The 144,179-nt window shown below is 37.3% G+C and overlaps 3 protein-coding genes, 1 non-coding gene and 1 pseudogene across 4 annotated transcripts; 3 read left to right on the top strand and 2 right to left on the bottom strand.

Annotated features, from left to right (window-relative positions):
- The first annotated feature begins 11,227 nt into the window (after positions 1 to 11,227).
- On the top strand, positions 11,228 to 14,329 carry LOC149840355 (putative serine/threonine-protein kinase PBL8; annotated as a pseudogene).
- A 3,957-nt stretch (positions 14,330 to 18,286) lies between these two features.
- LOC149840356 (uncharacterized) lies at positions 18,287 to 64,315 on the top strand. Its single transcript, XM_090003113.1, has 5 exons — positions 18,287 to 19,658; positions 30,471 to 31,042; positions 31,193 to 31,412; positions 62,343 to 63,688; positions 64,048 to 64,315. Exons 1-4 carry the CDS (start codon positions 18,450 to 18,452, stop codon positions 63,657 to 63,659), a joined length of 3,318 nt encoding a protein of 1,105 aa, XP_089859239.1. The 5' UTR covers positions 18,287 to 18,449; the 3' UTR covers positions 63,660 to 63,688; positions 64,048 to 64,315.
- LOC149840357 (uncharacterized) lies at positions 49,974 to 51,205 on the bottom strand. Its single transcript, XM_090004408.1, has 3 exons — positions 50,730 to 51,205; positions 50,301 to 50,626; positions 49,974 to 50,224 (listed from the first exon to the last, which is right to left on the bottom strand). Exons 1-3 carry the CDS (start codon positions 51,077 to 51,079, stop codon positions 50,112 to 50,114), a joined length of 789 nt encoding a protein of 262 aa, XP_089860534.1. The 5' UTR covers positions 51,080 to 51,205; the 3' UTR covers positions 49,974 to 50,111.
- A 2,017-nt stretch (positions 64,316 to 66,332) lies between the features above and the next one.
- LOC149840358 (uncharacterized) lies at positions 66,333 to 89,959 on the bottom strand. Its single transcript, XM_090003114.1, has 5 exons — positions 89,822 to 89,959; positions 88,327 to 88,534; positions 87,936 to 88,017; positions 87,116 to 87,189; positions 66,333 to 66,716 (listed from the first exon to the last, which is right to left on the bottom strand). Exons 2-5 carry the CDS (start codon positions 88,528 to 88,530, stop codon positions 66,504 to 66,506), a joined length of 573 nt encoding a protein of 190 aa, XP_089859240.1. The 5' UTR covers positions 88,531 to 88,534; positions 89,822 to 89,959; the 3' UTR covers positions 66,333 to 66,503.
- A 40,412-nt stretch (positions 89,960 to 130,371) lies between these two features.
- LOC149840359 (small nucleolar RNA R71) lies at positions 130,372 to 130,474 on the top strand. Its single transcript, XR_016431723.1, has one exon. It is a non-coding gene; the product is annotated as a small nucleolar RNA R71 (small nucleolar RNA).
- The last annotated feature ends 13,705 nt before the right edge of the window (positions 130,475 to 144,179 follow it).

The raw sequence follows: 144,179 nt of genomic DNA on the forward strand, positions 1-144,179 counted from the left end.
AGATTCTTCACTGAATTCTTCAATTTCTTCATAGCCTTAGCTGAAATGCAGTTGATTCCACTTGCTCATCATCAAAACCTTGTACTTGAAGTACCATGTATGGCTTCATTGTCATAACAATCTCCCCCTTTTTTATGATGACAAACTTAATCAAAGATGAAGCATTTAGATACATAGATGGAGATTTTACTCCCCCTATCAATATGCTGCAAAACATTAAAAGTTAGCACATTTAAAGCACATATATCACATATTGATTGGTTTGCATTTCCATTCATCATTTCTTCATGCATTTAGAAATACATTCATTTAAAGCTTTCTTTTTCTCTTAATTTTGCATTTCTCATGCAAGATCTCCTGTAATGTAATTGCTATCATCTTTTTCTCAAGATCTCCTGCAATTTCAATGTAATGCTATCTTTATTTATCTTTAAAATATTACAACCCATAAAGTAAGTTTTTCAAAGATCAAAGATCAGAAAAGAGAGTTTAGCAAATCCTTAATGGCAGTTACATCCTTCTGAATTGAAGCAAGTTGTTGAGTCACATCTTCACGAAAGGTGTGTTGATGCAGCTCCAAAGCTTCCAGTCTCTGCATAACTTCATCATGGTCTTGATTTGTCGAAAATTTCTTTCTTTTTGCATGAGATGAAGGTGTCACAGAAGGTGAAGGTTCAGAAATAGATGGTTCATTAGGATCAGATGGTTCAGTTTGATCAACATTTAAGGGAGGCAGATATTTAATTTTCATTCTTTTAAAAATTGTTTGATCAAAGAACTCTTTTTGCTCAATGTATTTTTCATTTGTTAAAGGAACTTTGAAATGTCTAAAAATACGGGTTAAAAGACAACCATAAGAAAGAAAAGGTTTTTGTTTCCACAAGTTTGTAAAATATACATTGGCCCAGTTGACAGAAATATTTTCAAATAAAACATAAAGAGCCGTAGATAGATCTGTGGAATAATAATCAAAAGAACCAGTTTTGGGTAGAACATTGTGGGCAAGGATTCGTCTAGCAATGCGTGCACGAGTTTGAAGATTAGTATTTTTGAAAGGAGGGCAATGAGGTGCTTCTGGAAGAAGAATTTGTTCAAAAACTCTTTCATCATTCAATTCAATAGTGTTGAAAAGAGTGTATGAAGGTGGAATTTCAAGAATTTCTCCAAGTAATTTTGAATCAAACTCGATTTCAACATCACGAACAAGAGAAGACAAAACTCCAGTTTCATGATTCATTTGTAAATTCGTGTAAAACAAGTGAATAAGAAAAGGATAGTGAAGGGTATCTGCACAAGCATCAAAGAGATGCGAAATACCAGGAAATAATTCTCTTATTTTGTAACGAGAAAACAAGTGAAATAGAACATTTCGGCCTGGTAAAATAGGTAGTGCAGAAATTGATCCAAAAGTGTCATAGAGAAGAGGATTGCGAAGTAATCTTAGTGAAAAACCATGTCTTGAAGTAGGTGTAGGAGGAGGAGAACCTAAACCTTTTGCAGATGCAGACTTCGTGCGAGGCATGGTTACCAAAATGTCGGATTCCAAATGACGTCCGGCAAGGGGAAAAAGCTTTCCGGCGATAAAAAACAAAGGACGATGCGGTGGCTGACGGCGAGGAGAGGTCGGCCAAAAGGGGATTCCGGCAATGCACTGTCACGGCAAGAGAGTTCCGGCATGTTTTTGAAGATGCGCCAGTCACTACAAGAGGATTTCGGCGTTTGAAGATCACGTCCAGAAGATTCCGGCGTCTCCCTGTTATGGTAAGAAAATCCCGGCGATGATGGAGTCGAACGACACTCCTAGGGTTTTTCGGAAGAGAGAGAGAGGCAAAAGAGAAAGAGGGGTTTTCGGTTTAAGGGGTTTTTTTTTTTTTTTAAATGAAAAGGTACGAAGTGAAACGATGCCTCTTTAAAAAAAACAGGTTTTAAAAAACAAATCCAAGGGGTGTCGGGTCCCTTCACTTAAATTTTTTTAAAAAAATTTAGTCGACTAAAACTTTATCGGTCGACTAAAAAAGTGTGACTTATTCTAAAAATATCATCAGTCGACTAGAACTATATCGGTCGACTAATATGATGTGATACATTCCAAAATATAAAAACACCAGTCGACTAGAATTTTATCGGTCGACTAAAATAGTGCGATTTTGAGATTTTGTTCAAAAATCGGCATTTTTATAAATCCAAAAACGAGCAAATACCTAGTTCTCTCCTAATTCTCATAAAGTCTTCATTTTTAAGAGGTTTAGTGAAGATATCGGCATGTTGTTCTTTAGTGGAAATAAAATTTAACAAAATATCTCCTTTTAACACATGATCTCTTAAAAAATGATGTCTAACTTCAATATGCTTAGTTCTTGAGTGCTGAATAGGATTTTTCGAAAGATTTATAGCACTAGTGTTATCACAATAAATAGTTGTTGTGGAGTAGTTTAAACCAAAATCTTTTAAGGTCTGTTTCATCCAAAGTACTTGTGAACATGCTAAACTAGCCGCTATATATTCAGCTTCAGTTGTTGAGAGTGATACTGAATTTTGCTTTTTACTAAACCAAGAGACTAAGGAATTTCCCAAGAAATGACAAGTTCCACTAGTACTCTTGCGATCAGATTTACTTCCTGCAAAATCTGCATCACTATATGAAACTAAATCAAAGGAAGATGATTTTGGGTAAAACAAACCGAAATCTGAAGTATCTTTCAAATAACGAAGAATTTGTTTTACTGCAGTTAAATGAGATTCCTTTGGATTAGCTTGAAATCTTGCACACATACAAACACTAAACATAATATCAGGTCGACTAGCAGTTAAGTATAATAGAGATCCGATCATACCTCTGTAGAGCTTAGTATCTACACTTTTACCATTTTCATCTTTATCAAGAGAAGTAGTTGTACTCATAGGATTCCTTCTTGATTTCGATGAGTCCATCCCAAATCTCTTGAGAAGTTCTTTTGTATACTTAGCCTGATTGATGAAGATTCCTTCTTCAGTTTGCTTTATTTGAAGTCTAAGGAAGTAGTTTAATTCGCCCATCAAGCTCATTTCAAACTCTTCCTGCATAGCCTTAGCAAATTCTTTACAAAGAGAATCATTAGTAGAACCAAATATTATGTCATCAACATAAATTTGCACAATAAGAATATCTGAATTAAAATGTTTAATAAATAAAGTGGAGTCTACCCGACCAATGGAAAAACTTGATTGTTCTAGAAAATTTCGTAGTCTTTCATACCACGCTCTTGGTGCTTGTTTGAGTCCATACAAAGCTCTTTTCAATTTGTAGACTTTTTCTGGATATTTCTCATTTTCAAAGCCTGGAGGTTGCTCTACATAAACTTCTTCATTGATGTGTCCATTTAAGAATGCACTCTTAACATCAATTTGATATAACTTTAAGTTCATGTAACTAGCAAAATCAAGCATCATACGAATTGACTCTAATCGAGCCACTGGTGCATAGGTTTCATCAAAATCTATGCCTTCTTCTTGATTATAGCCTTGTGCCACTAGCCTTGCTTTGTTACGAATGACTTCACCATTTTCATCCAGCTTATTTCGGAAGACCCATCTTGTTCCAATTACTGGATGATCCTTTGGTCTATCAACTAGATCCCAAACATCATTCCTAGTAAATTGGTTAAGTTCTTCAGACATGCTAAAAGCCAAAATTCATCATCACATGCCTCATTGATATTCTTTGGTTCTAATTTAGATATGAAAGCAACATTTGCAATATATTTTTCTAACTGCCTTCTAGTTAGGACACCACTCTTTATTTCACCAATAACTTGTTTATGTGGATGATTAGGAACTTCTTTCCAAACCGGTTGAAGAGGAATATTTTCTTGAGAAGTACTCTCTATCAAGGGTTCTTCTTGAAGTATTGCTTCTTCTTCTTCGCTTAGAGGTATAACCTGCTCACAATTCTCATCAAATGCAACATGTAGAGATTCTTCAATACAAGATGTTCTTTTATTAAAAATATGATATGCTTTACTTCTAGAAGAATATCCAAGAAATATTGATTCATCTGATTTTGAATCAAACTTATCAAGATTATCTTTGGTATTTAACAAGAAACATTTACTACCAAAAATTTTGAAATATGAGATCTTTGGTATACGATCATAATACAATTCAAAACATGTTTTATGTAAAATTGGTCGAATAAGAACACGATTTAAGACATAACATGTTGTATTAATTGCTTCAGCCCAAAAATATTTTGGTAAATTTTTATCTTGAAGCATGGTTCTAGCACATTCTTGCAAAGTTCTATTTTTTCTTTCAACAACTCCATTTTGTGGAGCCGCTCTAGGAAAAGCAAAGTTGTGAGATATACCATGTAAATCACAAAACTTTAGAAAAGATTCATTTTCAAATTCACCACCATGATCACTACGAATTTTAATAATAGATGTAGATTTTTCATTTGTAATTCTTCTACAAAGTTTAGAAAATTCTGAAAAAGCATCATTTTTGCTTTTTAGAAAAATCACCCATGTAAACCGAGAATAATCATCTACTATAACAAAAGCATACTTGCTACCATTCAAACTTTGAATTCTAGATGGTCCAAATAGATCTAAATGTAAAAGTTCAAGAGGACGTTTTGTTGAAACTATATCTTTAGCTTTAAAAGAACTCTTAATTTGTTTACCCCTTTGACAAGCATCACATAAGTGATCCTTTTTATATGGTATTCTAGGTAGGCCTCTTACAAGATCATTCTTGGATAATTTTGAAATAATTTTAAAATTAACATGTCCAAGTCTCTTGTGCCATAACCATTGAATTTCATTTGAAACAATAAAACATTTTTCATTAAAAGAGGGTAATTCATCTAGATATAGTTCATACACATTGTTTCTTCTTTTACCTTTAAAAATGATCTTTTTAGATTGAAAATCAGAAATTAAGCATAAATCATTTTCAAAAGAAACATGAAAACCTTTATCACATAATTGACTAATAGATATTAAATTATGCATTAAACCATCCACTAAAAGAACATTTTCTATCAAGGGAAATTTTGGATTACCAATATTACCAATACCTATCACTTTTCCCTTGTTATTGTCACCAAAGGTGACGGTTCCTCCATCCTTATTTTGGAGGGTGGAAAATAACTCCGGCCTTCCAGTCATATGTTTGGAACAGCCGCTGTCCAATATCCATTTGCTCCTTATGTTGTGTACCTACAACAAAATCAGACAACAAAGCATTTGACCCCTTTCTATTTTCGGGTCCATGAGAGTTAGTCTTAGGAACCCATATCCATTTAGATTTTAGTTTCCTTTGATAATAAGTATTCTTTCTATAAAAAGATTTAGAATAAACATGTCTAGAATAATCATATCTAGATGCATTTCTATTAGAACTAGAAAGTTTAGTTCTATGAACAAAAGGTTGAGAATAATGTCTTTGATTTTTCACCACAAGGTTTGGTCTATTTTGAGTATCAAAGAAGCTATATCCCAATTCGATTTTATTAACCGAGCATCTTTGAGAACCAAGAAGTTTTTCTAGATTCTCTTGACCATTTGTGAATTTGGTCACTATAGAAAGAAGATCATTTGACTTTTCTTTAAGACTAAATATTTCATTTTGTAAGAGATTGGTTCTAACTCCAATTTCTTTTATCTCAAGTGCTTGGCAAGAATTTCCCTTCTTGAGATCTTCTATTTCTTGAAGTAATACTTTATTTTGAGAGTCAAGAGTTAAATTTTCAGTTTTTAACTCTTTATTTTTAGAACTAAGACTCTTAAATTTAGCATATAAAACATTAAATGCTTCAAATAACTCATCATAGTCAAATTGACTTACCGAATCTTCTTGTGCTACAAAACACATGTTGGCGACTTCTTCATTTGATTCTTCATCGGAAGAGGAGTCACTATCATCCCAACAGGCTTGAAATGCCTTTTTCTTCTTGAATTGGTCCTTGGGTTTGATTTTGAGAAGAGGATAATCTTTCTTGATATGTCCTGCCTTTTTGCAGTTAAAGCACTTTACTTCATTGGGAATGGAAGAATCTACTTTCTTTGCCTTTCTTTGAAATCTTCCCTTTTTGATGAATCTTCTTAATTGCCTTGTGATGAGGGCAATATCTTCATCTTCATCTTCTTCTGAATTTTCTGAGTCAGAAGTAGCCTTAAAAGCAAGAGACTTCTTTTTAGGCTCTTCTTCTTGTCTGTCTTGAAGTTGGACCTCATATGCCATTAGGTTACCAACTAAGTCTTCAAGAGTGAGAGTATTGAGATCATTTGCTTCTTCAATAGCAGTGGTTTTTCTTTCCTATTCAGGAGTTAAACACCTTAGAATCTTTCTGACTAAATCCACTTGTGAATATTCTTTTCCAAGGGATTTCAAAGTGTTAGTTATATCGGTCATTCTAGTTACCATGTCCGATATAGATTCATTTTGCTTCATTTTGAACAATTCAAATTTATGAACTAAAGAAGCAATTTTAGATTCCTTTACCTTTGACGTACCTTCGTGTGTCACGAGAAGAGTATGCCAGATTTCATTAGCTGTAGAGCATTGAGAGATGCGATTGAATTCTACCTTGTCAACGCCACAATATAATGCATTCATGGCTTTGGCATTCAGTGAAGCAGTCTTCTTTTCTTCATCGGTCCATCGGCTGAAATCAGTTGATAGAGTTTGGTACTTTTCTGAAACAACTCTCCAGATATCGAGATCCATGGATTGCAGGAATATTGTCATTCTTACTTTCCAGTATCCATAGTTTGTTCCGTCGAAGAGAGGAGGACGAATAGAGGAACTTCCTTCTTTGTGCTGAGATGTTGTAGTTGCCATGCTAGATGATGGTCAAATCAAAGTAATAGAAAACTTGTGCTTTGATACCAAATGAAAGTGCACTAGGATCGAGGCAACGAGCACTAGAGGGGGGGTGAATAGTGCTTTTAAAAATTTCTGCGGAATATTGAATGATTTTGCAAATCTCAAAGCAAACACACAAAGAACACAAGATTTTATCCTGGTTCGGTCAAACCCGACCTACATCCAGTCCCCAAGCAAAAACCAACTTGAGATTTCCACTATCAACCTTGTAAACTACAAGATCACACAGAGCATAAACCGGTCCCACTTTCAGTAACAACCCAACTGAAAGCAAACAACTCATTTACACCAAGGAGTCCTTCTTTTTACACAAAAGAAATAACAACTTACAATATAACCTATGAGCCTTCCTTTTGAATGCAAATGAAATGCAATTGGCTATTGAGGTTGTTGAAATACTCTACTCACGAATTCACTATCTCTCAAAGTGATTTGAGTGAAAAACTGAAGTGAAAATATCACGTGAGTGAGAAAACAAATACTTGAATGAATAGGAGTGAAAAGCAAGAAGTAATTCAAGGTAATTCTATTGAATTTTATTTTTTTGAGTGTAGAATGCACTCATATTTATAGTTAAAATATTCCATACGTTGAAAGTATGAAAGGGTGTCAAAACTGTCCATTTTGAACGATCAAAATGTTTGAAAAATGAAAAGACACGCCTTTTTGAAGTTTCAGGAAAACGGCAAAATTAGTCGACTGAAACATCAGTTAGTCGACTAATAGTTAGTTATTAGTAGACTGACAGTTATCGTCGGTCGACTGATCTGTTAATCGAGCCGTTTGAAAATCTGAACTTTTGAAACTTAGTCGACTTGAGAAAAGTTAGTCGACTGATAATATCATCAGTAGACTGAAAAACCTTTTAGTCGACTGTTGCTAAAACTTCTGAAAAACAAACATTCTGTTTAGTCGACTGATAAAAAGCATTAGTCGACTGCTGCTAAATTTTTCAGAAAACACATGTTCTGTTCAGTCGACTGAAAAATCATTAGTCGACTGCTGCTAATTTTCCAGAAAACATGCATTCTGTCCAGTCGACTGATAAAACCTTCGGTCGACTAATTTGACAAAAATGACTTTTTAGAAAATATGGCGCGAAAGGATTAGTCGACTGATAAGTCTATTGGTCGACTAATAAACATGAAAATTTAAGAAAAGAGTTTTCTAAAAAGATTTTCAAAAGAGTTTCTTTTAGAAAAGTTTTTCTAAAGACTTTTAAGGTGAAATGCAACCTAAATATGCACTCTAAGTAAGGCTCTTACAAGAATCTAAGACTTTTAATGAATTAAACATGTGCACACTAGTCTTCAAAGATTCTTCACTGAATTCTTCAATTTCTTCATAGCCTTAGCTGAAATGCAGTTGATTCCACTTGCTCATCATCAAAACCTTGTACTTGAAGTACCATGTATGGCTTCATTGTCGTAACAATATGTAGCAACTAGCATAATGCTATTATTATAAGCATTTAACTAGTATGAGAAGCTCCTTATTACTCTGCAAAGAACTGCGTAAGCAGTTTAACCAACTAGAGTAACACCTTGACAGGCGTGCATAACTCAACGAGTAGCATACTGAACTATCGAGCAAGTAAGCGAATTAGTAGTGTAAGCGAATCCGTAGTGCAAGTGAAGCAGTAGTGCAAGCGAATCTCACGACCCAACGACCAGTGTGAACAAACTTTATGTTTCGATAATTACTAGCCTGCGGGTACGCGCAGACAAAACGTAGAACCAACTGAGACTAGTTTGGGCGTCTGTTATTCTATGTATTTTCAATAACCCGAATAGTTAGTTGAGTTCGCTCCAAAGAGACGACTTTAGCCGAGAGAGGATTCCCCAAAGGAGGTTGTGCCACGGATGCATCCAACTTCTGCATAAGTGTTGAGCTAACTAATGTAGCCCCTTTCCCCTAACTCCAATGATTGGGGAGGCCGGATCAAATGCCTGTGGGGTGGTTGTTAATAACCTATCCATTGGAGTTTGTACCGCTCTGTCCTCTCTCTTGACAGACACATAGAAGCGAATAGGTACGTTGGGGATTGCTTAACTAACGACCAATTCTATGTTGTGGTCTTTAAACCACTCGAGCATCTTGCTTGTGAAGGTGAATGTGAGGCCATTTATGTGATTATAACATTTTACATTTTGCATTGTTCGAGGTCGCACGACCGTCTCATCCGATCATCGCAGTACTAGGCGTGTCATGCACGACTACAAGTACTCTAGGATGAAGGGGGGTATAGCTCCTCAATAGAAGCTTCAACAAGAGTGTTTCGCAAAGATGTAAAGTTTATCAACTTTACTTTATCTTTTGAAACAATAATACATTATGCCAACATTATGCATGTGATTATCTCGAATCACATCCGCTATCGAGGTATCTACATGTCTCGCATGACTCGATACCGGCCTCGATAGACAGGATACAGGTTTCTCAATAGAACACCCGCTAAGAAGTTCTATCGAACCCTCAATTTGGGATCACCCGAGATATGCCAAAAAGGCGAGCAGAACCAGCCAGTCACATCCTTCCAAATGCTTCGATTTGGAGCAGTCTTTGATGCTTTTGCGCAACTCCCTAAAATCTCAAGTTGACTCTACAGGACTGCGCACACGAAGAGCCAGGATCCTTATGAGGTATCCCTCTCCTTAGACGAGGATGTGTCGCTCGCTCTCGACTGCAGTCTTGTCGCAAGAGGGAGAGTGGTAAATGCCCCTTGCATCCTCCATGAGGATGCCTTTAAGGCATACGCAAAGAGCAAAAATCTGTATGTTATCTGCAATAGCAAGGCAATACCAACGCATATGCAAAAGCAAGAGCCTCAGCGCAAAGCGCGAAGACAAAGTAAAGGCGGTAAGCAGAAGTGCAACGCAAACCCTCGGCACAACACACAACAGCAAGTAAAAACTGTAAGCAGGAGTGCAACGCAGAACCTTTGCGCGATGCGCAACGGCAAAGTAAAGGAACTGTAAACATGAGTGCAACGCAAAACCTGTGCGCGATGCACAACGGCAAAGTAAAGGACAAGGATCGCGAAACCACGTCCTTGGGTTAAATGTGTACTCGTATAAATATATATATATATATATATATATATATTTCTCTATATATATATTTATTTAATGGTCCCTTTTTAGTTAATTGAACTTAATTCAATTGTCCGTTTGTGCAATCTTCCGCTACCTTTGAGAGTTGCAAGCTTGCTGTCGTTCGCGGATGTACGCGATTGGAGGCTCGGGTCGCGGAGCGTGAGCGGGATCCGTCGTACGAGCTGCAAAAGTAACAATCTTAGCAAGCTAATACCAAAAATAGAAGGTCAGGGGCACTGTCGCCATCCTGACGTAAGGGAAGCAGAGGCAGAGGCATCGTGCACATGCGCACCTGCTATAAGCGCAAGAAGCAGGGGCAGGGGCTGCGAGCCCCTGCTGACTTGCTGTCAGCGGACTCCGAGGAGGCAGGGGGTTGCACCCTTACCCTCATAAAGCGAGGGCAGACAGGGTTGCGCCCCGGCCTGACAAAGTAGAAGAGAGGCAGGGTCAAAGCCCCTGCCTGCCAACTACGAACGGAGGCCCGCCTGATGCCAGGGAAAAGCGAGGCTTGGGGGCTTGCCCCGGTCTGCCGAAAAACAACGAAGGGAGGGGCGATGCCCCTGCCTAATGAGAAAAGAGGCACATGGAGGGCTCGGTCCCCTCCGCTGCCGCAACAAGGAGCTGGGAGGGGCTCGACCCCCTCCCCTGTCAAAACAAAGAGCAGGGAGGGGGCTCAGCCCCTCCTCTGCCATAACAAGAATCAGGGAGGGGCTCGACCCCCTCCCCTGTCAACATAAAGAACAGGGAGGGGGCTCAGCCCCTCCCCTGTCATAACACGAAGCAGGGAGGGGGCTCAGCCCCTCCCCTGCCATGATAGGGAGCAAGGAGCAGGGAGGAGGGGCTCGACCCCTCCCATGCCGTAACAGAAGCAAGGAGGGGTCGTGCCCTTTCCCTGCCGAACAGAGGGAACAAAGAGGAGGGGGGCGAGCCCCTCCTCTGTCGTAACAGGAAGCAAGGAGGAGGGCTCAACCCCTCCCTTACCTTGACAGAGGGAACAGAGAGGAGGGGGCGAGCCCCTCCTCTGTCGTAACAGGAAGCAGGGAGGAGGGCTCAACCCCTCCCTTACCTTGACAGAGGGAGGGGCTCAACCCCCTCCCCTGCCGTAACAAAGAGCAGGGAGGGGTGTCGTTCCCCTCCTCTGCTAAAAGGGGGCACAAGGAGGGTGTTTGACCCCTCCCGTGGCCACACAGAGAGGTGAGGGAGAGAGAGAAGAGACTGAGAGAGCAAAGACAGGAAAGGGGCGTACCTGGGGGGCGCCGACGATGGCGGCGCGGTGTTCGGGGAAGACCGGACGCGACGACGACTCAGGCTTGCTCCTAGAAGTTGTCGTCGTCGGTGGCGTCGGAGGGAATAAAGGCAATCCATGGCGGCATCGGAAGGGGTCTCCGACGAGCAGAGGGAGAATGAGATATGAGTCAGAGGAGGTTGAGAGGGAAAGAGAGAGGAAGAAGGGGGTGGGGGTTCTCTTTGAAACCCCTGCCTCCCTATCTTCAAAACACGGGAGGCGGTGCCTCCATTTGGGTCCGGGTCGGGTCCGGATCCGACCCGAATCCAAACTTAAATTTTTTTTTCGTTTATTACACTTCCCATATAATATCTTCTTCTTGTTTGGTTGACATAAGTCTTCTCTATTAATAGTTAGTTGTTTGTTGGTCTTTGTGGTAAAAATCAACTCTGCTAATGTGGCTCGTCCCTTCATGAGGTAAATGTTTGATATTTATAATTTCATTGTGTTATTTGTACAATTTTATTACCAAACTTTTTAATTCTTGAGAAGCTATATTAAGCTTGCTTCTTTGTTTTCAAATTTTCTTTGTTTTTTAATTTTTGTAAATGCTATCAATAACTCTATGTTATGATGCAATATATTTCATATGAATGATATTAACCTTTCTGATCCATGGTACATATAAACCAAATAAGTCCTTAAATGCCTTCTATCATGACATTGGAAAAATATTGTGGAAAATATGGGTTTGAACTTTGTGCCATACTTCTCAATAGCGTGAGTGCAAGGTCTACATTGTATGCGATGGTGGTTTCAAATATACAGCTTTGAGGCTGATGTCAGTGCAAATATTTTTTAAAAGATGTTGGTGCTCATTTTCATATGTATTTATAGTTTTTTTGGCAACTTTATGTTGTAGAACAACACTTATGCACCTTTAATATTTTTGCAGGTTCAATTCTTATCATGTATCCGGCATCGAAATCTTGTGAATCTGCTGGGTTACTGCCAGGAAAGTGACCAGCAAATGCTTGTTTATGAGCATGTTCCAAATGGCAGTGTCTCCAATCATATATACGGTAGTCTCAGTTTCTGGTACTCCACTGCACATTTACAATTTCTGAACCTAAGTTAAATCTTATAGAGGTTTTCTATCATCATTGTGTAAAGCAGGTCAATATTCAACCACAAAGCTAGAGTTCAAGAATAGGCTTCTAATAGCCATTGGAGCAGTCAAAGGTGAACATTTATGGCATCAGTAAGCATTGAAAGCTTTGCTGCATTGACTTTCATAGCTAAACTTACAGAGATCTTGGTATCCATTTATCATTCAGTGGTTTTGTTCCAATAATTTCTATTTAACGACTAATTGATTTGCCTCTAGTTTTGTCTGGGAAAAACTGCCAATGATGCTACCTGAAGGTGCATAATTCTGCTTTTTTCTAATTTTGTAGGTTTGGCTCATTTGCATTCTCTGACTCCTCCTCTGTTACATAAGGACTTCAAAACTGTGAATTTCCTTGTTGATGAAAAGTTCATAGCTAAGGTTGCTGATGCAGATCTCAGACATTTGCTCGAGAGGATCAGTGATGCAGTTCATCTTCTCAAATGATGGGTGCTAATGTTTTCCTGGATCCAGAGTATTGTCCTTCTTTTAAATTGTAGAGATGGATCTTTTTTTCTCCTCATAAGAAGAAATTGGATTTTTTCGCATTGGGAAGCTAAACATTTAATCCTTGTCATCTTCAACACGTTATTGCTTCTGTTGACAGCATGCCTGATTACATATTGCCCGTCACAAATTTGACAATGGTTCATGTGTCTGCATCATTTTCTCTTATATGCCTGTTACATGTGTTTGTGTAGGGTCAGAGATTTGGGTAGGTTCTCAGAAAAGAGTGATGTATATAGTTTTGGAGTGTTTCTACTGGAATTGGTGAGTGGTCACTCAGCAGAATCTGATCAAGGCCTGATTGAATGGGTACGTGCCTGCAAGACTAATATTTCCCATAGGATGGCTTGAGAAATTCTTTATCATGACTATTTTGATCTACTAATTAATCTTTGTTGCTACAAACCAAAATTCACTTGTTCAAATGCAAAATTAACCTCTCGCAGTGATTCTATATTCTATGCTAAATGCGTGGCCTAGGGTTCCCATTTCACTGTAATGTTTTCTCGAACACCTCTTCTGTGGTAAGAGGTCTCTCTCCATGAATTTGTCAGATTTTGGTGGAACTTACATTTGAACATAGAAGAAGAGAAAACAAAAAAATTAAATGAAGTTGCAAACATTCACATTATCACTCTTCATTCATCAGCTTTAATTGTTACTTTTATTTATGTTAATCATGAAAAAGAATGCCAGAAATGCTCTCATGACTAAATCAAAAGCCATTTATTTATTATTTTATTGGCAATCAAAAGCCAACCAAAAACAAGGAATCATCTGTATGCATGCCACTTGGGCTTTTAAAACCTATGAAGCTAGGACACTTCCAACAAACCAATAAGTTGCATTGTTTGATTCCATATTGTGTTTCTTGAATATGCCAAGTTCGTTCGCAGCAAAGCTTCCAGATACTTGAAACGTCCTCTCCTGGATACTCAAACTAGGGATTTACAATGTGCTGAGTAGCTTGAGCTTGGGCTTATTTATTTATTAAACAAGCTGCACCTGAGCTTAGATGGGAGCTCGATTAATTAAATGAACTACATACCTACACACACATGCGGTATATATATGCATGCCCACACACACACGTGTTATATATTTGCATGCCCAGTGTGGGCTTTGTCAAGTTGAGCTTGAACAATCCATACTCGGTCTCATTTTGCAGCCCTAATTTAATCAGTTTCCATAATTTCTGATGTGAAGGCCCAAAGTCATCCAGATTTGAGTGACACTGCTGCTATCATCGATCAGAAACTAGGCAGCAGCTTTACCACTTAGGGAATGAAGGAGTTCATGAGTCTGATGGTTCAGTGTGTTCATTCATATGGACAGTGACGACCGATGATGAACATGGTTGTTTTGGAATTGGATCAGATTCAGGAAAAGGAAATTAGCAGGACAATCATTGTAGGTGAAGGCACTCCCACCGTCACCCTTGCAAGCCAGTTATTTACAGCATAAGGGTCATTTTATAGTCATTCTTTGTCACATTTTCAAGTGTACAAATCGTTGGTCTGTATATAATCTCTTCCAAATGGCAGATATCAGTTGCTTGGCAAGTGTATAAAAAGCGCAACTGTTTACTTTTTCTATTTGTCATCTTTTTGTTCTTTTGAATGAAAATCCTTATGTATGATAATACTATTGTTTGTGGAAATGTTACTGGAGTCTTGGTTGCGCAGCATGAGATGGAATAACTATACGACACTCTACAAAGGGCAGTTGTCTATTTTTGTTAATTTTTTCTCTTTTCTGTACTTCTATCTGAAAATCATTATGTAGGTTCTTGGTTGGGGCATGAGACAGAATGAGTATATAGCCATCAACTAAAAGATTTTACTGTTTTCCTTGGCATTGAAGGATTGATGGCTTCGCTTTGCCAGAGAACAAATGTTAGCTAATCGCTTGAGCAAATTCAATCACCAAAATCTGTTGACTCTGTTTCAGTAAACTAACTCTTAAACTCATGACACTGGGTTTTATATTGCCCAAGTTCAGAGACGACTCAGAAAAGTTTTATATACTGATCAGATATATCAAACAGAACACCTGAAAGGTTCATACTTATCGGACATCAGTTCTTTTGAAAGATGGTGGTTCACCTTTACCATCCGGCTTTTTCCAACCCTATAGCCTATGTTGAACTAGACAGTGGTCATTGCACAAACACACACATATATGGGGAAAGAAAATCTATTGTGGTTTGTGATTACGAACTACGATATACCAAACAGTACAGTGTGTGTGTTAAACAAGATTCAGAGGTGTGTTTGTGTGTGTTAAACAAGATTCAGAGACGATTCAGAGGTCATTGCAATAGATTTTCTTTCATAGAATCCGCTTGAACCTAGAGGCCTGCCATCTCCTTTTCCCTTGAAAGATCCAATTGGTCTCCGGTTCTTCATCGTATAAGCTCATGTGTTCATTTAACTACTTCCTAGCCGAACAAAATAGAACTTCATGCCCTTTTTTTTTTTGCATATTTCCTTTTTTCCTAATGTTGCTCTATATGTACCAACGGAGCTTCACGTGGTTGGTAGGAACTGTCAGTGGATGTCTCCTTGTGGTGTGATGTTGCAGGTTCAAAACCCAATGGTAAGTTGAATAATATCAGGTGTGGGGGTCTGCTTAACCCCAGCTTGCCTTTCAAAAAAATGTTGCTTGATATGTTACGTGATTAGTAGAACAAGTCAATGCGATTGATAGAGAGTAAGGTAGTACCAACATTTTAACAAAAAAAAAAGAACACTTTAGAAAAAGCAAGTCTTGGTATATATATATATATATATATATATATATATATATATATATATATAGAGAGAGAGAGAGAGAGAGAGAGAGAGAGAGAGAGAGAGAGAGAGAGTCCTTTGTGCCACAAAGGTTGAACTGCATGCCTTAGCAATTCAGAGATCTAGGTTTTCATTTTTCATGATAGCAATTCCAGCTCGAGCTAAATTAGGAATGCAAATGGGTCGAATCCATGATGGTGGTTTTGCGATTTTGGCTACTCCGTATGCGATTCTGATTGGAATTCTCATGTATTTAGCTGTTCTGGATCCAAACTGTTTGTATCCCTATCCTAAATGAGTCGAGCTTGAACATCACATCATGTTTTTACTCAACCCTTACCAGCGTAGACCTGATTGACACTAACCCGACTCAGTATGGGCTAGATCATGAACTTGCCCTGAATATTAATTTTAAGAAACAAGTAGAAAACTGGAAACACACTAGCTCCAACGTGACACAGTTGAATTGTATATGGTAACACTGGACTAATTCATCAGTTATTCAAAAAAGCAGTTCAACTTTCCAGTTATTACATTAAACTGCCTGCTTTTATCGTTTATATTCAAAGAATGCTTGACCTTAAAATTACTGAGTAGTTCTTGTTTACTAAAATAAAATGGTTAAATACCCTCTTACCAAAGTATATTTAATAAAAGAGAATAAGTTGAGTTATCTCATTGAAAAATACCAAACACATCATTTTCAGTAATTTGCAAAGTCGCATAATTTATCTGCTATTCCAAAAACTGTCAATATATTTTGGTTAACTCAATCAACCACTCATTTTATTTCGAATGCAATTCAATTTGAGGTATAACAATTACATTTTTGGTATTTTTTCTTATAAAAACAAGCACATCTTTTGTCATCTTATGCTCTTTTGTTGACTAAATCAACGATAAGGACATTTAGCCACTTCATTTGAGTAGACAAACGTGAATTGAGTGATTTTAGGACCAGACCAAGTGTGTTTTTGAAATTTCGAAAAAATGCAATTTTTTTTTGAAAAACGCACTTTGCATTTAGGAGAATTTGCATATAGGAGAAGCTCGTTTTCTCTTTTTTTTTTTCCATTTTTCTTACTGTTTTTTGCTTTTCCTTCACTTTTTAGGTGGCTTTCAGTTCGCTTCCTACATCGCTTATGAGACAATACCTAACTGTTTCTAAGTCATTTCGTGCTTTCAGTTTCCTAAAATTTTAAAAGCACCTCGCTTCTCTGCTTTCGCTTCTCGCTCCCGCTTCCCCAACTAGCAACTCTGAAACTCAAAACTCCAGCTTGAAAACACATCACACAGCCTTTTGTGCCCCAATCATGATAAAGCAATGGCAGCCCCCCTGAATCAATGGGGTTTCTTCATTGGCCTTCAGGCGGGTACTTAAAATCCAGCGGTTGAGCATCCTACTGGAAACCTCAGGCAGCCTTTTTGTAAACAGCCGATTACTTAGGCAGCTTCTCTGTAAATTTCTCTAATGCATCGAATTTGGATCAGAGGTCCAGTTAGATCCATTTGAACCCTCATACTAGGGATATAAGCCGTTTGGTTTTGGATAGGATGTGCAGAACCTACTAATAGTATGTTGCCTAAACGGATTCAAACACGGATGGTGAAAAACTCATGCCAAATCAGTTTTTTTTCACATGTAATCAGATTCAAATATCCATTAGATTTGATAATAAAAAATCAAAACCATATCCACATCCAATCACAATCTGACTTCGAATTCAATCGAATATCGGATAAAATCTGATCCGTTCTTGTAATAGCACACACAAAACATTGCGCGGTCAGTCTTTTTCCGGGCAACCCAAATCAGGTGTTTAAGACACGATGTGGGCCCGGCCAGAAGATGCTGCTCAATGTGCACGATGTGGGCCCCGCCAGAGGATGCCCTCAATACTCCCAAACGTTCGATTCGTATCGGGTCGGGATGACTCGGTTAACCTTCCCGAGTTTATCGCCTCCTGCAAATTGAAGTCTTGAGGACTTGACCCACCTTGTAGAATCGGCCAGACCTTTCCCGGGCTCACCTAGTCGGGTTAAACTCAATTGTTTATGGACTATACCAAACAAGATTCGGGTGCCAACATGTTAGTTGGCTAAGCCCTTGATTCCTTATCTTCGTTTGAGCTTGTACAGGAGACCGACTAGGCCATGTTATTTGAGCTCATACTTCATAATACTAAGACCTTGACCTTAATTCACTTCTACTATATTCAGGTATGTTCGAACCCTTTGAATCTCAGGCTGGAGTATCCGTACTTCTACGCTCATGTTTTACAAGTAAACGAGCCCTTGACTATGTATTACTAGTCAGGTCTTCAGCACACTTGTTCGATTCAAGAATAAGGTCTTTGACCATGATATTCCTGAAGTCTTAATCCAGACTAGTTGACTACAACCTCAACTATTCAAACTCAAAGTCAGTCCGAGTCTTTATTTTTCCAATCGGTTCTCTCAAAGTCTCGGCCTTCAACTCAACTCGAGACAGCTAGGGTTCTGAAACGCGGTCACCGTTTCAAGTTTGGTTGGTATTTTCGTAATTATCCGGAAAGAGAGACCCTTCATGGGCAATCTCCCATTCTCTCGCCCGCAAAATTTCACTGTCGTTCCCAAATTGTCCCTCTCTCTCTCTCTCTCTTTCTTGCAGAAAGACGCCAGGAACCAGAAGAGGAAGAAGAAGAAGAAGAAGGAGGAAGAGGAAGAGCAGCCGTCATCGTCTCTCTCCACCGAAACCCTAAACCCTAATTCTCTCTGCGAATGCGATCGTCGTTCCGTTCCGGCCATCAGCGATGATCCTCCAGACGGAATCCCTCGCTCGGCCGCCGCGGCAGCTCGCCATGGCCGCCCCGAAATTCCAAACCCTAGAGCTCTTCTCCAACGGCGGAGATCCTTCCGGAAAGCCCTCTCCCTCCTCCTCCTCTTCCTCTCGCTCCTCCTCCAGGTTCTCCCCTTCCTCCGCCTTCCTCTACAACGCCAGGGTGGCCATCGCCCTCGCCCCTTCCGCCCTCTTCCTCCTCTCCCTCGGGGGCGTCCCCGTCGTTGCGACGCTGGCATTCGGCCTCGTCGTGGCCTACTTCCTCGACTCCTTCAGCCTCAAGCAGGCCGCCTTCTTCCTCGTCTGGTTCTCGCTCATCGCCTCCCAGATCGCCGTCCTCTTCTCCGGAGGGCTCGCCGCCTTCCCCTCGTGGCCGCTCTTCCTTCTCTCCTTCTTCCTCTGCTCCCTCGCCATCTTCCTGGTGGGCGTGTGGGTCTCTCTCCAGTTCCGGTGGATGATCCTCGAGCAAGCGTCCGTCATCGCGGCGCTCGAGCGGCTCCTCTTCGCCTGCACGCCGATCGTGGCCTCGGCGGTCTGGACGTGGGCGGCCGTTGCCTCCGTAGGGTTGAACCACGCGGCCTACTACCTCATGTGCTTCTCTTGCCTCTTCTACTGGCTCTTCTCCCTCCCCCGTCGCTCCTCGTTCAGATCCCGGTCAGAGAGCCACTTCCACGGAGGAGAGATCCCCGACGATGCGCTCATCCTGGGCCCCATGGAGAGCTGCATCCACACGCTTGTCTTGCTCTTTGTGCCGGTACTCTTCAGGCTCGGATCGCATCACTCCGTGGCCTTCTCATCGGCCGCCTCCGTTTGCGATCTCCTTTTGTTGTTCTTCGTCCCCTTCTTGTTCCAATTGTACGCCTCCACAAACGGGGCATTGTGGTGGATCACCAAGAACGCACACGAGATGCATCGGATCAGAATTGCTAATGGCGCCATCGCGCTCGTTGTGGTTGTCATCTGTTTGGAGGTCCGGGTGGTCTTCCACTCGTTCGGCCGGTACTTGCACGTGCCGCCACCGATGAATTACCTTCTCGTGACGGTTGCCATGCTTGGCAGTGCTGCTGGCGCGGGTGCATTTTCCGTTGGGATGATTGGAGATGCATTCAGTTCAGCAGCTTTCTCAGTTCTCACTGTCCTTGTTGGTATGGCTGGTGCCATAGTAGTCGGATTCCCTTTTCTGGTATAGACGATAGTTATTTGGTACTATCTTTTCTTTGAGTTGTGTATTTTGTTCAAATGTCCCGTTCAATTCTTTCTGTTTATTTCCACCCTTTTTTCTTGATGGATTACATCTCTTTGGTACTGAAGTTTCCTCATGGTCTTTCAGTCATTAGCATTTTCTTGGTGTATTCTAAAAAGGCATGAATTTCCTTAGATTTGTGATAGAAGAAATGTTGATTTAGTTGAACCTTCAATTGTGCGGAGCTTCTGTTGAACCTACAATGAAGAAAGTTTCATATGAATAACTGGCTTATACATTCTTTGAGGAAAAATGAAGCCATTATCTATTGAGAAGTGAGCACTAAGAAACATGAAAGCGATGGCACTGTGAGAACCTAATTGTTGCAATAGCATATCGCATATATTCTTTTGAATGTATTGAATTCAACTTTTGATTTTATAATAGTTTCTGAAAATGTATGAAATTGTGCACATCTAGATTGAGTAGACCTCTGTGATGAAGACCTTTTAGATGATAAGTGTGGCTGTTCGCATTTGTAGGCTTGTAGTTGACTGTATTATTTTTGCGATGCTCTTATTTTTCTCTATCCTTGGTATCTAAGATTCTAAGTTGTGTTTTTTGTTTTTCGCTGACTTTACATCTTCAGCTAAACAATGAATGACACAGAAAGTGTTGCTGGGAATTGTTAATACAGCAAGCACATGTAAATTCTTCTAGTTCAGTTGTTACATTTTACCTATGTCACCTGGGTATGGGTGCGGGTTCAGGTATGGGTACGGAGGATATGACACTGCAATTAAAAAATATGTGGGTACAGGGACACGGCTATATATATATTAAATCACATAAATACAAAATAAATTCAAAATAAACTGAATCTAATCTAAATATATATGCTATATCTAAAATATATATTATATATTGAAAATATAAAGTTATAAACTGAAAATATAATTATAAATTATAAATTAAATACAAACTTGTATGTAATGAGGGTAAAATGGCGTGTCCGGGTGTCAACGCATGTCAATAAAAGTAAGGAGGGAAAAATGGAGTGTCCAGGTACCATAGCATTTTACCAGATGCATTATTTATGCTAAGCATGCAATCTTAAATGAACAGTTATAAACAGAAAAGGTGGTTTTATTCCTAGATTAGATCGTCTAATCTCAATCAATTGATCCATGGGATTTGGTAGGTTTACAAAAATTAAACCATGTTTATTTCCTGCCGATGTTCACGTGCAGTCTCGCATCATCTTCCACTCCAGCCATGGTTTTATATGTCTCATCCATATTATTCTATGTTTGGAGCAGAATGGCCTAACCTTTCAACTGATAATTATTTTCTATGAGGTTACTTGTGCTACTTATGAACACTTTGCAGCCTTGTGCTACTCTTCTTTGGCTTGAGAGAGAAAATGTTCCTGCCAAGGTTAGGCTACTAGTCTGTTTGTTATTTTGTCCACCCTACATACAATCTCTCCCTCTCTCTCTCTCTCTATTTTGGGGCTATGTTGCAGATATTGTGTTCAACAATATCTCAGAAGCCTGTGTGGATGTTCTGAGAAAGTACGGCTTTTCCCAGTAAAGTCTTGTTACTTTACGGGAAAGGGGAAAAGAAAGAAAAAAAGCAAATTTAATTTTTCTATGTGGCAATCAGAATGATACTTGAATCCAAGCAAAATCAGTCCTTTATTTTGCTCTTGTTGCTCCAAGTCAAAGGAAATCAAAACAGAGGGAAGTAGCATGGATTGTATTTCCTGAGTTTTAGACATGGAACTTCAGCCTAGGCCAGCAGAAGTGGAATTCATAGATGATTATCATCAGATGATGATATGGACAAAGTCTCAATAAGATAACCTCAAGATATTTTTGTTTGATAAATTCAAATCTAGTGATCTAATGATCCTGATAATAGATCAGAAATTGATTGTTTTTATTTATACATGGATTGAAATTTCCCTTGATATTATAAAAGCTCCATTATTCCAAGGTGTTAGGTTTTCTGTTTGTCCACAAAATCAAATGAATGTGTTTAAATCTAAAAACCAAGTCCTCAGTCAAAAAAAATAAATCTAACAACCAAGTCTTCAGTAAAAAAAAAAAAAACCTAACAACCAAGTCTATAAGATGAATTTAGGACTGCTATTCATTCTTCCTCTGTAGGCAGTATAGCAGATATAGCTATCTACGTCACACAAACATTTCACTTACCTTGTGTGTCCCATGTTGGCATGGCATGGCATGACACCGAATGCACTACATCACTTCATGGACATAGTGAAACTTGTGTAGGATTGCAATCAACATCTGTGTCCTTAACTTTATCTGTTTCGTTTTTTGATCTTGATTGTTATTTTCTATTTAGTTGTGCTTTTTCTTTTAAAATTTGCAATTGGATGCATCATATTTTTTATTTTTAACTTGTTTATTTTTTTACTTTTAATCATAATGATTCAGATTGTTGTTCGAGAATTTTCATTTTAGATGATATTCATGCTTTATTGCTTTAGGCTTAAGAGTTTGAAATGTATAATCATATGTTCATTACACACATATGAGTCTCTCTCTCTCTCTATATATATATATACACACACACACACACACACACACACACCTACAGCTGTATATTTGTGTCCTAGTTTTACAATACTCGCATGTCATACCAAGCGTGTCCCTTTTGTGTCCTGCACCAGTATCCAGTATCTGTAAGGAAATAGAACCCCAAACGGAACTTCAAAAAGAAACTCACAAAAGATCTTTCTCAATGAACACAAAGGTTCATTCAACACACTCACAAGAACCGAAATATTCAAAAGAGTGCACACACCAAGAGAGAAAAATATATCTCATTAAAATGGGATAAACCCACACAAAAAAATTATATAAACAAGAAGTAAAAGCCCATATTTATAGGGCTGAAAAGGAGCTTAGAGAGGGGGAGTTGTTGGGCTCAGCTCTAAGCTCTAATTAGAGCTGTTGGGAGTCCAACAACTCCAATTAATGTTGCATGCTTTATTGACTTTTCAGTCAATAAAGGCATAAGCCTATTTGAGTGTCCTAAAACAAACAATGCTTTTATGCTTTATTGACTTTTCAATCAATAAAGGCATAAGCCTATTTCAATGTCCTAAAAAAAATAAAAGTTATTCTAACTAGCCTAATTCTAACTAAACTAAGAAGCTAAACTAAAGGATAAGATTACATATGATAGAGTTAATCTCACATATGAGATTAACTATGAGATTACAATTTTAACACTCTCCCTCAAACTTATGGTTGGATAACCGAAAGTTTGTCTAAGATAAAATAGAACCGGAGAGCAGCAAGGGGTTTGGTAAAGAAGTCGGTCAGCTGATATTTTGAGGAGACATATGGGAGATCAATGGTGCCGTGTAGAAATTTCTCTCGTACATAGTGACAATCCATCTCGATATGCTTCATTCGTTCGTGGAATGTCCGGTTGTTGGCAATGTAAATAGAGCTTTTGTTGTCGCAGCATAGTTGTGATGGTCCCGTAGTCATAACACCCATGTCTTGAAGCAGTCTTCTTAACCATACTACTTTCATAGCGGTTGTAGTCATGGCTCTGTACTCAGCTTCAGTTGATGAAATAGAGACTTTTTGTTGCTTCTTGCACCGCCAAGAAATCAAAGATTCTCCTAAAAACATACAAAGACCAGTAGTTGAGTGTCGATCATTGGGATCACCCCCCAATCTGCATCAGTATAAGTAGTTAGTTGTAATGAAGAAGAAGCAGACAAAAAAAATCCTCTATAAACGGAGGTTTTAAGATATCTGATAATTTGTAATACTGCTCCCATATGAACAGTAGTGCGAGCATGCTGGAATTCACTTGCTGTGTGGACAACATGTGCGATGTCCGATCATGTGATGGAAAGGTAAGACAATGCCCCAACAAGCTGTCTGTAAGGTGTTGGGTTCTCAAGTGATTCTCCATTATCAATCTTCATTTTGACATTTACGACTTCAAGAGTGTTAACATGCTTTTCATCTGTGATTCTGAACCTGTCAATAATATCAATAGCAAATTTTGATTGAGTTAGTAAATTACCTCTAGGAGAATAGGCCACTTCGATTCTAAGGAAATTTTTTAAGAAACCCAAGTCACTCATTTCAAATTTGTTTTTGAGAAATTTTTTGATGTTATCAACTCCCTGTTTATCACTTCATGTGATGATCATGTCGTCCAAATAAAGTAGAATAATAACAATACCTGCATTAGATTTCTTAATAAACAAAACTGTGTCAGTAAGACAAAATTGAAAACCAAAAGCAAACATAACTTGACTAAATTTGTCATACCAAGCCTTTAGGGCTTGTTTAAGTCTATATAAGGCCTTATGTAAATGAAAAGTTTTTTCTTGAGGAATCTTAATACCAGGTGAGGTTTCATATAAACTTCTTTAGCTAGACTACCATTAAGGAACACATTATTGACATCCATCTGAAAGATATATCATTTCTTTATAGAGGCAAGAGCAATCAAAGTTCTTACAGTAGTCATTCTAGCGACTGGTGCAAAAGTTTCCTCATAGTCTATTTCATATTCCTGAGAATAGCCTTTAGCAACTAGCCGAGCCTTAAAATGTTCAAGAGTGCCATCACTCTTGGTTTTGACTTTGTATACCCAACAACATCCTATAGGTTTCTTTCCTGATGGAATATCTTGAATAGTCCACGTATTCGTCTTTTCTAAAACACTTAACTCTACTGACATGGTTTCAACCCATTCAGGATGTTCTTTTGCAGTATCATAATTATAAGGTTCTATGTAGGAATGTAACAGGGCAATATATGCTTGGTACTTTGGCAAAAAAGACTCATAGGATACAATTTTTTCAAGTACTTTTGACACCTTAGATGATCTTCTTGCTTCTATATGATCTTGTGTTTTAGTATATTTTTCTAGAGCACAAGGTTGCTCTAGGTTACCCCGTCTGAAGTATTGAATACATTCTGGATGAGATGATTCAGTACTTATCACATTTTGATCTTCTTGATCAACATCTTCGTTATCAATCTCTGGAACTAAGTCCAGTAAAAAGGAATATTCATCGATTTCTGTAGAGTTTTTAATTTCAAAGAAACTTTTATTTTCTAAGAATGATACATTTCGTGACACATATAGCTTTCTAGTTTTAAGATCAAGGCATCTATAACCTTTTTGATTGCTTGCATAACCAAGAAACACACATGGAATAGCACGAGGTCAGAGTTTGTCATTTTTGTTGAAGAAAACAAAACATTTACAACCAAATACCCTTAACCTTGAATAATCTGGGATTTGTTTAAAAAGTTTTTCAACATGTGCAATATTGCTTAGAACAGAGGATGGCATTCTATTAATGAGATATATCGCGGTTAAAGTGGCTTCGGCCCAAAAAAATTTTGGAACTAGATGAGTGACGAGTAAGGTTCTTGTTGTTTCTATAATATGCCTATGTTTTCTTTCTATTAGGCCATTTTGCTGTAGGGTATATGGGCATGATCTTTGATGTGAAATACCATATAAATTTAAGTAATCGTTAAATTCTTTTGACAAAAACTCCTCCTAATCAGTGCGAAAAATGGAGATATCATTCTTAAATTGATTCTTAACCAGTTTATGAAATATTTGAAAATGAAAAAATACTTTAGATTTATGTTTTATAAAATAAATCCAAGTATGTCTTGTAAAATCCTCTACAAAAATGACATAATATGAAAAAAACTCTTCGGATATAACAGGTGCAGGACCCCATACATTCGAATGCACTAACTCAAAAGGTCGAGAGGAGACAAAATTTCTTTCTTGAAAGGGTAATTGCTTCATTTTTCCCATAATACATTTTTCACATTTAAATGTTTCAGAATTATAAAAGTTTTCCATATTTGGAAAAAAATGAATCTTGGATATGTTAGGATGACCAAGTCTCCTGTGCCATAGATTCAAGTTCATTTTCTGAACATTACAACAAAGCGTATTCTTGGAAATTTCTAAAAAGTCCATGTAGTATAAGCCTCCTTCTCTATGCCCTTTCCCAATCAGCTTCCTTGACTGGTGATCCTGCACTCGACAACCACGCGAGGAGAAGGAAACGTTATATCCATGGTCAGATAGTTGAGAAACAGACAAAAGATTGAGATTTAATTTTGGAATATATCTAATTTGTGGAATATGAAATCCTTTTAAGTTTTAAGAAATTTTTTCAAAATTCCCTATTGCTTCGATTTCTAGTGATGTTTCATCGGTACAAAAAACATTAGATTCATTTGAGTTATGACATTCAGATAGTATTTCAACATTCAGAGTCATATGAAAAGAAGCACATGAGTCAAGAAGCCATAGAGTTTTACCTGGATCAGAGGTGCTCACAGAAGAGACATCAGCTCCCGTAGATAAAGATGCTCCCTTGAGTAGTCGTCCGAGTGCTTCCACCAATTGTGCAAGAGACATACTCCCAATGGAAGTTTCGCTTGATTCTTGTGGTGGTCTGACGGAAGCAACCTTTTTCTCATAAGGTCTCTTTAATTTTGGACAGTGAGTTTTCACATATTCAGGTTCACGACAATAGTGGCAAATAATTTTCTTTTTCTCAAAATCATCATTTCCTCTTCCATAGTTGGGAGGCTTGTAAGCCCTGACAAAGTTTCCAGGTTTTGAGACGGCTAGAACTGAGTCGTCATCGCTTTTGGAAATTCTATTTTTTAGTCTATTTTCTTCCATACTCAACTCCTCTATTGTATCTTCTATTGACTGCACTTTTCCACGATAGAGAAGAATAGACTTAGTGGATTCAAATTCCGATCGTAATCCACTAATAAAATGAAAAAATGTTCTGCATAGATTTGGTTTTGGCGGAATTCAATATCTTGTGAACAATGCCACTTTGGTTCAAGAAAAGCTAACCTTTCCCACAATTCAGACAAGCCATTATAGTATTCTCTAATGCTCTTGTCTCCTTGAACCATATTCCGAACTTTAATTTGTAAATTGCACACATGTGCAATATCCTTAAGAGAATACATTCTCTTAAGGTAATCCCATGCATCATTAACATGCTCGAATTTTGCAAGACTCGAGCATTTCTTTATGTCAACACTTGTAATAGGCCAAGACATAATTTTGGCATGACCCATTCACTATTCTTTCCATTTTTTTTTCATAAGTGGAAATGGCTTTGATCCTTTCTACCTCCGTGAGAGGTATTTCATTATCTCCTTCATCCTTGGTGAGGTTTAATCTAGGTTCCATATCGGTTCCGTCTACTAATCCCCATAATACCTTTTCCCATATAAGGTGCTTCATAATTGAAGCCCATGTGGCGTAGTTTGAATCATTAAGCTTAATAGGTTTAATGATGACGTTATCATTGTCGTCCATTTTACAAGGCTTAATAAGGAGAAGAAAGAAACTCAATTAGAGTAGAGAAGAAAGATGTACTCTACCACACGAATGGTAGATACGAACACACCTCCAAGCTTTTTTATCACTCTTTTATATATACGTGAAGAAGAATGCCTCTTCTCCTTTAAAACTTGAGTGGCACGCTTCCCAATGCACCGAGATAAGTAGCTTGATCACAACCATTGCTCTGATACCATCTAAGGAAATAGAACCCCAAACGGAACTTCAAAAAGAAACTCACAAAAGATCTTTCTCAATGAACACAAAGGTTCATTCAACACACTCACAAGAACCGAAATATTCAAAAGAGTGCACACACCAAGAGAGAAAAATATATCTCATTAAAATGGGATAAACCCACACAAAAAAATTATATAAACAAGAAGTAAAAGCCCATATTTATAGGGCTGAAAAGGAGCTTAGAGAGGGGGGAGTCGTTGGGCTCCCAACGGCTCTAATTAGAGCTGTTGGGAGTCCAACAACTCCAATTAATGCTGTATGCTTTATTGACTTTTCAGTCAATAAAGGCATAAGCCTATTTGAGTGTCCTAAAACAAACAATAAAGGCATAAGCCTATTTCAATATCCTAAAACAAAAAATAAAATGTATTCTAACTAGCCTAATTCTAACTAAAATAAGAAGCTAAACTAAATGATAAGATTACATATGATAGAGTTAATCTCACATATGAGATTAACTATGAGATTACAATTTTAACAGTATCCATGTCTATGTGACATAGATAGCTACTTGCATATTCAATTGGATGTAGGAAGGGTCGGAAGCAAAGGGGGGCCATGTCCCCCCCCCCCCCCCCCCCCTCCCCAACAAGAATTCGAAAAAAAGAAGAAGATTAAAAGAGGCCCCTCCTAAAAGAAAAAATGCCAATACTCAGTCTCAAATTCTTGGCTCTTTATTGGGCATGTTATAAGATTGCCAAGGATAAGGCTTGGATCCAAATCTGACCTTGAAGGAAAATTACTTGGATCCAAGTAACCATTTAATATTGTTGCAGATTTGGATCAACCTGGGCATGTCCCATGCCAGCCTAATTAAATCCCTTTACAAAGATCTGTATCATGGTGCCATTTGTGAATATCTTAAGTCAAGCAGGGAGCTACTTTCATTCAGTCCATGGATTTTATGGAGGGTGATTTGCAGAAAGCCCCCTAGCTTATTAGCTATTTAAAAAAATACACCAACTTGTTGGTTACTAAATTAAGGTATCTAGTTTTTTCATTTACGTTTCAAAGACAACATTGGTGTTAAAATCATTCAAGTACCCAGTGCTTGCTTTGGATGAAATTGGCCAATAGGTAAAAATTTTCCCTCACTTTTCCACTCGGATGAAATTGTGAAAAGAGTTGCCAGTCTTCGCAGACAACTGTTGTTTTCCCCTTGGACAACAATGTGTTAAAAATATGTTAATACCTCTTGCACTTGTTTCCAACCATATGGTCTATGGTCCTTCTCCTCCATAACCACTGATCTAAGTTAAAAGTTGTGACACAGACACTTCTAAAAGGTCGCTCGCAACCTTGTCGCTCCTGCGTTCGTGCAGGTGCAACACTTTGACGCGGCTTCTGCAGTGTCAGGTACGGTCAACTGCATCAGGGCTCATTTCTATCTAAAACTGGACTCAGTTAACCCTAACCAGGTCTAGTTTTATCTATAGTATATACATAGATACATATCAGAGTTACTGGAGGCCCCTTTGGGAGTGGGGAAGCGCACTTCCCCGATGCGTGTTTCGAAAGCGTGAAACATCGCGCTTCCGAAACGTGCTAGGAAGCGTACAAAAAAAAATGGGAAGCACGCTTCTCCCATTTTTTTCATTTTTTTTCTCTTTTTTCGCTTCTCCCTTGCTTCCTAGGTTGCTTCCGGTTCGCTTCTGAGACGATTCTTGGTTCGCTTCTAAATCGTCCCACGCTTCCTGCTTCTTAAAATTTTGAAATTACCTCGCTTCCTGCTCCCGCTTCCTCAATTGGCAACTCTGATACATATACACACACGGTATATATATCATAGTCATTGGTCACCTATATCGTTCAAGGTATTATCTCGGCGAGGGTATTTCTTGGAGATTTTTAAAAGTTAAAAAATCTTGGGAGTTTAAAAAATTGAAAAAAATATAAATAATAACCAAAAACATAAGAAAATAATAATTTTTGCATTATTTTTCTTTCAAAAATATGAGTAAACAAGTTTAAAAGGTTTTAAAAATACAAAAGAAACAAAAAAACAGGAAATTTAAACTTTAAAAAAAGTGTTTTTCCCAAAAAATATCGCGATATTTTGTGTTCTGGTGATATTTTGAAAATATCGTGAGATATTCTCTTTAATATTGGCTTACTTAAAATATCGGTATTTCTCGAGAAATGTTCAAAAGATCGCCAATATTGGTGACATTGATATATATATATATATATATGTGTGTGTGTGTGTGTGTGTGTGTGCGCACCCCCACACCCAAGTTTTTTGAAACTTCCATGTCGTACCCGCATCTGCACCCACACTTATGTGACAGGTTAAAAGATAATATGTGGACTGCATTTCATAAAGGGACTATTCAAGTTCATGTAGGTTTGAATTATGCTTTTTGTTTTTTTGTTTTCTTACATGATCTGGTGGCACTCTTGGTTCTCATTTGGAACTGAAAAAAAGAAAAATTAATAGTAAATTTTTTTTATATGGAAGATTATCATATTAAAAACCTGGAAGGTACAGGTGGAAAACTGTTTATGAGATGGAGAAATTTTTCCTACGTAAGACTGGAGAAATTGTACCAATTGGGAAAAAATTTCACATGAAAATTTTGGCATGTCTGAGATCAGCTGTGAAGGCTCCATCTTTCCCTTGGACATCAAACTTTCCCAGCTATGTTTCCACTTATAAACATGCCTGTTGTCAGCAAATTAATGAATCATCTCCTGTTGCCAATATGATAATCAGATATCTAGGTGAAGATACCCTTGCTAGTATTTGATTTTAAGTTATTTATGCTGTCATTCTCAGCATCTTGAATGTGTAATATAGACTCTGTTTGGGAGCTTTGAATTGGAGGTGTGTTGTGGTTTCCACCAGTGCTCTCATGCTCTCTAACTGTTTGGGAGCAATATGTTACCAAAACACTGCATTGGGAATAGAATTGGCAGTCCCAACACCATTATTCACAAAAGGTTTTTTTTTATAACTCCATCCTCAACACCACATTTTGGCAAAAACATATTTTGACAACACATGGAAATGGTGTTTCCATCTCAATGCAAGGCTCCCAAACAGAGGCTTAATGCTCTTTTGAGTATGGGCTATGTCACATCTTGGAAGCCACTTTTATATTGATTGGTGACCATGGGGTTGTACACTGACATTGTTTAACTTTTTCCCTTGTGCAGCTTTTACCAATTCCGGCAATATCCGGCTTTTTCCTTGCTCAGTTTTTCACAAAGAAGAGCTTACCATCATATTTTACTTTTGTCCTCCTGGCTAGTTTCACTGTTGCATGGTTTGTTAAGCACAACTTTTGGGGGCTTAGTATCTGGTTGGCTGGTATGGCTCTTCAATCCTTCTGTAAGCTGGTAGTTGCTGGCATCATCCTAGCCATGGCTGTTCCAGGATTTTCTCTTCTACCATTAAAATTCCGTTTTGTGACAGAAGTTGGTCTTGTCAGCCATGCAATTCTATTATGCTACATAGAGAACCAAATATATAATTATTCTAGCATGTACTATTTTGGCTTTGATGATGAAGTGATGTATCCCAGCTACATGGTTATTACAACATCAGTCTGCGGCCTGGCTTTAGTGAGGAGATTGTCTCTGGACCACAGGATTGGACCAAAGGCAGTTTGGGTTCTCACATGTATATATTCATCAAAACTGGTAATGCTTTTCATTACCTCAACATCTGTTGTATGGGTTTCATTGGTCCTTCTCTTGGCCATCTCTCCTCCACTTCTTCTTTACAGGTATATAGCTTGATCAGATTTTAACCTCCATTTTGTTTCTGCATTAATCTGGTTCATTGTTTTTTCTTTGGAGGACGTGGCAAACTAAGTCTATCCACTTAGTTACCCTTTCATTTAATTTTCTGTTTGTTTGGCTTTCCTGTCTTGCAGAGACAAGTCAAAATCAGCTTCTAGAATGGCAGTATGGCAAGGCTTCACGCATGCTGGTATTATTGCTGTGTCTGCCTGGTTCTGCAGGGAGACAATTTTTGAAGCTCTGCAGTGGTGGATGGGAAGACCACCATCTGATGGTCTACTGTTGGGAACTTGTATTCTCATAACGGGCTTGGCTTGCATATCAATTGTTGCCCTTCATTTCTCTCATTCACAGGTACAATTATGTACAAGAATCATGATTTTGCATTTTCTGTCATTAATGATTCAAATCCCATTTCTTTTTAATCGCCTCAAGTTATTTTGCCATGTTTCAGGCTTTTGTACCTCATTAGATAAAGCCTTTAAGTTATTGAAGTATTAACGAGTGCAAAATATCAAGACACATTCTTGATATAGCCTGATGACTTTCATTTTTAGGCAGACTTGATCCGGTGATCATGAATTCAATATTCTAGGGGATCCAGCAATCTTGTCTCAATCAACGTAGCATAGTGAGGATGGGGATTTTTTTGTGGCTGTATAGGAAAAGTGCTTTGGAATCTGCATGCAAGTGTGTAGATCATACAGAATCGGACGTGAACAGCTTGGAACCCCTAATTTAAGAAATGGTCACCATGGCTGGTGTTGTTTTACGAGTAAAAGATATCCAGATACCTTAGAAGACTCTCGGGAGCCCACCAAACACCATATCCAGTAGAGAAAACAAGGATGAATCGTATGCCATCATGATTTCAATGTTCTGGGGGGATTGCTCATCTCAAAATATGCTTTTATAAGCTGGATAAAATATCAAATAGCTTGTCTATCAAGGCGTTTTCATACATTGGGTTGTGTGGCTGGAAGCTTCAGAATAAAGCACATAAATAATCATCTGTTTAATCAAGCCATAGTAGGCCAACCCCATGAAGCATGCATCATGATGATAATTATGATTATGATGATGTTCCAGGTGTAATATGGTTGGAGAAGGAGCTCCTTTTAAGTCTTGGGGTAACTTTACTTAGCAATAGTATTTTGTGTCTCTGACCTGTCCACAGGGTAGCTGGTTGGCTGACTTTATTGGTGCATATATATATATATGTGTGTGTGTTTGTGCATAAGGTATCAATGAGTTGAAACTCATGTGCAAGTTGTTGCGACCCAATCTAACCCTACAAATGTGTTCATCGTAGTCAATTTGTTAGAGCTCAGTCCTTGGATTGTGGTTTTTCAACATAATTTTTGTTCAAGTCATGAAAATTCGGTGCATTTCTGGCCATTGATTTTTGACTCACCAGAAAATCCTGCACACACTAGATTCTGATGGTTCAAAAGTTGTTCCCCACCAAACAGACAATGTAGATCATATCTGTAAGGTTAAATTCGCTTAAAAAAACATGAGTTGATATCATATGCACATCCGCACCAGAGACTTACCCTTTATATATACTCCTACGAGTTCCACCTAATAGAAGATTTAATTTCTTGAGCTTTTTTGTTGATCCGACCCTATAGATATGATCTCCATGTTTTTTTAGTAGAAAACAAGTTTTGAATCCCGTGATTGTGACATACATGTTGGTTTTTTGAGACCTTCAAAAATTGATGGCTCATAATGTATTAAAAATTATGACTTGAAAAACCTTATTTTTGTATCCAAAAAAACATAATCCAAAGCATGAGTCTTATCAAATAAATCATGCTGAATGCATCTAGGAAGTTTGATTGAGAAGATGCAACTTACATCTATGGTTTCTACTAGGTGGGTATAGGTGCAGAGCACCATAGAATTAATTATATATAGTAATAATACGGTGCTCTACTCCCTTATCTAAACCGTTAGATTGTTTCTAATTTATGTCACGAAGAAAAGTATACGCCTTGATGTGCCACTTATGGGCAGGAGAACACTTAGAGAATATGTCATCTTATGGGTCAATACATTAAAACACAAGAATGAGCCACAAGGGCTGAGAACACTCATAAAAATAATGGATATTATTGGGGAATAATCCCTTTGAGAATGTTATAAATGAGAGAGGGGTAGACCCCTTTTTATATACACAAGAGGCTCTTAGAGAGCCGATGGGACCTACCCAATGACTAGAATTTTAGTCGTTGGGTAGAGTCCCAATGACTCTATCAATATTCCCAAAAAGCCCATGAGGCTAGGAATAATTATAATAAAAACAATAAAAAAATAGAAAAATAAAAATAGAAAAATAAAAATAGAAAAATACTTATTTCTGTTATATATATAAAAAGACTAAAATACCCCTAAACTTTGAATATACAAAAAATGTACAAAACTATATATATAAACATATATATGTTTACATTTAACACTCTCCCTTAAACTTACAGGAAATGAAACCTTGGGAAAGGCAATGCTTTTGTGAAGAAGTCTGCGAGCTGATATTCTGAATTTACATACGATAATGAAATAGTTTTCAGAATTTTTTCACAAACATAATGACAGTCCATATCAATATGTTTAGTGCGCTCATGAAAAGTGTGATTTCTAGCAATGTAGCTTTTTACATTTTCATGATATAAGGGAATCTCCTAAAAAATACAGAAACGAGTAGTTGAGCGTCAATCATTTGTGTCTCCTCCCCAATCAGTGTCAGAATAAGCTATTAAACTAAGAGGGGAAGACGAAGAGAAAAATAATCTTTTAAAAGTAGAATTTTTCAAATATCTAATAATATGCATCACAACACTCATCTGTAAGAGGTAGGAGAGTGCTGAAATTGACTGGCCTTGTGAATTGCATGTGCTATGTCTGGTCTGGTAATAGTCTATTATGTCAATGCTTCAATCATTTGTCTATATAGAGTAGGATCTTTCAGAGGTTCTCCATCATCAATTTTCATCTTTGTATTTATCACTTCAAGAGTATCTACTCTTTTGTCATCAATAATTTCATACTTGTCAATAATTTGTGTTGTAAACTTGGATTGAGACAACAAATACCCTCTAGGAGAATATGCAACCTCAATCCCTAAGGGCACATTTGAAAGCGAGAAAAATGTAGGAAAAGTGATGCAAAATGGAAAATTTGTACTGATTTTTTGACTTTTTCAAATGAGAGAGACTTTTGCTGAGAGAGTTTTTCTAAAAAATGCACTTTTTGATAGGAAACATTCCTCGATGAGAGGGGGTAGATGAATGTTTCCTACCAAGAGAATTTATTTTTACACTCCCTACCACCCATCTCACCACCACACACCATCACCACCATCATCCATCTCACCACCACCCTCCTCCTCTCTCTCATTTTTTCACATTTTTCCACTCTATTTTTTCTCATGCTACACAAACAAGCGAAAAACTTTCTTTTGAAAAACTTCTCATAGGCAAAACTTTCTTTTCTTATGAGAGTTTTTCTCTCTTCCAAACATGGCCTAAGAAAAATATGAGAAAACCAAGGTCACTCATTTCAAATTTTTGCTTAAAAATAAATTTAACTTGATCTACTCTCTGTTTATCTATCATCAACATAAAGTAACAATACCTGTAACAAAATTCTTAACAAACAAAGCAGTGTTAGAAGTATATCCAAATTTAGGCATAACAAAACTAAAACCATCATACCAAGCATTTGGAGTTTGTTTAAGACCATACAAAGTTTTTCTAAGGCATAACACTTTTCCCTTAAGAACATTATAACGGGGGGAGGTGGATCCATATATACTTTTTCTTTTAAGTCACTATTTAAAAATACATTTTTAACATCCATTTGATAAATTGGCCACTTCTTAACAGAAGCTATGACTATGAGAATTCTAACGGTAGTCATTCTTTTTACAGGGGCAAATATTTCAACATAGTCAATACCGTATTCTTAGGCATATCATTGTGAAAACGTCTTCAAAGAGACAAAGTGTACAAAAATACTAAATGCTTAATACTTAATGCGTGCACAAAGGCACAAGATGAACACTTGAAATAAGTTTGCTCAAAGGCACAACACATAGAAGAGATCACAAATGCACAAAGGCATATTAATGAAATATAATATTTATTGAATAGTGAAGAGCTTTTCCTAAAAGCTTAAGGATTTATAAAGGGGAAGAGCCCTATTTATAACAAGAGATGACCCTTGGAGGGGCTCCCTCATGTGAACATTGGAGCTCCTCCAACGATCATATTATTGACCGTTGGAGGGGCCCAACGTTCCTATGAGGTGGGCCCCTCCATGGCTACAAGACAAAAAAAGAAAAAAGAAAAAGAATAAAAATAAAAGGAAAAAGAAAGAAAAGAAAAGTGCGTGAAAAGGGGAAAAGACATATTTACCCCTAGTGGGTATTACAATAGAAAGAGTATATATATATATATATATATATATATATATATATATATATATATATATATATATATATAATTTAACACCTCCCCTCAAACTTAGGGCGAAATGACTGAAAGTTGAATCTGTTAAAATATATGTAATTCATATATATATATATATATATTTATATATATATATATATATAATACCCGATAGGGGTATTTCTGTCATTTCACAAGTACCCGATAGGGGTACTTGTTTTTCTTATTTCATTTTTCTCTTTATTTTTTGTAAAACCTATTTTTTATTTTTTGTTTTTTGCTCACACAAAAGGGGCCCCACCATGTAGTCGATGGGGCCCCCAACGGTCACATTTGTGACCGTTGGGGGCTCCCAACGACTACATGGGGAGCCCCCTAGGTGGCTCTCCTTTTAAGGCCTCTTGGCCCTCTCCCTCTCCTTCTCTTGTGTATAAATAGGGGTGAACCCCTCTTGTATTTTTCACTCTTGAGAGCTCTCTCTCTTTCAATAAGAGGCATTTATATTTTTATGTTGTGTTGTCTCTTGTGGGTTTGGGTATTAGCCCTTCTTTGTTTGTTCATTAGTAGATGTTGTAAGTGCTTAGTGTACTCTTTGCTTTTCCGCATATTTCATTACATGGTATCAGAGCCTTGTGTTTGCTCTTCTTTTTAATATAGCTAGTGGTGTAGCTATATTTGTTTTTTGTTTTGTTTCTCTCTTCTTGGTATTCTCTTGTGAGTGGTTATTATGGAAGGAGAACAAAAGATTGATCTCTCCTTCAAGCTCAATGGTTCCAACTACATGATGTGGGCCGCCGCCATGGAAAACAACCTCAAAGGGAAAAAGCTTTGGGGATACGTTATGGGTACCATTCCGGAACCACAACTCCAACTAAGATGGAAGGCGATCAAGAAAAAGCTCTTGAAGGAGATGCCCGCATGAAGGCCATTGAAGATCACCAATCTAAAATAGAAGATTGGGAGAGTAAGCATGCCAAGATTCTTGCTTGGTTCATGAATAATGTGGAGCTCAAGATTTGCGCCAACATTGCCAAATTTAGGATGGCAAATGAAGCATGGTTCTTCATGAAAGGTATGTTTACACAAAAAGACCTTGCTCGTCAATTCTTTCTTCAAGAAAAAATCCGGACTATCAAGCAAGGAGAAATGAGTGTTAGGGACTACTTTAGCACTCTTGGCCCTCTATGGGATGAGCTATCCTTACTAGAACCAAAATGGGTTTCTAGTATAGATGTGGAATTAAGGAGAGAACAAATGGAAAAAGAATACTTTTTCCAATTTTTACATGGGCTTAGGCCCGAATATGAACAAGTTAGATCCTCCCTCCTACATAGATCAAAGCCTCTTCCCTTGGAAGATGCCATAGCCGAAATATGCCAAGAAGAAACCCGTCTTGGCATGATTAAAGGAGGAAATGATGTCTTGGCCGTATCAAAACCCGGCAACCATATGAAAACCTCCACATTTTGGAAGGCAAAATAACTATAATGGCAACTATAGAAAAGCCATTTGCCATCATTGTCAAGAACCGGGTCATATAAGACCTAATTGCCCTAAGTTGAATGAAGCACCAAAAAATAAAGTTGCTTCCGTTGAAGAAGCTACTCAAAAGAAAGAGGAAGCAATCAAAGGAACGGACTCTTTTTCTCTTGCTCAACTATCGGAGGCACTACAAACTCTACTCAAGATTCCATCAACTTCGGGTGCCGCCGTAGCTTCCTCCTCTCCTCCAGGTATGTCGTCTTGGATCCTTTACTCTGGAGCTTCCTTTCATATGACCCCCCTTGAAAATGAGCTTTCCGATTTATGTAATAACTTTAAAAACTCGTATGTTTCAACTGCCGATGGTACATCTTTACAAGTTAAAAGTTTTGGAACCTTAAATTTTTCAAAAGACTTCTTTGTGCCAAACGTGAGAGTTGTACCTCAACTTAATTTAAATCTCCTCTCTGTTGCTCAAATATGCGATCATGGATGTAAAATCTCCTTCTCAACTAAGGATTGCTCTATACAGGATCTCCGGTCTGGGAAGCTGATTGGGCAAGGCCATAGAAGGGGAGATCTCTATTACATGAGCAACTTGAAACTCCCCATTAACTCCTTTTGTAACCATGTCCAAGATAAAAATATTGATATTTGGCATCAAAGACTTGGACATCCAAGTTTCTCAAAAATGTACTCATTTCCATTTGGAAAGAAATTTTGTAATGAGAAACATTTTGTTTGCAAGAATTGTATTTTTGGCAAAATGAAATCTACTCCTTTTCCAAACCGAACTTTTGTATCCAAAAGACCTTTTGAGTTAGTCCATTCGGATGTTTGGGGTCCTTCCCCCGTCATGTCTAAAGGAGGGTACTCCTATTATGTCACTTTCATCGATGACTACACTAGGTATGTATGGATCTACTTTCTCAATTTAAAATCCGAAGTCTTTGAGTTTTTCAAAAAAATTCATATGATAGTTAAAAATCAATTTTCAAGTAATATCTCTACTCTTAGATCCGATTCGGGTGGAGAATATTTATCAAATGAATTTCAAAACTATTTAGAAGTAAATGGGATTTGTCATCAAAGATCGTGTCCTAGGACTCCCCAACAAAACGGCTTGGCCGAAAGAAAGCATAGACATATCATGGAAACCACTAGGACACTCCTTATTTCCAAAGAAATTCCAAAGAATTTTTGGGCCGAAGCGGCCTTAACCTCAACTTATTTAATAAATAGAATGATATCTTCATCCTTACAAAATACATCTCCATACGAAAAACTATTTGAAAGAACACCAGACTTCAATAGATTAAGAGTTTTTGGATGTAAATGTTTTGTCCTTACTCATAAACGGGACAAATTATCTCCTAAAGCTATTGAATGCGTTTTCTTGGGTTATGGAGAAAATCAAAAGGGTTTTAGATGTTTTGACTTAAAAAATAACAAACTCTATGTATCCAAAGATGTAACATTTTTGGAAAATGAAAATGGTTTTGAGAAAACTAAAGATATTGACGAAAGTGAATATACTTTTTTATTTGATCTTCTATCTCAAGAAGATGAGACTCCTCAAGAAGAGGAAATCTCTAATGAGTCTTTGAATGACCTAGAGGAAATTCCTCTTGATAATGCTATAGATGAGAATAATAGACCAATCCAAACATATGTTAGGCGTGGTCAACAAACTCAGATAAGTGCCTTAGAAAAATACTCTCAAGGATCCGACATTGAAGAAACATCTTTAAGGAGATCCAGTCGGATCGCCAATCCTCCAAATAGGTTTGTTTCCTATGAGTCCCTAACTCCTAGATATAGAGCATGTCTAATTGCGTTGCATTCATTTCATGAACCTTCACACTATAATGAGGCCAAAAATATTCCCCAATGGGTTGAAGCCATGAACTTAGAGCTTAGTGCCCTTGAAAAAGCAAAAACTTGGGAAATAACTTTGTTACCCACTGGAAAGAAATCAATAGGATGTAGATGGGTCTTCAAAATTAAAACCAAGAGTGATGGTTCATTAGAACGTTATAAAGCACGATTAGTAGCTAAAGGATATGCTCAGGAATATGGTATAGATTATGAAGAAACCTTCGCACCTGTTGCTAGAATGACTAGTGTTAGGACTCTTATTGCTATTGCGTCTGTGAAGAAATGGCCTATCTATCAACTTGATGTTAAGAATGCATTTCTAAATGGCGAATTAAATGAAGAAGTTTACATGGATCCCCCACCAGGAGTATGTATTGGTAAAAATAAAATTCTTAAACTTAAAAAGGCATTGTATGGTTTAAAACAAGCTCCAAAGGCTTGGCATGATAGATTTAGTAATGTAATGACAAGTTTAAATTTTCGTTCATGTTATACTGACACTGCTTTGTTTGTGAAAAGTGCAGGGTCTTCTGTAGTTATTTTACTACTTTATGTTGATGATATGATCATCACAGAAAGTGATGAGCAAGGCATTAATGATATTAAAAAGGTTTTGAAAGAAAATTTTGATATGTCTGACCTTGGTTTCTTAAGATATTTTATAGGAATTGAAGTGGCGTACTCTCCTCGAGGGTATATTCTCTCTCAGATGAAACTTGCTGCTGACATCTGTTCCAAATCGGGTATCTCCGATGACAAGAAGATAGAAACCCCTGAAGTCATCAATGCAAAATTAAGGTTGGAAGATGGAACACCTCTCGAGGATCCTACTCCCTACCAGCAACTTGTTGGGTCTCTAACCTACCTATCCATCACACGGCCAGACATTGCTCATGCCGTCCACTCTGTCAGTCAGTTTCAACATGCACCTACAACCGTGCACATGAGTGCAGTCTTAAGGATTGTCAGATATATCAAAAATACCATAACTAAGGGAGTTTTTCTTTCTTCTGCCTCGTCACTTGATTTAATTGCTTATACTGATGCAGATTGGGTAGGAAATCCCAATGACCGTGTCTCAACTACCGGTTTTTGTGTTTTCTTAGGTGACTCTATGATTTCGTGGAGATGCAAGAAGCAACACAAAGTATCATTGTCCTCGACGGAAGCAGAATATCGTGCTATGGCCACTACAACCATGGAACTTGTGTGGCTAAGAAGCCTCCTCAGTGATATGGGCATTGTCATCTCTACTCCTTCGAAGATGTGTTGTGACAACAAAAGCGCAATCTATATTGCAAGCAATCACACCTTCCATGAGCGTACTAAACATATTGAGATGGACTGCCATTACGTTCGGGATGAATACCTAAGAGGAACTATAGTACTACCTTACGTCACATCAAAGTACCAGTTGGCGGACTTCTTCACTAAGGCTCTTGCGGCTCCTCGGTTTTTGTTTCTCCTTAACAAGCTTTCGGTTATATCCCCGTAAAGCTTGAGGGAGGGTGTTAAAATATATGTAATTCATATATATATATATATTTATATATATATATATAATACCCGATAGGGGTATTTCTGTCATTTCACAAGTACCCGATAGGGGTACTTGTTTTTCTTATTTCATTTTTCTCTTTATTTTTTGTAAAACCTATTTTTTATTTTTTGTTTTTTGCTCACACAAAAGGGGCCCCACCATGTAGTCGATGGGGCCCCCAACGGTCACATTTGTGACCGTTGGGGGCTCCCAACGACTATATGGGGAGCCCCCTAGGTGGCTCTCCTTTTAAGGCCTCTTGGCCCTCTCCCTCTCCTTCTCTTGTGTATAAATAGGGGTGAACCCCTCTTGTATTTTTCACTCATGAGAGCTCTCTCTCTTTCAATAAGAGGCATTTATATTTTTATGTTGTGTTGTCTCTTGTGGGTTTGGGTATTAGCCCTTCTTTGTTTGTTCATTAGTAGATGTTGTAAGTGCTTAGTGCACTCTTTGCTTTTCCGCATATTTCATTACAGAATCTAGGAGAACAGAGCGCCTTAGTGAAGAAGTTCGCCAATTGATATTTCGATGTTACATAAGGAAGGTGTATAACTCTCTTCAAATATTATTCTCTAACATAGTGGCACTCTATCTCGATATGCTTGGTGCGCTCATGAAATGTGTGATTTTTGGCAATATAGATTGTGCTCTTGTTATCACAACACAACTTCGTGGGCCCTTGAACATGAATCCCTATGTCTTCTAGTACCTGACGAATACAGACAATCTCCATGGTAGTGTTAGAATTCCATCTGCACCTGTATTGGGAAGAGAGAGAGAGAGAGACGAAGAGAAGAATGCGAGAAAGGGGGCCTGCGGCAGTCACGATTTCTAAATAGAAATCGTGACCTAAAACTTTGTATTTATTTTACATTACAAGGGAGTGGATCCAGGTCTGGTGTATTCAGATCCAATTAAAAGAAAAGGTTACAATGTTACAATTACATTGTATTGTACATAATCCAAATCGGGTCAGATCCTCCTGTACATAATTTGGATCGGGTAAAAGGTTTCTTTGTACCTTTTTCACCCCCCCTCAAGTTGATCATGGTTTTGGACCATGAACAATTTGCTTTTAAGCATCCAAAAACGATCCTTTGTTAACCCTTTTGTAAATATGTCAGCAACTTGTCTTTCAGTACTGACGAACTCAGGCTCAATCTCCTTTTCTTCAACCTTCTGTCTCACAAAGTGTTGGTCGATCTCAATGTGTTTAGCACGACTGTGATGTACTGGATTGAATGACATGCTGATAGCACTTTGATTGTTACACAACAAGGTAGTGTGGGATATCTTTTCTCCTACTTTTGTTAGTAGATGCCTGACCCATGTGACTTCGGCAGCAGCAGAAGCCATAGATCTGTACTCAGCCTCAGTGCTTGATCTAGCGATAGCTTTTTGTTTTCTGCTACTCTTAGAAACTAAATTTCTTCCAACGAAGACACAATATCCTGATGTAGACCTTCGTTCGTCAGGATTTCCTGCCCAATCTGCATCACAATACACAGTAAGTTCGTGCTCATCTTTGCCATATGACTGTGGTGAATATGTCAATCCATCCCCAATAGTCCCTCTCAGATATCTAAGGATCCTCTTGACCGCTTCCATATGTCCAGTACGTGGCGCATGCATGAATTGAGACACTTGATTGACTGAATAAACAATATCAGGTCTAGTAAAAGTGAGGTACTGCAATATTCCTATTATGCTTCGATAGCTAGTGGAGTCATCACATAGATCTCCATCATGAGTACTAAGTTTTTGATGAAGCACACTCGGAGTTCCTAGAGGTTTGCAGTCTTTCATGCCTGCCTTGCTGAGAACATCTATGGTGTACTTGTGCTGAGTGAGTGTCAAGCGATGAGCCTGGTTATCGACTTCTGCACCAAGAAAATAACGCAAAACTCCAAGGTCTTTCATTTTGAACCTCTGACCTAGTAAGTCTTTAACTTCTTGAATGTGGCCCGCAGAGTTTCCCGTGATGATAATATCATTGACGTAGATTAATAATAGAGTGGTCACAGACTGGCTTCTAAAAATAAATAATGAGTGGTCTAGCATGGAACGTGAAAATCCATGTTTCTGAATCTCCAGCGATAAGCTATCAAACTAGGAGCGAGATGCTTGCTTCAGACCGTAGATAGCCCTTTTTAACCTGCACACATGGGATTTACAATTTTGTTCTTGATATCCAGGGGGTTGTTCCATGTATACTTCCTCCTTCAAATCCCCATGCAAGAATGCATTTTTCACATTAAGTTGACTCAACTTCCATCCATGTTCAACAGCCAGAGAAATGATAATTCGAATTGTTCCCATTCTTACAACTGGACTAAAGGTCTCATCATAGTCTTGCCCTGCTTCTTGAGTGAATCCTTTTGCCACAAGCCTTGCCTTATATCGTTCAATGGTTCCATCTGGCTTGTACTTTATTTTATAGACCCATTTACATCCGACAACATTTCTGGTGGTCTGGGAACAACTTTTCAGGTTCCACATTCATACAAGGCTTGCATTTCATCATTCATGGCTTCTACCCATTTGGTAGAAGTAGCTGCCTGATAGTACATAATGGGCTCATCTTCCTTATTGATGGCAGTTAAAAACAATTGAAGATCCAGGGAGAAGTTGTTATAGCTAACCCACCTGTCAATAGGATGTCGTATGCGATTTGATTTTCTGACCTCAAGAATAGGATTGACGACTGAGACATGGTCTGAGTGACTTGATGCTGTCGGTCTCTGCCTAGAATAGACGATGCCTTTGTATATGCCCGATACTTCCACTCCATTCTGTGATTCTGACGTCCCAGTGTTCTCAAACATCTCTTTTACTTGTTGTACGCAGTCTGAGGAACAATCTTCATTGGAACCAACAAAAAGTTCTGAGCTCAGCTAAGGATAATAAACTTCAGTTGGCATATTCGTTGTGTCGGCTCCGTGATCAAAATTTTGTTCATCAAAAATAATATTTCTTGAGGTTCTGATGCGTTTGTTGGTGGGATCATAACATCTATATCCTTTGTAGTCATCTGCATATCCCACAAATCTGCACTTTTGAGCCTTGTCCTCGAACTTGTTTCTCAAGGACTGATCAATATGCACGTAGCAAACACACCCAAAAACACGCAGATCCTGATAGCTGGGATGAACTCCAAAAAGACGGTGATAAGGGGACTTATTTTCCAGAATAACCACAGGCAATCTATTTATCACATGCACGGCAGAATAAAAAGCCTTTGTCCATAGGTAGATTGATAGATTACTGTCATGAAGCATACTCATGAGACTTTCAACAATATGCCTATGTTTTCGTTCAGCAATCCATTCTGTTAAGGGGTGTGAGGGCAGGATACCCTTCTTCCTATTCCGTTATTTCGAAGAAAAGAAATAAAATCACGGGATGAGAACTCCCCACCTCCATCACATTGGAAAAATTGAATGGACTCGGAAAATTGATTTTTGACTAAAAGAAAATTTTGAAACAGAGAGAAGACTTCCGACTTATTTTTCATGAAATATATCCAAGTGTATCGAGAATAGTTATAAAAAAAATTAGATAATATCTGCTCCCGGATCCAGAGACAATTGGAGCGGGTCCCCATACATCAGAACAAATTATCTCAAAAGGTTTTGAAGCTCTCTTATTAATGGAATGGAAAGGCAATACATGACTCTTGCATGAAAGACAACTGGAACACTTATGACTGCTCTCAACCCAATTGAGACTTTCTTTTGGAATGAGATTATTTGAAACAAGTTTTTCAATGAAATGACTCCCACAATGTCCTAATCGACTATGCCACAAGAATGGCTTATTACATTCAGAAATTCTAAAAACATTAGCAGAAGAGGATGAACATGACTCTAGTGAAGATTTCGAATTCAAATGAACCGGGTAGACAATATGACATATAGCTTCTTCAAAGACATACATATTGCCTTGTCTCTTTCCTTCAGCGAATGTTTCCATCGTGTGTAGGTCCTTGACCTTCACAGAGAAGGGAGTGAATTCAACTGAGGCATTATTATCATCAATAAGTTTAGAAACAGAGACAATATTTTTCTTGATGTCAGGAGCATGCAAAACATCAGAAAGAATAAGAGTTGAATGTGACATGGGAATGACAGTTTTTCTAACATGAGAAACAGGATGGTGGGATCCATCTCCAGTGACAATCTTACTTTTTCCAAAATAAGGAATAGGGTTAGAAATTTTACCTGCATCGCCTGTCACATGAGTCGCTGCCCCTGAGTCAACAAACCAAGTGCCTTCATCACTCTGCTTCAATTTCAACTCTGACAAGGCAGATATCAGCAAATCTTTAATCTCTCCACTGTCTCTAGTATTTGTGAATCTTCTTTTAGTTTCTGTTTGTGGACCATTTCCTTTATTCTCTGGATTGTGCCAACAGTTCGCCTTGATATGCCCCTTTTTGTTACAAAAGAAGCAAGTAGGGATGGATCTTGGTCCCTGCTCATGAGCTAACATGTTTGGAGTGGGAAGTAGACCATGCCCTCCGTATCCACTTCGCCCTTGTTCTCCTCGTCCCCGTCCTCTACCATAAGTCACACCTGTGGCAAAAACTTCTTGAAAATTTGGATGAGTGTGACTTTCTTCAAATAATCCCTTCAGAGTCATTTCATACTGGATCAATTTGGCTCGTAGCTCATCAAAGGTAGGAAGAATAGGAAGGCACAATAGTGAAGTGACTCATATTGTAGTCAGATCCCAATCCACTTAGAGTTTGTTGCACCATGTCATTGTCATTTACGGCACATCCTATAACTGCAAGTTGATCTCTGATGATTTTTATCTTGTTCAAATATTCTATGATAGTCATGAAGTCTTTTCTTAACAACTGAAATTCCCTTTTTAGAAAAATCATCTTTGCTTGAGAAACATGTGAATACGTCTCAACCAGTCGTTCTCAGAGTTGTGTTGTACAATTGTCGGGAATGACAACAAGTACCTCTTGAGACAAGGTTGAGGTGATGTATGTAACAACTGATTGATCTTTTCTTTCCCAATTGAGAAATTCTATATTTTTTACATACACGATCGAACTCGCCCCTTGATCATCTTTCTCTTCCCTCGGAACAAATTCTGGTGGGACTGGAGTGGTTCCATCCAGGTGACCTAAGAGACCTTGGCTCCTTATAAAAGGAATGATTTGTCTCTTCCAAATCAAGAAGTTTGAGGTATTCAACTTTTCAGAAACGAGTTGGTTGAGAAAACTTGAAGAGAGATTTGATTGAGAGGAATAAGGATCCATAGAGAGTGAAGTTCAATAAGAGTGTTCACGAAGTGCAAGAGTTCTCACACAATGCTCAGCCCTTTTTTTTTGCTGTCAGAATCAGGGAATAGAGAGACTGAACCCCTCCCCTTTTATGCACTCCAGAAAGATGGTATTGACGTGAGAGAAGACTTTTCCCACGTTAAATGTGTTTTCAGACAATTAGCAAAAAAAAAAACTTTAAATATATTTTTAGACAAGCAGCAAGGGATAAACAGGGAGAAAGCAACTCAACAAGAATACATTTGAATATGTAGAAATAGATGTGTGGAGGAGATTGAACAAACGATAGCAATAAAGAAGTTCAAACAGGTGATATCAAACAAAAATGAATTAAATAGGGCACGCGATTGGTCTGATGTTTCACGTGAATCGCATCGATTCACGTGAATCGATTTCAGCGATTCACGTGAAATACAACCACTCATTTTTTTTTTCAAGGGCTGAGTTCACGTGAACCTCAGATCAAGAGAGAAGTAACCCCACGTGAGACGTGGGTACACAAAAAGAATCAGAAAATTAGATAAGAATAAGGGAAGAAAGAAAAAGGGGAAGAGTAGAAAAGAGGAAGGAACGAGAAAACCTCAAAACTTCGATTGTCGCACCTACCGGAACCTTTTTTTGCCCTCAGACAGATCTGAGCTCTAATACCATGTTAGAATTCCATCCTGCACCTGTATTGGGAAGAGAGAGAGAGAGAGAGAGAGAGAGAGAGAGAGAGAGACGAAGAGAAGAATGCGAGAAAGGGGGCCTGCGGCAGTCACGATTTCTGTAAAACTTTGTATTTATTTTACATTACAAGGGAGTGGATCCGGGTCTGGTGTATCCAGACCCGATTAAAAGAAAAGGTTACAATGTTACAATTACACTGTACCGTGCATAATCCAGATCGGGTCGGATCCTCCTGTACATAATTTGGATCGGGTAAAAGGTTTCCTTGTACCTTTTTCAAGTAGTAGTTGCCATGACTCGGTATTCGGCTTCAGTAGATGATAAGGACACTTTTTGTTGTTTCTCTCATCTTCATGAGATTAATGATTCTCCTAGAAACACACAAAAACCAGTGGTAGAGTGACGGTTATTTGGGTCACCTTCCCAGTCAGAGTCAGTATAGCTATTAAATTTAATTCAGAAGATGAAGATAGTAATACTTTCTTATTCAAAGATTCATTTATATATCTGATGATTCACAAAATTGCACTCATATGAACTGATGTAGGCGCATGTTGGAATTGGCTTGCAATATGAACATGTTAAATATCAGGTCTAATGATACTTAGATACATTAGAGATCCAACAAGTTGCCTGTAAGGGGTGGGGTATTTTAGAAGAATCCCATCATCAATTTTTATCTTTGTTTCTACTACTTTAGGAGTTTCACAGATTTTATCATCTGTAATTCCTGACCTGTCAATAATCTCAAATGCAAGTTTAGTTTGAGATAAAAAATAACCTCTATGAAAATTAGTAACTTCAATTCCTAAAAAATATGTTGGGAATTCCAAGTCCGACATTTCAAATTTATCTTTTAGAATAGATTTCATGCTCTTAATTCCTTTAGTATTGTTACCTGTTATTAGCATATCCTCAACATACAATAATAAAATTACTATCCCTGCATTGGATTTTCTGATAAACAAGGTTGTCAGTAAAACATGAAGAAAAAATAATTTTCAACATTACATTATTAAATCTATCATACCAAGTCTTGGGAGCTTGTTTTAAACTATAAAGAGCTTTTCGTAGGTGAAGCACTTTATCTTTAGGAATCTTCATACCTGGAAGGGCATCCATATACACTTCTTCGTTAAGATCACTATTAAAAAAAACATTTTTGACATCCATTTGATAAATGTTTCATTTTTTAATTGAAGCAATGATAATGAGACATCTAACAGTAATCATACACGTAAGAGGGGCAAATGTCTCATCATAGTCTATTCCATATTTTTTATTATATCCTTTGGCAACTAAGCGGGACCTGTATCTTTCAAGAGATCCATCGTTCTTGGTATTGACTTTGAAAACCCATCTACACCCTATAGTTTTTTTTTTCCATTAGGAAGATTTTGAAATTCTCATGTCTTAGCTTTTCTAAGAGCTCTAAATTCATTATCCATAGCTTCTCTGTATTCAACACTCTTCTTGGCCTTCTCAAAGTTTTTAGGTTCCATATATGAGTGAATGACGCTAAGACCAGCTCTATATCTAGGTGAAAATGATTCATAGAATATAAACCTAAAAGGAACTTTTCTAGTCATTTCGGTTCTTCGAGGGTTTATCTCTTGTGAAGAGGTAGATTCACTATATGTTTTAATTGCACTTCTAAAAATGCTTTTATCTCTGTTTATAAGGGATAGGATCACTAGACGCTCTTTCTTCAATATGATGATCGGTAGATTGATGAGAAGAGTTGTTATTTTCTTATACTTTATTATCACTAAGATCATTATATGTGAATTTATCATCACTAGAAATATCATCATTTCTAGACAATAATTCAAACAAGAAAGAATAGTCAAACATTTTTTTCATGAGGTTCACATTTTTTAAAACCACTAATGTTTTCCAAGAAGGTTAATTTGTCATTCTTAATATCATAACATCGAAACTCTTTTTGAGTTTCGGAATATTCAAGAAATGCACAATGAATGACTTTTGGTGAGAGTTTGTCATTTTTATCCTTAAGAACAAAACATTTGCATCTAAAAATTCTCAATCTATTGTAGTCGAGTTCTTTTTGATATAATATTTCAAAAGGTAAAATTTTATTTAAATTTTTGAATGTAAGACAATTTATAAGATAAACGGATGCAAGGGCCGCCTCTGCCCAAAATCTTTTTGGAATGTTTTGAGAAATAAGTAATGCTCTAGTGGTTTCAATAATATGTCTATGTTTTCTTTCAGCTAAATCATTTTGTTGAGGTGTTTTTGGACAAGACTTTTGATGAACAATTCTATAATTTTCAAGATAATTTTTGAACTCATTTGAAAGATACTCACCTCCAGGGTCGGTTCTAAGAATCTTTAAGTTTCTATTAAATTATTTTTTAATCATCATGTAATATGCTTTAAATGATGCAAAAACTTCATGTTTATGTTTAAGAATCTATATCCAACAATATCTAGAGTAATCATCAACAAAAATAACATTATATGCAAACCCTCCTTTTGATATAACGGGTGTCGGTCCTCATACATCCGAATGAACAAGTTCAAATGATTGTAAGCATAAATCTTTGTTCAAAAGGCAAGCTTCTCATTTTTCAAAAATACAATCATTACAAGTGAAATCACTTTTAAAAAGATCTTTAACAAAATGTAAATAAGAAAGCTTGATGACATTGGGATGCCTAAGTCTTTTGTGCCAAACATTTATATCTTTATGTTGGGCAATATTAAAAAAAAAGTTCTTTGGTATTTGAAGAAAATCCACGTAGTATAGATCTCCCTTCCTAAAGCCTTCCCCAATCAACTCCCCAGACCGACGATCATGTATCCAACATTTGTTAGATGAAAATTTTATATTATACCCATGGTCCGAGAGTTGAGAGACCGAAAGCAAATCTAAATTTTGTTTTGGTATAAATCTAATTTTGGGAATAAAAAATCTTTGATTTTCAAGATTTTCAAGATTTTCAAAATTTTCAAAATTTTCAATCCCTTTGATTTCAAGAGAAGTGCCATCCGCGGTTGAAACAAAAGATGGAGATACATTTTTTGAATATTTGAAAAGAGAGAAGATATTTGGAGTCATATGAAAGGAGATACCCGAATCTAAAAGCCAAGAAGTCTTACTGGGAGGGGATAATGTTGACATGGCGGCCCCGAAAGTTGCTCCCTTGAGAAGTGGTTGAAGAGCTTCCACGATATGACTTAGAGATAGAGCTCCATTGGTGGAAGTAGATGGCCCCTCTTCCATATGCGGTTGAAATGTGGTAGACATAGCTACCATCTTCTTCCATTTTAGATATATTGGTTTGATGTGTCCCGACCAGAGTTGCCAGTCGAGGAAGCGGGAGCGGGAAGCGATACGGGAAGCGGAAGCGGGAAGCGAGGCACTTTCAAAAATTTAGGAAGCGGGAAGCGGGGGACCACTTAGGAGCGAACCGTGAAGCGTCTCGGAAGCGACATAGGAAGCGTCTCAGAAGCGACATAGGAAGCGAACCGGAAGCGACCTAAGAAGCTATAAATTTCTAAATTGTAACTTATAAGCTACAATGTTCTAAACTCTAAGTCTAACCTTAAAATTAACATAATCCACTACTTCACTTCATCATGCAAGATTCAAAATAAAAGTATACCAAAAAAATATTATAAGACCATGACAAAAAAGTAACATAAAAGTTTTTAAGTTGGACAACTCCAACTACATCATAAAAAAAAAATAATAATTCAAGAGTTCATTAATCTGTCATCTTTCTCTTCCCCTTCAAGTCAGCAATAGATCGCGAACTTTCTGCATCATCACGTGCATCTTGTCCTCCACGACCATGTCTTCTGCTCATTCCTTCATTTCCTATAATGAATACGTTAAAAAGTTAAAATGTTCAAAAACCATAATTTAAAATATAAAAAACACAATATCAACATACCTTGCCTAGGTCTCCGGCTAAAGAAACAATCAATCCGACCATGAGGAACTGATGGTCGCTCTTGTATATCTGCAGTTCTACTAGCTCTGATGGATTGATTTGTATCCTCTTGAACTTCATTTGTACGTATAATTATTGGAGGTAATGGAGCTCTTGGTTGTGCATCTTTATGTTTGGATTTGGAAATAGTGCTTGATTGTTGTGCACTATCATCCAAATCTCTCCATCGCATATCCTCTAATCTCAACGTATTTTCTTCTACAATAGGAAGTTCTGGATTGATATCCCATTTTCGACTAGGCCCTTCTTTATAGCGATTGTTGCACCTTTTATAACAAGAATATAAAATATGAATGTTAATAAACAATCAATGATAAAAAAAGAGAAAAAAAAATACCAAAACAAAAGTACAACACAGTTTAATTATACCTGTCAATCAATCGAAGATTGGAATGAATATACACTAAGGTATCAGCACGATCTTCATTGAGCCTATTTCTTTTAACATTGTGAATGTAACTATAGGTGCTCCACACTCTTTCTGCAGAAGATGTGCTAATAGGTTGAGATAAAACCTTAATGGCTAATGCTCTCAACTCCGGTGTATCACCACCATAAAAACGCCACCAATTAAGCACTGACATTGTAGGATTCAGTGCATCTATTCGTGCTGCATTTCGGCTAAATCTTCCACTTCTTGATGCAAAAGCCACAAGTTGTGACCTATAAAGTGTAGATAACTCTTCATTTCCAGAAGATATGACTTCAAGCGCAAGCATTGCACCGTCTAAGATATCATTATCCTTTTCTGCAAAAAAAAATGTTTAGTAACTATAACAAGAGAAATGCAAATGAAATAATAAAATAATTAAATCATTTAACTTTAAACTTTATTAAATAGATAGAATTAATTTTTTACCAGGAGAAACTCGTTTGACCCCTCCTGCTGCTGGGATTTTGAGATACTCAGACTCGTAATATTTTGGAATAAGCATGTGGGCTAGACTATGGAGAGGCACATTCATTCTGTCCCATCTATTTGAGACAATCTTATGAATCTTTTCATATAAATCTGGTTGTCCTTTTAGATTGTCTTTGATTTCCTCCAACATGTTGTCCATGCCTTCATACACTTCACCAATTATAGGGCCTTCCTGATCACAAAATTTAATCATCTTATAGATGGGTTTTGTAATCAATAATGCTAAACGTACAGAATCCCAATATTCTTCATCAAGAACAGTTGTTTCTGTTGTAACAACCTTTTTTTTCATAATTTCATCCGTGCATGATTGCTTCCAATCACTCCATCTATTTGAAATTACTGTGAGCCTTAAGCTCTCCCTCACATCAAGCAAGCGTTTCAAAGTAGTATAATGTGAAGCAAACCTTGTTTTTGCAATCTTTATTAATTCTAATTTTTCATTGCTTCTAAAGATTGCTAGTGCTTTTGAATGATTTGTGATATACTTCACAATTTCTTTACTCTGCAAATATGTTTCTCCCAACCAATGAAACTCATGTGCCAAATCCTTGAAGATCAAATTAAGTGTGTGCACAACACAAGGTGACCAAAAAATATACTTGTACGTTTGTTTTAATTCTTCACCTGCTAACTTGCAATTTGATGCATTGTCTGTAATCACTTGCACTACATTAGAAGGCCCCACAAGTTTAAATCCCGTCTTCAAAAACTCGGCAATGTTTGCAGCTGACTGTTGCACATTAGAAAAATCGCTTGCATATAAGAACATCGAGCCAAAACAGTTTGAGGCAAGTATATTTATCAAGTGTTTGTTCTTGATATTTGTCCAACCATCTGAGACAATGGAAACTCTAAACTCCTCAAACTTTTCTCGAAATTCATTTAACTCCCTGTGAACACACTCTTTCTCACTGTCAAGCAACGTTGTTCGCGCTTTTTCATATGATGGGGGTTTATATCCGGGCACTTTACTAACTGCAGATATCATCTCTTCCCAATATGGTGATCGAAGCACATTGAAAGGTATGCCATTTGCACACAAAAATCTGATAATTTTGTGATCTACATCATCTCTTTCTACCTTTTTAAAGGTATCACGAATATCAACTGTTTTTCGGCTTCCACTAGATGATGTAGTCATACTAATAGGCTTCTTTGGAGTATCAATTCTTGATCTCCTCAACTCAAATGCACTTGATGAAACCTCCACTCGACGAACTTGCCTCTTAATTTTTTTTGCCAATTCTGCATTTTTTGCAACTTCAGGGCAAAAGGCAATCCCAACACTTTGTCCCTTTGGAGATCCCATGAGATGTGCAAAAACTCGAGTATATAACCCATGATAAATATTTTTGCAGTGTCTGCACATAAAAACTTGGGTTCCACCTTGCTTTCCTTGCCCACTCTTCTTTTGTTTCAATACATGGCGCCATAACACTGTTGTTTTATGCATGCTAGGTGGTTCATCATCTTGGTCATCTTCAGAATAATAGTCATCCAAGTCATATTCTTCTTCATCTTCCTCATCAAAACAATTTTCGTTTCGGTCCTCAAACTGATATGGACAAGCAGAAGACCTCTTCTTGCCCTTCCCAACACCACTAGATGATTCATGCTCCAAATTGTACAAAGAATCGTCATCGTCATCAGAATTATCGTGATCATAGCTTGAGATGGTCATTAATGAAGCAAAGAACATGCAAATATATCTGCATCATAAAAGTATCAGAATCAACCTAAAACACTTAAAAAAAGCTATTATTAACAGTAAATAATGGAGAGTGAAGAACACAAAGCATGGGGATGTAAACAAAAGACTAAGCTAAAAAAGGGGGGGAAATTACGTGCAATCTGACTATCACTGAACTAAATACTCAAACAGGCACTTCAAGTTCTAATAAGAAACAAGCAACATAAATAACTGAGAATATAGAGAGAGAGAATAGTTTGATTGAACTGCTAAATCAGATCAAGAACATATAAATCCAGTTTTCTTTCAGGACTCCACTAAAGTTCAATACCCGACTCATTGGGAAATTCTCCAAGTACCCATCAACTTAATTTTGCACAAATGGAGAACATTAAAGTGCTACCAGCCTTGGCAAACATTGATCTCTGAGACAATAGACTTAGAACTAAGGTTCTAAATCATTACAGTTATCTTCTTCATGATAATGTTCATTTACTATTTGTACCAGGCACCAGCTCACATCCTCCAGCAGCTCTCAGCCTCTCACTGTACATCGGACTGAAGAAATAGCTTTTAAAATGTGGGAACAGCACACTCAAATGCTCTCCAATAAAACAATAATATTGCATATTATACCCGTTATACACCAATTAGCAAAACAATTATTCATCAGTGTAGAATAGTTAAGATCATTAAAACCATCAACAATATCATGTTATCTCTAATGATACTTCCACCCCATCCGGTGCACTGATTTTCTTTGCCAACTGATGAAGTATAAAATGAACTTCCACATACATTATCACCATCATATCATAAACAACTGAAGAGTTAAATAAGAAGCTACAACACATAATGGCCAATGCAAATTAACAATCCAGCTATATCAGAAAAGTTTTGTGACGAATGCATACCATCTGTTTAGATAAGAAGTTAATATTACATTGCTTACGCTATCAATAGACTAGTATCATGGAGACAATAAAAAACAACCCACTGCTTCATGCAGAATGAATAAAAAAAACGGCTGCGATAATGAATCAGAAACTAAAAAAACTACAAACAAACCCTTGATCTGCAGAAACAAAAAAAACCTTGATAGTTATGAGAAATAGACGAGTCAAAAACCACAGTGGTTGTCAACATCGTCTGAAAAAAGGGAGAAAGGGGGGAGGACATAGGGCCACCCTCTGTCCCTATCGCCCACTGTGAGGAAAAGAGGGGGCGGAAGATAGAGGGTGTTCCTCTGTCTCCACCCGGCACCAGCACCAGCACCATGAAGAAGAAGTGCGAGACATGGGGGGTGCCCTTGCCTCAGCCACCAGCAGCCATGAGAGAGTCATGGACAGATATACACCCTGAAAAAAAAAACCCTGCGATAGATCTACACCGAGAAAGAAAAAACCCTTAATCACTTTCCCCAAAACTACCCTATTGGATCCCACTGGTGGAGGGGAGCTCGCACGACAGAGAGATAGAGAGAGTGACAGAGCGTGAGAGAGGGGGATAGCGTACCTGAAGGTGAACATCTTCATCTTCGGAAGTCGGTGGAGGCCACCGGAATTTTTTGAGGTCGCCGGAACTCGGAGCTCGCCGAAAACTCGAGAGAGAGAGAGAGAGAGAGAGAGAGAGAGAGAGAGAGAGAGAGAGAGAGAGGAGTTGGAACGCGTGAAAAAACAAAACCCTAAGCCCCTTTTGATTTTATTTTTTCACGGGTTTTATAAAATACCCATTTTAACCTCGGTAAAAAATATATATTCATGTGTAAAAAACAAAAATTAAGGGCAAACTCGACCTTTCCATAATAGCGTCCCCCTTTAAAGGGGTACGCGTACCTCTTTAAAGGGGTACGCGTCTCCCTTTAAAAGGGTACGCGTACCCCTTTAAAAGGGTACGCGTACCCCTTTAAAGAGGTACGCGTACCCCTTTAAAGGGGGACGTGCTTCCTCAATTGAACCTGCGCTTCCCCTCGCGTTTCGGAAGCGCTGCGTTTCGCGCTTCCGAAACGCGTCCCGGGGAAGCGCGCTTCCCCTATTCTATAGGCGTTTCCGGTAACTCTGGTCCCGACTCTTTACAAAAATGACATATAATTTTGCTATAATCTCTTCCTTGGTATCTTTTGTTTTGACCACCATTTTCTCGTGCTCCTTAATTTTGATTTTTAAAATGAGGGGTTTGTATGTTTTCAAGTTATTCTTCGGTCTAGAAACAACATATGTTCCTTCTTTTTCTTCTTGGTTTGAAGGTATTGCAAGAACACTCGGATTGGTCTGCTCATTCCCATACGAGTTTCTTCTCCACTTAACTTAGTAAGAACATCTTCAAGTGGTGGGGAAGTGAAAGAAGATAAAAGAGAAGATCTTATTTGTTCGAACTCGGGTCTTAGCCCGTTCAAAAAATTAAAAAAATGATCTTCTTTCAATTGCTTGTGTCGAAGCTCAATGGCTTCTCCACTTCATTTTGGTTCAAGCATAGCAAGTTCCGTCCCAAATAGAGGATAATTTGATGAAATATTCTCTAATAGTTAATTCGCCTTGTTAAAGGGACAAAGCCCTTTTTTGAAGATAATACTTGTGGGACGAATCCCTTAAGGTATGCATCCTCTCAAGATATTCTCATACTTGAGACGCCTTCTTAAATTTCAAAATATTTGCATTGATTCGGGTCTCAACCGAAGAAAAAATCCATGAAAGGATTTTGTAATTCTTCATTTCCCACTCTTCATGCTTATTATATTCTTCAAAAGCCTTATCACTTTCTTTCCCATCAAGAACCATAATTTTACATTTTTCAATAGTGGTGATTTTTTGTTTGGGTTCGGGAATAGTGCCTTTGACATAGCTCCAAAGGCCTCTTCCCTTAATATGGGCTTTCCATATTGCAAGCCCAAACATGATAGTTGGACCCATTGAGTTTAAATCCTAGGAAAAAATGATAATCCTTTTCCCCCATGGAAGTGCCTCAACGAGAAAGAAAGAATCTTCAAGAATTGAAATCTTACCACAACGGGTCTTCTTTGAGCTTACTTGATGTATTGCGCTTTACTTGAAATGATTTACAAAAGCTTTTTGTGTCAAAAGAATGAAAAAGAGAAATGGGCACGTTCTATGAAGAGACCACCAAGATGACGCAATACCCAAGCTCTTCTTCTAGGGACCAAGCTTTGATACCATGTGAAAATGTCTTCAAAGAGACAAGGTGTTCAAAAACACTAAATGCTCAATACGTAAAGGCACAAGATGAACACTTGAAATAAGTGTGCTCAAAGGCACAACACATAGAAGAGATCACAAATGCACAAAGGCATATAAATGAAATATAATCTTTATTGAATAGTGAAGAGCTTTTCCTAAAAGCTTAAGGATTTACAAAGGGGAAGGCCCCTATTTATAACAAGAGAGGACCCTTGGAGGGGCTCCCTCGTGTGAACGTTGGAGCCCCTCCAACGGTCATATTATTGACTGTTGGAGGGGCCCAACGTTCCTATGAGGTGGGCCCCTCCATGGCTGCAAGACAAAAAAATAAAAAATAAAAAGAATAACAAAAAAAGGAAAAATAAAGAAAAGAAAAGTGCGTGAAAAGGGAAAAAGACATATTTACCCCTAGTGGGTATTACAATAGAAAGAGTATATATATATATATATATATATGTGTGTGATATACAATTTAACAATCCTTTGGCGACTAACCTAGCTTTATGTCTCTTTAGAGATCCATCACTTGTAGTTTTGACTTTAAATACCCACCTTCATCCTATTGATTTCTTGTTGATTGGTATATCAGTTAATTCCCAAGTTTGCATTTTGCCACTCATGATAGTCTCTTGCTTGATTATATGTGGACGATTCAAAGTATAAATATTTTTTTGCTAAGCAAGCTTTACAGTGAGGTTCAAAAGATTCATATGGCACAAATCTATCTAGAACTCTACGTGGTCTTTCTGAGTGTCTAATTCTTGTGTTTTCTTGTTCTTCTATGGTTAAATATTTTTCAAAAGCACTTAGTTGTTCATTATCTTGTCTTCTTTGATATTAAATGACATTCGGATGATCGTGGGGCTCAATAGCTTGAGATTCGTTGCAAGTTATCTCATTAATGTCTTCATTTAGTGGGGATATTTCTAAAAGGTTATATTTATTTTTATCTTTGGATAAGACAGTGTCAAAACCATTTTCTTGTTCTAGAAATGTGACGTTCCTCGAAATATAAAGTTTGTTGTTTTTAGCATCATAACACCTAAATCCTTTTTGGCTTTCTCCATATCCTAAGAATATACATGGAATTGCTTTATGAGATAATTTATCATTCTTATGGGTGAGAACAAAGCATCTACACCCAAAGACCCTTAGTCTAGGATAATAAGGCGAGACATTATAAATTTTTTCATATGAAAGATTTTGAACTTTTACGGTGGTTTGGACATATTCGGCGAAGGCCTAATGATGCTCCAGTTAGAAGGTTGGAGAAATGGGAAAATATATTAGTTAAAAGAGGTCGGGGTAGGCCTAGGAAGACTTGGATGGAGATGATAGGAAAGGATATGAATGCTTTGAACCTCACCGAGGACATGGCGTTGGATAGAAATGATTGGAGGAAAAGGATTCATGTGGAAGACCCAAAATGAATTTCTTTTTGGTTCATATCGCTGACCCCAATTGTTTTGGGATGAAGGCGTAGTTGTTGTTGTTGTTGTTGTTGTTGAAAGATTTTGAACTTTTGAAGAAGGTAGCCTATTTATAAGATATACGAGGTAAGAGCTGCTTCAACCTAAAAATGTTTTAGAACACTTTTAGATATGAGAAGAGTTCTTGTGGTCTCTATTATGTGCCGATGTTTTCTTTCGGCCAAACCATTTTGTTGTGGCATATTAGCATATGACCTTTGATGAAGTATTTCATTTTCTCTTAAATATTGTTGAAAGGCATTAGACATGTATTCACCCCCTGAGTCAGAACAAAAAATAGATATATTGGACTTTAAAAGATTTGTCACTAATTTATGATTTTTTTTTAAATCTTAAATACTTCATGTTTATGTTTGAGAAAATATATCCAAGCATAACGAGAATAATCATCCACAAAAATAACATAGTAAGTGTATCCTCCCTTAGAGGCAACAAGGGCAGGACCCCAAACATCATAATGAATTAATTCAAGTGGTTTAGTAGCAGAGAAAGTCCTCTCTTGATATGGAATTGATTTCATTTTTGCAAGAATACAATTGATACAAGAGATTTGTTCATTACAAAAGATTCTCGGGTGTCTTAGTCTTTGATGTCATAAAACTTTATCCAATTTTTTAACATTAAGTCCAAAAGTTTTGATAGGAATTTTTAAGTGATCCATATAGTACAAGTTTCATTCTCTATGCCCTTCTCTAATCTGCCTCTCGGAGTGGAGATCCTATATTAAACATTGGTTAGAAGTGAAGGAGACTCTACATCCATGATCAGTGATTTGAGAAACAAAAAGTAAATTTAAATTTAGTTTTGGAACAAATCTTATTTGAGGAATACTAAAACTAGGACATTTTTCAAAATTTTCAATTTCATTAATATCAAGAGAGGTTTCATCGGTAGTGCAAACATTTCTTTTACTAGTAAAAATTCTACAATTGAAAAGTATAGATTTATCATGTGGCATATGAAATGATGCACCCGAGTCTAAAAGCCAAAAAGTCATACCTGGAGGAGAAGAAGAGACAGTGGCACCGATCACAGATTGTTCTTTGAGTAGATGTTGCAATTCCTCCATGAGTTGAGAAAGAGACATGTTCAAAATTGACTTGAAGAATCTTGGTCAACTTATGAAGTACCAACCGAAGCAACCTTCTTTTCATCTTTGTTCTTGAATTCCGGACAAAATGGTTTAATATGTCTCGGTTCTCCACAATTATGGCAAAAAATACCTCATCTTTTCCTTCCATTTCCTTTTTCTTCGTACATACAATTCTTCTCGTAGTTATTGTTCTTGTAAAAGTGTGGGGTTTTGTATGTATGAGTGTTGTCACCTGGTTTTGAAACGGGCAACACATTGCTTCATTTTGAGACCTTAATCTAGTCTCTTCCATGCAAACTTCAGCTAAAACCTCTTGAATAAGAGGAAGCTCATCTTGTCTTCTATATATGACGTTGCTTCTCATTTGTTCAAACTCGGGTCACAATCCTCTCATGAATTGAAAGAATTGTTCATTGTTTATTTGCTTCTTTTTAGTTTGAGCATCATTGGGAGTTTCCCAAACGGGCTCTAACTTAGCCATTTGATCCAGAGTTACTGGAAACACCTAGCATAGTGGGGAAGCACGCTTCCTTTTTATGGAAAATGCGCTTCCCCCTCCCCTTTTCATTTTTTTTTTGTATTTTTATTTATTTTTTCTTTTTTCGCTTCCCCCTCACTTCCTAGGTTGCTTTCGAGACAATTCCTGATTCGCTTCTAAGTCATCCCACGCTTCCCGCTTCCTAAAATTTTAAAAGTACCTCGCTTCCCGCTTTTGCTTCCCGTATCGCTTCTTGCTTCCTCGACTGGCAACCATGATTTGATCACACAACTTTTTTAAAGAGACAAAGTACTCTCTAATACTCTTGTCACCTTGTCTTGAAGCTTCCATCAAAATGCAATGTTTCATTGAGTATATGTTTGTTTAATGAAGAGTCATACTTTATTAGCTCTTTCAAACTCCAAAATAGTTTCACATGTATCTTTATTTATACTTTCCGTAAATAAGGAAAGTACCTTGGCATGGGCAATTTTTTATTCCTTCAAAGCTTTCTTATAACCGATAAGGATTCTTTTGATGGTGGTAGCCCATAAATTATAGTTTTTTTCATCAAATTTTATTGGAACTATCATCACCACTTCTTTTTCGACCATAGGACAAAAAAATATAAAGCAAAAGAGGAGAGAAAGATAAACAAATACTTGAGCAAACTTTCAACTCTTTTTGAAGCACTAATGTCTGCATTCATAATAAGACCAATCTTCAAGATGGTTGGTAGGCACGCTTCCTATGGCAAGGCCCAATTTTCACACTACCTCAAAATGCGCTTGAGAAAGAGTCGAATAACATAAAGGAGTCGATAGGCTCTGATACCATGTCACGAAGAGAAGTATATGCCTTGATGTGCCACTTATGGGCAAGAGAACACTTAGAGAATATGACCTCTTATGGGTCAATACATGAAAACACGAGAATGAGCCACTAAGGGTTGAGAACACATAAAAATAATGGATATTATTGAGGAATAATCTCTTTGAGAATGTTACAAATGAGAGAGAGGGTAGACCCCTTTTTATATACGGCTCCTAGAGGGCTGTGGGTAGAGTCCCAACGACTCTATCAATATTCCCAAAAAGGCGATGAGGCTGAGAATAATTACAATAAAAAGAATAAAAATAAAAATAGAAAAATAAGAATAGAAAATTACTTATTTCTGTTGTACATGTGAAAAGACTGAAATACCCTTGAACTTTGAATATACAGAAATGTACAAAACTGTATATGTAAACATATATATACATATATGTTATATGTGTTTACATTTAACAATCCAATTGTTTAGATGAGGTTGAAATTAGGATAGCTTTTCATAATTAATGGCTTTGAGAAATGTAAATGAGAGGGGAGGTGGTTTCCAAATTCCAAAGATGAAATAAATGATCTCTCTCGTCCATATTTGGGCATGAAATGCATGTAGATGAATAGTATCAATGCATATAATGAATGGATGATCAATAAGGATGGGTGACATATTCATACATGCATGGCATGCATCCATGTCTTTCATCTCGCATTTTTTGGCTTTTTGTAAAAGTTGCCCTTTGTCTATCTCTAGTTCATATTTGTACATTGGTGCATTATACATATGCATGGATAGATGATAAACATGGACACATGGATGGGTGACCAACATGATGCATGGTTTGAAGTCATGGCGGATGTGGAAAATAAAATGAGAGAGAATTTTTAATGTTGAAATCCTTACTCCACCTACCACGCCACCCTCATTTAATTTTTGGGAACAATTAATAATGCAAAACCATTAAATTTAGTGCCTCTTTTTCCTCCATTTACTTTTTTGGAAGCCATTAAATATGGAAGACCTTCAAAATTTCCACCTCATCTAAACCATTAAATCGGATACTGTCCAACGGTTTAGATAAGGGAGTAGGTGCACCGGGAACACCCTATCATTATATATATATATATATATATATATATATATATATATATATATATATATATATAACACAAAAATATGAGAACTAGAGTGTGAACTAGGCATTTCTGATACTTTTCTTTTTGCAGATCTGACCCTGTAGATGTGTTTAGCTTGGTCCTTTTTCTAGGAATCAACTGTTGGGTCATGCTTTTTCCACACAAAAAATTTGAATTTTGGATGCTTGAATATTTTCAAAATTCTGAGCTGTCAATTTTCAAGCCTTAAAAAATCCTGCTTATGCATCACGATCAGATGAGTCGAGCTGGTTCTTTTAAAACCAGGTCGCATCTGTACAGTCAGATTTAAGAGAAAAAAAAACCCTGAAAATCTCTGTTCACACCCTAGTTCTCATATTCTTGTGGCCCTATATATATATATATATATATATATATATATATATATATATATATATATATATATATATATATATATATATATATGGTTCATAATCAACTGCGTTCAATGCAAAATGATATGGTATCAGTAAATGATGGTCAAGTTTGTGGAATTTTTGCAGCTGTGGCCAATCATTGTGAAATTATCCTTTAAAACAATGAAACATCACAAGATCTGGTAAAAAATGAAGCAGATTAAATCAGGTAGTCTTTTTTGTTTTTTCCTTAGCAAAGCGAAATAGGCACAGAAGCCTGAGGGGTTGATTTGCATGAAATGGTTATTTGTTTGTGTTGGAAGCTTGTCCTCCGACTATTGGGAAGCAGGTGATCAATATGTATGTTTAGCATTTTTTTCCTTGTATTTTGGTTAATTCTCTGTGAACCTTATAGCCTCTCCCAATTCTCTGTCTCATGCAACTCCTGATCCTTTATTGTATTTGTGATGGTTCTGTTCCAAACATTTGTGTACACGTGTGTAAGTTTATATCGCAGATAAGAGATGAGAGATCATGAGCTCATCTCTTGCTTTCCTACCAAAATTCAATTTGTGTCTGATTTATTTTGTCATTAATTGTTCACTGTTTTCATGTTAACTGATTAATTTTCACTGCTGCCACACGGCATTTCCATGTTTACATCTATAAGTCTTGAAGTCAGAAATGTTTTTGTTTGTATCTTTATGTATCCATTAACCTTTTCCTTTTAGCATCAATTGGCTGGGTATCTTACAGCTTTGCAATATGATACCATGCAGTTAGCAAAGCGGGTTCTTCTGCTAGTGGTGGCTCTTGGCCTACTTTTCGTTCTCCTGCAGCCCCCTATTCCATTATCCCTAGCATTCAGATCAGAGCTTATCAGAGCATCTCATATATCTGCTGATGACAGTTCAATCTATGGTTTTATATCAGTGAAGCCTTCATGGCCAAAGTGGTTGCTGATCATGACGATCATACTTGCGCTTGCAGCAGCTACTAATATTATTCCAATAAAATATATTGTGGAATTGAGGGCATTTTATGCAATTGGTGTGGGAACCACATTTGGCATTTACATCTGTGCAGAGTTCTTCCTTCAGGCGACCCTTTTGCATGCTTTGATTGTTGCTACCGTTGTATGTGCATCTGTTTCCGTGGTCTTTACACACTTTCCATCAGCATCAAGCACTCGCCTCTTACCATGGGTTTTTGCTCTCCTCGTAGCTTTGTTCCCTGTGACATATTTGTTAGAGGGTCAGCTACGGGTGGTTAGTGCACTTGATGGTGGAGGAGAAAAAATTGCTACACTCTTGGCCATTGAAGGAGCACGAGCATCGCTTTTGGGACTGTATGCAGCCATATTCATGTTAGTTGCATTGCAGATAAAATTCGAATTGGCTTCATTGTTGCGAGAGAAAGTTCATGAAAGAGGCGTTTTGCATAATCCTGCAAGCCGAAACACTGGTTTCAATCCAAAATTCAGGCTCATACAGCAACGCAGGGCTTCAGCTGCTCCATCTTTCACAGTGAAGAAGTTGGCTGCTGAGGGTGCATGGATGCCAGCTGTTGGCAATGCTGCTACAATTCTTTGCTTCATCACTTGCCTACTCTTGAGCATCTATTTGTCTGGTGGATCAAACCGAACAATATTTTTGTTGGCACCTATTTTGCTGCTTCTAAACCAGGATTCTGACTTCATCACGGGATTTGGGGACAGGCAGCGTTATTTTCCAGTGACTGCTGTGATATCTGGTTACTTGGTATTAACTACTCTCTACAGGGTCTGGGAAGAAGTGTGGCATGGAGATGCAGGATGGGGGTTCGTGATTGGTGGGCCAGGGTGGTTCTTTGCTGTGAAAAATGTGGCCCTTCTCATCCTTACTTTGCCTAATCACATCCTCTTCAACCGCTTCATGTGGGACTTCACGAAACAGACAGATGCCATTCTGTTATTGACCGTGCCCCTCAATCTGCCCTCCCTAATAATTACTGACATAAGCACAGTGAGGATTTTGGCGGTGCTGGGGTTAACTTATTCCCTCGTTCAATATTTGACCGCAAGGCAAATACGTATTGCAGGCATGAAGTACATATAAGAGGGGGAGGCTGGGGATTGTTTTATCAGGTATCTCCCTGCTACGACTGTTAGTTCCTTCTTTGTTACCATCTTTAAAATTAGTTTCTGGGTCCTGTTTGACGCAGCATGTCAGCCATCTGTTGCAATCCCTGCGAGGGGTCAATACATCCATAGTCCAGATGAATTGTAGATGTGTAACTTCTGCCCAGTCCTTCAGATAAATTGTAGATGTGTGGCTTTTGACTTTGTTGTGATAGTCCTAGCCAAAGTGAGCTTTAGTGGTGGACTCAGACCCATTTTTGAGATGGTAGTGATGGGGATGCCTGACCAAGCATCCGACCTGTTTTTTCTTTTTCGTTTCTTCCTGAATGAATACAACTGTATTTTTGCTATTTGTATATGTGCAGGTACCGTACCAAGCCCTGTTTCTTTGACATGAAATGAGATGTGGTGGTACCAAGACCAAAGTTCTTCCTATTGAGTCGGGGCTGTCTTTAGAATACAGAACTTGTATTTTTACACAGGACTCTTTAAGATCAGGGGTCAAAGGATAAAAGCGGTCTCTATCCATCCTGAACTGGCCCTGAAATTTTTGGACGTGCTTTGTACAAAACAGTTTTTAGATGTTCACTGAGAGCATAATTTAATGGAGTTTTAAGAGTTTTTTTAACGAAATTGTTCAAAATCGTTTATTTTGCTGAGTTTTTAAGAGTTTCACCATTTATAATGTCTAATTCAGGGAAACTATCTTTGCTTGTTCTGATATCTTGCAATTTTTATATTTTGGAAATCCGGTTGGATAGAAGTGTAGTAGTTATAAAATCAAGGTTTCCAATTCTTACATTTTAGGACAAAGAATTGGTAGAATCGTGAAATAAGAGAGAGAGAGAGAGAGAGAGAGAGAGAGAGAGAGAGAGAGAGAGAGATTTGTCTGCCAATTTTAAATTTTTGTTTCTGATGATGAGATAATTGCTAAATCCTTTAACTGAAAAATACTTTCTTTAGCAACCTCTTTACGAGTACTGTCAAGCAAGAGGATTCTTTCCAATTCTTTTATATCCGTTTCATTAGGGTTTCTTTCAATTTGGAAAGTTGGATATGGAAGGAATGGGGAGAAATCTTTTTTTGTTTGGCCGAGCACCTGGCTGTAGATTTTTCAAGAACTGGAATCCTTCTTGGAGAGTGTTCAGCAAAAATTCTCTGTGAAGAAAATCTAAAACCGTATGTAAAAATTGGAAACCCCTTGATTCTGCATAACTACAATGTCTCCCCAGTTTTCAATTTCAGGCTCTAAAAAGTCATTCACATTGAACTGGTTTTTGCAATGTGTCTGGCTCCTGAAATCTTTGCTAGCACTAGAACCCTCCCCCCATGACTAGATTTCAAAACTTAAATTTCCTGAGATCTGAGATCCCTTCTTCCTATGGTTCAGAGGCCTCTGCACATATTTCTTCCTGAATTGGTGATAGACGCTAGGGATTGTGTGATTTTTTTTTTTGAGTGATTTTTCAGTAGTGAGCCCAAGGATGAAGGATGCATGAAGAGATTTTTACCGCTTAGCGGAGATTCCAGGTTTCCAGCCAAGGTTTTTCGACTACTAGATCTTTGGTGGGTTCAGTAAGCTGACATGATCTAATGACTACGCCAACTTTACATGGGGTTGGCGATTTGATTTATTAGTGTTTCAGTTTGTAACTATGTAGCATAAATGATGCCACCTGATGGGGAATTTTGTTCTGCCAACTGATCGCACTCATTGCAATTGTGGCCTAACGAATTTGGTGGTTCTAGTTGGAGTTCCCTCATCAAAATTGTCATTTTACTTGCAGTTAGAAAACCATCAAATTATTTGGTTTAACATTAGTTGAATAAATTAGCTGGACAAGTTAAAAAGTCACTTTTTTAAAGAGGTAACCCTTGGAACCAAGTTTTCTTTTTTCCTCCACTAGGCCTATTTGATATACAGAAGAGGCTTCATTACCAAAGAGAATACAAAGGTGGCGTGATATATTGGAAAAACTTACCTAGGAGAGAATTTCACCTTAGCTTGCGCTTTTAGCTTAGATTTCCCGGGGGAAGAAGGCCTCTTCTGTATAGCAAACTTTGTGAATTATTGTCATAAATTTTTTTTCTCAATAGCATATTTGTTCCATGAAAAAGAAACTATTTAACGTCAAAAATGTTATTTCTGGGATATCAATGCCCCAAGCTTCCCTCTGAGAAAATATCACTTTTGTTCTCATGCGAAAGCAGCTCATAGGCTCGCAGACATGCCTAAGGGAACATTTGGAAGCAAGAAAAACTCTCGTAGGGAAAGAAAACTTTTTCTATGAGAAGTTTTAATATGATAACTTTCTAAATGAAAATTTTCACTTGCTTGGATAGCATGAGAAAAATAAAATAGAAAATAAAAAAAATTACAGAGGATGAGGCAGTGGTGGTGGTAAGCTCCTTGTTCAAGAATAAGACTAATAGGAACTGGGTCAGCTTTGATTGATGACCTGACCTTGAACAAATTCCTGAAGACATCACTATTTCAGATAAAGAGTTGTACATAGCAATTGGGGCGAGCAAAAAAGAATGAAACCTTGAGATGCCTGGGATAGATTCTCAGCTTTGATATGTGAAAAGAAGGGATGCACCTGACCGGGATAACTGGAAATCTTTTTGTTTTTAGGGAAGGACAAAATACCTGGAACTCTTAATAATTAAATGCCCAAAGTGGGCAAAGTTTCCAACATATCCCCACATCAAAATTACAGCCCCTAATTCCTTCCCCATTACAACTGTAGCCAAAGAGGTGCAATTGAAGCAGGAGAAAATAACGCGAATAAAAATATTAAGTACGATCAAGATCAATCAGTTATGCAGTTCCAGGGAGATAAATCCGGTGTATATTATTGGTTGATAGCTTCCGCCGGCAGGTTGGACATTTCTTCTGGAGATTGATGGCACTGGTAATGCAAGAATGGCAGAAAATGTGTCCACATATTGTCGACGTTTCCTCTTTCATTGCATCCATACATATTGCACATGTCAGATTCACCTTACTGCTCGATGCAGTTCCACATTTTTTCTGTCATCAGCAGCAAAATTAAGGTTCTATTAAAACACACACAAAACCAAGCTCTGTGGATTTATTATCATAAGGCCAAAACCATTTTGGACATACCAAAGCTCAAAGCATAGAAAACAAAGAACGAAGATGAACTCACACAACAGGCACCACATTGGACCTTTCTCTCAAGCAAGCAATCTGAACTAAGAACCTTAACGAATGTTAAAAATTACAGTGATAATGCTAACTCTTGCAACTCCAAACCACCTCCAAGCACCTTCGACCCAGGTTTGACTCCCAGCAGGTGTGGGTGCCTTTAACTCATGGGCACCATAAGGGCTCGGGTGCCGGTGCCCCCACCAGGGGTTTACCTCGCAGGGGGCAGGCCCATTAACTGACCCACTTCTCAGTGAGGTTCCTCGTCATTAAAAAAAAGGCACACTATGACACGTTGGGTGTTGTAAATGTACTTTTAACCATTTTTTCACACTTGATTATTTTTGTTATATGTACTTCTACCTGAAAAATTTGAATCTTACATGTAATAAAGATATATATTTAATATAAAGCATTAAAAATGTCACATATAAAAAAACAATAAAAATATGGTTTTATAAATTTAAAATACATGTTTTTGTGTCCCAATTTTCTTAAAAATCATGTAGTCATGCCTCCTTTCCAGATCGGATCCATGTCCAAAGGAATTAGGTGATGAAACCTGTATTCTTAAGCAAAGTAGACATTAACAAATCAGGTGCATGCATTATTTGCTAACAAGGAGCATTTGGGTGGCTATCATGCTCTTGGCACACCAACCCACCGATAGAGTGAGCAAGGGCTGATCAAAGCTCATCATGTGCTTTCACAAACAGTTATAAATTTTGCTTGTTTCTGTGTTATAAGCAGTCCATGAACACACATCTCACATCTTTCTGTTCCTCCATTTGTGTTTTCTGGAGACAGAATCATTGGTTCTCTTATTATCCATGGAAGGATTAGACAATAAGATTCTAATTCCAGGTCCTTATCCCTTCGCACTAGGAAACAATGGAGACTCAAGTCACTCGACCAATTGACTACAAGAGTAAATTCATGCTATAGCTAAGTGATTGATCCAGATGCCTGCCCTGTAGCTTCTATGCTAGAAGTTGCACATCGCAGAAAAGGGTGTCCAATAACCAGTTGTAATACATACTAAATCTGAGGATGAAAATTTAAGCATTATCTGTTGAATGCTCATGTAATAAGATATACTTTTGATATCACATGGAGGGAACAGTTATGCATCAAAATGCTTCTTTATTGACATCTTCACAGTGAAGCAAAAAATCATGGCCCCATCTTTTTACCTTTCCTATCTTTAGGGCACTTTTGGAAGTGAGAAAATAGTAGGAAAAGTAAAAGTATGAAAGAAAAAGTACAGCTTTTCCAATCGTTCCAAATGAGAGAAAAAAATTCAAAAAAAAAATCTAAAAGGTACGATTTTTTATAGGAAAAATTCCTCCACCTGGTGGGATGGAGGAATTTCTTCTATCAAGAAAATTTTGCATTAGGGCTGTTGCCACCACATTGTCCCCGGCCAGTTCCTTGCGGTCGACTCCAAGGGTTGCGCTATCATAATTGATGCCTGCGAGAAGCAGAAGCTCGTCTAATCCATAGCCGCTGCTGGCTGTAGCTTCGACAACCTCATCTTCGCCGCCATCGAGCTCAACTACTCCTAGGCTGACCAGGACACCTCCAGCCAGGCCGCCATCGACGCCCAAAAGCACCTCAAGTTCTACGAGCTCGAGCTCGACCTCGGCCTCAACCACGTCTCCCACAAGTGGTCTGAGCCCATGGACACCGGCGCCTAATAAATATGGCACCTCTCAATGTCCAGAACACTCTAAAAAGGTAGGAAGAGAAAAGAAGAATAGGGCTGCTGCTGAACCGATTCCCAATGGAGAACATGAGATATGAAGCTCTTATTTATAGAGTATGACATATAATCCTTTCTTTACAACATTACCTATTTCCTTATACAATAAAGAAACTAAAATACAAAGGTATATTCCATTATACAAGGAAACTGAAAAATAAATGAAACATTAATAATAACAAAACTATACAAATTAAGAAACATCAATAAGGAGACTGCACAAACTAGGAACCGTGATGTATTCATGTTGGACCTGATTATTGGATCTGGATCAGATCTGGGTATGAATCCAATATCCAGACTCAACTGACGTTATATCTTGATAGCCTCCCTCAAGTTGGACATGGTAATCACCATAGACAACTTGGACCTCAAAAACCAAAGTGTTTGCTTTGTCAAGCCCTTTGTAAAGAGATATACTTTGGTTTTCTGAACCAGCAAATCTTGCTTCAAGTTCCCCGTCAATCAATCTCTATATATGCTTAGTTTTTCATGATGCACAAGATTCAATGAAATTTTTATGACACTCTAATTGTCACGTAATAGAATTGATCTAGGGATTGTCTCATCCAACTCATGTAGCAAATTTTGTATCAATGTCAATTCTGAAGCAACTGCTGCCATGGCTTGATATTCGGCTTATATGCTGGATCGGGTTACAGCCCTCTGTTTTCGGCTTGACCATGAAACTAGATTATTTCCAACAAACACACAATACCTTGAAGCTGATCTTCTTTCGTCTGGATCGCCTACACAATCTGCATATGAATAAGCCATAACTACGAATAAATCATCCTTATGACTTCTTTTCTTATAAAACAACCCATCACCTAGGGTACCTTTAGAAACCTTAAAATTTGTTTAACTCAGAGTTATCAGAAGTTTCTTAGATAGGTGGGAAGCTCGCTCCAGAAACTCACTTCATAAGCGCGATACTCCTCGCTTCCGAAACTTGATGAGAACCTCGATTCCCTCACACTTCTCCTATGCTTTCCACACACTTCATTTATTCATCTTATATGTTATCTTACTCAACTTTTCATGTTTTTTACTTCCATGTGCTTTCTCTAAATTGGTAATCATCATTTTTAGATTTTGTTAAAAATTTAATTCTTACACTAAAAATCATGAAATCTAATATTAGCCAATTTTATTTTAGTTTTTATTTGTGTTTCATTATGATTCACATTCAATTATTATATATATATTTTTATTCCTCGCTTCCCGCTTCCTATACATTTTAAAATGCATCGCTTCTCGCTTCTGCTTCCCGCATCGTTTCCCGCTTCTGCTTCCTAGTCTGGCAACCTTGGTTTAACTGCTTCCATATGGGTGGTCCTTGGCTGATGCATGAATTGAAACATTTGGTTTAGTGCTTGTACAACGTCGGGCCTCGTGAAGGTAAGGTATTATAACATTCCCACAATACTTTTGTACTCAATTGGATCATCATACAATTCTCCATCATTAATAATTTAATACACAATTATTGTAGCATAGGAACAGGGGTTAGCGGTCATTCATAGCGGTCTTACGCAAGACTTTCCTAAGATTAACCCATCTTACCATTTATCAACTTCCATTCCCAAGAAATATTTCAATCGACCAAAATCCTTCATCCTAAAACGGATGTTCAGCACTTTTTTTACTCTTCCTGAATGTGTTTATCTGAGCTTCTTGTAACAATGATGTCATCCACATATATAAGCAAAACATTTATATATTCTTTACCCTTGTGGATAAATAATGAACGATCAAGAGAGGATTTATAGAAAACATGTTTTTGTATTTCAAGAAAGAAACTCTCAAACCACAAACGGGAAGCATGCTTTAACCCATATATTGCTCTCTTAAATATACAGACATATTCAGATGGATCATTTTCACTATATCTTTGTAGTTCTTCCATGTAAACTTCTTATTTCAAGTCTCCATGTAAAAATGCATTCTTGACATCAAGTTGGTTCAAGACCCAACCATGAATAATTCTTAATGTTCCTATTTTAACCACAAGGTTAAAGTTTCCTCATAATCATACCATACTCTTGAGTGAACCCCTTTGCAACTAAACGATCCTTATAACTTTCAATGGTACCATTAAGTTTATACTTAATCTTATAAACCCATTTTGATCCGGTCACATTGGCCTTTTAATTATTTTTCATGTTTGGCATTCGTGCAATGCTCTCATCTCCTTATTCATGGCTTCAACCAATTTCTTATTTCACATAGCTTCAAAATAAGAAATTTGTTCTTCTTGCTTCTCTATTTGCACGAGAAAAACTTGATGGTTTGTGTTGAAATTTGCATCTCTTAACAGGATGTTTATTTGACCTTCCGAACTCCGATTGTGGCACGATTTCATCATGTTAGCTGACTACCTTTTCATCAATGCTTACATTTTGAATTTGTTGTTTAGCATTTACATTGGTTGTTTCTTTGCCGCTTCGAGTATAAACTCGACCTTCTTTATATCTCATTTTGTAACTGCATTTTCTTCAACAGTAATAGAGACTTCCCTATGTTGTTCAAGATTACCTGAGACTCCTCATAGTGTTGAAAATTCACCAATGGGTGCTGAAAATAATTCTTCACTTAACCATGGCCGATAGTACTCCATATTGCTCTCTTTTTCCTTTTGAACTTGGTCAGGACCAAAATCATACTCAAAAGAGCTTTCATCAAATACCACATTTCTGAAAATTCATAGGCATTTATTTTTGACATCATAGCACCCGAACCCTCTATAATTGTCAGCATAACCAATAAATTTGCAAACATAAGCTCTAGGTTCAAATTTATCTTTCAAGGACGAACATAAATATGTAATGAAATATGCGGAAGAAACCAAGAATGCTAAAGCATTCACTATGTCCCACACGGACAAGTGCAACAAGCACAAGAGAGGAAATCCACTAAGGGATATACGAAGGGCCTTATAAAAAGGCTACACACATGAAAAATAATATCACTATTATTGAAGAGGAGCTCTAAAGAGCAATACAACATACAAGGGGGGTTCCCCTTATTTATAAGAAAAGGAGACCAAAGGGTCTCCCAATAGAGTCGTTGGGAGCCCCCAACGGTCACATTTGTGACCGTTGGGGGCCCCAACGACTCCATTGTGGGGGCCCCTTTTCGGTATCCAAAAAATACATTTTAAAAAATAAAAACAAAAATAAAAAACAGTAAAATAAAAGAAAGAAAATAAGTACCCCTATTGGGTACTTTGTGAAAAGACCATAATACCCCTATCGGGTATTATGGTATTATTACATATGTTTTAACACTCCCCCTTAAACTTTACAGGGGAATGACCGAAAGTTTGCCAAGAAGGAACAAGAAGCGAGGAGCAGGCAGGGCTTTGGTAAAGAAATCTGCAAGTTGATATTCTGAAGTGACATATGGCAGTGTAACTGTCCCACGAAGATATTCATCACGTACATAATGACAGTCCATTTCAATATGTTTAGTCCTCTCATGAAAGGTGTGGTTGCTGGCAATGTAGATGACACTTTTGTTGTCGCAACAAAGCTTCGAAGCACCGGTAATTTCGACTCCCATATCTTGAAGAAGACTTCGAAGCCACACAAGCTCCATTGTAGTAGTTGTCATAGCCCTGTATTCTGCTTCAGTAGAAGACAACGAGACTTTCTGTTGTTTCTTGCACCTCCAAGCAATTAGCGAATCTCCTAGGAAAACACAAAAGCCAGTAGTTGAGATTCGATCATTTGGGTTTCCTCCCCAGTCAGCATCAGTATAAGCCAGTAAATCTAAAGAAGAGAGTGAGGATAGGAATAGCCCTTTAGTCAAAGTATTTTTGATGTATCGAATGATCCGGAGCACAGCACTCATATGCACAGATGTAGGAGCATGCTGAAATTGGCTTGCAGAGTGCACAGCATGAGCAATATCCGGCCTGGTGATAGTCAGATAGGTGAGGGAGCCTATGAGTTGCCTGTAGGGAGTAGGATCATCCAGCAGAACTTCATCCTCCAGTCGTAGTTTAGCATTGATAACCTCCGGAGTCTCCACCTTTTTGTCATCTGAGATCCCAGATTTGGAACATATGTCTGCAGCAAGCTTCATCTGTGACAATATATACCCTCGAGGAGAGTATGCTACTTCTATACCAAGAAAGTACCTGAGAAAACCCAAATCAGACATATCAAAATTATGTTTTAACATTAAGAATACCACTTTCATCATTGCCAGTGATGATCATATCATCAACATAAAGCAGAAGGATGATGATACTATTACCTGCACGTTTAACAAAAAGAGCAGTGTCAGTATAACGTGAACGAAATCCCAATTTTACCATGATAGCACTAAATCTATCATACCAAGCCTTAGGGGCTTGTTTAAGACCATATAAAGCTTTTAATAACCGAAGAGTTTGACCTTGGTTAACATTAATTCCCGGCGGAGGGTCCATATATACTTCTTCATTCAACTGACCATTAAGAAAGGCATTTTTAACATCTAATTGAAATATAGGCCATTTCTTAGATGATGCTACTGCTATTAGAGTTCTAACACTTGTCATGCGAGCCACGGGGGCAAAAGTTTCCTCATAATCGATGCCATATTCTTGTGAATATCCCTTAGCAACTAATCTAGCTTTATAACGTTCTAGGGAACCATCACTTTTTGTTTTGACTTTGTAGACCTATCGACATCCTATAGCTTTTTTATTTGGAGGAAGATGAACTATTTCCCAAGTTTTAGCCTTATTTAAAGCATCTAGTTCAACTTTCATTGCTTCAACCCAATGAGGAATATTTTTTGCTTGATTATAGTGGGAAGGTTCATAGTAAGAATGCAAGGCAATTAGACAAGCTCTATATTTAGGTGAGAGAGTTTCATATGAGACAAACCTATTTGGTGGAATGGATTCTTTAGAAGAACGCCTAAGAGAGGTTTCTTCTAGGGGTTCATTAAGCCGCAAGAATTTTTCTAAAGCACTAATAGGTTGTGCTTCCTCACGCCGAGTGTAAACTTGGAGATTGTCACCATTAGTTGGTGATACACCATTATCATGAGTATTTTCTAAAGATTCCGGATGACTCAAAAGATCATCATTTGAGTCTTCTAAAAGATCATTGATAAACATATAATCAATTTCATTTGGTTTTTCCAAAATTTCAAATCCATTTTCATCTTCTAAAAAAGTCACATCTTTGGAGACAAATAATTTATTGTTCTTATAGTCAAAGCATCTATAGCCCTTTTGATTTTCACCATATCCTAAAAATACGCATTCTATTGCTTTAGGTGACAATTTATCTCTTTTATGCAAAAGAACAAAGCATTTACACCCAAAAATACGAAGACGATTGTAGTCGGGTGTCATATTAAAAAGTTTTTCATAAGGAGAGATATTGTTCAATTTTGAAGATGGCATCCTATTGATTAAATAGGTGGAGGTTAACACGGCTTCGGCCCAAAAATTTTTAGGAATATTTTTAGAAATGAGTAAGGATCTAGTGGTTTCTAAAATATGTCTATGTTTTCTCTCCGCTAGACCGTTTTGTTGAGGAGTTCTTGGGCAAGATTTTTGATGACAAATGCCATGTTGTTTTAGATATGATTGAAAATCATTTGATAAGTACTCTCCACCCGAATCGGATCTAAGAATGGATATTTGACTTTGAAATTGATTTTGAACTTTTGCATGAAATTCTTTGAAGAAGTTAAAAACTTCCGATTTAACATTAAGAAAATAAATTCATACGTATCTAGTATAATCATCAATAAACGTAACATAATACGAATAACCACCTTTGGATAAAACCGGAGATGGTCCCCATACATCGGAATGCACCAATTCAAAAGGTCTTGTTGTCACAAAGGTTCTAATAGAAAAAGGAGTAGACTTCATTTTTCCAAAAATGCAATCTTTGCAATTGATATCTTTTTCTTTACAAAACTTGTTTCCAAAAGGAAAAAGATACATTTTAGAGTAACTTGGATGTCCAAACCTTTTATGTCAAGTTTCAATATTTTTGTCTTGGACATAAGTACAAAATGAGGTATTTGGAAGTGTTAAGTTATTCATAAAATAAAGGTCTCCCTTCCTATGGCCTTGCCCAATCCGCTTCCCGGACCGGAGATCCTGCACAAAGCACCCTTGGGATGAGAAAGATATTTCACATCCATGGTCGGCTATTTGAGAAACGGAAAAGAGGTTAAGATTTAATTTAGGAACTATTCTAACTTTTGGAACAAGAAAATTTTGAATATTTTTAGAATCAAGAGTTCCAATACCATTTATTTTGAGAAAAGTTCCATCGGCCGTAGAGACACAAGATAATTTTGAATTGGTGTGCACATTGGTTAATGCATTTTCATGAGGAGTCATGTGAAAAGAGGCTCCGGAATCTAAAATCCAAGAGTACGTACCGGGAGGTGATGACGAGGCAATGGCGGCACCGGAGGTGGAAGAAGTAACCTTTAGAATTTGTTGGAGAGCCAAGGAGATTTGTCCAAGAGTATCTTTGAGATCCCCGTTCTTGCCGTCATCTTCTTTGGTGGTGGATTCTTCAACGGAAGCCACCTTTGGCTTGAATGCCCTATTTAGCTTTGGGCAAACGGGTTTGATATGTCCCGGCTCATAACAATGATGACATATAATCATTTTTCTTTCACCACTCCCTTGCTTACCAAAATGAGGTGGTTTGTATGTTTTAACATGATTGCCGGGTTTAGATACGGCCAGAACTTCCTCTATGCTTTTACCCATGCTATGCCTAGTCTCTTGAGTAATCTCGGCAATAGCCTCTTCTAAGGGAGGAAACGTGGATCTATGGAGAAGTGAGGATCTCACTTGTTCAAATTCGAGACGAAGCCCAAATAAAAATTAAAACAATCTATCTTGTTCCATTTGTTTTTGTCTTAGTACCACATCCTCCATAGCCACCCATTTAGGCTCTAAAAGAGCCAATTCATCCCACAAAGGATTTAGAACACTATAATAATCTTGTATGCTCATGTCACCTTGTTTTGTGGTTCTTACTTTTTCTTGCAAAAAATAAGCTCTTGCAAGATCCTTTTGGGTAAACATACCCTTCATAAAAAACCAAGCTTCATTTGCCCGGCGGAATTTTGCAATATTTGCACATACCTTGAGTTCGACATTATTCATAAACCATGCTAGGATTTTTGCATGGTTGCTCTCTCAATCTTCCATTTGATGATTATAATCTTCAATGGCCTTGAGACGAGCATCGCCTTCAAGTGCTTTCTCTTGATCTCCTTCCATCTTTGTGAGCTTAAGTTGGGGTTCCGGAACGGTTCCCATTACATAACCCCAAAGCTTCTTGCCTTTGAGATTATTCTCCATTGCGGATGCCCACATCATGTAATTTTTCCCATTGAGTTTGAATGATAGATCGATCTTGACTTCTATTGCTACACAATGAAGATGTGAGAAAGAAAGGAAGTAGAGAGAGACACGATTTTACCTTTAGAAGATCGTATGGCTCTGATACCATGTAATGAAATATGCGGAAGAAACCAAGAATGCTAAAGCATTCACTATGTCCCACACGGACAAGTGCAACAAGCACAAGAGAGGAAATCCACTAAGGGATATACGAAGGGCCTTATAAAAAGGCTACACACATGAAAAATAATATCACTATTATTGAAGAGGAGCTCTAAAGAGCAATACAACATAAAGGGGGGTTCCCCATATTTATAAGAAAAGGAGACCAAAGGGGCTCCCAATAGAGTCGTTGGGAGCCCCCAACGGTCACATTTGTGACCGTTGGGAGCCCCAACGACTCCATTGTGGGGCCCCTTTTCGGTATCCAAAAAATACATTTTAAAAAATAAAAAAAAAATAAAAAACAGTAAAATAAAAGAAAGAAAATAAGTACCCCTATTGGGTACTTTGTGAAAAGACCATAATACCCCTATCGGGTATTATGGTATTATTACATATGCTTTAACAAAATATGCATCCATAGGCCCGTAAAGAATCATAGCTAGGGTGCTTCCCAAACAAAACATAATAAGGAGATTTGTAATTCAAAATCTTCATGGGCAACATATTTATAATGTGAACAGAATGAAAGGCCTTTGTCTAACGATATAAAGGAGTTCTACTAGCATGTAACATAGCTAAAGCACTTTCAACAATATCACGGTGCTTCCTCTCAGCAGGCCTATTTTGTTGAGGTGTGTAAGGACAAGAAACTCGTTGGTTGATCCCATTATTTTCAAGATAAGTAATGAATTCCTTCGAAGAGTAGTCGGCCCCACCATCACACTGAAAATTCAAAATAGAAGTAGAAAACTGGTTTTTTGACCAACATGTGAAACTTCATGAATATATTAAAAGCTTCGAGTTTATGCTTCATAAAATATATTCATATATAACGGGAACAATTATCAATAAAAAAACATAGTAATGACCCCAAAGACAAAGAAACTTTAAGTGTTGGTCCCCATACATCAGAATGCACAATTTTAAAGGGTTTTGAATCAATTTCAATCAAGGAATTAAATGGAAGTACACGACTCTTTGAAACTTGACAACTTAGACATATGACATTTGCAAACTCACAATCTAGGCTAGACCCAAGAATCAATTAACTAGAAGCCAATCTTCCAATGAAACCCTTACTACAAGGACCAAGACAATGATGCCAAAGATTGGCTTTATTTAAACTAGAAGAATTGAATAAAATAGATGGGCTCGATAAAGTTGGACTAGGTCTCAAAACAGAACCAGCAGACTTGAACGTAGGATCCTTATTGAAGACATACATGTTTCCCAACCTTTTACACTCAACGAATATGTTCTTCATGTGAAGAACCTTGACACAAACAAATGATGCAGTAAATACAACACAAAAGCATAGAGATAAAAATAAGATTTTTCTTGATGTTAAGAACAAAAAAGACATTAGAAAGACTCAAAGAACTAGATTTAGACAAGGGAATTGACACATTTACAGTGTGTGCTAAGGTGACGAGTCTCATCTCCGATAACAATACTATCTTTGCCACGATAAGAAATCAAAGTTGAGAGCTTACCCTCACCACCTACGATGTGGTTAGCAGCCCTAGAATCGAAATACCACATTCCTTGCACATTTTGATTCAAATTAAGTCATGCAAGTGCTGCAAATATTAGTTGTTTATCTATAGGAAGTTGACTTTGACCACTTGGCTGACCTCCAGATTGACCTTTGCCTTGGTTTTATATTGTCTTTGTGTTGTTCCCTGTGCATGTGTTGTTCCCTGATTATACCTAAGATCATCTTTGAACCAGTAATTTTGTAAAGCCCGATTAAAAAAAAAGGCGTCGGACACGTGTCAGACACATGCCAAGGCTGGTTTGCCATATTGGACCCGGGTTCTCGAACTTTCGGCATGCGTCTTTAAAAGACGCATGCTGAGAGAGGCGAGGGGTAAAACCCCTCGCCACTCTCTCTCTCTCCTCGTCGCCTCCCGTCTTCATCGCTTCTCTTTGTGACCACCAGCGACCGTACCGGTAAGCCACCCCCTGTCACCGTCTCCCTCTTTTCCTCTCTGCCTCCCATCTCCTCCTTTCTTCTCTGCGGCCACCGGCGACCGTGTCGGTGAACCACCGCCTCTCGCTTCGACAGCCTCAACCGACGTCCCTGACGCCGCCCCGAGCTCTCTCTCTCTTATTTTGTTTTTCCAACCACCGCAGCCCCACCATCGGTAGCCCATCGTCGGCCGCCTCCTCAGGTAATCTCTTCCCCTTCTTTTTCTTCCTCTTCTTCATCTTGTCTTCTTTCCACTGGGTAGGGGGCAGGGCCCCCTGCCGCAGTTTCTTTTTGTAAGCCTTGTATGTCTTTGTCCCCCTGCCTTTGCTTTTCTCCGGCCAACAGGGGGCTCCGCACCCTGCCTCCAGTTTCTTTTCGTCGGGCAGGGGGCGGAACCCCTGCCGTAGTTTCTTTTGTCAGGCAGGGAGAGCGGAGCCCCCTTGCCTTTGTCTTCTCTGGCCGACACCCCCTGCCTCTGTCTATTTTCTCGTGGGCACAGCGGAGGGGCCAGGTCCCTCTCTGCCATGCCGCCCTGCTTCCGCAGGGGAGGGGCCGAGCCCCTCCCTGCCTTCCCGCTCCCTCAGGGAGGGGGTGGTTGAGCCCTCCTTGTTCCCCCTATTGTAGGGAGGGGGGCGAGCCCCTCCCTGTGTTCTGCCCCTGCAGGGGAGGGGTCGGGCCCCTCTCATTTTCTCTCTGCTTTTGTCGGTCAGACAAGGGCTCGACCACTGTCTCTGCCTTTTTCCTGCAAGCAGGGGATGGTGCCCCTGCCTCTGTGGCCTTCCATCGGGCCTGCAGGGGGTCGAGTCCCCTAACCCCCCTTTGCCTGCCCACCCTCACATCGGGGTTCGATCGGGCGACCACTGCGGGTCTTACTGGACCCGGTTCCTGTTTTGATAATGGCATACTAACACCCTTATGCTTGCAGGTTGCACGACAGAGCACTTTCGCGCCCTGTGGACCGAGCAAGTTCGTACTTACGCTCGCAAGCGTACGCAGATCCGCAACCCCTCAAGGTAGGAGAAAGTTGCATAAAAAGGACTATGAATGAACAAGAGCTAAAATAAGAAAAGATAATCAAGATTGGAATGCAAGGACAATTATATATGTATATACGTATGTCTTTTAACTCAAAGACGCAATTTCACGATCTTTGTCCTCTTTACTTTTATGCACTTTTCCTTTCTGTTGTCGCCGCGCTTTATGCGCCCAGGCTTTATTTTCTGTCTTTTTACTTTTATGTCTTCTCCTTTCAGCTGTCGTTGCGCTTTATGTGACAAGGCATTTTTCTTTTTTATCTTTACTTTCCTGCACTTTTCTTTTTCTGTTGTCGTCGCGCTTCATTGGCCAAGGCATTTTCTTTTTTGTCTTTACTTTCCTGCACTTTTCTTTTCTGTTGCCGCTACGCTTTATATGCCAAGGCATTTTCCTTTTCTGTCTTTATTCTCCTGCACTTTCCTTTCTTTTGTCGTCGCACTTTACGTGCCCAGGCTTTTACTTTTTGTGTATTTTTCTTTCTATAGCCCCGTGCGTTATGTGCCTAGACATTTTCCTTTTCTGCCTTTACTTTCCTGCTTACTGCTTTACTATTTGCTCTCGTTGCATTATGTTATTTATTTATGTGTTCCATTACTTTCGCTTAGAGCTGCCACGCATGTTGAGAAGTTTTGGCCTTTTGCAATTCTTTTAGGACAAACCTTGCAAGGAATGTGACAGTGTGTACCAATGTTCGCTCTTTTTGATAAGATGAAAAATTGGGTATCGATGCCCTGATCTCGATAAAGCATGTCCTTACAAGGATTTTTAGACTTTTCACGATTGTAGACATGCTTGAACTTGCATGTTTCGTGTTGGGAGTGACTTTGAGTAACCCTTGTCAGCCATCGTAGTCGCGTCGTTGGACAGTGACGTTGAGTTGTACTACGATGAGTAGCACGAGAGGTTGATAAACCTCATGGCGTGCAATGAGCATAATTGTTGAAATTCACAAGATAGTGACTATACGCCTTCACAGGCAAGATGCACGAGTGGGTCTAATGGACCAGAGCATGTAGAATGGGGTGGCGATTAAGAAACCCCCGTCGTGCCCATTCGCCACGGTTCATCAAGAGAGAGGATGGATGGTACAAAAACTCCGATGGACAAACCATTAATGGTTATTACGGGCAAAAGGCGCAGTTTTCTCAGCCGTCGAAGTTAGGAGAAATGAGCTACAAAAGGTAGCTTCAGGCACTTCTGTAGAAGTTGGATGCATCCTTTGAATGAGTGGCCTTTGGGAAATCTTCTCTTGGTCAATGACCGTCCCCTTAAGAGCGGATTCAATCAGCTATCCGGGTTATAAAAAATACATGGCATAATACGTACCCACAATCCAGTTAATATCGAAACTAAAAATATCTTGTTCACACTACTGTTTAGTTGCACACCTGGAGATTCATAATTGCATATTGTGCTTAATTTCATTCTGTGTTGGTTGTTTTGTTTCAGTTATTTGTTCTCTGCCTGCAGAATCAATTAATCATGATATTTGTATGCGTAGTTAATTTGTCATTAATTACTAAAATTGAGCATGCTTTGCGTTAGCCTTTGTTCTTTATTGCCTTTTGCGTACCTACCAGTTTTTCACGAAACTGACCCATTTTATGGGCATAGGTGATGAGTAGGTTTTCTTCAGACAGTCGATGATGGGATGCAAGATGACCTGAGACTTCACTCTCCTGCTCGTAGTTTTAAGCCCTGGTACCTGTTTGGGTTTTGAGTTTGTAAAAAGGTGAAACCCTAAATTTTGTACATCCTAATCGTCTTGATAAAATGTTTTGGAAATGAGGTTTTTATAATGAATTATTACGGTAACGTGCCCAAAGTTGTCAACTTGTGTTGCTTTTCAAAAAAATCGTTTTTGATGACTCTGAAAAATGAAAGGTTTCCTAAGTAGTTTAAAAAGGTTTACAAGTTTGAAATTTTGGGGGTTACAAATTTGCCTTAACATGCCACGATATTTTGCACATGAAACAAGTAGGAATAAGATGTCGTCCTTGTGCAGAAGTGCTAAGAGGAATATTAGGTGCGGGAAGTATACCTCAACCTCCATGACCTCGTCCCCTGCCTCCTCTAAAATATCCTCCTCTTCCACGACCACGTGACATATTAGAAACCAGAACTTCCTGAGGTTCATGAGAAGTATATGCATCAACACTAAGAGCTATGTCACAAGGGCGCGGGTACGGGTGCAAAACAATTTCAAAAATTTTGGACAAGGGGACTCGGCTATATATATATATATATATATATATATACATACATATATATATATATAACAATCATAAATAGACAAAAATAGACTTGATCAAAGTTGACCGAGACCAAAATTAATTTTAATACATGGACAAAAATAGACTTGGTCAAAGTTGACCAAGTCCAAAATGTGGATGGACTCGGCTCCAGTGCGTTGACCGAGTCTGACACTTCGTTGACCGTGTCTGAAGCCGCACCCATGTTGGGGCGTGTCGACGCGAGTGTGTCGACCTTTTAGCCGAGTTTGTGTGACTTAGACTAAGAGTTATCTCATAATATAATAGTTTGGCCTTTAGATTCAAAAAAGTAAGAAGCCTATCAGAATACTGCAAAGTGGTAGAAAGAACATGGTAATCAAAGCCAAGACCACTGAGAGCCTATTGACCATATCCTTATCAAAAACCTCATAACCAACCATGGCAACTTATCGGTGGTGTTTTTCATTTTATTGAGGTATTCCATAATTGTCATGGAACCTTTCTTCAAATTTTGAAATTTCTTTTTCAGAAACATGTCCCTAGTCTCAGATATCTGAAAACGCGTCTAGATTGTAGAGTTGTGCAATCCATAGTTGGAAAACCCGATGATCCGACTCAAGATCGGATCTCGGTAGGTTACTAGGCCACCGAGTCTCCCCAATCCTGGTTTACCTAGGATCAGGTGTGAATCGGTCTGAAATCGCTCAACTCAGCGACCCAGCAGGTTAGTCCTAAATCGTCTGATTAAGGAATGAGACAGTGTGTACCGGTTCATTACAAAATTATCGACTTGTACTGGGTTATGAATCTGTTCTCCCGATAAGAACTGGTTTTAAACATTATAAAAGCTTTTTTTTATCGAGAAATCTCTCGCCTGCCTTCCTCTCAAACCCTAGCACCAGGCCACTAACCACCAGCGATCACCGCCAACAGCCAAGTCTCTCTCTCTCTCTCTCTCTCTCTCTCTCTCTCTCTCTCTCTCTCTCTCTCTCTCTCTCTCTCGGCAAGGCAAGCTTAACGCCTCAACCCTCTCCCTCTATCTCTATCTCTGCCTCGCTCACTAAAGCAAGGCCCTTCTTTATCGTGTTTGTGTGTGTGCATTGTGGGATTGAGTGTGGACAACAACAAAAACCTCCACAATTAGAGGTTTTTATCCTTTTTTTTAGTAAGCATGCAGTCTGCACCTACACTTTATCTTTTTTTTTATTAAGCATGCAGTCTGCACCTACACTGCTCGGCTGCACCACAACATAGTTTATGGCTTCAGAATATGTAGTCTTGCACAATCAAGGATGTTTGCACAAGTTTTTTTTGTTTTTTGTCTGTGTGCATATTGCAAGTTGTATGCTTTTATTTCATGTAATGCATTTTTTATTGCACTTTTTGTCTTTTTCTAATTCAAAGTGACATGGCAAAAATTAGAATATAGGAGATACATCAGAGGTCGGCAAATCGAAGGATAGAGATCCTGGCTAGGACCATGGAGCGGACCCGCGAGTGAAGGGTCGAGTGATCTCAGCCCGAGTCACGAGTTTGCCAACTAAGGTGCAATCATTAGGTAATCCAATGAGTGCCTCCTACGATAAAGTGGAGATAATATATGCAACTAAAGCATGATCTCTTCACCCAAGAAATAAACTATGGATTCCTGACATGAAAAGATGAAATAACCCCATTCTCATCTGTGTTCTCCTTGATGAAATATTCTGGTCAAGGGATGATGAATCCATCAAGGTGTCGAGAGATTTTTACTCCTAACAAAAGGAGTTATTTGCCTCTTAAGTTAAAAAGTTAGAGTTGTTTAGTTTTTCATAAACCAATTGCGGTACGAAGGTAGAGAGGGACCATTGAGAAATTGAATCCATGAAAGATATGAAACGAAGGAAATACTTAATCAATCCCGTCAATGCAAACAAAGTTGGACTGACCCTTTTTGTGTTATCAAAGACCAAAGAGTTGACCTCATGACCAAGAGGAAATAAGCAAATCAGATTTTCTGTAATCTGGTTTCATATCTGAAAATCTGGATAAGAAAAGGTTTTAAGACAGATTTCAGATCTGTAAAATAGAAACAACAGGGTAGGAATTTAAAGGAAATAGGAAAATCTCAAGGGTGTGATGTCAAACAAGAAAAGAAGGAAAGAAAATTCTTGACATCAATTAAAACTAGTAATATATGTTTAATCATATGACAACAGCATAAAGAAGAATGGCAACAAAAGATAATCAGGACAATGGAAGAAAACAAAGAGGAAGAAGAAGAAAGAGATGGAAAACTTGAAGAAAGGTATGAAACCCAAGATCTCTTAAAACATACCTCAATAGAACAAATTGATATCCAACACTGATACCATAATAAATATGGCACCTCCCAATGTCCAGAACACTCTCAAAGTAGGAAAAGAAAAGAATAGGGGCTGCTGCTGAACCGGTTCCCAATGAGGAACCATGAGATATGATGCTCTTATTTAGAGTATGGCATATACAATCATTTCTTACCTATAAAGAAACTAAAACACAAAAGGTATATTTCCTTATACAAGGAAACTGAAAAATAAATGAAACATTACTAATAAGGAAACTATACATACTAGGAAACATTAACAAGGAGACTGCACAAACTAGGAATCGTGATGTCCTATTCATGCTGGATCTGGGTATTGGATTTGGATCAGATCTGGATCTGGGTTCAATATCCAGACCCAGCTGAAGTCATCTTTTCACTGTCCCCGGCGGTGGCGAGGGCCCTGGCGGCATCCCCGTCTACGCCGAGAACATCTACAAGAACCAAGGCCACCCGGATGTCTGCACCCACATATCCCGACATGGTGACCTCCCCGCCGAAGTTCTGGTCTTGTTTCCCCCTTCTCGATTTTCCTCCCTCTCTGGATCTCCCCCCCCTCCCCTCTCTGGTCGTGTTTCCCAACAACGACCCGACCCAAAAAACAACCCAGAAGAAGAAGAGGAAAGAGAGAAAGGAAGAAGAAGGTGAGAGAGAGACAATGCGAAGTACTTGTTCCACCTCTTTCTTCTTCTCCTATTTCGGGCTCCTCTTTCTCCTTTTGTTTCAGACCCCGAGAGAGAGAGAGAGAGAGAGAGAGAGAGAGAGGTTCATTCCCTTCTCTCCCTCTTCTTTTTTTTAATACCCCACCTCCCCTTTTATTTTTTAAAATATTAGCACTTTACCTTTCCTCCCCTTCTTTATTGAAAATATCAACTAAACCTTTCCCTTATCAAATACTTCACATTTATTAAAAACATCAATAAAATTATTTTTTCATATTTACAAACATGAATCTTGGATTGAAGCCCATAAAACCATTTCTCACACATACACTATATATATATATAGTTGTGTCCCTATACCTGCATTTTTTTAAAGTGTCGTGTCTTACACTCCGTACTCGTACCCATGTGACATTGCGTGCTACCTATGTCACAAAGATTCGGCCAATCAGGTGCCGCACCCGCGTCGATGCGATGCGGGTGAGCGTGCGGCACTCAGTGCGGTCAACCCGACCCTGGGTGCGATCAACACACCCAGAGTCATTTATGTCCAACTTTTGAACTTGAAAAAAAAAGAGGCCCGATGAAATGGGCATGACAGCCAGAAAACTTAGGAACTGGTTTGTCAACATGGCAAGTTTCGAGACACAACTCTTCAACTTTCTTTACGGCAACCACATGCCGTAGCCAACTACCAAGGAGTCTCTTCTGCGAATCGTTTCTCAGGGTCAAGCACAGGCTAAACCTGCGAAGGTGCCTCGTTCAACAAGAATCGATTGACAGCGGTGAAGAGATCGGTTCCTTCTAGGGGCGAGTGCGACTCACCGAGCTTCTTCTGTCTCTTGAGTTGCTCTGTGGTCGAAGGGAAATGATCCTCATCGAATTCTGCAGAGGGGATTGCGGTCAGGAGATACCCCCATCTCTTGGATAGGATGCTGCAGAGGGGATTGCGGTCAGGAGATACCCCCAACTTTGATGGGGAGTGAATCAAGCAATGCATTGATACTGCACCTGGTGGCTTTCTTCATCATTCTCACCTTTTACTGAAGATCTTACACCTCTCGTAGTTGATGAGAGTTTAACTTTTCATGAAAATCTGGATGGTCTCAAAGAACAACCATATTGTACCTTGAAAATTGAAGAGAGCAGAGATGGTTCTGTTAAAATAGAGGGTTCACAAAAGGAAGGCGAAAGGGTGATGATGCCCATGTTGGCCTGTACATATTGCAGTCCACTGTACCTGCCTGCAAATATTAGATCAGATTTTGATTTCCTTCCGAGATATGTGTTGGGTTGGAGGTTACGTACTACAAAAATTAATACAAAATATCCATAGCCAATGAGCTGCCAGATTTTGGGGCAGGATGTAATGATCATGGACAATACAACCTTTCTTCAGGGATGACCAGCTTGGTTACCATTCAAAAGTAGCTCAGTTACATAACTAGGAGAGAATAACTAAAATAGTCGGATGGGAAACCAAGCATATATGTCCTGGCCAGGGGGGAAATGGGGTCTCGTCCCATTTGGACCAGTGTTCGTACCTTATTTGGTTCTTTTACATGTAATCAGATATCCATCAAATCCTGATATTTGTCTGATTCAATAGCAAAAAATTAAAACCATATATGCATCTAGCAGTGCTCGATTAAACAATTAAACTCAGCTCAGACCATTAAAGCTTAGTGAAGCTTTGAAACTCGATTAAGCTTGGTTAATGCAGTCTTATAATGATGAATTTTAGCATATATAGAATTTTTGTTTCTTAAAATATACTCACAATAATTGTTTTTTATTTCATTAGTGTTACTGTTGTTAATTGTTAAAACTTCAAAATTATATATATATAATTTTTTATATTTTTGCCCTCACGCACCCCCGCACCCAAGTTTTTTTAAAATGCCGCATCCCCGCACCCATGTGACATAGCGTGCTACACAAACAAGTAAATATTTTTCATGTAGACAAGTTATCATATCAAAACTTCTCATCTCCAAAATTTTATTTTCCTATGACAGTTTTTCTTGCTTCCAAATGTGCCCTTAGTCTCCAAATTCTCATTTTTCTCGCTGAAGATTTGATTCCTCATCACTTTGAATAAACCGCAAAACGGTCTTTTTCTTTCCTTTTTTTAATGCCAAGCTGGCAGATATGCTCTGGTAGGAAGTCAGCCCAAGACCCTCAGTTAACATAGCTTGACTACAGACCACTGTGACCATCTAATACAATTTTAACTCGGAAGAATTTAGTCAAAGTGGAATTCAATGGTAGACCCTTTATGTAGTTTTCTATGTAGACTAAGCGGATTCCATGACTTTTCGTTTGACTCACTGAAGCATATGGTCCAATTTAAGCACCCGACGTGAGAGTTTAGGAACCCAAATACAAAAATGTCTTGTCCTTCATCTATTTAATATATATATATATATACTCAATGATGTGATACAATTGCACAGCTACACCAAACACATATCACCTCGGATGACTTTTATGGGATTTCCACAGGCAAAAAGATCATATTAGAAAGCTGGATACTTAAAGCAGCCTAAGTCAATGCCAAGTAAATCCAAAATGTTCACCGTTGGAAATTGTAGCACTTTCATCTATAGAATACCAGAGGTTTTGAAAAATGAAAGGGATCTGAAGAAGAAATGTTAGAAACATAATAACAATGATAACTGGTAATGTAATGACTTGTACCTTATCAAATTGCCTCAGATTTGCATCAGCATCCTCTCCATCATCAAATATATTTATCATATTCTTCGGATACTCTGCATAGCCAAATGTACTTTTCAGAGCACTAGTTATTGAAAAGCCTATGTCACATGGATACGGACACGGATGCGGGAGCGGGGCACGATGCAGATACACTTAGTACAATACTATAATTTTAAAAAATTAGGGCACGGGGACACGACTTAAATGCTCATAGATGTGTGTGTGTGTGTGTGTACAAAACAACAATTTTAAATCACTACATTTAGGAATATCAAATACTGAGACTAAGTTGAAATTGAAATATAATGTAATTGATGACAAATTAAAAAAAAACTCAAGTGAATATGAAATAAGTATATAAGATTATAAAATAAAATAGATAAAGATAATGACACGATGTTGACTGAGAGTGAAACTGCTTGACTATGTCAATGAAGTGTCATATTGCAACGTGTCGGTACGAGATACACATGATAAGTGTCCATGTGACAGAGAAAACCAATCTGTTGAAAAGAAAAAAACTTGCACAGAGATATAATTGACACCACTACAAGCTCCAAAACTCGGTCAACAACTATAGAGAAAGGAAGAAACTGAAATGAACTAGTATCAAGACACAATACACATCATAGAACCACCAGACCAAAAAAACAGATGTATACAAAGCAATTCTCACATGATCATAACCGTGCAGACAACTATTTGGTTCAACTGTCACAGCCACTCATAAATAATGTAACTAATGGTTACACTCTTTTAAATAAAAGCTGATCTTTTAGACAACAAAGCAAAAACTGACCTCTAACTCCGAGACGAAGTTCCAAATCTTCTTCAGTAATAACAGGGGGCCAGGACCTTCCATGAGAAAGCATCCCTCTTCCCTACAAATATAACAGCATAAATATAAACCCTCAGCTTGCAAGAAAACAAAGCATAGCAAAAGGGTGCAATAGATGCCCAGTGATGCACATAAAACATCAAATAAGCTGGACGATACTAAAGAAAAAGTAAAAAAACAACAGTATTGCAACAATGCATTGAAGATTACCATGTTCATTTACAGCTGTTAAATACCATTTATGTAAAATAAAAATTGACCACATCACCACATAACCACTGCCATTGTATAATTGATATGAAATGCATTTGTGCCACATACATTTGAAAATAATACAAGCTGTTGCACTTACCTCTATGAACGATCTTGGGGAAAATATCTGGACATCGTCATCATCATCATCAATGGTAATTGGCTCAGAAAACCTTACAGCACAATTGGCAGTCATGGTACTGCCTTTTGAAAACAAAGAATGGCCCAGTCTTAACTCAAGATCCTCCTTCGGAAGTCTCTTTGATCTTAACTGATGCACAGTAAGCCAATCAATCTGTTCCATGCACCTAGGGAAAGCAATGTGTGGAACACATCAACAAACTTGGCACAAGATTTTCCAGATTCAACTATCTCAAAAAGTAAAAATACATTATGTGAAATGAGGAGTTCACCAAAGATATTGGGATTGAGAACCCAGAAAGAAAGAAAAAAGGATTAAAAATTAGGCTACCGAGAGCCTAACAAGCAAGAACCATCTCAACAGTATAAACACAATAGGGTATGATATGCATAAAACCAAGGAAGTTTATTTAACAAACAACAGGCATAGCCCTCATCAGAACAAGACACCAGCATCACACCTGAACAAGATAGAAACCAAATTCATAACACCCAAGTGACTTTTGTAGAAGGATATCATGAAGCAGAAGTAGAAACAAAAAACAGGTCCTCATTATAAAATTCTTCAATGATCCGAAGCATTGAGTAACTCGGTTTTCATAAATCAAGGTCACAATTAATCTACATTACCGTGTTGAAATGTAGATTTTCTGAAAGAATTAAACTCAAATCCTTGTTACTGATTTGAAAACCAACCAACATTCATGTTATGATTGCTTTAGCTAGCCGAGATGGAAAAACATAACAAGCCACAAAAGGAGGTGCATAGAAATTTATAAAAAATAGGAAGCTTAAACAATACTCTTGGACGGTTCCACTATCTTATATCACTAAACCCTCGCAAACCAGGCTCTCAGATATCGAACCCTAAAACCCCCACACCGACCTCCCCGTTGTATGCAGGATGTGGGAGAGGGAACCAACTTCTAAGCACGACATGTTCTTGGTGACTCCAAAGCCCAGCCTTTCTAACACGTCATAAAAAAGGCGCACTTCATGAAATAAAACCCTAATTACTCAAGCTTCTCGGCGATCCAAAGCCCCGACCAGACCTCACAAAACAACCATTCCAGTGAGCTTCGACGCCAAACGGAACAAACCCTAATTACACGACTCCTCAGTGATCCCAATACCTTATCAAAAGCCAGAACAAACCAGCGCTATACAAAAAGGCCGAACTGAGGGAAATAAACCCCAATTCCCCAACCGTACCCACAACCAAAAGCCTAAGTTTTCCAATGAAAACCCTATTCCACCACGCATGCCCAAAACAAAAAATGGGATCCATAAAAAAAAAAACAGGGAAACCGAAATCTGCATGAAGATCCTAAACATGAGAGAAAAACCAAACATAAACCATGCCAAAACCATCCACAGAATACAAAAGAGAACACACCCGAAACCCTAGCTTGAATATCAAAAAAAAAAACGAAAAATAGAAGAAAAAATAGAACCTTTTCGCCTCCGGTGAGAAAATCGACGCTCCTTCCAATCCGAATTAGGGTTTTCTCGCTCGATAATCGCAGAATCGATCGGAGAAAAAGAAAGAAGCGAAGGTACGAGTACGAACGACGAACCAGAGAGAGAGAAATGCGGAAAGCGGGAATAAAATAATGAGGACGTTAAGAAAAAGCCCTTCATTTTGGAAATTATTACATTTTCATTCTTCGTCTCCGTTTAAAGGATTAAATCCGGTATTTCAAGATTTTTTAGGGTATTCTTTGTGAACGATTCCTGCGTTCAGTGGGAGATTGCCACGTGTTGATTTTTGGCCTTTCTAGTCAAAATTTTTAAATAAATATTAGTTCCGTTAAATATGTCACAAAGATTTTTAGACACGAGGACACGTGACACCGAGATAGGCACACAATTTAAAAAATGTTTTTGGAAAATAAGATGTATATCGCCAAAGAAATTACTAATAAACATAAAAAAAAGTACGACACCACGGCTAGGTCTTTGATCCTATAGGCAGTTGTTTTGGTGTAAATATCAAAAGCATTAAATCAGGCCATTAGCTATAATATTTAATAGTAATGATACTGCGCTCTCGGAGCACTTACTTCCTTTTATTAAAGGTTGGATTTTTTGAGATCCAACGGCTGTGATGCATTCCGAAATATACCCACCAAAATTTCATTAAAAAGAAAACGAAGCATTTAATATTTGGTTTACTTTCTTAAATGGCTCTCTCTGTTCACATGCATGCATTGATCTCTTGCTCTCTCGTCACCTCTCTCACACATGACATGGATGATGGCATTTTAGCACATGCATTCATGTCCAACGACCTTTGGTCTTCTAAAAAAAAACTCTTTCTTTTGTAAAGTCTCCCTCTTAGTTTTCTAAACTCTCTGTTGTTGATCTTAAAATTTCATTTTATATGTACTGCTCATCTGTTCTTATGTCTTTTATTTAGTTGGGAACCAATAATACCTGTTTTAGTGTCACTTTCTCAGCTAGAGCAGAGTGCAAGGTCATATAACTGAATATAGCTAATTATATCCTTTGCCAGTAAACCATACTTGATATGAAATAGGTAATTACTTGATCATTGTAGAAGGATGATCAACTGGCAGATCATGTGATCATATATGCTCATCAGCATGTAGAAGGATGATGCTTGGATGAAACGACTAGTCATAACGCTCACTACAGCAGGTAGAATTCAAAGCAACAGATTATTCATTTTATTTCAATTTGACCACTTCCTCTTAACACAATATCATATAAAGTGTAAAGCTATTTTTATTGTTTTCAAATTTGTTTGTCCAACAAAATTTTGACACACGATTCTATGAACACTTTAAAATGTTTTTTTTTTTTTCTTTACATGCATTGGCAGTGCATCCAACCAAACCAATTTGGTTTCAGCACAATAGTTGTGTTTCCAGCACCATATTCAACAAACACAAGACACATACACAGAGCACACAATCGGTAGAACACATGAGCCCGATTGATGTAGCCACATGTTTGACGTATGAATCCTCTTCCTTCTTGCACTCTCTCATCTTCACCTACAAAACACTATTGGTCCTTTTCTCTCTCACACACACAAGACATCATCCATATCATGCGTGAGAGAGGTGACGAGAGAGATATTCAGGTATGCATGTGTGGAGAGAGATATTTAGGTATGCATGTGTGGAGAGAGAGAGAGTCATTTAAGAAAGTAAATCCAATATTAAATGCTCAGTTTTCCTTTTAATGGGAATTTGGTGGAACTTAAGTAAGCTGAATGCATATGTAAAGTGCAACACAGCTATATTTCTGCATGAGATCCATCGGCTACTGAAAGGGAGAAGGTGTTCCGGAAACATCGTATCATTACTAAATATTCAATTATTATTGAAAATAAACAAACACATGGCATAAGATTCAATGCAATTAGGTGTTAAAACACAGTTTATGTGTGGATTCTTAAATCTTGCTAGTATAAGGAGGATTAACCATGTGGGTTGGAGAATCACGTTCTTTTTTTTTTCTTTTTCTTTTCTTTTATAAGTAAGGGTTTGGCGGATCCTTACCAGTATATTAAAAGAATCAAATTACAGACCCAAGGGGTTTGGCCTAGTGGGATGGGTCCTAGTCCATTTGACGGCCTATTACCCCTGCATAAGCCAAAGCTTGGCGACTCCCTGAGGTCGAGAGGTAAGCCCTCAAAGTTTTACACTGACATGAACAAAGATCATAAGTACAACAGATTGAGCCAACACGACTAGGTCTCTACGCTTGGAGCGGTTTCTCTGAGTAATAATCTAAAAAAAATAAAAAAATACATCTATTTTCTCTCCAATAAGGGTTGCCAATCCGGGAGGAGGGGTTGATCCTTCCAAGATTTGGTCAACGCAGACCTAGCTAAGTTAGCCAGGTCACTGGCCAAAAAATTAGTTACTGGACAACTTGGTAAGGAAGTGTGGTGACCTGTGAACAGTTGTATCATTCATCATCCACCTTGGCTACAAATAGGGGTGCAAATCAGGTCAGGTATTGGACCCAAGATGGCCAGGTTTGGGCTGCCTTGTGAAGCCCAAAGCCCGATATGCATTGGGCTCAACTTAGCTTGATGGGACTAGGTTCGGTTCAGGCATATCGAGCTCTAACAGGCCCCAACTCAAGTTGGTCTGTTGTCTGGCACTAGTTACAAATCGCATTTACTGATACAATGTTCTTTTCAGATTCAGTCTTGGTCATTTGATTTACCCGCACGTGTTCGATACAACAGACGGTGAAGTGACTATGTCGTCTCCTTATTAGACAATACTCTATGTTCTACCATCCAACCACAGATGACATTCTCGTTCTATCATCTATTGATGGGCGGTGGTCCATCCTGCCATTCTGTGCGAGGGTGTTCAATTCTTGCACCTACAAACACTTATCTTGAAAAGCATTAGCATTTGGGCATCATAAAATTTTGGTGTCTATACATTCACATGTCTTTTTCATTCACATGTAGGTTCATATGCAATGACATATATAAACATTAAAAACTCTATAAGTCTATATATATATATATGTTTTTGCACATAGTAAAAGTGATTATATGAATTTAATGTATTGTTTCTCTTGATTATTTTAAGCTCATCTGGTACAATAAAGGTTATAGCCGTTCAACAATAACCATATGAGTATTTATTATGCTATGTATTTTATTTTTCACTCCTATAGCTTAACTGAGTCTCTCTCAGGAGATCAATCATACAATACAGCGATTGGGAGATGGATACAGAGTTCTTGTATCGGTCTATGCTCACATACGTCACTCGAGCTAAAAAATAAAGGAAACATCTTCCCTTACTCTGCATAGTTTTTTGCTCTATCGTATGAATCCCTGAGTAAGCCTATCCTCATAACCTTCGTGGGGTGGGGATGAAGCACACATAGTCCTCAAACATCATAATACCCCATGAAATTTGTATTGCCTTTCTCTCTTCATGAAAAATATGAGATCAGAATAGACTCAATCATCTCGTTGAGATCGGGACAGACTCAGTCATCTCTGAGAGACTGGTTTCACTGATGCCTCATTTAGACCCATGGTCTCAGGGTTATCTTTTATTAGAGTCATATGTCACATTCTAATGTTGTTATCTCATAAGATAACCCTCTCATGCCCTTATGCATGATCTATTCACATATACTTTGATGCATGATTAATTCATAACATACTTTTATGTACAGTACATGTCATATTGAATTCATACTCTCATGCATGATACATGACACATTCAATTATACTTCAATGCATGATACATGTTATAATTCATTCATGCCCATATGCATGATTTATTCATTTCACATTCATATGAGTGATGCATTTATTTCATACATAGCATGCTTCACATACAAATATTTACACAAATATTTAATTTGGGCATGCATTCACATCATCCATGGAGCATTCATTTCAATCATGGATATGCAAACATGTACATACAAAGCACTCCATATTCCGTTATCTAGAATCATGTCAAGCATGATTTCTTGAACCACAACAAAAAAATACTTCTATTCTCGTACATTCAAATCATGCTCCGCATGATTTCTGAACTATATTTCAATAATTTACACGATGCTTAGCATCACACACACTCACCACGAGTAGTCTACTTGGTTTCTTAAATATTGCATTCATTTTTTTAATGTACATTGGCTCAATGGTCGCTTTGCGATACTTAGGATTAAGCATCATATTTTTATGATACTTGCATGACGATTCATATATATGTATGGTTCAAATATTTAAGCATCTATATATATCAAAAATTAAATTAACACATGCATCTATACACATGAAATTATGAACATAAACAATACATGAGCACTTGTGCCAACTGAAATTATGATGTGCGCGTTAACATAGTTAACTATGCCCATTCGCGCTTGCTCGCATGCATTTTTATGATACATTACACACCAATTAAAACCATAACTCACATGTATACAAAACTACTTTAAAACTAAGTTTTAAATACACATGATCGACATTTTAAAACTTATTTTGAATTTCATTCAAAACCATATCTAAATATGAAATTTTCTCTCTCAAGCATTTTACCGAACACTTAACATGCAATATAATTCCAAAGGCATAGACTAAATTTTCAATTTTTTAGCATATTAAACAAAATTAATTAAACTAATTTAACTATTCCAATAACATGCTCATTACACTAATTAATTAGAATCTCACATAAATATCAAATTAGGCATGTTAAAGACCTAATTCACTAACATAATACTACAACATGCTTAGACTAACATAACACTAAAACATGCTAGATTGCGGCAAAACAAGAATGACAAACATTCTACAAGTTTAATTAAGGGATCTTACTCTCATAGATTCGGTAAAAATAAGTGGTGAAACCTGAAAAACCAAGGGGTTTCGTAAACTCCGCAACAATTTGCCTTTTTGGCAATTTACTGAACACTTGATGTGTGTCTGCAACACCAAGAGAAAGGGAAAAACAATGAATAGGGTTCAATTAGAGTGATCTCCCATTGATGAAGAGTGATACAGGGTTTTACGTGAATCAAAAGGTGTTGAAAGGTAGATCCACACCCAAATCAACACAAAATTGAGGATCGGGTAGGGAGATCTCCTTCAAAATTGACCAACAACTCAATCAATGGAAACTAAGGTTGGTCGATTGTGACTGGCTTTCCTTCATAGTTTGCATGCACTCCAAGGATGCCCACAATGTTGCATGGTTTCCAAGGAGCTTGATTCCCAAGGTGAGAACCAATTTTCTTGGGTAAATTGATCCAAACAAGGTGAAAATCAAAGAGGAAGGTTGAGAAAATGAAATCAATGCCTATGTTGCTGAAGGCGATGGTGCCAAACTGCTAGGACATGATTCCTAAGGTTGGAAGTGACACAAATTCCAAGAAAAACCGATTTAAGCGAAATCAACTAAAAGAAAACCTAAAAAAGAAAGAAAAAGGATGAAGAAGATGAAGATGGAGAAGAATAAACTCACCTCTAAATAAATGGCAATGTGGGTGGTGCAAATCCCAAGAAAATCAGATGGTATGAATCCTATGTTGTCAACTAGGGTGAGAAGAAGAAATGAAAGATGGTTTTCTCTCAAAGCTAAAAGGGAAATGAGAGAGGGAATAGGGGGTGTTGACTAATGGGATGAGAAAGAAGGAAAAAAGAGGGGGTTGGATGCCCTAGTGGGCCCCACCCAGCCTCACATTAGTCCCCCTATGCACCCCTTCTAAACTGGATCCAAATCATGTTCAGATTGGGTCATGTTTGCTCCTAACCCTACATAAGGTTATATAGAAAAAATCAAAAACTAAAATCAAAGATAATAATAACAACATTATTTTCATATATATATGACATTAAAATTCAAAAATAAGAATTAATGTAAATCTCTTTAACCATTAAAAAACTGTAATAGCTCAAATTTGGGTCGACCCATTGTGTCTAAACCCATATGGACTACGGGTCCATAATAGAAGTCCGATATTACTATACAAAATCCTGAACTTTGCTAGACTAATGCAAATTTATTATGATCCTATTAAATTATTGTTTTAGATATTCTTTAATTAGTCAATATCAAGATTAAAAATACCCATTTAAATTACTTTTGACCAAAATACCCTTTTGATAAAAAAAATTGTATAGTCTATTAAAATACATCTAGTTAAGCTCAAAACTCTTTAAAAACATTTTGAAAAGTCAAAGACACACTTAAATATATAGTTTTAATTATAAATTAAATATTTTTAATAGTTAATTGCCTGAAATAATTATGAAAATACCAATTATACCCTTATTGGCAAAAAATGAGTAAATAAACATATAATATATCAATAAATGAAATTAAAAGCCAAAAACACATTTCTAACTTGAGTATAAATATGTTTACTTTATTTATTTATAATTTTTAAAAATTATAGGTTTTACAATGATAGTTGGTTTAATGGACTGAATATTTAAAAGTAGTCAATATCTTCTTGATCATATTCTTTTGCGATGAGACGCACCTTATAACATTCCAGAGATCCATCTGCCTTGCGCTTGATTTTAAAAACCCATTTGCATCTAATAATGTTTTGAGACAAAGGAGGAGGTTCTAGTGTCCATGTGGCATTATATTGTAGGGTTGAGAATTTCTTAGACATAGCTTCACACCAATGAGGGTTCTGACTGGCTTGTATAAAGGTTTTGGGTTCAACGTCCTGGGTGAATTGAGACAGGAGGGCAACATATAAAGGATATAATGTGAACAAATATACTTTGAGAATCTAAGTGCCATCTTGAGAGCAGGCAATCATGGAATGAGTTCAAACAGGCTCGACAGGTGGCACAAGATCTAAGTGAGGGGACGAGGATACATATGTTGTACACCAATTTGAGTCAAATATAGTGAATTCAATAGTTTGACTTGGCAAACTAATTGGCGAAGACAATTTAGGTGAGACAAGAGTCAAGGATGGAGAGTTATTGGTGGACGATAGGGAATCGATAATGCAATACAGGTGTGGATATAGGAGGATGATTGGTCACACTAGGTGAAACATCTTTGGTGCGAAATAGAAATTACATCTCATCAAAAACTACATGATGGGAAATAATGATTTTTCTGATAGTAATATTAAGACACTGGTCTCTGTGGTGGAGGTTACTGTAACAAAAGAAGACATGTTTGTCTAACCTATAAGTCAAGTTTGTTTAAATGATATCTTGAGACACAAATAACATGCACTCCCAAAAATTTTAAGAAATTAGTAATCAGGTTGTTGTTTAAAGAGAACCTCAAATGGGGACTTAATTCTAGATAACTGAAGATGGGAAATGATTAATTAAATATACTGTGGTACTAAACACATAGGACCACTATTTTGTCAAAAAAGCAGCTTGGCTCATTAGACTCAGCCCTGTGTCGATGATGTGATAATGTTTCCTTTCAACAGCGCCATTTTGCTCATGTGTATGTGGGCACGACACCCTATAAAAAAATTGCATTCATGCAAAAAAGAATTAAACACTTTACTCTCCATCAGTTTATAAGTTCTTTATTTTTCTTCTAAAAAGATTTTCAACTTTTGCTTTGAAAATATGAAAAATACTTGCAATATCATATATATCCATGTGAATTTTGAAAAGGCATCAACAAAAAGAATGCAATATTGATACCGGTCCAAACTAATAACCGAAGAAGAGCCCCACACAGCTGAATAAATAAGTTTTAATGGTGCAAAAAATTTATGGGAAGATTCATTAAAAAGAAGGGCATGACTTTTCCCTTATTGACAAGCATTGCACACATTATTTTTAATTTTATGATAATAAGGAAGACCAAACCAATGCATAATCTTCTGCACAACATAAATCGTCGGATGACTCAGTCTTTGGTGCCATTGATCTAAAGATGCCATTTCAGCTATTGATGCAGACTTCACTTTATTATTGTTTTTATTTATCTTTAACGTAGGAAAATTCAAATGATAAAGTCCATTACTGCTCCGTCATCGAATGAACTTTTTTCCTGATGCAGGATCCTTAATACAACAATATTTGGGATGAAATTCAAACACAATGTTATTATCACGGTCAAACTTATTCACTGAAAGAAAATTGCGAGTAATATGTGGAACATGTAAAATATCTTTAAGTGCAAACTCTGAACCAACAATAGATAATTGGAGAGAGCCAATATGATGCCTTTTCAAACCTGTTCCATCATCTATTTTAACCATGTTCTTTCCATTATATAGAGAGTGCATAGAGAGGGAGTTTAAGTCATGAGTAACATGGTGGGGGGTGCCTGGATCAGGGTACCAATTATCTTCATTCAGTTGGTTGACTACAACATGATAGGCTTGAGGAGGTGGTGACTCTTTAGGATTGTTGGAGTTCTTTGAAAATTTTTGAGTGATTTGAAAACATCATTTGGCTGTGTGTCTAGGTTTTTCATAATATTGGCACACAATAGTGCCATAATTTTTTTCATTCTAATCTTGACATTCCTATAACTTTACTCTATAACATCCTCTACCCCTTTGATAAGAATAACCTTTGTTACTATTTTTGTAGGTCCTTGATTGACTGTTGGAGTTTTGATGTTGCACATAGTTCACAGTCAGAGCAAAGATAGATTCATCATGATCAATGTCTGTAAGCTGGGCCTTTTCAATCAGCAAGAGACTGTGAAGTTCTTTAATGGTCATTGACTCACTATGTGTAGAGATAGAGGTTTTGAATGCTGAATATTCTTAAGGCAGACCTCTCAGCAGGTGCAGGATCATGTCTACATCGCTAACAAGTTGTGAGGCCATGTCTAGTTGATGAGAGAGCAATTTGACTTTCTAAAAATATTCAGTAATAGATTTTGTGCCTTTCTTCAAATTGTGCAGTTGTTCCTTCAGTTGCAATATCTTAGATTGAGATTGTGCAACATATGTATTTTTTAGTACACTCCATACTTTGACAAAGGACTTAAGTCCAGTGAATTGTGCATGCAAAGACTCAAAAAGTGATGAAATGATCCAGCTGAGTAGCAGTTGTTCATGCCTTAGCCAGATCATGTAATCAGGATTAATAACTTGAGTGTTCCCATCACTGGATAAAATAGTTTTGTTCGAACATTTCTTTGACCCATCTATGAATCCATAGAAGTCATATGAGAGAACGGGAGTAAACTGAGACTCCCAAAGCAGAAAATTATCTATTGTCAATTTTATGCTAAAAAAATATTGAAGACTAGCTGGCGTAGGTAAGATGGGTAAAACTATAGAACTTATCTAAGAGGAAGATGTAGACACGGTTTTGACCATTGATAATCAGCAATGACAAACTTCATGAAAACACGAGACTGGAGTGCTTGTTGCTAGCTTTGATACCATAAAAGAAAACCACACGATACCGACGAACAAATGCACACCAGACAAGAGCACAATTAACGTGGTTCGATGAGATATCACCTACATCCATAATAGTTCTCACACTATCTACTCTACCTGTGTGAGTTTTCTACTATTTAAAACTGAGTACACATCTTTTGAAAATTCAAAGGACCTTTCTTGAACCACCTCACACAATCATAATATTCAGCTACATTTGGAAGTCTACATTTGATAGGATTTCTATCTTGAGAGGGTGACAACTTTGCTGGAAGATTCTCATGGTTACAAGGGATAGAGTTACCATCTTGCGAGGAATACATTTTATCTAGATAGATCTTCTCAACATTATCCATGATGTCATCACCTTTGGTGAGATGAAATAATTTTCATCTTGATAGGAATACATTTTATCTAGATAGATCTTTTCAGCCTTATCCTTGGACGACGTCACCTTTGGTAAGATGATGTTTGTATCATCACTTGCTTTGGCTCGTGGATCAGCTAGATCTGATCATGTTTGGATTGGATGTGAAATGACTGAACCCATAGATTTAATAAAGAGAAACCATACCCGAATTTTATAACTCCGTCTGTGTATAATTGTTTAGATATACACTGTCGGTCCCAAGCCTAGATAAAGGAGGACGGTTGCGGTAGGCCAGTGACAGCCAACATTGATAAATGGGCAAGGGTTGCTAGGTCGTTACCCAAAAGTGACGCGTCACATCGGCGCCCGAGTGTGGTGTCAAATAGGCAAGGGTTCCCTTACTTTGTTGGATGGGTGGGGTTAAAGAAGATAGTTAAAGACCATAAAATTAGGTTAGCCACTTGGAACATAGGGTCTTTAACTGGTAAGTTGGTAGAGTTAGTACATGTTATGTGTAGGAGAAAGATTGATATTTTATGTCTATAAGAGACCAAATGGGTAGGTGAGAAAGCAAAAGTGATAGAACCTTGGGAATACAAGATTTGATATACAGGAATAAATAGGAATAAGAGTGGAGTAGGGATTGTTATTAATCATGAGTTTATAGATAATGTAGTTGAGGTCCGTAGGAAGGGTGATAGGATTTTACTTATTAAATTAGTATTAGGTACGGATATTATTAATATTATTAGTGTTTGTGCACCTCAAGTAGGTTTAGATGATTCCATTAAGCATCCATTTTGGGAAGATTTAGATGGAGTAGTACAAGGGATATCTTATGGAGAAAAGCTTTTCATCGACGGTGACCTGAATGGACATGTAGGCATTACTAGGGATGAATTTGAGAGTATCCATGGAGGCTATGGTATAGGAGAAAGAAACAAAAGTGGAGAAAGGATTTTAGATTTTGGTTTGTCCTATGATATGATCTTATCAAACACTTGGTTTAGGAAGAGGGAGTCTTATCTAGTAACATTTAAAAGTGGGGTTAATACGAGTCTGATAGATTTTTTCCTACTTAGAAAGAGCGATAGGGGTTGTTGCATCGATTGTAAGGTTATACCGGGAGAAAGTGTAGCTACACAACATAGAGTCTTAATTTTAGATCTTAAAATTAGAAAATGCTGCAAAAGGGATAGACATAGGATAAATCCTAGAATTAAGTGGTGGGCACTGAAAGGAGCTAAACAAGGAATATTTGTAGAGTAAGTAGTTAAGGAAGTTGATTGATGTCTCGAGGAGAATTCAGAATCAATGTGGAATAAGATAGCGGGTGGCATGAGAAAGGTGGCTAAGAAGGTATTGGGTGAGGCTAAAGGCGGTGCACTGCTAGGTAAGGATACATCATGGTGAAACAAGGATGTCAAATTAGCTATTAAGGTTAAAAGAGAGTGTTATAGAAATCTAAGTAAGAGTCGTGATAGTGAGAATTTGGAGAAATATATGATAGCAAAGAAGAAAGCTAAAAAAATAGTTCGAAATGCAAGGGATAAGGTATATAAGGAGGTTTATGACAAGTTGGATACCAAAGAGAGCAAGAAGGATATTTATAGGCTTGCAAAGATGAGAGATAGGAAATCGAGAAATTTGGGTATGGTTAGATGTATCAAAGATGAATCGCAAAGGGTTTTAGTTAAAGATGAGGAGATTAAGGAGTGATGGAAAGCTTATTTTGATAAGCTATTTAATAGAAGTCATGCACATGATCTTGGAGACTTCTTCATTCCTTTTCATGAGATGAATCGTGACTTCATGCGCAAGATTCAAAAGAAAGAAATTGCAGAGGCTTTGAAGAAAATGAAATCAAGAAGGGTAGTTGGCCCAGATGGTATACCTATCAAGGCTTGGAAATGCTTGGGTGAGAAAGGTTTAGAATGATTGACAAATCTTTTTAACAAGATTTGGCAGACAAATAAGATGCCTAATGAGTGAAAGAAGAGTACTTTGGTGCCTCTATATAAGAATAAGGGTGATATACAAGTTTGCACAAACTATCGTGGTATAAAACTCATGAGTCATACTATGAAACTTTGAGAGAGGGTGATTGAGTATAGGTTGATAAAGGTTGTCATGATATCATAGAATCAATTTGGTTTTATGCTTGGAAGATCAACTATAAAAGTTATACATCTTCTTAGACAACTTATTGAGAGATATAGAGAGAGGAACAAAGATTGGAATATGGTTTTTATTGATTTGGAGAAGGCATACGATAGAATACCTAGGGATGTTCTCTGGTGGACAATGATGAAGAAAGGTGTTTCTCTTAAGTACATTAGTATAATTAAAGATATGTACGAAGGAGTAGTAACCAATGTCCGCACTTGTGGAGGGGTGACAACCAATTTTCCTATAACGATTGGGTTACATCAAGGATCTGCATTAAGCCCTTTCCTATTTGCTATAGTGATGGATGAGCTTACGAGATCAATTCAAGAAAATGTGTCGTGGTGCATGTTGTTTGTTGATGATATTGTTTTGATTGATGAGTCTAGAGTCGGAGTTAATGCTAAGTTAGAATTATGGAGACATACATTGGAAGCAAGAGGTTTTAAGTTGAATAAGAGTAAGATAAAATATATGAAATGTCGGTTTACTAAGCAACGAAGTAGTGATGGGAGTGTAGTGAAGCTTGGTGAGCAAGAAATACCGGTGGATAACTGTTTCAAATATTTGGGATTTATCATTCAAAAGTATAGAGAAATTGATGGAGATATAAATCATAGGATAAAAGTTGGGTGGATGAAATGGAAAAGTGCAACTGGAGTGTTATGCGACCGTAGAATGCTATTGCGGTTGAAGGGAAAGTTTTATAGGATGACTAGTAGGCCCGCTTTACTATATGGTACAGAATGTTGGGCTGCTAAGAGACATCATATTGAAAAAATGAGTGCAGCTAAGATGTGTATGCTTAGATGGATGTGTGAAAATACAATAAAAGATAAGATTCAAAATGAGGAGATACGTAAGAAGGTAGGCGTTGCATCCATTAAAAATAAGATGAGAGAGAATCGTTTACGATGGTTTGAACATATTCGACGAAGGCCTAATGATGCTCCAGTTAGAAGGATGGAGAAATGAGAAAATATATTAGTTAGAAGAGGTCGGGGTAGGCCTAAGAAGACTTGGATAGAGATGATAGGAAAGGATATGAATGCTTTGAACCTCATCGAGAACATGGAATTGGATAAAAATGATTGGAGGAGAAGGATTCATGTGGAAGACCCAGAATGATTTTCTTTTTTGGTTCATATCGCCGACCCCAATTGTTTTGGGATGAAGGCATAGTTGTTGTTGTTGTATACCTGAATTTTATAAGGATTACATGAACTAGACCCAAACTATACCCAGTAAAATAATATTTTTTATCATTTTTATATTGAAAAATTATGGATCTTAATCAAAACTCGGGTTGGGCCCAGGTCTGGTATGAAATTTCACAAACCATACCCAGCTCCATATATTAATCGAACCTTTTAGGCCTGACCCGGATTCTAATAAGGTCTTCTTATTTATCACCAAACACTGACCCTATATGGTTTGGTACGAGTCAGGTCTGGGTCAAACCTGAACCATTGGCACCCCCCCTAACTTTGAGTAGCGAGAAAGCTTGGATAAAGATTATTTAGTTGAAAAGATTCCAAAGGTTGAGCACAATCTTTTGAAATGCCACCAACCACACACGATCAATGTATTTGTCTTGGAATGGCGTTTTTGGAGTTGCAGCTTAGGGATCTTCCATCTGCCAAAATAATGAACCAGGTTTAGAAGTAAAATTTGGAAGATGGTTTATAATGTGGCTTGGATTAGCCTATTTTAAAGCCTTTATTATGTTGTTAGGGTCTTATGGGAGCATAACTTGATGCCTTGATTACCACGCTGGGGTCACCCACATGGTCAGCCGTGGGGTGGTTGGGGTTGTGAAGGCTTTGAGTTGAGGACCCCAGATCAACCTCGTTGGTGCACAGGAATGTTAGTAGCTTTCAAAGTTGGTTCACATAAGACAGGGTAGTTGTGTGGCTCCACTTGGGTTTTTTTTTTTTTATTTCTTCCTGTGGTTTTCTCATCATTAAAAAAAAAAAAAACTTGATGCCTTGATTTGACATAAGCATCCAGATATGCTACCGTAGGCCCTTATGTTGTCAAGTATGATAATTACATAGACCTAAGGGGTTTGGAGTAGTGGGTTGGGGGCCTAGATCGTTTGACTTGACGGGCTGTCTAAGTTCAAATCCCATGAGCGTCACTCCCGTGTAAGCCGAAGCTTGATGACTCCCTGAGGTCGAGAGATAAGCCCTTAGAGTTTTACAATGACCAAGTACGGCAGGCTGAGCCAGCACGCCTAGGTCTATGTGCCTGGAGTGGTTTCTCGTAGTAAAAAAGTATGATAATCACTCATCTTTTTTTTTGAGAGAGAGAGACCTTATATTACAGATGACAAGCTGCAATAATGAGCAAGCGGACAAGATCAATGAGGACCACAAACTGAGGGCCGACCTTTATAGGGCAGTTGCTCGATTAAAATATACATTTTTGTTTTCCAACTTCGACAAGGGAAAACATCCCTTTGGTATTTGGGAAATGTCCAAAGTCTAGCCTTTCTTCTCCCCTCAATTTGGAAAATGGCGGGACTAAATTCAAAGATAGATGGAATCTGGACATGCAAGCTTAGCTTTCTCATTTTTTTTCTCTCTTTTTTTTTTTTTGACAGAGAACAGACCCCTACCAGCTATACAATCATATCATTGGGATTAGAACTTGCAACTTCCCAACACAAGGTGACGTGAACTAACTCCTCCTGCCAGACAAGCGGAGCCCTGTTGGTGCTTTTTCAAATTTCGAACAGATAAAAATTTGGTCCATTTGGTTCACCAGAATGGTGGGATCTTAAGGCTTTTCTTGGAGCTTGAGATCCCATCTGAATAGCAAGAATTTGGTGCTTAGTGATCTGATTTTGAATTCTTTTGGCACCATCAAATAGACAGGTATGCAGTTGAGTACATGTCTGATGAGGATCGACCGGTTCTCATCACTGATGGAGAGGCCATAAACAATCTCAAAAGCCTCTAAGGAGACGAATTCACACCATTCGGGAGGTGGCCACAACTCTAAAAATTAGAACATCATCTGCATATTGCAGCATCGAGAAGTCATCAAGACCAGGGGCGACTAGAGAGAAGTTGACTCCCTAGGCATATTTCATTGGAGGCCCATATTTCTCTCTATATATTTTTTTTCGTTGGAGTCAGCCTGTGTCATGTTTCATTGGAGGCCCTTAGCATGTGAATTATAAGCATCATATATTTTTTCACTTGAGGCCCTAGGCAGTGGCCTCAAATCTCAAAGAGGCCAGGCAGCCATGATCAAAACCTGCGAGGTTTAGATTCTAGATGAAGCCCATATCCTTGCTTTCCTAAACAAAGCATTAAAGCACTCTCCAACAATGTTAAAGAGTATTGGGGATAGAGGGCATGCATAATATTCGCATTTTATTCATCTCTATTTATGCAAGATACATGATAAAATCACATTAAAAACTCATCTTTATAGTTGTTTTCGAGAATTTGCTTTGAGATTGAATTTTCAAGAAAAATCACATTTTCTGGTTCGACCTTGCGCTTTTCGGTACTTTTATTAGTTTTAGAATTTTTTTAATTATAGTTTAGTTAGATTAAGATCTAATTAATTATTTTTAATTAGTTTTAGGAAAAACCCCTTTTAAAAAAAACACATTTTTAAGAAGAGACCTATTTTGAAAATCGAAAAAATTATCAAACCTCCTTTGAAAATTCATGTTTTGCCCTAGATTTTTATTATAAATAGTTGTGTTTATAGCAGCAAAAATCATTTTTTCCTTTGTTGGATCCTGCGCCCCTCTCTCTCACTCTTCTCTGCCTCTCTTTCTTCCATGCTTCTCTGTTTTTGATCGATCGGTTGCCTACCTTCTTCCTTTCTTGCTTTTTAGGCTTTTCACTCATTTTTCTAAAACCCGTCATCGCTGGTTCCTCACATCCCCTCTACCGAAGAGAGAGTTGAAGTCCGTTTGGGTACAATAGGTAAAAACCATCTTCTTCTCCCTTAGTTTTCAGTTCTCACATATCATAAAGCATAGCATTCCATAGTATTTAGTTTAATCATTGCATCATCTGCATATTTAGTTAAATTAGTTTATATTTAGCATCTGAAAAATAAAAATATATATATAGATTTCGTTTTAATCTAGTTTAGCTGTTTCTTGATTTATGCATAGAATATTCTTGATTTAGGTAGATCGATCATTTCAATATAGGGTTTTCATATCTTTTCTTGATTCTTGAATAGTTTTAGATTAGATCTAGTTTAGAATAGACTGCATGTTAATCTTTTAATCAGTCATTTTTCATCAACATACAACATCTTTAGTTTTAAAGTTTTTTTTTACTAGACATTTTTCGCATATAACGTTTTAGTTTCTTTGTTTTCATTAGGCATTTTTTTTAGTCGGTTTAGCCTATTGACTATTGCGTTTTAATTTACCTTATCGGCTAGTTTTTACATATATAGCGTTTTGTCTTAGTTTTTTTTATCAGTCATACGTTGTCATTAGAATTACACATTAAATGATTTACTAGTATTTCATTAAACGTGATTTGCTTCATTAGTGGATGTGTGTTTTGTTTGTTGATTTGTTGTGTTATTAAGTTTTATTCAGTTAAAATAATAGTTCATATCAACATCAAACCATAGACATTCATTAATTTCTGGACTATGTCGTGATTGACGTTGAACATTTTTCCTATGCAGTTTAATATAATAGTCTGATTGATCTATTAATGTGTAGTTAGTTTTTTTTGTGTGTCATGTTCTGCATATCATAATGTAGTTTACCATATAGTTTGTTTTAGTTATTGCATAAGATATATATTTCATTAGATGTTAAATGTTTAGTGATTTCAGCATTAGATGTTAATTTCATTGTTAGTTAAATAGGTTGGTTTTACTATTGTTTCATGTTTGTTAGTTTAGCTTACTTTTAAATTCATACAACATGATTAGATATTGGTTAGATAATTAGTTATCTTGCTATTTACTTATTTAACATGCTAGTTTTTAAATTCGTGAGGTGGGTTAGTGAGTTGCATAGTTTGTTATTTAGTTTGTTGCATGTTAATTTCTTCTTTACAATGTTAGTTAGTTTGTTAGGTTGTTTTGCTATTTTGTCTTTTAGTTTGAGTAGTTTAGATCTTCCTTTTTTTTGCTGAATTTTTAGTTCATTAGTTATTAGATTTTTGTTTAGTTCTATTCGTGGTTGCTGCGGTTTGTTTTTGAGTTTTGCAGGGAGGCATATAGACATGCAGTGGGCCCCTTTTTGTACCCTCGAAGTGCCCTCTGAGGTCCCTTCAGGTCCTCTGAGGTGCTCTCAAGTGCCCTTAGAGAGCAAAAGAAAACAAGCATTACCTGAACCACAAAGGGGACTAAAGACTCGAAGCACTGAAGACTTTTTTTTTCTTTTTAGATTAGGATTTTATTTTATTATTCATTAATTGGGGTAAGGTTGTTTAATTATTGTTTAAAGTCCTTCGCAGATGGCTGTACTCTCTCCTTATTTACTTAATTAATTAATTTTTATTTTTAGCAATAAAGAGTATTTCTTATTCTCTGAGTTCGACCCGAATTTCACCACTCGTCCGAGCCGGTTGTTATGATTTGATGCACAGTTTGCATAAATGTTTTTACTAAAAAAATATTTTTAAAATACTTTATTAAAAAAGTTGCATCAAATTTTTGGCGTCGTTGTCGGAGAACAATGACTAATACGAATATTCACTTTATTGCCATTGTTTGTTCTCGTTTTACTTAAGTTGTTAGTTTACTTTCTATTCTTTACTTTGGACTGTTTAGTTTACTTTCTCTATTGATTATTTAGGATTGGTTAGTTTTTTTTTTTTTGCATTTAGGTTTGGAACCACGTGTTTGCACGCCTTAGATACCAACTTATCTTTCTTGCATGACCCACCTATTAGGATACCCTTAGAGGTGACTGCGCACGATTGGTACCGTGCTCATAGCTTATTTTTCGCAGGATGTCTGTTGAGTGCAATTGTGTGGTGCTTGTTTATTTTCTTCTTTCTAGTTATTTTTCTTTTTATCTGCTTTATAGTTTGTTGTGGTTTTATCGCACTTCACGTTAGGTAGGTAGAAAGCCTTTACTTAGGACAGTCGTTGCACCGGTCTACCCTCAGATGCATGCAAGAGCGATGCTCGCTTAACCTCGAGCTTGCTGAATTAGTTGAAAACCTTGAGTCCCTTATTAGGAGAGCTCATCGATCCGGCCCCATGGCTCAGGATCAACAGTTGACCCATCCTCTTAGGGAGTACTTCACTCCCAATGCTTACACTCCCGCCTCTTGCATCACGAGATCTGATGTAGGAGCCAATCAGATTGAGATAAAGACCAACATAATTCAAATACTTTCATCTTTCTATGGCCTGAGCAATGAAGACCCCTAACGTCATCTCGATGAGTTCCTTGAGATCTATTCTCCTGTGCGGATCAATAATTTTGGAGATGATGCATTGAGATTGATGTTTTTTTTATTCTCCTTCAAGGATAAAGCCAAGCACTGGCTGAAGACCCTCGATACTATTCAAATTACCACTTGGGAACGCATACAGCATGAGTTCCTCAAGAAGTATTTTTCAATTGGTAAGACGAACCAGTTTCGTAAAGCCATTACCAATTTCTCTCATATTGAGGGAAAACAATTTCATGAGACCTGAAAGAGGATGAAAGATCTTCTTTAGAAGTTTTCCCACCACCAGGTGCCCCGATGGCAACTGGTGCAGTACTTTTATGATGACCTGACCAAGGACAGACAAATTGTTGATTCTTCGTGTGGGGGCACGTTCATGCTCAAGAGCGAGGATGAGGCATGAGCCCTATTCAATATATTAAGCGAAAATGTCATGCATCATGTCTTGTCCTCGCGTACTGATAGGACCATACCTATTCCTAGTGGTCCTAAAAAAAGAGAGATTTATGAAGTTGGGTACGAACATGATATGCAAATCAAAGTGGACCAGCTGACCAGAAAAGTTTATCAATTATTGGCCAACCCAGCTTCAGTAAGTCAGGTAGAAAAAGTGTGTGAGCTATGCGCTAGCCCTGCACACTTTATTTCTGAGTGTTTGGTAGCACCACTTTATCCTGAATTCGTTCAGGAGCAAGTGATTGTTGCTCAAGGTTTCGTCAGACTGGTGCACAACCCTTATATGCACCTACCTATCACCCGAGATGACGAAATCATCCTAACTTTGCATGAAGAAATCCATAAGAGCTACCCCATATGCCTCTTCAGACACAACACACACACATGATAACCTCCCATAAGGTTACCGGCGTCCCATATTTCCACAGGCCTATCCCCAACTCAGCTTGCCTTCTCCTCAGAAGCCCACATCGAGCCTATTTTTTTAGGAGAAGCTACTCGAGGCCTTTTCTAACATTAAGGACAACCTCAGTTCTCACACGCAGTCGATAGCGAAGCTAGAGACTTAGATGAGACAGTTGGCTGAGGCCTTGAGCAGACGAAGTAAGGGAAGCCTCCTGAGTCAGTCTGTCGTTAACCCGAAGCAGAAGAAACCCATGTATCATGGCCTGCACCTCGCAGAGTCCCACCAAGAGCAGGCCAACTCTGTTATAACCCTTCAGAGTTGGAAGACATTCCACCCTACTCAGAAGTTGACTGACGAGCCCACTGCCACACCTAGGGGTGGCAAAACCTAACACGACCTGCCAACCAGACCCGCCTCTTAGGCGGGTTCGGATTGGGCAAAAATGAACTCGTTTAATAAATGGATTGACCCGCCTAACTCGTTCATTAAACAGGTCGAGTTTGTGTTAGGGGTATGCCAACCCGCCAACCTGGCTGGCCCATTTAATAAACGGGTTAGGCGGGTGGGTCAACTTGCCAACCCAACCTGCCAACATGACCTGCTAACCTGCCAACCCGTTTACCTGACCCAACCAGTTTATTAAGCGGGTTGGCGGGTCGTGTCGGGTTACCCGTTTAATAAACGGGTCGGGTTCGTGTTTGCCACAACCGACCTGTTTAATAAACGAGTCAGGTTTGGGTTGAGGTATGTTGACCCGCCAACCCCCCAACCCGACCCGATTGCTACCTCTAGCCACATCTACTGACCAGTTGATTTCCTCCACCAGGCCCAAGAAAAGCGAGCAGGGCCCACGGTCTGTATCCTCTCATTCATATATCTCTAGAGCCCCTTTTTCTGAGGCCTTGACCAAACCACATGATTTTGGCAAGCAAGGGGCGCACATGCATGAAATACTTGACATGTTCAAGCAGGTTCACATAAACATTCCTCTGCTCGACGTCATCCAACAAGTGACTACTTATGCAAAGTTTCTCAAAGAACTTTGCATGCAGAAGAGCAAATCGAGGTTGTTACCCAAGATGATCTTCTTGACTGAGCAGGTGAGCTCTGTGTTTAGGCACCAAGCCCCACCCAAGCTTAAGGATCCTGCGACACCGATCATCTCATGTGTTATAGAAAACATGACTATCGAGCATGCATTGCTCGATCTTGGGGCCAACATAAACATTTTTCCAGGTTTCTTATATGACACTTTTGAGATTAGGGATTTGAAGCCCACGACTACTCTTACAGTTGGCTGACAGGTCTACCAAGCGACCACAAGAAATTTTGGAAGATGTGTTAGTCAAGGTCGAGGACTTCTACTACCCTGTCGATTTTCTTATTCTGGACATGGAGGACACTGATGTTGTTTACCAGATCCCCATTATTTTGAGCAGACCATTCTTGGCCACTGCCCATGCTCGTATTGATTGTCATATGGGAAGATGGAGGTTTCATTTGGCAACAAGCAGTTACGATTACAGATCTTTGATGTTGTCATGAGAGCGATAGGACATGACGATTGCCTCCAGGTGACAGACATCACAAGAAAGCAATCCGATCCACAGTTGGATGCGTATCTTGCTAGTCGTTCGGTTTATGGCTCTCCATCATTTGAGAATAGCCTCCATATGGAGACTAATCTCGTTCGTCCTGCTAGTCTCGAGAGTCATCGTAGGGTCCAGAGAGGTAGAGTTGGAGGAAACATAGTGCATAATTGTAAACACCCCAAATTTTCTAAGTCTATTCCAAACATCCTCATTTCACTAATGCCAGTCTTTTGCAAGGCGATATAGAGTCCCCTCTAGGTCTACCCTACTCTAGAGGTCAGTTTTACCTCGTTCAACCAATAAAATTATCATTGTACCCCTATATTACCCTTACACTTTTCGTCAGCTAGGTTCAACCAAACTCATCTCAAGTTCAGAGAAGTTAGAATGTCTATCATTTCTAGCTCTTCTGAGCTCGCGAGGAGTGAACCCTGGTCATTTTTAGCTAATTTAGCTCATTTTAGGCAAAATAAGCCCATTTTAGCTCGAATCTTAACCAAATTGTCCCAAATTCCGTCAATTACATTAGATCCCATCCTAGTGAGTATAATATAAGTTCACCAAGAGTTTGAATGGTCCAGTTCTAGTTCAAAGTCACTCTTTCACACTCAAACCTTCATTTTAGCTCATTTCAGCTCTTTTGAGCTCAATACAACCCAGACTGAGATGACTCCAGCTGATTGAGCTAGTGTTTTAGCTCTAAATTTAGTTCATCTGAGTATAACTGGCTTCATTTTCAGTTTATTCTAATCCAATCAAGTTCAAATTAGTTCAGACTAGTCTAGTACCGTGTTTCTACCCCTACAGGGCGAAGACCCAAAAAAATAAAATAATCTAGGATATTGTTTCCAATAATTTTTGAACTGGGACAGGCCCCAGATTCAGACTTGGATCAATTCCTTCATCCAATATTTTATCAATATTCAAGATTTGCTCCATTTCAATTTGGATATTGGATCCAATGCTGGATCTGGTGTCTAATTTCTTCTCGAACCTAAATTTTTTTATCTGATTCATTCAGAAATCTGTATTTAGAGTCCAATTCATTCTTTGAACCTGAAATATCTCTTCAGATATCCATGATCCAATTAAATCATTTTAGATCCATTTCAGTCTGGATCCACCTTCTGATCCATTCAGAAGTTTAATTCAATCAAATTTTGAACTCAGATTAATCTAACATCTGAGATCCAATTTCACTTCTAAGATTCTGATACAAATCTAGATCCAACTTTATTCTTTGAACTAGATCCAGATCCAAAATCCCAATTTTATTATGAATTCAAGGCTTTTTCCATTTATAGTTCTTCAGAAATCCATAATTTAGGGTTTGATTCCCATTTTGAGCCAAATTTCCTTCAGATCGAGATCCAGATCCAATCTTTTTCAAAACTTTGAATCCAGATCTTTTTTAAAAGTCAATTTTTTATTCTAATTTCAAAATCAATCTTTGGATTTTTAAATTCAAATCCACCACTTTGTAAAAATCTTTTAAAAAATACCCTAGATCTAGTTCAAAATTCAGTTTGAATTTCAAAATGCCAAAATGGATCCAAATCTAGTTTTAAAATTGAACTTTTATTCAAAATCAATTTGGGGATTTCATATTTAAAATCAAAATCCAAATTTTATCCCCAAATCCAAAAACAAACCTTTAAATTTCAAAATTCCTTTGAAAAATACGATGTATCCAGTTTAAAATTCAGTTTGAATTTCGAAATGTTAAAATGGATCCAGATCCAATTTTAAAATCCAATTTTTATTCAAAATCAATTTAGGGATTTCAAATTCAAAATCAAAATCCAATTTTTATCCCCAATTTCAAAACAATCCTTGAAATTTCAGAAACCAAAATCAATGTTTTGCAAAAATTCTCAAAATTTCAATTTGGATCTAGTTTTGCCCAACTCGGATTTTATAAATAAAAAATTGAATTTTGAAGTTCAATTATTTCCAAAAATTCCTCTTTTCATTCTTATATTCATTCCCGTTTTTAATTTTTAAAATAAAAAATAAAAAAAATGTTGTTTTCAAAGAGGCGCCACTTGGTGTTTTTCAAAAACAAAAATAAAAATCCTTTTTTTTACAAAACCTTTAAAAACCCACATGAGCATCACCCACAAGGTGATGCCATGTGTCGAATTTTCATAAAAAAGACCATTTTACCCATTTACAAAATTGAAAAAGTACTCACATGGGCACCCTCTTGCAAGAGGGTTCCACATGTCAAAATTTTCATAAAAGGGCTATTTTTTCCATTTACAAAGTTGGAAAAGAGCCACATGGGGTTGGCGCCAACTCCATGTGGGTCCCCCCTTTGCCACATGGGCACCCATGTGCAAGTTGGGTGCCATGTGTCCAAGCTTTTCTAAAAAGGCATTTATACCCATTTACAAAAAAAGAAAAATGCCCACATGGGCTTGACTTCTCCTTCTTGAGATTTTTAGTCCCATATCTAAAGTTTTGCAAAAGTCAACCCCATTCTCAAGCTATAAATAGACCCCTTGGAGGTCTCTCTTATCATCAAGTTGGAGTTTGAGAAATTAAGAGAATGAAAAAAAAATCTCTCTTTCTCTTCCCTTCTCCTCTCTCTCCTCTGTTTCTCACTTAGGAGTTGTCGAGTTTTTCAAAAAAGAAAACTCCCCTCCTTGGCATTTGGTGGCTTAAGCTTGGAGTTGGTGGCTAGATCAAGAAAGAAGAAGCCCAAGGTAGGCCATATCTCTCCCTTTCTTTTGATTTTTTTTCTCTTTTCTTTCTATTTTCTTTAATTTCTCAAAAATCACCCCCCCCCCCCTTTCTTCTCTTCTTTCTTGCATTTTCTTTTAATTTAGTGTAATAGCAATGTAGAACTAGTTTAATTCTATGTAAATTTCTATTTCCTATGTTTTGATCCATTCAAATTGCTATTTACATTGTGTATTTTTATTTTAGCCATTTAAAATTAGGATTTGATTTTCAATAGATCAAATTCTACATTCTATGGGTCAAATCAATTTCAATTTATACCCCAATGTTTTTTATTTCATTTTATATGCTTTCATTTATGTTTTTATATCATGTTCATTATCATCAATGATGTAGAATGATAGATGTCACATTTTAATCATTGAATCAATTCAATTTTGAGATTTTATTCCATTCAATTGTGTTGAGATGATATTTTCAATTTGACCCATTTTGCCTTCATTATTTCATATATAATTAGGTCTTATTTTGATGTGATTTTTTTACCGCATCTTTATTAGTATGTTTTCGGGATCCACACCAAAAATCAGATATTCTGAGTTGGTTTGATCCCTCAAAAAAATCAGGATTCGGACCCTGTTGTTTAGCCTTGTCCGAATTTTCCCTGAAATTAAACCAACTTGTTTAAGTGATTCCTCCCTAACCAGAGATGATGTTTCAAATCTATAAAAAAAAAAATTTCTATCATTAAGTCTAGTTTCTTTATGTAAATTTTCATCAATTTTTATGGTGTTTTAATATTTGTTTTTGGCAAAAAACCGTAACTATATTTTATTGTGTCACTTTTATGGTCTAGTTTTTAGCCCATTTTGTTTTAATGATATCTCCCTAATGGGAGATCATTTTTGAGATCTGTAAAGAGGATATTCTTCGGTTGTATGTCTAGTTTCTTCATGTAAACTTAATCCATTTCTATGGAATGTTTTTATTTCTTTTGCATTTTAAGTGAGAACCTTATATGTTTGCAATTACAGGCATTATTCTGACTTAAAACCAACTTGTTGCATTCATATCTCATTAATGGGAGATCATTTTTTAAATCTGTAAAATAAAGTTTTTTCTTTAGAATCTCTAGTTTATGCATGCCAATTTTCAGAAATTTTCATTAAGTTGTCAGCTATCATTCAGATCAAAAGTCAGAAATATGTTGAATTTTCTTTCAGAGGCTTTTACAGATTTTTGATCAACTTGATCAGATGGGATCTCCCTAATGGGGGGTCATTTTTTAGATCTGTAAATTGGAAATATTTTATGGTTGAACTGAACAACATATCCCACAAATTTGCGAGAAATTAAACCAGTTTAACTTTTAAAACTTGAAAATTGCAGAAACTTGTATGTCAAAGCTTAATTTCCTGATTTCAAAATTTATTTCTCAATGTTTTAATCGTATCTCGAGTTTTAAAAATGCTTTTTGAGATCTGTAAAAAGGAGATGTTTTCTTGAAAAGATACAAATCCATGGAATCAATTTTGAACTCAATAAAAGTTGTTTTAGGCTTTCATTCATTCAAAATACTCTGATAGGGTCGATTTACATATCTCAATTTTGAAATATCTTGTTTTACTTGGATAAAAAAACCAAATTCGGATTTTCCTCCATTTTTTTTTGTATTTTTTGACTCTAAGATACTTTTAAGGTTATTAGAAACCTTCAAATCAAATTTTATCAATTTTTAATAGGTTTATGGATTTTTCTTTCATTTTTCAAGGCATAAAAGGCTAAAACTTGGATTTTCCTCAATTTTTAAATAATTGAAGGAAATCCATAAAAGACTACATTTATTTCTAACATGTTTGCTCAATTTGCAAGATTTTTTTATTTTATTTCTTTTTTTTAATTATTATAATTTAATTTAAGGGTTGTAATAATTCAATTAATGAGAAATTTACTTTATACTTAATTTAAAATGAATGAGTATATAAATTAGTTTTAATTTCTCATAATTAATTATTGTATTTATTTTTATTTTATTTTTAATTCACTATGGGAAAACACGAATGGTATGTGCACCATTTAATAAAGAGTAAATAAAACAAAGTAAAGTTTGTATTTACGGCCATAGTCGAAATATGAATAATACTTAGAATTATTATTCTTTATTAAAATACAACTCATTTTAAAAAATCATCATGTTTCAAATATGTTTTTTTCCTTTATTAGAATCTAAAATAAAGATTAAATCAAAGTATATTCATGGCCATAGTCATAAATATATAAAAAAAATAATCTTATTTTAATTCTATAAAGGCACAAAAATTTATTTCATTCTTTATTGGAATTTAAATAAAGATTAAATTAGAATATGTTTATGATAATAGTCATGAATATATTAAAGTTTTAATCTTGTTTTAATTCTATTAAAGCATGAAATTTGATTTTAATTTCAAATTCAAATAAATTCCTTTTATATACATTCATCATTTAAGATAGAATTGCATTATTATTTTCTATTTTTCAAAATTATTTAAAACATTTTCAATTTTAAAGTATTTTCCAAGTGGTTTTCGAAATAATTTCTATTTCTAAATTCAAAGTTATTTCTCAATTTCCAATTTTCGATTCTTATTTTCAAGTCTAACTTTCCATTTTTGAATTTCTAAATTTAACTTTGAAATTTATTTTCAATTCTAAGTTTTAAATTCAATTTCTAAATTTCAAATATTGGTTTATTTCAATTTTAAATATCAATTTTATTTTCCATTTTTGAATTTCAAATTTTTACTTTGAATTTCACTTCAAGTTCAATTCTTTATTTCTTTTAAAGTTTTGAATCTATTTTCACTTCAAATTCAATTTCAAAATTTCCATTCTAAAACTTCAATTCTTAATTTGGAATTTCATTTCAATTCTTAATTTTTATTCCAAATCAAATTTTGAATTTCCTTTTTGAACTTCTAAATCCTAAAATTCCAAATGCAATTCTAAGTTTGATTTCTGAATTCAATTCTCAATTCAGAAATCAAACTCTAATTTCGATTTTCTATCACAATTCAAATCCAGATTTCATATTTCAAAATTTAACTTTGAATTCAATTTCAAAGCTTCAAGTTCAAACTTTCAATTCAAATTACAAATTCTCAATTTCGATTTCTGAAACTTCAAAATAATCTCTTAAAGGATATTTTCAAATCTATTTCAGAATCACTTGGAAAAATCCAAATTTCTAAAACATTTTCAAAAGGTATACATATTTCAAAGCTCAAAATCATGACACAAGCCTGATTCAATGTGCATTTAGGATTTAGAATAATTTCTTAGACAAATTTAGGCAAGTCGAAGGCATAAATTTGATCCTTGGTTCGATTACCCCTGGAAAAGGCGTCAGGAACGGTTGAACCTCGTACCGACAAGCGAATCCTGTCTCTCCATTTTCCTGCAAATTTTAAAACGGAGGTGAGTTATTTCAAAATATCTTTACAATAGGTCAAGTGAGACCTTGCGAGAGTTTTTCTCTTTTTTTCCTAAAAAAAAATAAAAGAAAAAATTTTGCAACGATCACAGGTTTAGAGACCGTGATGGGACCCATCTTCGTCTGGTCGAATTTATGCCTTTGCCTTGTTTAAATTTTGTCTAAGTCATTAATCACAAATGTCAACTTCATTTTCATGCAAAACTTAGGAGCCTAGACTCTGACTCAGCTGACATGATGCATATAAGCTTAAGTATGATTTGGTAGGATCAAATTGAGGAGATTTATTAATGCTCACTTAGACTCAGGTCTGAAATACAACCCTCCTCAATCTAGGGATTGAATGCAAACAATGTATGCAAGTATGTGCTTCTTTATGATTTTCAAAATTCTATCTCTTTAGGACTTTGCATTAGAAACATCTAATTTCTTGCATGTTGATTATATTTTAAAACATCCCCCACCTATATTGTCGCGGTCTTCACATTGCTGGGATTTCTCACTCAACCATAGTTTAGGAAAAAGCCCCACAACTGGACCACTTATCTGGGTCAATACCCCCCTGTCACGTACTAAAGGCCATAGTCCAAAGTATATCGGCAGGCGCTCAAGGATGTTGGAAAACCATTACCTTAGAACCATAGATATTTCTATGCCACTGTTATCATTGTAAATTTTTGCTTTTACAAGTCAAATTGACCTTTGAAAATAACTCACATCCATTTTAAAATGCAGAATAATTCTGAAAAATGAGACTCGTCTGTCGGTTTGAGGTTCAACTGTTCCTGGTACCATAACCAGGGGTAACCGAACCAAGGATCAATCTTATGCTTTGCTTTGCTCAACTTGTCTAAATCGATGTTCCAGTTCCTAAATGCACAAAGAATCAAGCATGTGCTATAAAATTTTGAAAGATGCAGATTGAAAAACATGATGTATGCTTGAAATACTTTGAAATATTTGGAAAAGGGGATACCTTGAAATTCATGAATCATGTTAAGCTATCATTTTTTAAGAAAAGAAAAATGATTTTTGAAGAAATCTTGATGTGTTGTGAAAATCGATTTCTAAGGAAAATCTAGTAACTTTGAGAAAATCGATTTCTCTGAGATGAATTTGTGAAGTAAATCGGTAGAAGAAGCGTGTGTCCCTATGAAAGTTTTTTATGATGCAATCTAAACCTAAGTGATGCATGAATGCAATTTTGAGAAAATCCTTTGAAAAGGGAAGTTCATGTGCCTTATAGAATTTCAATGGAACCAATTCACCTCATATCCCTTACTATGGCCACAGATATAGATTGAATATCACTCATTTGATTCTAAAAGGAAAAAGATATTTAGAAATCTTTGAAATATGTGATAGTTTTTTAAGATAGCCTAAGAGTGTAGGCAGATTGTGACTTAGAAAAAGATGATAAATCAGAGTTTCATTCGTATTTTGACTATGGCCACAAATATGAAACCCACCAAGTTTATCAACTCCTTAGAAGCTAGTGCACGTGCCATTCATGTAAACCATTGTGAGTTTGAATATACATGAATCATCATCTATCACGCATTGACATTTATATATAAAAATAAACTATATGCAATGCAACCATATTCTGAGCAGAAAAAGTAAATTCTTATTCCAAATTTATAATTAATTTACATCACTAATTAAATTGAAATAAAGAAAATAAAATCTTGAATATCTCTGCAAAACTAGAAAACTTGTTAGTAAAAATATGTTAGCTTTTTGGATTTATCCAATAATATCTAGAAATTACTAGATTTATGCAGATATAAACCTTTTTCCATGTTTTCCTGAGATAAACATAATAAAAGATGATGTAAAATTGAAGAAATAATAAAATTAAATAATTTTAAAATTTAGAATTTTGAGAAAAATGACAAAATGCCCTTGAAAACAAGACTATGGCCTTGAAATCAGGGTTTTCAGAAAAGATTTTGTAAAACTTTGAATTTAGTACTTAAATGGATTCAAATAAATACCAAATCGGGTGTGAAGTACCCTAGCATGATTATAAACATGATCAGACATAAAAAAGATGAAATATTTTATAAAAAATCAAAATATCACAAAAATAGTGATTTTTGTCAGTGTTTTACTCGAATCGGGACTCTTTGGGCACCTTATTTTTATGATTTAATTAAATAATATATCAAATGAATTCAAAAATCTGTAAAAAATGACATGGAGAGTTATGATAACCCTAAAATAAAACTGTATTCAAAAAAATATATATTTGACATTAATTTAATATAAAAATTGAATAAAACCCTAAAATACACGATTTTGCCCGCAGGCACACATCTGTTACAGTTTTAGACCCGAATCGGGTATTGGTTGATATTTTGGAATGCTCTTTTTTAAAACAATTATTTTCAATAAAACTTTGGAAAATCGTCAACCAAAAATATAAAAACCGACTTTCCACAAAGTGGTAAGTACGGGTCGATCCTCAGGGAACAGGAATTAATAACTACAATTCTAGAAAATTTAATTTATTAATATCAAATGGCAATCTACAATTATAAAGTGAATACAACTACAATTAAGCACTAAAAGAACACTAAACAAGCATTCAGTCTTCTGCTCCACACCAAGGATATTTCTGTCTTTTCGCCATTTAGAGAATCTTCTCACTTGTATAATAACCCTGGAAACTAAATATGCTTTTCAACCTAAAAATGCAGAAAAGTACAAAGTTAGTTTTCTATTTTAATTATGCAAACAACAACTAAAACTATATCTAATTCTACGAAAATAATAAACAAATGCTACTTATCAAACAAAAATTAAATAAAATACTAAATTAATTCTAAAATTAACCAAATTACTTCTACTAATGCTGTATGATGATTATGCAACTTCTAAAATACAGAAACTACTGAAAACAAACCTAAAATGCCGAAATTAAGAAAATTACGAAACTGCCCCTAACTAGTGTAAACTAGCAATCTGACAGGTTATCGGAAAACCACTGTTTGACAGGGCAAACGAGGTCCGATTTTCCCGAAATTTGTTCTGTTCTGCAACTGACAGATTAAACAAATTGACAGTTTTTACAGAATTGAAAAACAGTATCTGGAACTCCAGATATAAGCGTTTCAAATCTGGGAAAAATCAGGATATCGTCAGTCCTGTAATTTAAAATCCAGAAAAAGCGGTTTTCACAAAACGCTTAAAAATCAGACCAAATCAACTCCGAATGAACTGAAATTTGGTCTGCAGTTAAATAACACGTTAATAAAGTGAATAGAAGAAAAAAATTTGGAAAACACAGAATTTTTGCTCAGAAAATAATTCTGTTGCGACAGGGCAAAAATCTGGTTTTTATTTGAGTGCACTATTCACTTTATGAACCTATTTACCCCCTATCAAATGTAATCTACACCTAATGCAATCTAAATGACACTGTATAACAGTGTATATGCAGATGAATATTAGGAAAACACTAAATGCACGACGAACAAAACACTACAAGCAGTTTATGACTAGAACGAAGTTAACTAACAATGGAAATGCAACTATGCTCAATAATAAAATACAATCTAACTACTAAGTTAACTAATATCTAACTATCATTCAAACCACAATGAAACACATTTCATACATACTAAATAAATACGCTATACGTACACACACTTCTACACTAAAACTAAATTAGATAAATAAACTAATTAATATAGAAATCAAAAGAAATAATAAGAAATGACTTACTTAACTAAAGAACGAAGGCTAAGGTTAGGTTTCACTTGGTTGACTCGACTAGGATCGGTTTCGACTTGAGTAGGTTCAGTTTGGGTTTGGATGCACTCGGATGGGATTAGGTAGGCTCGATTTGACTAGGTTGAAAGAGATAGGTTCGAGCTAAGGTTGACTCACTAATTGGATTCGGTTTTGAGTTACCTTAATCAACTAGGTTCGGTTGACTTAGGTGGACTCGGTTTGACCTTAGTTAAGGTTGGGTTGGGTTTGGCTAAGGTTGACTCGATCTCGGATTGGTCTTGACTTGGACTTAGGCTAGGCTAGGGTTTGAACTTGGTTTAGGATAGACTTAGTCAACTAGATTCGGGTTGACTTAGACTCAACTAAGTTGGACTCAACTTAGGTTCAACTAGGCTCGAATGGGTTAAGGTAAGCTCGGTTTGACTCACTAGGTTTAGACTAAGTTTTTACCCGAGTTAGGTCTTTGACTAGGTTTGACCAAGGTTGGGTTTTGGATTTAGGTCTAGCAAGACTAGGATGAACTCGGTTTAGGTAGGCTTGAACTAAGTGGAATCGACTAAGTTTGACTTAGATAGGTTAGGTAGACTAGGTTGACCTAACTTAGGTTAGGGTTGACTCCACTAAGCTTGACTAAGGTTGGGCTTTGGTCTTAGACTCGACCTAAATGCGGTTTAGGCTTTGACTTGGGCTAGGCTAGGTTTTGACTAGGCTCAAAGGGGGTGTAGACTAGGGGTTGACTCGACCTAGGCTCGGTTTGACTAGGTTAGGTCTAGACTAAAGTAGTAACCTCCTAATTAAGCTACAATTAATCCAAAGTTCACGATTTTAATGGAGGAGGTTGAAAAAGGAATGTAATAATTACCAATGTTCAAACTTTGAAATGCTTTGGATTCTCAAAAATCGCCCCATTTAAAGAGGGAGTTACACTCCTTAATTGCCTTTAATGCCTTTTTGGAAATCTGAAAAGGCTAATCTAGAAATCCACGATTTTTGCTTTTCAAGATGGAATTAAAATGCTTTTAATGCTCTATGGAAATCGTGTAACCTAGATTGGAATTTTGGTTTAATTGCAAAACACTTTCCAAAGTTAAGGAGTAACTCCTTCTTTAATACACATTCAAAATTCAAATTTTCCTTAAATGCCTCACACGATTTTTGAAGAATATCCTTTTTCCAAAAGCTTTCCAATTTTCAATTACTTTAATTACCTCCCTTCTCCAAAAATCGCCAACTTCAATGGATGCTACTTTCTAAACTAATAGACTTAATTATACCTAGGGAACAAAAGAACTTAAATGAAAAATCGATTTCCTAGGAGTTAATGCTAACCTAATTCCAAAACTTACCTAAATGCAACCCTAAAAACGGCCAAAACAATAAACCCTAATACATTGAACCTAGACACCTTCCTAACTCAACTAATGACCATTAAGACTTTCTAAAAATCGGCCAAGAGCTCAAGGAGAGCTCTAATGGCTGCCGCCCACCTCGGGGAAGAAGAAGAACTACACGAAAATAAAAAATATAAAAAAAATATATAAAATTATAAACTAACGAAAAGCAATAAAACCAAGTAACTACTATTTTGATAAAACTAAGTTAGAAAATATTAAAAATGACTCCTAATTACACAAAGGCTAACAATAACATCACTATGCTGGACTTAAAATCATAAAAAAATTAAAGAAAACTTGATTTTTATAATTTTCAATAATACACTCAAACACCAAAACGAAAAATGATTAAAACAATTAAGTAAATCAATCCTAAAACAATGGAACGACTAACACCAATTTATGCTACTGTTAACACACTAAACACACAGCAAGCAACACAACTTACCACTCTAAACCCCCTTTTAACAAAAATATAAAGATCGGCTAGAATATCCCTAGCCGATTTTTTTTTTCTTTTTTCAAAAATAAAATCAAAACGAACCACACGCACAACCCACGACTTAGAATAAACTAAAATGAAATTTCCGAATGAGATTTTCAGCAACACAATACAAGACACAAGCTGGACAAAACAAAAATAGCAAAACAGAAAAATATTTTTGTAGAAATCAAGAATCGACTAGAAAAAGTCTAGCCGATTTTTCTTCTTTTCAAGCAAAAACAACACACAAACAAACCTAACGACTAAGATGAATCAAAATGAAATTTGTGTCTGAGATTTTCTAAAAAGAAAACACCTATAACACGCTGGAAACAAAAACCCAAATCGACTAGAAAAGCCTCTTGCCGATTTGCACGTTTTAGATAAAAACGATGGAAAAACACAAATCGAATACACAACCAATGAAAGAAAACCTAATCTAACGTGCTGGTCTGTGCACGCATGCTATTCTAAGGTTGAAATAAAAAGAAAAACAAGAAACATACAGAAAATAACAAAACAAAAACCACACACACAAATCGGTTTTATCTAGAAGAGAAGGAAGAAGAAGACCTACCTTTTGGAAGATCCGACGACCGGGGGGTGAAGAAGAGCGGACTGTGGCTGGATGTAGACGTCTTCTACAGTTCAAGGATGCTGTACTTCACCAAAAACGGCACCTATTGCAGCTGCTACACGTTGGAGATCCACCGATGATGACATGTGAGCCGATTCGCGATCGGAGGGTGTAGAAAGCCGGATGGAGGTAGGGCCGGCTCACCTTGGTGGTGTGTTGCGCACTCCCGCCCAAGGTTAATGGTCTCCACCTCTGCTACACCTGCAAAAGTACAGAAAAATGGTGAAAAGACAGCAAGGAATAAGAAAGAAAGGAAAAGAAACCAAAGAAAGCTTGAAAATATGCTTGAAAATCAAGCATAGGTCGATCTTCAATGGCCAACACTTGGGGAAGATGGAGAGGAAGGAGCTGCTGCTGTAGAGTCACTGTAGGGGGCGTCCAAACACAGCCAAAGACGCCTAGGGTTCTTGAAAAAAAACTATTTATAGTTTTGACATTTTTCAGAAAGAGTGTTAAAAAATAAAATATTGCTAGGCGCCACTTTCTGGGGGGTTTTTAGAAAAACTTTTTGAAATGGGTATGGATAGGTGTGTGGGTTGGGTTTTGGGCTTTCTAAGAGTTGATCCATGGTCCAATTGACCTAATTGGGTCGGATATGGATCCGATCCACCTCGAAATTCGTGCCCAAACACTGAAATAGCCATAACTCTCTCATTTTAACTCCGATTTTTCTGAAATTCGAACCATAGCCCCTTACTATCAAAACACATCTAAACATGGGTTTAAAACCTTAAACTTGATACAAAACGCATGAAAAACTTGTTTACCTGATGTGCATTTCATGCATCATCAAATACCCCCATGCTTGAATGTTTGTTAGTCCCTTAACAAACCCTAATCATGATATGCACTGAAGACAAGAAATGCTAAGCATGAATGCATAATACTACCTCACTTTCGTAGGAATCACGGTTGCATTTAGCGTATGCAACAAGCTCTTTAAACCCCTAGCTTACACTAGTGGACGAGTAAGGTCTCGTGAGGGTTTGCAGCGATGCTACCCACAAACATCAATAAAATGCAAGGATGATCTTTCAAAAATATTAGGCTCTTAAGAATGCAGTTGTAACAAATATTTCATGTAATTGACATTCTCAAAACAAGTTTAAAAATCTCATGCCTCCACAGTAAAAATTCTTTTCCTTCACTTTTCTAATATTGTAGCTAGTTCATGATTTTTCTCCGAAAATCAAGTATTCTCATGTTTTACTCATTTATTCTCACTTGTATATTTTCTGCACAGTAATGCACATATATACTTAAGCAATGAAAATTTTCTCATTCAGCACATTCTTTTTCTTTCATTTTCAACTTTTGATCTCTTGCGCATTCTTCTCATATGAGCACTATTTCGAATAGTCAGTTTTCGTGACCCGTGTAGCGAGCTTTGGGTCAGTGACTCCCAAGTCGGCCGACCTTAGGGCACTAGATACAGAGTATCCCTCGGACTTAATTGCTCGAGTCACTAGACCTTCTATTCTAATAGTTTACGTATAGTCTTCCTCTTGTCATGTGCAATGTCTCTATCTCTTAGGCTTTCTATGCAGTCCATGTAACAAGCTTTCGAACCGGTGGCTCCCAAACCAGCTGGCTTTGGGGCACCAGATGTAAAACACCCTTCAGATTCTACTTACTCGAACTACAAAGGCCACAGATATCGACTTAGACAAGAGATGATCTCCTTCGTTATCCTTTTCGTTAAGATACTCAAACACTTCATCTCGTGTCTGAGTTCTACTACTAGGATTCACGAAGACATCAACAACTAAACGTAACTCTATTCTTTTAAACTCATTTTTCAACACATCTTTCCATTGCTTATTTCTTTCACAAAACATACTGTGCATACTTATACAAAGTGATTCAAAATTTTCTAACAATCAAATACTATCTTTTCTTTGAATTATCTCATAAACAACTACTATATTTGATTCAGTTCAGAAAAAAAATTTATGGGGCTTAAAAATTTTTAAACTGTTAGATTATGCCAAAAACAATCATATATGCTACACTTTGTTCTTAAATGCCTACTTTGATTACCAGTCATACAAAAAAATTTTTTGTGTATTTTTGTGTGCATGCATCTAAACCACCCCCCCATGCTTGAATGACACTGTCTCTAGTGGCATACAAAATGAAAAAAAAAAAAATGTAATGCACATGCACGCTAAAAGACATTAACAAAAATATGGGAGAAAGGATAGATACAACCTGATTTGCTCTGAGCTTTTAAAGTTGATTTTCCTCTGATTCTTGAATTCTTTGAAAACTCTTCTCTGTACCTGGTAATTGATACACTAATTGTTAAGTTCATCCTGCATACATCAAAACACCAATTAGCACGTGTGAAATACTAAATAAATAAAAACTCTGAAATGAAAAATAAATAATGTACATATAATACATCCCTCTGGTCGAATCTTCATGCCTTCGTGAGATGCACTATCTCACACTCACCATCCTGTAAGGCATCTGAAATGAATGGCTTCAGTCTTTGCCCATTTACTTTGAATGTACCTTGGGTCATAGGATCGAATAATGTCACTGCTCCATGGGGAAATACTTCTTTTACAATGTATGGACCTGTCCATCTCGATCTTAACTTCCCTGGGAATAAATGTAAACGAGAATTGTATAGCCACACTTTCTGATCTGGCTCAAACACTTTTCTGACAATATACTTGTCATGAAATGCTTTAGTGCGAGCTTTGTATAATTTGGCATTCTCATAAGCATCATTCCTGAGTTCCTCTAATTCTGAGAGCTGCAGTGCTCTCTCTTTGCCAGCCTGGGTGAGGTCAAAATTCAATTTGTTTATAGCCCAGTACGCTCTATGCTCTAGCTCGACAGGAAGATGGCATGCTTTCCCGAATACAAGGCGATACGGAGACATGCCAATGGGAGTCTTGAATGCAGTTCTATATGCCCAAAGTGCATCATCTAAGCGCTGGGACCAATCCTTGCGGTCCGGACGAACTGTCTTTTCTAAAATTCGCTTAATCTCCCTATTGGACACTTCAACCTGTCCACTAGTCTGCGGATGATATGGAGTGGTGAATCTATGATTGACAGAATATCTTCTCAGCAGAGAAGCTATCTGAACATTCCTAAAATGCTTGCCACCATCGCTAATCATCGCACGTGGCACTCCAAAACGACTGAAAATGTTGTGCTTAATGAACTTAAGCACTACTCTGTGATCATTGGTCTTGGTGGCCACAGCCTCGACCCACTTGGACACATAATCAACCGCCACCAGAATATATAAATTTCCGAATGAGGGCGGAAATGGTCCCATGAAATCAATGCCCCAAACATCAAAAATTTCGACTATCAAAATCGGTAGCAAGGGCATCATGTCCCTCTTGGACATGTTTCCAATCTGCTGACATCGCAGGCATCGCCTACAGAACTCATGAGCGTCCCTGTGGAGTGTGGGCCAATAAAATCCTGACTGCAAAACCTTTGCAGCCGTCTTCCTACTACTAAAATGCCCTCCACAGGCTAACAAATGGGAAAAATTCAAAATGGATTGGTATTCCTCCTCCGGAACGCATCTCCTAATGATCTGATCTGCACAGTATTTGAACAACTCCGGTTCATCCCAATAATAGTGCCTCACCTGAGATAGGAACCTCTCACGCTCATTCTTGTTCCAATGCTCAGGTATCTGCCTCGAAACCAGATAGTTCACAATATCTGCAAACCAGGGTAACTGCGATGTACTGACTGACATGATCTGCTCATCGGGGAAAGAATCACTGATCGGTCTCTGATCCTGCGTAGTCTCCACGATCAGTCTGGAAAGATGGTCTGCTACTACATTCTCGCTTCCCTTCTTATCTCGAATCTCGAGATCAAACTCCTGTAGTAATAGGACCCAACGAATTAATCTCGGTTTGGTGTCTTTCTTATTCAACAAATATTTCAATGCAGAATGATCAGAATAGACAACCACCTTCGAACCGAGTAAATAGGACCTAAATTTATCCAATGCGAAAACTACCGCAAGTAGTTCCTTCTCTGTTGTAGTATAATTCATCTGTGCATCAGACAGAGTTCTACTCGCATAGTAGATCACATAGGGCTTTCTATCAATGCGTTGTCCTAGAATGGCCCCCATAGCATAATCAGAAGCATCGCACATAATCTCAAATGGGAGAGTCCAATCTGGAGGTCTCAAAATAGGTGCAGTAATCAAGGCCTCTTTGAGAATCTCAAAGGCCTTCATACAATCCTCACCGAAAACAAAGGGTTGGTCTTTCTCCAATAACGTGCAAAGCGGTCGAGAGATTTTGCTGAAATCTTTTATGAACCGCCTGTAAAATCCCGCATGCCCTAAAAATGATCGAATCTGCCTCACAGAGGTGGGTGGAGTCAAACGAGAAATGGATTCCACCTTCGCTCTGTCAACCTCAATACCACGCTTGGACACAATGTGTCCAAGTACAATCCCCTCCTGAACCATAAAATGGCTCTTTTCCCAACTCAGGACGAGATTGGTCTCCACACACCTACTCAGTACTCGAGCAAGTTTGTGGAGGCAATCTTCAAAAGAAGAGCCATACACAGAAAAGTCGTCCATAAAAACTTCCATCACATCATCAATCATGTCCGAGAAGATAGCAAGCATGCACCTCTGAAAAGTAGCCGGGGCATTACAAAGCCCAAAAGGCATACGTCTAAATGCGAAGGTGCCATAAGGACATGTAAACGTGGTCTTCTCTTGGTCGTCAGGATGGACAGCTACCTGATTGTATCCTGAATATCCGTCTAGAAAGCAGTAGTAGCTCTGTCCTGCGAGTCGCTCTAAGATCTGATCAATGAATGGCAATGGGAAATGATCTTTCCTAGTTGCCACATTCAACTTCCTATAATCTATGCAGACTCGCCATCCTGTAGTGGTCCTCATCGGAATTCTCTCACCCTTCTCATTCTCAACCACAGTGAGTCCTGACTTCTTCGGCACAACTTGAATCGGACTGACCCACTGACTATCAGAAATAGGGTAAATGATTCCGGCATCCAACCACTTCACCACCTCTTTCTTCACCACTTCCTTCATGTTGGGATTTAGCCTTCTCTGCATATCCCTAAATGACTTGATTTCCTCATTACAATGGATCCTATGCATGCAGAATGAAGGATCAATCCCCTTTAGGTCCGCTACTCCCCATCCAATCGCTGCCTTGTGCTCTCGAAGAATAGTCAGCAATCTCTGTTCCTGTTCCTCAGTGAGCAAGGACGAGATGATCACAGGCAGAGTCTCATCATCTCCGAGGTATGCATACTTGAGTGAATCCGGTAAGGGTTTCAACTCAAGTTTCGGAGGCGACTCGATCGACGATTTGGCGGGGGTCTCCGCAAGTGGTGGAAGAGGTTCCCTGACTGCTCCCCAAGGTGGTCTCTCCGACGACACTCTAGACACATCTACACTATCTACACCGCTATTCTTCTCTATATGGTACAAATCTAAAGAATCCTCAGTAATGTACAACTCGGGCTGCTCCTCCACTAACTCCTGTGCAATGTCTACATGAAAGCAGTCCATGTCTCCTGCTGGTCCCATCGCGGCATTGAAAATATTCAGCTTTACCTTCCTATTGCCAAATGAGAGATCCATGGCTCCAGTTCTACAATTGATGCACGCATTGGCAGTCGCCAAGAATGGTCTGCCTAAAATAATCGGAGTCTGGTGCTGGCTGTCTACTCCTTCCATATCAAGGATAATGAAATCGACTGGAAAATAAAAGTCATCCACTTTAACTAGCACGTCCTCCAAGACACCTCTCGGTACCTTGACGGAACGATCTGCCAGTTGAAGTGTAATCGGAGTCGATCTCATCTCCCCTAACCCGAAAGAATCAAAGAAATATCCGGGCAGAATGTTCACGCTTGCTCCAAGATCGAGCAATGCGCGTTCTATCCGGATGTTCCCTATAGTACAAGCAATGATAGGGGCTCCAGGGTCCTTGAGCTTTGGTGGTGTCTGATGCTGAAGTACTGAACTCACCTGCTCAGTCAGATGGACCCTGTTAGGAATTCGCTCTCTGGATTTCCTCTTTTGCGTACATAGCTCCTTCAGGAATTTGGCATAAGCCGGCACCTGCTGAATAGCATCGAGCAAAGGTAGGTTGATCTGTACATGCTTGAAGATATCAAGCATGTCCTGGATCTTCGCACCTTGCTTCCCTCTATAACCAGGAGACTCTAATGCTTTGGGATAGGGTGGTGGGGGAATATACTCTGCTGGCTCCTCCTCTTTGCGAGAAGGCTCACTCCTATCCTTCTTCTTCTCTGAGGATAAAGATGATGAAGGTGATGATGGGGATGGGGATGATGATTGAGCCGACGTAGGTGAAACAATGGTCTCTGGCTCCTCTATCTTCTCTCTACTCTCAACGTGATACTCACGTCCACTCCTCAAGGCCATAACTGATTTAGCCTGCTGCTGTGTCTCAGTATGAAATAGGCCTCCAGTCATCTGGTCCTTACCCTTCGGGTTCATGACAGCCTGACTCGACAATGTACCCTCGGGTCTCCTACTAATAGCCTCAGCTAACTGTCCCATTTGCGACTCTAACTTCGCAATGGACTGCGTATGTGAGCTCAAAATCTGGCTACACTTCTCGAAGGCATTCTGATTAGAGGTTTTCACCTCTTGAAATGCCTGGAGAAGTCTCTCCTCAAAAGATGTCTGCGGGGCAGACTCCTGCGGAATCGGGGAAGGAACTGAAGAAGAAGAAGACTGAGAATAGTTCGGTCTTTGAAATGGCTGAGTAAAAGATGACTGCCGAACTGGCTGAGAGGAAGAAGGCATCTGTATAGAAGACTGTGGATTCTTCCAAGAAAAATTGGGATGGTTACGCCAACCCGGATTATATGTCGATGAAAATGGGTTATTTGGCGGTCTGACGTAACCCTGAGCTGCCTGAACTTGTTCTTGAACAAATTCAGGGTACTGAGCTGCCGAAGGGCACTCAGTGATCTCGTGTGCCGGACTGGCACAAAGAGTACACACCTGCTGTGTAGTGGATGGTCCTGAGAGAAGCTGGTCCAGCTTCTGAGCAATCATGTCTACTTTACACTGCAGTGCAGTAGATGGACCAATCTCAAGAACGCCAGCTTTCTTCTGAATGCTGGGTGTGGCTCTATCAGAATGAGAGCTCGAAGCATGGTGGAGTGAATTCTCGGCCAATGTATCAAATAGCCTCCATGCTTCGTCCTCGCTCTTCAGCATGAATGTCCCACCGCATGAAGAGTGGATCATCTGACGATTCTTGTCAGACAATCCATCATAGAAACTCTGCACCAGTTGCCATTTCGGCACCTGATGATGGGGGCATTTCCTGAGGAGATCCTTCATTCTCTCCCAGGTCTCATGAAAGCGCTCACCATCTAGCTCTGAAAAGCTAGTGATGGCTCTACGATATTGGTTCGTGCGACCAATGGGAAAGTATTTCCGAAGAAACTCCTGTTGCAACTGATCCCAGGACTCTATTTCTACAGAATCTAAGGACTTTAGCCAATACTTGGCTTTGTCCTTCAATGAAAAAGGGAATAGAGTCAACCTCAACGCATCATCATCGAAATTCTGTATCTTAACAGTAGAACAGATTTCGAGGAATTCATCTAAGTGTCGGTAGGGATCCTCATGACTAAGGCCATAAAAGGATGAAAGCATTTGAATAATGCTGGCCTTAATCTCATAATGTGGCGCTCCTATATCGGGTCTCCGAATGCAGGATGCCTGAACATAGTCTGTGGGAATGAAGTATTCCCGCAGAGGGCGTGAAAGAACTGGGGGTGGAGGTGGAGGATCCATGTCAGCCATTGTTGCCGAACTTCGATGAGAATGTAAAATTCTCTCTGGGTTGTCAACAAATGGGTGTAATGGGGTTCCTAGACCTCGTCGACCCTGCATACACTGGTACTAAGACCAGATGTAAGCAAACGACCAACTAAAAAAAATTAAACTAGCACAGATACTAACATGTAATTAAACAAAAAAAACAGTAACTAAAAACAAAGAAATATGCTATATAGCTATGTCAGAATTCTATACTAAATAATTAAATAACAAAGTAAACTATTCTAAAATGCTAAAACAAATAAATACAGGAAATCACAAACTATGTTTTTCTAAAACCCACCTGTCTAATCGCTCCTTGCAGAATGATAATTAAGTGAATCCTAAAAAGAACAATATGTGAATCCTATATTTACTAACTATGTTAATCCTATATTCACTTACTAATCCTACTAACTAAAAAGAAAACAACTAATTAACTAACTAAAACAAAATAATAATAAATTAAACTCTAAGAAATAAAGTAATTAATTCGCCGTTCCCCGGCAACGGCGCCAAAATTTGGTTGATATTTTGGAATGCTCTTTTTTAAAACAATTATTTTCAATAAAACTTTGGAAAATCGTCAACCAAAAATATAAAAACCGACTTTCCACAAAGTGGTAAGTACGGGTCGATCCTCAGGGAACAGGAATTAATAACTACAATTCTAGAAAATTTAATTTATTAATATCAAATGGCAATCTACAATTATAAAGTGAATACAACTACAATTAAGCACTAAAAGAACACTAAACAAGCATTCAGTCTTCTGCTCCACACCAAGGATATTTCTGTCTTTTCGCCATTTAGAGAATCTTCTCACTTGTATAATAACCCTGGAAACTAAATATGCTTTTCAACCTAAAAATGCAGAAAAGTACAAAGTTAGTTTTCTATTTTAATTATGCAAACAACAACTAAAACTATATCTAATTCTACGAAAATAATAAACAAATGCTACTTATCAAACAAAAATTAAATAAAATACTAAATTAATTCTAAAATTAACCAAATTACTTCTACTAATGCTGTATGATGATTATGCAACTTCTAAAATACAGAAACTACTGAAAACAAACCTAAAATGCCGAAATTAAGAAAATTACGAAACTGCCCCTAACTAGTGTAAACTAGCAATCTGACAGGTTATCGGAAAACCACTGTTTGACAGGGCAAACGAGGTCCGATTTTCCCGAAATTTGTTCTGTTCTGCAACTGACAGATTAAACAAATTGACAGTTTTTACAGAATTGAAAAACAGTATCTGGAACTCCAGATATAAGCGTTTCAAATCTGGGAAAAATCAGGATATCGTCAGTCCTGTAATTTAAAATCCAGAAAAAGCGATTTTCACAAAACGCTTAAAAATCAGACCAAATCAACTCCGAATGAACTGAAATTTGGTCTGCAGTTAAATAACACGTTAATAAAGTGAATAGAAGAAAAAAATTTGGAAAACACAGAATTTTTGCTCAGAAAATAATTCTGTTGCGACAGGGCAAAAATCTGGTTTTTATTTGAGTGCACTATTCACTTTATGAACCTATTTACCCCCTATCAAATGTAATCTACACCTAATGCAATCTAAATGACACTGTATAACAGTGTATATGCAGATGAATATTAGGAAAACACTAAATGCACGACGAACAAAACACTACAAGCAGTTTATGACTAGAACGAAGTTAACTAACAATGGAAATGCAACTATGCTCAATAATAAAATACAATCTAACTACTAAGTTAACTAATATCTAACTATCATTCAAACCACAATGAAACACATTTCATACATACTAAATAAATACGCTATACGTACACACACTTCTACACTAAAACTAAATTAGATAAATAAACTAATTAATATAGAAATCAAAAGAAATAATAAGAAATGACTTACTTAACTAAAGAACGAAGGCTAAGGTTAGGTTTCACTTGGTTGACTCGACTAGGATCGGTTTCGACTTGAGTAGGTTCAGTTTGGGTTTGGATGCACTCGGATGGGATTAGGTAGGCTCGATTTGACTAGGTTGAAAGAGATAGGTTCGAGCTAAGGTTGACTCACTAATTGGATTCCGTTTTGAGTTACCTTAATCAACTAGGTTCGGTTGACTTAGGTGGACTCGGTTTGACCTTAGTTAAGGTTGGGTTGGGTTTGGCTAAGGTTGACTCGATCTCGGATTGGTCTTGACTTGGACTTAGGCTAGGCTAGGGTTTGAACTTGGTTTAGGATAGACTTAGTCAACTAGATTCGGGTTGACTTAGACTCAACTAAGTTGGACTCAACTTAGGTTCGACTAGGCTCGAATGGGTTAAGGTAAGCTCGGTTTGACTCACTAGGTTTAGACTAAGTTTTTACCCGAGTTAGGTCTTTGACTAGGTTTGACCAAGGTTGGGTTTTGGATTTAGGTCTAGCAAGACTAGGATGAACTCGGTTTAGGTAGGCTTGAACTAAGTGGAATCGACTAAGTTTGACTTAGATAGGTTAGGTAGACTAGGTTGACCTAACTTAGGTTAGGGTTGACTCCACTAAGCTTGACTAAGGTTGGGCTTTGGTCTTAGACTCGACCTAAATGCGGTTTAGGCTTTGACTTGGGCTAGGCTAGGTTTTGACTAGGCTCAAAGGGGGTGTAGACTAGGGGTTGACTCGACCTAGGCTCGGTTTGACTAGGTTAGGTCTAGACTAAAGTAGTAACCTCCTAATTAAGCTACAATTAATCCAAAGTTCACGATTTTAATGGAGGAGGTTGAAAAAGGAATGTAATAATTACCAATGTTCAAACTTTGAAATGCTTTGGATTCTCAAAAATCGCCCCATTTAAAGAGGGAGTTACACTCCTTAATTGCCTTTAATGCCTTTTTGGAAATCTGAAAAGGCCAATCTAGAAATCCACGATTTTTGCTTTTCAAGATGGAATTAAAAAGCTTTTAATGCTCTATGGAAATCGTGTAACCTAGATTGGAATTTTGGTTTAATTGCAAAACACTTTCCAAAGTTAAGGAGTAACTCCTTCTTTAATACACATTCAAAATTCAAATTTTCCTTAAATGCCTCACACGATTTTTGAAGAATATCCTTTTTCCAAAAGCTTTCCAATTTTCAATTACTTTAATTACCTCCCTTCTCCAAAAATCGCCAACTTCAATGGATGCTACTTTCTAAACTAATAGACTTAATTATACCTAGGGAACAAAAGAACTTAAATGGAAAATCGATTTCCTAGGAGTTAATGCTAACCTAATTCCAAAACTTACCTAAATGCAACCCTAAAAACGGCCAAAACAATAAACCCTAATACATTGAACCTAGACACCTTCCTAACTCAACTAATGACCATTAAGACTTTCTAAAAATCGGCCAAGAGCTCAAGGAGAGCTCTAATGGCTGCCACCCACCTCGGGGAAGAAGAAGAACTACACGAAAATAAAAAATATAAAAAAAATATATAAAATTATAAACTAACGAAAAGCAATAAAACCAAGTAACTACTATTTTGATAAAACTAAGTTAGAAAATATTAAAAATGACTCCTAATTACACAAAGGCTAACAATAACATCACTATGCTGGACTTAAAATCATAAAAAAATTAAAGAAAACTTGATTTTTATAATTTTCAATAATACACTCAAACACCAAAACGAAAAATGATTAAAACAATTAAGTAAATCAATCCTAAAACAATGGAACGACTAACACCAATTTATGCTACTGTTAACACACTAAACACACAGCAAGCAACACAACTTACCACTCTAAACCCCCTTTTAACAAAAATATAAAGATCGGCTAGAATATCCCTAGCCGATTTTTTTTTTCTTTTTTCAAAAATAAAATCAAAACGAACCACACGCACAACCCACGACTTAGAATAAACTAAAATGAAATTTCCGAATGAGATTTTCAGCAACACAATACAAGACACAAGCTGGACAAAACAAAAATAGCAAAACAGAAAAATATTTTTGTAGAAATCAAGAATCGGCTAGAAAAAGTCTAGCCGATTTTTCTTCTTTTCAAGCAAAAACAACACACAAACAAACCTAACGACTAAGATGAATCAAAATGAAATTTGTGTCTGAGATTTTCTAAAAAGAAAACACCTATAACACGCTGGAAACAAAAACCCAAATTGACTAGAAAAGCCTCTTGCCGATTTGCACGTTTTAGATAAAAACGATGGAAAAACACAAATCGAATACACAACCAATGAAAGAAAACCTAATCTAACATGCTGGTCTGTGCACGCATGCTATTCTAAGGTTGAAATAAAAAGAAAAACAAGAAACATACAGAAAATAACAAAACAAAAACCACACACACAAATCGGTTTTATCTAGAAGAGAAGGAAGAAGAAGACCTACCTTTTGGAAGATCCGACGACCGGGGGGGTGAAGAAGAGCGGACCGTGGCTGGATGTAGACGTCTTCTACAGTTCAAGGATGCTGTACTTCACCAAAAACGGCACCTATTGCAGCTGCTACACGTTGGAGATCCACCGATGATGACATGTGAGCCGATTCGCGATCGGAGGGTGTAGAAAGCCGGATGGAGGTAGGGCCGGCTCACCTTGGTGGTGTGTTGCGCACTCCCGCCCAAGGTTAATGGTCTCCACCTCTGCTACACCTGCAAAAGTACAGAAAAATGGTGAAAAGACAGCAAGGAATAATAAAGAAAGGAAAAGAAACCAAAGAAAGCTTGAAAATATGCTTGAAAATCAAGCATAGGTCGATCTTCAATGGCCAACACTTGGGGAAGATGGAGAGGAAGGAGCTGCTGCTGTAGAGTCACTGTAGGGGGCGTCCAAACACAGCCAAAGACGCCTAGGGTTCTTGAAAAAAAACTATTTATAGTTTTGACATTTTTCAGAAAGAGTGTTAAAAAATAAAATATTGCTAGGCGCCACTTTCTGGGGGGTTTTTAGAAAAACTTTTTGAAATGGGTATGGATAGGTGTGTGGGTTGGGTTTTGGGCTTTCTAAGAGTTGATCCAAGGTCCAATTGACCTAATTGGGTCGGATATGGATCCGATCCACCTCGAAATCCGTGCCCAAACACTGAAATAGCCATAACTCTCTCATTTTAACTCCGATTTTTCTGAAATTCGAACCATAGCCCCTTACTATCAAAACACATCTAAACATGGGTTTAAAACCTTAAACTTGATACAAAACGCATGAAAAACTTGTTTACCTGATGTGCATTTCATGCATCATCAGGTATCAAACCACCATAGAAATTCATAAAAATTTACAGAGAGATATTAGATAGATAAAAAATATTTTACCTTTTACAAATCAGAAAAATTATCTTTGGTTAGGGAGATATTGTTCCGGCAATATATGCTTGATTTTGGCAAATATATAACGAGTTAAAATAAATACATCCGATTTCAGGTAAAGGGAAATATATCAAACTGTGTTAAAAAATTAGAAAATTTTAGAAGATGATATTAGATACACAGATGAAGATTCTCCTTTTCATGAATTATCGATTAGATCTTTGGTTAGGGAGATACAATCTAAACAAGTCGATCTAGAGTTTAGATAATGCATAACGGGCTCTATAAAATCGATTCTGATTTCTATCAGAGTAAAAATAACAAATAGATATATAAAAATCTAAAAAATCTACAGAAAATAGTAAACATGATAACAAACACACTGAAACTTACGGATCATCGACCGATTTTTCGATGAGGGAGATATCACCTCAGCAAGTCATCCCCAATTCTATGTAGCGTTTTCATGGTTAAAAAAACATAGTTTGGTTTTTTATTTTTTTGACAAAGTTAAAGAACCCAAAATAATCCAATATTTTTTGTAGGAAATCACTGACAAACGCATGGATCAACCCTAAAAAAACTATACTTTGTTGACAGAAAATCAAATATAAAATAACATAGTTCCCGCATGCCCAAAATAAAAAACACATATTATCATTAAAGCACATGAATAAACCTAATTTAAGCATGCAAAAACCATAAAAAAATATAAATAATGCAACAAATCAATTTTTGATGCTTGAACATGTAAAATAAGCATTAATATGATGAATAAAATAAAAAAAATCAGGAAAATTATGGTTAGGATTTGATTTAGCCTCTAAAAGAGAGATTCAACCATCGAACGGTCGAATCTCGATCTTTTTTTAGCGTTTAGCATAATAAACCCATCAACAATGATTTCAATGGATCAAAAATGTGTAGATGATCATGGGTGATCTGTAGATCACTTTCTTAGATCGTTTACATGGTTCTTGAATGAAAAAAAATGATAAAGATCATGCATAGAGGGGCGGCTATGATGAAAATACTAAAAAATAAATAATAAAATTAATAAAAATGCATGAAATAAAATAAATAAAACTTACCTTGGGGTTGTTGCAATGTAAGAAGGCTGCTGGAGGAGAGGATCACAATTTTTTTTGAGGGAGAGAGGGTGAGAAAGCATGGGCTGGACCCCCTTTAGGTGCCCCTATTTATAGATTTTTTTGGATTTGGTTAGAGAGAGTTCTAATTGATCAAGGCTCTTAGGTTAGTTAAGGTATTTAATTAAAAAACAAAAGAGGAGAAGATAAATACAAGGGAGGTCAACCCCTCTTGGAGAATCCTAAAGGAATTAAGCTTTGACTAACCTAATTAATTCTAATCTAACTAAAATTCTAATAAATCCACCCAAATGTGGCACCATATGGTTTTTCTAAAACCCTAATTTTGAAAACTTTAAAAACCAAGGTTAAAATCCAAAGTAAAAATGAAAATTTACAATCAATTTTGACTCTTCTAGACTCTTAACCTAATTAGAACACTGACTAACCTTAATTCTTTCAAATGTGGTGCCACCCAGAGTGGGCCCTACTTGATTTTTTAAAAATGATTTTAAAAGTTTAAAAACAAAGGGGTTAAAATGATTTTTCTTAAAACTTCAAAAGGATACCTAAACTAACAAATATATTTTTGTATTTTTCAAATATGAAAGATGTAAAATGAAGTGAAATTGAAAATTAGGGTTTTGCATCCCTACAGGGTGGGCCCCGCTTGAAGAAAGTTGAAAACTCATTTGAAAATCATGTTTAAGAAATAAAGGGTTTTAAGAAAGAAAGTTTTTTGAAAGAAAGTTTGAAAATAAAACCTCGGTTTTAAATCAACTAGAGTCCTAAATGGATTAAAACTCCTCCAGATGTGGCACCAACTGTGTGGGCCCCACAATAGGGTTTTGAAAATTGAAATAAAGACTGAAAAGGGTTTTGAAACAGAGTTGAAATCATCAGATGCCAATCGAAGGGTTTAAAAAATAGAGTCCTAAACAAACTGAAACTCTAGACTAGAGTCCTAAACCAACTAAAACTCTGACATTTAGGTTTTTGAAAGCCAAACGAAGAAGTTTTTGAAAATTTTTGTCAAAACTAATGAAAATAAATCAGAAAATACAATCAGGGTTAGAGTCCTAATTCAATCAAAACTCTGAAATAGAGTCCTAAATCAACTGGGACTCTGCAAATGGACTAATTTTTGAAGGATGAATGAAGCGGTTTTTAAAACAAATAGAATTGAAAGTGGAAATAACATTCAGAATAGAGTCCTAACCCAATTAGAACTCCGGGACAGAGTCCTGAAATTTTAAAATTCTTTATTTTTGGTTTTTTGAAAGACAAATGAAGAGATTTTGAAAGATCTTTCAAAATTGAAGTCAGGGTTAGAATCCTAATCCAACTGAAACTCTAGAAAAGAGTCCTGATCCAACTAAAACTCTAAAATTTTGACTTCTTTTGAAAGATTTTAGAAGGTTTCCTAAAAATAGGTGAAAACAATAATGAAAGATAAAGTCCTGATCCGACTGAAACTCTAAAACATAATCCCAGTCCTACTAAAACTCTTGAATTTTGACCCAAAATAGAAGATTTTGATAAATTTTATTGAAAATAAATAAAAATAGAGATGAAAGACAGAGTCTTAATTCTACTGAAACTCTGTGATAGAGTCCTAGTTTGACTGAAACTCTAAGATTTTTGTCTTTTGGAAAGTCAGATGAGAAGGTTTTTGAAAACAAGTAAAAAATATGAATAAAGGATGAAATCGGGATAGAGTCCTAATCCGACTAAAACTCTGGGACAGAGTCCTAGTCCAACTAAAACTTTAAAATTTTGGCCAAAACAAAAGATTTTGAAAGGTTTTCTCAGAAACGAGTAAAAATAGAAGTGAAAGGTAGAGTCATGATCCGACAGAAACTTTGGAAAAGAGTCCTAATCTGACTGGAACTCTGAGATTTTGGCAAAAAATGAAAGGAATGGACAAAGGGGTAGGACTACTTCTGGTTTAAAATAAAAATAAAAATTTGAAAAGGTTTAAAAAAGGTGAAACGATAGAGTCCTAGTTCAACTAAAACTCTAAATTTTGAGAAATTTTAGAAATGAAGAGATCCAAAATCGATACCACCTAGATGGGTCTCATCCAAGAATTAAGATCAGTTAAAAATTGAGTTTAAAATGAATCTAGATTGCTTTCTAAAGAAAATATTTTGAAATATAAGATCCTGGGGGTTGGCAAATGACAAATATCGATCTAAAACCCAAATTTTTTTGGAATTGATTTCGAAAGAAAAGTTTTAAAACTCGAATCTTGATTGAAAGATTTTGAAAAAGTAGGAGTGTTGGATCTCAAAAATGAGATGCAATGACATGCAATGCTATGCGATGCAATTAAATGACATGAAATGGCTTGCAATGATGCAAAACAATATGAAATAAGATGCAAAAAGGTAAACCTTGGATGAGAGATTTGAAGTCTCGAACCCCTGACAGAGACAAAGAATTGAACATTTTTGTTCGAAGGCAAGAATTGATGATTGAAATTGAGCCAAAAGAGAGATTGAATTTTGATTGCAAGATGAAATATTTGAATTTGGGGCATAATTTGGGCTTTGAATAGCCCTGGCTCAGGTGTCGGCCAACTGGTTCCCTGAAGGCTTCTGAGAGTGGGTCCCAGTGGCAGGAGGAAAGGGTTTGTGAGCGAAGGTTAAAAATTTGGGGTGTTTACAACTACGTACTTCAAGCTTCGGCTTGAGTATATCGACGTATCTTGATTGGATTCAAATGATCTAGACCTTAAAGTTAGAATCAGGGTCCTACAACCATTTCAAAATTTGTGCAATTAGAGTCAACTTCTAGGGAGTGTTGTTTGCGCATCCATGTTTGTACAACTTTGATTTTGTGATGCTTGCGAATTTCTTATATTTTCTTTTATTTTTCAGAATAATTTTCTCAAAACCCTGGATACTTTCTTCAAAACTTACTCTCTGATTTCAAAAACTAAGTGTATATTTTCTTTTTTCTTTATTTCCTCAGATTAATTTTCTTAAAAACCCTGGAAATCCTTTTCTAAATTCTCCTTTGTTTTCCAAAACTCTAGGTGATTTTCTTTTCTTCTTCTGGATCTCGAATTTCCAACCTTATTTTGATCTTGCCTGCTATTTTCCTCAAAAAAACATGTATCTTGTCTTTCCCTTCCTCTTGGATTTTGATCCCTATATTTTCAATCCTGCTATCTATTTTTCAAAATTTCTTCACCTTATTTTTCTCATATTTTTCAGTAAATCCCATGATCATTGTAGTGGGAGATTGTCAACTTGATATCTCCTTCATCATCTCTCTTCCAAAATTTCTTCAGTCTAAACTACCCCCTCTGTTATGCAGAGAGCTTTGGCATTATCACGAGATTCATCTAGAAGATTAAATCATCTCAGCGTGTTAGTTAGAGCAACAATATTGAGCAAAAGATAGATTCTCCAAGATCTGCCAGAAGACAGGGTCAAACGAGTATGGATGACATCGATCCCTCCATATATCAGTTGTTCAAAAAAATGATGATCATGATACAATCAAAGCAAGCCAGGGCAAGTTCAGGAAAGAGGCCCTCCAAGAAATCCAAGGGCAAACCTATGAACAATCATGTCAGAATTGCCAAGGAAAAGGCTCAGTATGAAGATAGTTCAAAAGAGACAGATTCTACAGATGAAATCTCTGATGAAGAACAAGAAACATTCCTACCAGCTCACCAAGTATTCAAGAAGCGGATCCTAGAGCCCGAATATGTCAAAAAGCCCAAGGATCAGCTACATATCAATCATATCCAACTACAATTGAGGGAGATAAGTCGCTTAGTTGAAGACTTGCGAGCTTGAGACAAGGGAAAGAAGGTGTGCACAGGTAAGAATTTATATGATGGTTTCACAGAATGCACACAATTCAAGGTGCCTAGCAGAGAAAGGACACCTATCACCTTCCCCACAAATATCACCAGAAACAACAAGGGCAACAACAAAAGGGGTGGCATAAAGAATCGCAATGGCAGCTCAGGCAGAGATGACTATACAAGCTAGATGGACAAACAAAATGACCATTCTCTCTCAAACATCCAACAAGAGTTAAAGCCACAAGGAAAACCAAAACGTGATGGTTGGGGATATGACCATAAATTTACTCCCTTAGAGCAGCTGCTCGAACAAGTTCTTGAATATATGCTAGCTAAGAGGATGATTAAACTTCTAAAGAAGACTGATCCTTTTGTGATCATGGGAAGATTCAAGGATCAATTCTGTAAATTTCATCGGACAATGGGTCATGACACTGAACACTGCTTCATCTTCAAAAATATTGTTCAAGACTACATCAACAAGAATTTCCTTGTCTAAGACAAAGAAGAGGATCAGCCGACCGTCCAAATTAAGCATTCCCAATCCAACTCCCAACAGAAGGCAAGTACTCAGCAGAAACCAAAGCACGATAGTTGGGGTTACGATCGTAAATTCACTCCTCTAGATCAGCCCCTTGAGAAGGTTTTTGAATATATGTTGGTCAAGAAAATGGTTAAACTCCCCAAAGTTGCTGATCCTCTCGTCATCAAGGAAAAATGGAAGGATCAATTTTGCAAGTTTCACCAAGCAATGGGGCACGATATTGAACGTTGCTTTATCTTCAAGAACATTAGGCTGGATTGCATCGATAGAAAGCTTCTTGCAAAAGATGAGTAGGAGGATCAGCCAACCGTCCTATCGACACCTCCTCTGGCCACTCAAGAGGATGATGATGCCAATGCTCCCTCGTTCCTTTCATTTTGCTTTTGTCATTTTGAAGGGACAATATAGTCCCAATTTCGTTTGTTACGTCTTCCTTAGGATGTCGTTTCAGTCCCCAATCACTTGTTAATATTTCATCAATAAAGTATCAATTTTCTTTATATTGTGGATATTCAATATCTCTTTCTTTTGCTATATTGGAGCATCTTTTATTTTAAAACTTTATTTTCACTTTCAAACATCTTGTATACAGGACCAAACCAAAATCTTTTCTTCATCAATTTTTATCAATTTCTATTAACTTTTCATCAACTTCCTATTATTTTTCCCCCTTCAGAATAAGGGAAAAGCCTGAGATCGTTTCATAAGAGCGATAGGACTATCTAGAAGGATCCATTCAAAATCGTAAACCTTTTCAAAATTTTATTTTGCAAAATCTCCATCATGATCATCGAGGGCTTTCAAAGCAACGGTCTTTTCAAAATCAACCCTCGGGTTGAGTCTTTTACAAAAACTAATTTCAAACCAGCCTTTTCAAAATCAACCCTCGGGTTGAGTCTTTTATAAAAATTGGTTTCAAACCAGTCATTTTCAAGATCAACCCTCAGATTGAGTCTTTTATAAAAATTGATTTCAAATTGACATTTTCAAAATCAACCCTTGGGTTGAGTCTTTTATAAAAACTGGTTTCGAACCGGCCTTTTCAAATCAACCCTCGGGTTGAGTCTTTTATAAAAATTGGTTTCGAACCGGTCATTTTCAAAATCAACTCTCGGGTTGAGTCTTTTACAAAAACTGGTTTCGAACCAACATTTTTAAAATCAATCATCAGGTTGAGTCTTTTATAAAAACTGGTTTCGAACTGGCCTTTTTAAATCAATCACTGGGTTGAGTATTTTATAAAAACTGGTTTCAAACCGGTCATTTTCAAAATCAACCCTCAGATTGAGCCTTTTATAAAAACTGATTTCGAACCGGCATTTTCGAAATCAACCCTCAGGTTGAGTCTTTTATAAAAACTGGTTTCAAACCGGCCTTTCCAAATCAACCCTCGGGTTGAGTCTTTTATAAAAACTAGTTTCGAACCGATCAATTTCAAAATCAGCCCTCGAGTCGAGTCTTTTATAAAAACTGGTTTCGAATCGACCTTTCCAAATCAACCCTCAGGTTGAGTCTTTTATAAAAATTGGCGTCGAACCGACCTTTCTAAATCAACTCTCATGTTGAGTCTTTAATAAAAAATGGTTTTGAACCGATCGTTTTCAAAATCAACCCTCAGGTTGAGTTTTTTATAAAAACTGGTTTTCGGCCAGCCTTTTCAAATCAACCCTTGGGTTGAGTCTTTTATGAAAACTAGTTTCAAACTGGTCTTTTCAAATCAACCCTCGGGTTGAGTCATTTTTTTTGGTTTCGAACCAGTCTTTTCGAAATCAACCCTCTGGTTAAGCCTTTTTCAAAAACTGGTTTTTGGTTGTGTCTTTTATCAAAACTAATTTTTCAAGGGAAACCCTCGTATTGAGCTCCTGTTTCAAAAACTAGCTTTCACGAAACATTTTTAAAAATCAACCCTCGTATTGATCATCTTTCAAAATTAATCTTCAATGTTGATCCTTTTTTCGAAATTTAATTTTTGCCGGTCTTTTCTAAAAGCAGCCCCTGGGTTGATCCAATTTTTATTTCAATTTTTATCCATCTTTTTCAAAATCAGTCCATGGGTTGATCCCCTTTTCATTTCAATTTTTATCCATCGTTTTCAAAATCAGCCTCTAGGTTGATCTTCCTTTCAAAAAATATTTTTTCTAGTTGAGTATTTTCAAAATCATATTTTTTAACCGATCTTTTCTAACTCAACTTTAGGGTTGAAACCTTTTTCAAAATTACGTCTTCAAATCGATCATTTCAAACTCAACCTTGGGGTTGAACGTTTCTTCCAAGATTAGGTTTTCAAACCGGTCATTGCAAATTCAACTTTTGGGTCAATCTTTTATAAAAATTTATTTTACTTCAAAGATTCCGTATGCAGGCAGGATCAAAATATTTCATCAATTTTCTTCAATTTCCAACAACTTTCATCAATTTCTAATAATTTTTCATCAATCTCCTTTTATTTCCCATTCAGGGTAAGTGATAATCCTGAACATTGCAACTCTATCTGAATCTATCTTAGGTCAAGAATTTCCATCTTAATGGAATCTTCAGAAAATTGGCAA

This window comes from Nuphar pumila, chromosome 4 (assembly GCF_984573655.1).
Source record: "Nuphar pumila chromosome 4, dmNupPumi1.hap1.1, whole genome shotgun sequence".
In the NCBI taxonomy this organism is placed as follows: Eukaryota; Viridiplantae; Streptophyta; class Magnoliopsida; order Nymphaeales; family Nymphaeaceae; genus Nuphar; species Nuphar pumila.

Bases quoted from the DNA above. Each gene is read 5' to 3' on its own strand.
- LOC149840357 (XM_090004408.1), bottom strand. From the start codon at position 51,079: ATGCTTGCGCTTGAAGTCATATCTTCTGGAAATGAAGAGTTATCTACA. The intron at 50,627-50,729 runs GTATAATTAAAC...TTGTTATAAAAG, and splicing joins AATCTTCGATTGATTGACAG to GTGCAACAATCGCTATAAAG. The intron at 50,225-50,300 runs GTATGTTGATAT...TATTCATTATAG, and splicing joins TAGCCGGAGACCTAGGCAAG to GAAATGAAGGAATGAGCAGA.
- LOC149840358 (XM_090003114.1), bottom strand. From the start codon at position 88,530: ATGGAACAGATTGATTGGCTTACTGTGCATCAGTTAAGATCAAAGAGA. The intron at 88,018-88,326 runs GTAAGTGCAACA...TTATATTTGTAG, and splicing joins CCCCAAGATCGTTCATAGAG to GGAAGAGGGATGCTTTCTCA. The intron at 87,190-87,935 runs GTCAGTTTTTGC...TTGGCTATGCAG, and splicing joins ACTTCGTCTCGGAGTTAGAG to AGTATCCGAAGAATATGATA.
- LOC149840356 (XM_090003113.1), top strand. From the start codon at position 18,450: ATGATCCTCCAGACGGAATCCCTCGCTCGGCCGCCGCGGCAGCTCGCC. The intron at 19,659-30,470 runs GTATAGACGATA...TCCCTTGTGCAG, and splicing joins TAGTCGGATTCCCTTTTCTG to CTTTTACCAATTCCGGCAAT. The intron at 31,043-31,192 runs GTATATAGCTTG...CCTGTCTTGCAG, and splicing joins CCTCCACTTCTTCTTTACAG to AGACAAGTCAAAATCAGCTT.